This window comes from Melanostigma gelatinosum (assembly GCF_949748355.1).
Source record: "Melanostigma gelatinosum genome assembly, chromosome: 20".
In the NCBI taxonomy this organism is placed as follows: Eukaryota; Metazoa; Chordata; class Actinopteri; order Perciformes; family Zoarcidae; genus Melanostigma; species Melanostigma gelatinosum.
Genome location: NC_136653.1, coordinates 14631730 through 14751270, shown reverse-complemented (window position 1 = coordinate 14751270; position 119541 = coordinate 14631730). Strand labels below are relative to the sequence as shown.

Below are 119541 nucleotides of genomic sequence, written 5' to 3'. Positions count from 1 at the left end.
AAATCCACAAAAATCTTAATGATTGTTATTAATATATGTGTTTTAATATAGCTGTTTAAATCTATTTTTCAGAACACATTTACCGACAGCTGCTCTGAAGTCGTGGTTTTATTTTTACAGATCTTTTTATTCAAAGCATTAAAAGTATTATTTGAATCCAAAAGTGACATTTCTTCTGCAATTCAACCATTTTGGATCGTCTTCTTCTCCTACACACCCGCTTTTATTTCCAGAGAACTGTGCTTGATTGTATGATTTGGAAGCTGGTAATTTCTTCTGCTCCAAAGAGCATTTTTCAAAAGGCACAAATGACACAATAAGAAAGCCATCCATCACAAAGGAAAATGAGTGTAGAAATAAATGGCAGTCTTTGCCTCTCTCCTCCGTGAAGCTCAGATGAATATTGAGGCAGACAGCAGAGAACAGTCAACAATAACCTCAGTGACATCAAAGGCCCAGACAGTGGTACGGGGGAAGCCCACAGAGGGCCAAAGACAAAATAAACAGTGGCGATGTCAAAGCCCACATATCTCCACCCAACTCCCCCTTTTTACAGTTCTACGTCTTCACAGTGAATTCTGCGTCCATGCTGCTGTGTCTCTACTGACATCTGCAATAGATTGTAAAGCTTCATCTTTGCTGCAAACACCCCGTGGATAACACTGGCCTCTGTGATAACGCACCGTCTTATCCGTACACAGACAAAGACTTCATTTTCTTAATTGTGAAAAACCCCACTGTTCACTATGTGTGCCTTGCATGTGTTGCCGTTTCAAAGAACGTTTCAGGAAATGGAAACTGTAATCGCTCGCAAACCATTTAGGTCCTCCAGTTCAATTTATGTTGTACGGAGTCACAATGACATGTATGTGATATCGCTGCAGAAATCATGCATACGGTGCATGTAATCTCACGAGTTTACATGACATGCTTTCTACATTTCTATCCGTTTTGGTGTCGGTGGTCTTATCACAATACATGCTTCCATATTTAACGTACGGCTGCTTTGATCAAACATGCAGAATTCTATTAAAGGGCTTTGTGGTGATCAATGCTGTCGTTTGACATGACAGTGAAAGGAAGTCATCACTTCAATGAAAGAGAAAATGTATATTCCAACAAATGCATATCTATATGCCGCAGACATAAAGAGAAGTCTAATTTCAGCTCATTTACAATCATCAACATGCTGAAATAATCAAGAATTACACCACCAGCACAAATAGTGCTTGATGTGAAAAACATATCTGATGTCTCTCAGGTTCTGACACCGTCTGAAATGTCTCCCTGCATCCATAACAAATGGCTCTTAGCGCTCATGCCATCTGTCCTTAATGAGTCCATTTTCTCTCCAAGCCATTTCCATACTGTATTGTGCATTGCCTTACACGCATTTGCATAATTGTTCAAAGATTTTCGCCAAAATAGATATCCATGCTGGGAGTGAGTGTGAGAGGACGGGGCCGGAGAAGAAAAGAAAGGGAGCGAAAGAAGGCAAAGTGAAGATGTTTGTGAAATAATGTGCAGAGAAAATCCATTTTTGCCCCTCTGAGCCCCGCAGTAACCTAATCAGGAGTTGCTTTATCTGCTAATCCACATTTAAACTTTAACCTGTAGGGGGGCTCTTTGTGTTAGCTAATGTAAGCATAAAAGCAGAGGCCGGCCTGAATGACGAATCAGATCCATCATACATTGTAAAAACTAAATCGCTTTTCCGAAAAGGAAATCATAATTAGCGTGACTTCCATCTAAGGAGACGCAGGGTAAACTTTAAATGAAACAATGGGCATGTAACAAAATGGTGGAGTGGAATATATTAGTGTTCAAAAGGCAACTTCTTTAATCAGCTCAGCTGTCTGAGCCAGACACAAGCGGGGATGTTGGGTCATTTGGTAAATGAAGGCGTGGAAGGGCAAACCTCAAGATGCAGATATAGGCAGCTGCTGATGGAGCCAAGTTCAAAATGAAATGCAAGGACAGGCATATAAACAGGAACAAATGCCGGCAATTTAATAAAAAGTAATTTGAAGGAAATCTTTACAGGCCCACAGGACATGCTGCAGCTAAGATGATAAATGACGGCCATGACAGATGACATATTAGGCTTTTAATATTTCAGTATATAAATAGAATTAGAAGTTTGAGCCTAAAGCAGGACGTAAATGAGATCATCCAACAACAATGGTTATTCATTGCAGTGTTTTAAACGTATCAGCTGCTGATCGAATGGAAACGCCAGCTGAACAGAAAAAGGAAAGAAAACACATTTAAACCCCCTTTATTTCAAATCGGATTTATCTTCTAACCAGCAGAAAAAACAACTGAAACATATATAAAAGCATTTGTTTAATGTCTCTCAATCAACATAAACTATGAATATTCATTACGGCTCTGAAACAATGCATTATTTACCATGACACAACTCCTCATTGGATCCTGAAGCCAATTACCTGTCACAACTGCTACATGCTAAATGGTGCAATTCACATGAGAGATCAAGAGAAATGGGGATTTATTATTTATTTTTTTTCCTTTTTCACAGCATTAAACATCTGTTGACAGAGTTCACATTTACTCCTGTGGGACTCACACTTACATTTGTTTTCCTTCAATCCTACATTAGATTGTGTCACAGACACTGAGTCGGTGTCTGTTGCACAACAATGACATATGGAGCTCCAGACATAATGCACATAATATTCAAATAAATGTAGAGATGCTATGAGATGTTTTCTTTGTATCTTAACCAATACAACTTACGCTGTTTAAAAAAAAACATCATTGTATTCTTGTTTTGGAACAGACTGTACTGTACTCTATATCTGTGTGGAAATGCTCTCCAATTATAATATTTGTTCTGCTTTTATCCACTAAACACTACTCTGGGATTCAAAGCAGAGAGCATGACAAAAAAAGAGAATGGCATGTCACTTTACCCTTATCGATGTATCTCACTCTATAATTTTCTCTCCATTAGTGACTGGGACATGCTTCAGCATTATCATATCACACAGTAAGGCGTGCCGTCAGCCCATTTTATCATGCGTTTGATTTTTTTTTTCTTCTTCTCCTTTTTTTCTCTGTCCCTCCCAAAAACACACATGATAATGATGGACCATGAGACTCCTCTCACAGAAAACCCTGTAGAATTAGAAAAAAATATCACAAATTAAAAAGTAAATTTTACATATTTAGTTGAATTCACAAACTTGCGTTAAGATGAGTTAAGACGTTAGTGTGTTTTTGACACATAAAAAGGGACTATGGAGGTGTAAAAAACGCAGGTGGTCGCTGTTCATTTTCTAAAATTGCAGGAAGAAAACACAAGATGGTATTCTCGTCACACAGAGCCTACTTATCGCTGTATGGATAGTCCAAACACCAACATAGCTAATTAGCCCACTGTATGAGAGCGCTTGAAAGCTGGGGGATGCACTCGAGGTGATAATCATTTTCATTTTAATAAAAGGTAGCTGCTCCCATGGCATGTGTATATAGTCTATGTGTGAATCATGTGTGCTCCTAGGATACTAAATAAGACCAGGCCACTGGAAGATTGTGCTGTGGTCTCCGCGCAGGAAACTATGCATTCTCGCCTCCCAAGGTCTGAGCACATGAAGGGGCTACGTGTCCTCTTCTTCACTTCTGCTGTTATTGTCTTGCTTCTGCCAAGGTCCCCGAGCTCTTCTGTAGGATCTAACTCCATCTAGTGGCCCCGCAGGCTTCCTTCAGCAAAGCAGACTCGACCTATAGATGTGTACACACACTGCTTCACTTCTAAAGAATTTCAAAAATATATTCAACCTGACAGGATATTCCTATATGTGTACAATCAATTATTCTTTGTATCTGCACGTCATCTTCATAACATATTTAGTTTTTGTTCCTTCCTTTCAATAGCTGGGGCCACTGCGGTCATGCTTCGGTAGGGCCACTCTGCCAGAGGCTGGGGGTAATAAAACAATTTTTCGGAGCCAACACTCGGAGCCTAACAATGAAAGAAGCCATCTCAAGGGACATGTAATCTTTGCACATCCTCTAAAGCTCAATATTAACATAATACTACGATAAAGTTGTCTCTGTCATATTAATGTGACCCACTTTTTTTTTCTGGAATTCTAATGAAGTTGTCCAGTTCATTTTCATTTAACAGATTACGAAATATAAAGAAACAATAAGGGAGGCCAAGGCTTTGCGACTGTAATCACGCAATTTACCACCACTCTCAGTTCTTGTATGACAGGCCAATTTCCACACTTATTAAGCCTCTGACACACTTGAAATAATCGTATTAGCGCTTTTTTTTTGTGTGTGTGTGTGAAATTAGCCCAATTTCTGGGAGACATTCGTGGATCGACATCGTAGACTCTTATGCATAACTTGTGATGTCTCTATTGCCGATCAGCACCAGGCAGGGGGTGAAAAGACTGGTCCTTAGTCAGAGCTATCAGTCAAACCCTGATCTCTGCCTGGCCTGCGATTTACTGCACTTTAACTTCTTTTTTTTTCATTTCTAATCAAGGATGTGGCGCTAAATAATTTCATTTGCTCTGCCCTGAGCGATGTAGAATATTTTAACACTTCTAACGACTCCCTGTGGAGAAGGTCAGAGGCGAGTCCGAGACCTCTACTCCAGCGAAGACCGAAAACAACTTCCCCACTTGTTTTCCACCCGCTATGTTTAACATGGCTGACATTTTGCCTCGGTGCCATTGGTAAACATTGTCAAAGTAGCAAGAGGGGAAGTTGTGGTGTCATAATTCACCACCGCAAAACGAGGCCACTCGCTGGGAGCGGTGGAAAGGAGAAACACCAGGCGCTCTGCTCATCGCCCCCCTCCAGTGAGGAATGCACACACTGCAAACCGGTTTCTAGTTGGGGTACGCCACATCCTGGTACTTTTATCTTTAACCTCTGAGCCTCTGAGCACATCTGGAAACATAGTTGGACTCAATCACGAGGACGTTTTCTTTCTCTCTTCGCGCAAAGCGAAGAAAAGAGAAGCGTTTAGGTCAGGGGTCTCAAACTCATTTTCACTCCGGGCCACATCAGCATCATGGTCGCCCACAAAGGGCCGGTTGTAAATGTAACTACTCGTAACATATTGTTCAATAACTCTCTGCATTCACAGTTTAAAGTAGTCTTCAATGTACTCACAATACATTTCCATGTCAAATGTACAGTAACCAGCCAAAGAGCTGCTTCTAACTGTTTAAGTATCTCATCATTTTGACTTTCAATCTCATAACTTCGACTTTCTATCTCATAATTTCGACTATGGGGATATTTTTTATTATTATTCGTCTGACTTAAAAAAAAAAGAAAAAAAAATTAACTTTTTTTTTTTTTGCTGGCAGATTCGCGGGCCACATAAAATGACGTAGCGGGCCGGATTTGGCCCGCGGGCCGGGAGTTTGAGACCCCTGGTTTAGGTCTTTCCGCGACACAGTAAACACAACATTGTCAGAGCGGGTATGTTTATTTGCTGCACTGGCTATGAACTCTGGGATATTTACTAGGCTGTTTGAGCAGTACAGTGAGCGAGCATGGGACACTGAGATGGTGAGAAAACACGATTGTTCTTTTTGGCTGGATGGCTTCAAGACTTCCAGACGCAGATAACCGTCTCAGCTGGAGCGAGACGTCTTTGATGTTGGAGCATGATGATGTGGACACCGTGGCTGGAGCCACTGCAGACATACAAGATACAAGACACCTTTTTATCATCAACTGTTTCCAATCAGCTCTGTATTAGTTATTTCATTGCACAGCCTCAACACTGTTTTTGCTAAGTGGTATAAGGTGGAGCATTCTGATCTTTCTTGCTCAGGTTTCTTGGAGACAGACTTTTTTTTTGTTGCATCCTCTGAATTTATACATTACATATCGTCATTCTTGTGTCACATCAGCGCCCCGTGTTTGAACCAATTGAGACTCTTCATCAGCTTGAGTGTGTCTCAATATTAAATGCAGGTATTTATTAGTTGCTTTTTTTATCTGGACCAAAAGTTAGAAATCGCCACCTTTTTAAAGAGACAATGCAGGCTGAGTTAAAGAAATTATTTTTCCATGATTCTCTTTTTGCGACTTGTGTGTGAGGTTGGATCATTTCTGCAAAGATCGGTAACCTCTTCAGGTTTCAAGTTCGTTGTTTTCAAGCTATTCTCTCATATGAACTCTGGACGATGGGCCTCATACAGCAACATTGTCTAAAATTTATTTTCCCTTAATTTTCTGTTAAAAGAAAAAAAGAAGTCAACTCCAGATGCACCAAACATTCTTAACCATACAAACCTGTTCTTACCAGGTGTGCTGAATGATGAATCCCACTTGATGATAAATTGGAGGCGTGGAGCCAATTGTTTATTATTAGCACAGCCCAGTAAACACTTCATTAAGGCAGGTGTTGTGCTGTGTGCAAACAAGAATTGGAGAAATGCCACCAAAAAAAAGGCTGCAGCAGTAAAATTGAGGTCCTATGAACTTAAACAAAGTAAACATGAGATGCTCCAGAGTGTCAGTGCTGGCATTACAGGAAAGTCAAAGAGCTGAATGGCCAAAGTATGAAAGAGCAGTAATGTAAGCCAGGTTTTATTCTAGTCTTCATTTTTTTGCCCTCTAATTTAATAATCCTTTCATTATAATTACTCTAAAACATAATAATCTAAATATATTTCTTTGAAATTCAGTTTTTTGCCGTTGCCGACTTCGTGTAAATGACCTTTCTTCTTCACCTTTGGTTGTTTGTATCTTTCCTGTTTCGGCCGGAAACATTTCATACTGATCTTCTTTCTCAAGGGGATAAAGGTTTGAACACAAGAACACCATTCCTTGTAAGACAAATCAAAGTATTTAATGAGATATGAAATGCTTGTAAATGTCTTCTCACTCCACGGTTAATTGCAGCTTGTCACCCTAAAGCATTCTGTGATATATTGCACACACACAGCCAAGAGTTTTTGTTTTCAGTGTATGGCTGTTACACCACATATATGCTTTGCTCTGTCCTTTTCAAATGTATACACAGTGTCACTGTGGTCTATTTGTTCATTTAAATATGTATTAATCATTGGAACTTTTATAGGTAGGCGGCTTACATCATTTAGACACCAAATCCTTCACAGGGTTGTAGTTTTGCAGAAGATCAAAGCGACGGAATAAAAGCTTCTTTTTTTTTTCTTGAGAAAAGTGAGCAAGTTCCAAGTAAGGCAATCACCGCCGCCATTTACATCAAAAATTCACCAGTAAAGTCAGTGGGTTGTAAAAACAGGCCATATTTTTACATCTGCGGCCCTTGCTGAGCAGGGCTGCGCGGGGAAGACCATTTCACACATCTTACCACCCCGTGGTTTCCTGGCTTACAGTCTCCGAGTCCATGTTCTCCACATGTCTGTGTGCTCTGCCTCGTTAACTCTTACTCAGACCTGATAGTCTGAGAAGACGTTTTGCCGTGTTCTCTGTCCAACTTTGTTTCCCAATTGACTTTTTCTAGAAAGTTGCAGAACCAAAGTTGCCTTTACCAGCTGATATCTGAACTTACTGAACAAAAGATCGCACTGGCATCTGCAAGTTGATTTGGAAAGCAATTTTGAAGCATTTGATCTCTCATGCATGTGTTGGCTGTCAAGTATTTACTATAAAAGAACATGCCAAATGCCAAATTCTGGCCTCCATCTTTCTGCAGATAAGAGAGAGTCCAACAATGTGATGGAGAGAAAACTTGACAGAAGTTCTGACTTCACAACAACTCTTCCTTTCCCATTAGACTCGTGTGTTCTATCAGTGGGAGCACATCAGCAGTCATCAGAGGCGGGTTCGCCAGGCAAGACAAGGAATCCAGTAAAGAGTCTGGGAGGCAACAGATTAGAGGAGGTCACATCATGCTAATAGAGTCATTACTATCACATGATGGCCAAATAAACTAATTGCCAGCTTATTTACGAGACAGAGTGTCCTAAATCAAAAGGTTAATTACATCTGAGACAGAGTCTCTTCACTGGAGATTGACCTGAATATTTTCTGTTTTCTTTTCCCGCCCTCCTTACTCTTTTCTACATCAGATACAAAAACGGCCATATCCAGACGGAGTTGCCTGCTTGTTTCTTGATAAGCTTCAGGCGCAGACCCTTGCCTATTACTTTTTTTTTGTGTTTTCCCAGGAAGTGCCTGGCTGCATAATTAGCAAACATCATCAGACAAGACTTGGTGCCACCAAGGACTTTGTTTTTCCCGAAGTTTCTGCGCCCCGAAGCTTTCCCCCAGCCACCAAAGAATGTTTGTTCTTCTTGAAATTAGATGGGTTTAATTGCTGTGGAACAACAGCAAAACACCCACCCCCCTCCAACCACACGCACACACATACTGACTCGCATACATAAAGAGTCTAAGATCAGGCTGGCTAATTATGCTAATAGCCAATTGTTCAACCGTGGTGATATGTTTACTGAGGGAGTTGATGTGTTTCCTTTTGCTCCGTCATAAGCAGCCTGTCTACGGGTCCTCTGTGAGATCGCTGCACCTGAAGGCAAGAGGACTGTGCCCTCATCCATCCTGCCTAACCCATTACCCTTGGACAGGGAAGAAGATAAATATTGTTGCAGATGCCTAACTCTCTCCAAATGAGATTTTTCAAGCCAGATTTATCAAGCCATGGCGGGGTGTTTAAGGCTCCGAAACTTGGCCCTCGGCATGATAAAATGGCAGCACATGTTTCTGAATCACCCACCACAGTGTTGTTGCCAAAGGGTTATGATGATGTAGTCGACTACCTTTTTCCCGTTGTGCATCATAGCCTTTGAGATCCTCGTATTCTGTTCTCTCGAAATGCCTGAGAGCTCAAATATTTAGGATGGAGGAGAATGTCAATCTGTTTTTGCAAAAGTGTTGCTACTTTCATAACACATTTTTTCCTGTATATCGCATGCGCTGAGCAGCTTTGTACTCACCAGATATACATATCCATCTGCTGTCATATATATAAATGTCCTAGTCACAGGGTGATTTATCATCAAAACGCGCTCGCTTTTTATCTCTAATTCATGGCAAACCTACAGATCATGTGGTGTCTGCACAGGATATTGTGTAAAATTGAGTGGAAAAGTCAAGTTCAGGTTCTCCAGGTTAAACCAAGAAACGTCTCTCACTCGAGAGTGTTTACAGTGTATCGAGCACATCTGTTGTAATGGTGTGAATTACATTGTTAACATTTTTAATACGGAAATCAAGACACACAAGAAGAGTATCGCCCCGTGTCGAAGCCCTAAATCCTCTCACATCAGCCTTGGAAACACATATCTTTTTTTAAACGATGCACAGTATGCGGCCTCTGCTCACACCCAAACATGCCGCGAAGGCACTGACGGGAAAAATTCATAGGGCCCGCAGTAAAAGTTGTGTATCCGAACCTGTTGCTGCTGAGCCTATGGCCTTAACGACCCTCCGTGGAGCATCCCGCGGTGAAGCGCCATATTTATGTTGGCAATATATACGAAAGAATTGGGTTCATAAAACTCTACGGCCACACGAAAGCTTTTAAGGACCGCTGTTTTTGTGAGACCGGCTTTATTTATGCAACTGCAGGCTGAAGTCTAGTTGTCCGCTTTTTCTTACGTTCAAAACAATATTTCCTTTCTTCCCAACCGATGTAGCCGACCGTAATGACTAGATACGATTTACGACTTGAAAATATTTCTTCACTGTTGCGATCATCACTGAGCATTGCTTGTGTTTTGTTTTACCCATTTTTGCTATAGTGTACTGTTTATTTTCTGGACCACTGGTATAGGAATCCAGCCACACGACACAGCAAGCGGGTGCAACGTGGCGTGTCCTTTGCAGGCCATCGCGCCGAGTTTCTGCACTAGTACAACAGCAAATGAATCTTGTTCATTGTAGATGTGAAGGTCTAACTCCACTGCACTGAATAATGATCTCAACGCTCAGATTCCACCGGTTACACCTCAGCCTCTTGGGAGACTTTGTGGCACTTAGGTGTTGAAAATGACAAAGTTCACAACGAGCTAAACCATATGTCATATTCACTTTACGTAGCGAAAGAGGCGCTTGGAAATTCAAACAAGCTCCAGTATTACAGTATATTTCTATTTTTGTATGAACATGCATTCCTGCGTATAGTCACTCATTTGTAGAACTTAGAACTTCGAAAAAGCGAAGCACCTTGTATTCATTTTTAATTTTTTGGTTGTAATACGGATGTTGCTTCAAGATAACACAACAGTGCAGTAGGGAGCAATTACAGTGGAAAACTAAGAGTCCCACAATACTGTAACTTTAAACTGGAAAACACTCCCGGCCCACCCCTCCCCACCCATCCCATCATCTCCACATCCAGGGGTAGCGCCAACCAGCAGCAGCAGCAGCGGGGGTCGCTTGTAAAATAAACACAAAATTCAGGCTGAAGACTTTACCTGCCCTTTGAGCCGGGAGAGGAAATGCAGACAGGAAACCCTGCTTATTTTACCTCTTTTCTCCCATCTTCACCATGGGTACGGGTAACCAATAACATAAAAAGAATATTATAATGTCAAAACCTGAAATAAAATCACAAAATAAAACTTTTAAGGCACCGGAGGTACCGCGGGACGGCACCAAAGGATGGTGCTGTGTCTCCATAAAGGTGACCTTTGACACTGCATCTCCACTCCAAATCAACACTCTCCTCACACACTCCGCTTGAGCCAACAGGGAGTCTGGAGTTTCTGCAAATGAACGATCTGTCAGGAGGCTGTTTATATCCCCTCTCCCGCTCCTTTATTTAACACTCTCGCATTAAAAGGGAAGAGCTTTTTAATTAGCTACGGACTCTCCTATTTTAATCAACTCACAAGCGGAGTCCAGCTGTGACATCCTTGACAGGCGAAGACTGGTGACGTTCCGACGGCTGACCCTCCCCCCCCCCCCGCCCCAAAAGAAGAGAGAGAGGACCTCTGAATTTGCAATCTCGAACAGAAAACAGTTTAGCGAGATAGATGGGTTTCGAATTAAAGTGTAACAGCCTGTCTCTTTCCAGCTAGAAGACTGTTTGCAGTCATTTTTAATTGAGTTTTTTCTTGTTCTTAAATATACACAATTTGTCATGATGTGTTGGTCTTCTATTGTCTGTGCAGGCATGTAAAGGTTTGCCACTGAGTTGATCAGGTCAACGTGTTATCACTCCTAACTCGTCAAATGCGGCGGCTTGGTCAGTTGGTCAGGCAACGTTGAGCCTGTAATGTAACGTTACGTCACGTTACATAACCAAAGATAGTCTCCTGAGTGAAAGTCCAGTGTTTTTGGACCCAACCAAGCCATCCACCCGGACTTCCTCCTTTACTCCTGCCATAACCATGGCCATAGAGATTCAGAATTTGACACGAAAGACTACTAACCTACAGCTGCCGTATTAGAGTTGGGATTGAGAACGGGCTGATTATACTGTATGTGCAAGAAGACGAGTCCCATATAATATATCCCACACTTGCCTGCTCTCAGTCACTTCCCAAATCACTGCAGTAAAGCCTTTGGAAACCTTTGATTACACTGGACATTGTGCCACAATGTGCAGAATGTCGCACACTTAATCATCTTGTTTCATCAACACCATTTGGCTGATCTTCCTTCGCTTCGACCACTGAACTGTCTTTTATCCCCGGAGTGGCTTTAAGCTCTTAAGCGAAACAACAACAACAATGGACGTATTACGGAGATTCTTGTTCCAGTCATTTGATGTAGCTGCCAGGCAGCCAGTGGGATGCTTTGAATTGAATTCCCTTCTATTCAAGATGCAGCTCTTATTTACATGACAAGACTGAACAGATTGTGTCGGCCTTGGAAAAGATAAATGAAAGAAGACAAAAAAAACAACGAACTTGGACAAATTAAAGCAGATATTTGCCAAAACAATGTAACGCAATTAAAACGGAGAGAGCTGTCGAGTACGTAATGTGAGTCCACTAACTTCAACCGTCGGTGACTTTTTGATCTTTTATTACACATCTGAGAGTAGCCTACTGCTAGACTGTGATGTGCAATCTGCTCGCCTCTCATACTGTCATGCAAATACATGAGCTTAGGAGACGGGTCCCTCCGCAGTACTCTCAGCGGACAACACTCATTAAACTAATTACACATTGAACCTAAACTGAGTGGAGCGTAATGAGGTATGTGATATTCACAAGGAACTTGTGCCATTGGGAGCATGCCAATGGAAATTTGCGATGCCACCATTACACACCTGCCTGAAACCACACATACAGTTTACACACAATGTGCTTTTTCAGAACTATTTGAGTAATTGGTCATTTGGGCTGCGTAGACTGCTGGAGGAAGAGTGAGGCTGAATCTGAATGTATAGTTTAGGACTAATTCATAGGGATTAGAAATACTGGAACTCTTCCAAGAAATATTTTAGGTTCCTGAGAGTTCGCTGAGAAGATTGATACCACTCTCTGTTTGCAGGCTTCATGTGCAGCTACAACCACCAGCTGATTAGCGTAGCCTGGCTTGTGTTGTGTCTTGTGTGATATGTGTATAATGGAAATAATGCGACGAGCGAGTCTTGTTGATTCAAAACTGTCACTGTCTTCAGCACTTACATTTAACTTTGTTTCTGGTTTAAGTGTAATATTTGTGTATGAGCCTGCCCTTCATGTGCTCAAGAGAGCGGTCCAAGTAGACTATAGTTGAGCCAGAGGTCAGAGGTCAAAGGAAACACCAGCGAGCTGCAACTTGATAAATGTCTTCAACAGCTCTCCTATAACACAGATACACCAAATATAAAACATTTACACGCAATCAACCAGATATACATGTTGTTCTTATTCTCTCTAACTGAATTGAAAACACGGCCTGCAGACTAATTGCGTGTAAATTTGATAAGTGATATGAATATCCCTAAAACCACAACTACTGTTCCGTAATTCTTCAACATTGATGTTCCCATAGAAAAGACTGAGGCAATGAAAGACAGGAAAACTTTTCCAGAACAACTGAAGATCAATCTCATCCGCCATTCAGAGTTGAAATGCTGTGGGGAAAAGGACATGCAGGCAGAGACCAAAATCAAACAACACATCAAAGATGAACCATGGAAGAGCAGTTACTCAGAGAGTCGACGGTGCTAAACCTGTCACCTGGACAAAAAATAATAATAATTGCTGCATCTTCTTCAAAGACAGCAAATGGGGTGGCACATAAGCAATTCAGTGCTCAGTGGGCATAAATCTAGGAAGAAGCAAAAGTAGAAACCCTCGAAATAAACTCCACAGTAATGACAAAAGCTACTCTCCCGAGCAGACTTTCTCACATGACATATGGAGTGAGCCTCTTTACTCCAGCAAAGCTGGTATACAGTAACTGATTTCCAAGAGACAACACACACAGAGGGTCAGTCCGTCCCACCACCTCCACAGCAGGCTGGTTCTGGTCCAGTGCCGTATCAGGTAGTACAGGCAGAGTGAGGGTCCGGCACTCGTCATGCGGCTTCATCAAACCACAAAATCTTGCTCTTAGTATACAAGTTGAGCTGGTGCTGGTCAGAAAGATGTCTTCTATACCAGGGAGGGTGCTGTTCAAGAAAGGTTGGGATTCCTCAGGGGCCAAATCCTTGACCCTGACCTTTATAAATACGGCACGCTGCGAGGTGTAATTCACACAATGCATGTGTTGTAGTAAATGTACGTCACTGTATTCTTTCAGTATTAAGTTGAAAACCAGATAAAGAAAACTTATAATAAAACATTTCTTCATCTTTGTGACACCTCCACCATTTCTGTGTGTGTGTGTGTGTGTGTGTTTATATGAGCGTTGGGGTAGAAGTAGGAAAGCATTTAATTCGTTGTGCACTCCATGCAACCATCTGAGAAGCATGCAGAATTAATTCATTGCTACTTTTATACAGTGCTAATAAATTTGCACTGCCATGTTTATTACATCTCACACTGAGGAGAGGGTATCACATTTCATTTGCCAGGACTGTTTGTTGAAATGTTTTATTTCACTACAAACTCTGCAATTCTCTGTGCTTTCCAAGCCACCCTGCCTGCTTTCGTTCCTCTTTTATATTTTTTCTCTTCACTCCACTAAATGTATCCAGACTGGCTGTGATGGTGTGCGCTGGAAGTTTTCCATGCATCATAATTGTTTCGCTAATTTGCTATGCTAATTGAGCAATTAATTCGGGAACAGGAGATTAGAAGGGGGCAAAAATACAGAAATAAATAAACAAGTAAAGCGTTGAGTGTTACCGTTTTGTTCCGACATTAGGGATGCAAACTGACTCAAATACTCCAGCATGTTTACTTCCTTTGCCCAAGGCTAGCTAGCTGATGTGCTTGGTGTGCAGGCACAGAGTTAGCATCCCGAACTTCTCACCATGGGACTTGCACAACATTCTGCCGCTAACTGCATGCTGCGACACATCAATTGAACTCCAGTGGTGTGGTCAAACGTAATAGTTATCACTTTGTACACTTCCAGTGATTTAGCTGCTATTTTATTGCTGAGCACCTTAAACCGAACGCATAAAGGAGGAATGTCATTTCAACAATCCCAGTTGTGGAGAAATTCCAATGAAGCAGGAAAGTAGAAAGGAGTTTCAAGGTGTAAACTCAGCACAATGTGAAATAAATATCTTAGTCTGTGACAAAAAAAAGAAAGAAATGTGCAAGACTTTGGAAGCCTAAAACAGTATGATCGTTCCGAGTAATAGCAGCTGTAAGTCCTGAAATAATGATTCGAACAAAAGGTCAGGGAGAGACTGACCTACGAATGGCAATAACCTCAACATGACACAGCCTTCTGGAAAGCACGGGACCTTGCATGTCTCTCGTCTTTCCTGTTGTACAACTGCAAACCATCAAACAAAAGCATGTTTTAAGTAACATCGACACTAAGCACTGCCTTAAGGGCTTAGGACAAAACAATCTGACCACGCTGCAGCTGGAGCGACATAGATTCTGTTCCTTTGTGTCATTAAACGACCGTCCGCTGAACGTGACATTTCTGTGTAATTCATATTAGAAACCACAAGATGGCAGCCATCCGATTCACATTTTAAATTCAACACCTTTTCAGACTGACAGATCTCCACTCAGCCAAAAATGCTTCAGAGAGTTTACGTGCATCAAATGTTCATGGCTGCAATTAATGGTGCTCAACCCCTTATGATATTTAAGAAACCTAAAGTTATTATTGCACTCTATTCTATATTTTGAGGAAAAAATAATGCCTCAATTATTTCTTTAAATTTACATCTGTTTTCAACAACTGTTTTGAAACGTGCCAGAGACACATTTGTATTAATTTCCAAGAGAAATGAGAATGACAAAATACTATCAGAGACGGAGGATTTTAAAATTGTGTGACTGAAAGAATTCTGAAAATCAGACGCAGCAAAGAGAGGCTGTTTCTTCATGCGTCCACCATGAGGCAGAGTTGAGACATGGAAAAGACTTCGAGTGGAAAGGAGAACTGTTTCATTTTACATCCCTGTGTTGAACAATCAAAAAACGAATCACTCCACACACCAACATCACGTATATAAAATAAAAACACGTGTAAAACTGGACACGTTGTGCAGATTATGGCAGATTACAAATCTTATCAGTGGAATCAAGTACAACAGAGTACCAGCTGTGACTGGAAGTGATCTGGTGGCCTACTAACTATATCAAACAGTACAGCACCTCTCTAGGAACAATCTTCTTTGCATGGATGAGTCTACATCCTCTGCAGTGACATCAACGCGGCCTGGTTACACACAGTTAACAACCTGCCGGGTGACGTCTCTGTTTCTCTGTGTTTCAGTGGGCACCAGATGAGTGGCTTTAATGGATGTAAAGCTTGTGAAAAATACTCCAGTTCGGCCCTTTCATGTGCCTGACTTTGAAGGCCTTTTTTCATGACGTAAGCAGGGTCCTCTTTATTATTGTGTGCATGGTCTAAGCAGAAGGCCTTCCTGGTGCTATATAATGGTATCATGCATCATGGCTATGGCACGGTAGTGGTTGACAGTTTTTGAAATTGTCTTTTAAACATTTTGCCGAGTTTTAAAAACGTGACTCCAAAATAGCACAATAATGTATGTCTGTCAAGACCGATTCAGCGGACTGAACCCGCTCATTAATCAACCTTTTTTTGACAACTCAACATCAATGCAATGGCCTTGAACAACAAGGGAAGACTGGATTGCAAGCAATTCATTTCTTCCCTTCCTTCATATTCATATATTCATTCTTTAATTTCCTCTTAATTAATTTCCCCCTAATTCCTCTCTTCCTTGATTTCTTTCTTTCCTGATCCCTTAATTCCTCCCTTCCTTAATCCCATTATTCTTTCCTTCCTTCATTTTATTTTTCCAAATTTCCTCTTTCCTTGATTTCCTTCTCAATTCCTTCTTTATTAATACCTTCATTCCTCCCTTAACTCCTTCATTCCTCCATTCCTTGCTTTAATGAGCTGTAACATTCTGAACATAATGTTGCAGCAAACAACTGCTTCCTCTGTAAAGACATAGTGGAGTAATGACCCACCTGAACACAGACTGAAGTTGCTCTCCCTCTGCGTGTGTTGTTATCCAAGCTTTTCTTGCTTCGTCGACACACAGCCTGGTTGGCCGCACATACTTTGAGTGTGTGTTAGTCGATGTTAGTGCAGAGTTTCCCCCTCAGGTAAACACTGTTACCGCCGTTAGTTTGATCTCGGATCTTGCACCTTTTATTCATAAATGCATCCCTTCTTTCTTTTATTACTTGATCCGTACAGGACCTTCATTTCTTAATTTCTTCCTTCCTTCCTTGAATCCCTGCATTCCTTCCTCCCTTAAGGAGTTAATTCAAGCCTTGGACATATAACGGGGCTCAAACCTTGACCGTCTCAAAAGCCTCAGGATTGCATATATTTCCTTTCCTCATTTTTACAGACCAGTACAAACTGGCTACGGTCTTGTAACTGAGTCATCGTCATCACCATCTTGAATTTCTTCTTTTTTGCAATGTACAGTTTGTTTTGCAGCCTGTTGGAAGCATGAGAAGTACATCTCAAGACCCCCGCGTTTCCTTTGTTCAACTTGTTGTTGCACAATCTACATGAGAAACAGGCATGGGAAACTGGCTCGTATACGAACAGGCTGCGCCTTGCTAACCAGTGGCCAAGGAGCCCCCCATGGAGGGAAAGAGTTTCTCCTGAATATACATATGTGCTTGACGAAACACAGAGGCCATGATAACATAACCTAAATGTCAGTTGTGGAGAAGAGTATGGGAAGATGTCCCTCAAATGTCACTCGAACACAGTTATTTAGTACTTTTCCCAGGGGAGTCTTATGCTACACATGGTATGAAACAGTGAAGGAAACGACCCATGAGAGGAAGAATAACACAATTAGTTTGAATGTACAATCCATTGAGTTGTGCTGTTTGGAATGTGATGTTTGATAGGTTCATTTTAACTCGTACGACACATGTTTTATACATATTTATTGAACTGATGAACTCTTGTCTCAGCCCAACAGGTTGCCTCTTGACAAAGCAGGACATGAATCGGCACAATGAGTAGTCGTCCAACAAATGATTATATGATGGTGTAAAATGGCGGAATATATTTCCAGAAAACGTGACTGAAACTCCCTGGATGAAGATGTTATGAAACCAGCCCTTTGGGAAGTATTGAATTGTTAGTTGGAACTGTTAGAGAAACATGTGTGAATCCCTGCCACAGGAAAAAACATTGTTTCTCTGCCAGTGACTAGAGCTGGGACTACAGAAATGAATAACACATGCAAAACCATAATTCCTACCACAGTCATGTCCATGCTGTTGTGTTTCGTCAATGCTTAGTCAGCATGCTTTCTTTAAAACAAACCACAATACCAAACTCTCGACAAAAACAACGTTTTATATTGTTAATATACGCTGTTAAAAGTGGCCTTATGTTCCATTCTCTGCCCTCGTTAAAGCTTTTAATGGCTCTGATTGATTTCATGTGATCATTATTAGCGCCGTTGTCCTTTTGTTAATTTTATTAAGCAGACGGTTGAGACAAAAGGCTCATGAGCAGCGTCTGTTGGGAGGGAGGTCGGCGACACACTGAACCCTGATGTGAGTCAGAAAGCGCGCGCGAGGGAGAAAGGTGTGCGCGTGCGGCGATCTGAACAGTCGGGCAGATGCACTTGGGGATTGATTTACCACGGTGTCTCATGTCCGAATCTATATGGCCCTTTTAATCCAATGAAAAATGAGAAGTGTGCTCTAACTTTGTTAGAAGTGGGTAATGCAGCCAGGGGAAATGGAACAGGGGCCCGATTTGCAGGCCTCCTCCACATTCAGTGTAAGACCTAACCTGATTTTCACTGCGCTAGCTCTGAGACCAATATCTGCCTGCATCACCCAAAGCCCATCAGGAGTGATTAAATAAACATGACGGACAGTTTTCTGAGAACGTATTAACTGTGACGTCCATTTAGAACGTGCTTGTGTAAAGTGTGTCATATTAATATCAAAAGGTGTGACCTTTGCTCACACCTTCTCACGTGTTACTTAGTCTTAAGACAATGATACAGATTCTGTGCATGAGCTAAATCATTTCAGATAAACAGAACTACACATTTGATGTTGTATGGAGGCTGGAAACTATGAAAAGAAGATGAGAGGTTTCTTCCAGGTGTAATGAAGACCCACGTGGCACTCATTCTGCGGCTTGGCTTAACTGTCAAGAGGCTCATGTGGAAACTCAACTTAATCAATCAGTATTACTGCCGTCAGGTCGTCATGCTTTTCAAACAACCGGGATGACAGAAGGAGCTTAGACTCTGCAAAAGTTTGGAAGAAATCAACATGACTGGGGCATCTCACCTGTCAAAGGTGGATTACATGTGCTGGTGTGTGTATTTATACGCTGTGAGACGAGTATATGACCGTAACGAAGTCAGCGTATTATTTAAATTAGAAGTGCAACAATTAATCTTTTGCAATAAAATATACTGGATACACTGTCTTTCAGAGTGCAGTTTTGTAATATTTGTCTTAGCTCTGTCATATCCTCAACCGCAGATTCATCTCTATTAAAGAAAACAGCACCATCTCATTACGGAGAGGAGTATTTCCCTTACGCGTGGCTATCAGCAGAGTATTGCTGTGATAATTGCGGCTGTTGAGACAATTACAATATTCTAAATGCCAGTTTGGGAAAGAAACTAAAACAAGAATTTGAATCTCAAAGCAGCATGAACTTAATAAATAGTCACTGCAAGACATACAATTGTGTGATTAGGTGTGAAATAGACACTGAATGAGAGTTACGTGTTTATATACACCATCAAGGAGCAGGACCACTTTATGGATATACAGGAGTTACAGTCTGTTGTGTGAATATATTCGTTTGTTTTGACAGTTTCTCAATTGAATTTCCAGAAAATGCAAAGACAATTTACACCTAACCCTAAATCATGAAATACGTATATTGTGACAGAACATTTTCTGTACTTTGATATGAGATTTTAAATTTAAACATGTCAAGAGTACAACTTTAATCACATGTGATGCTTTTATAGTGCAAAAGTGTCGCGACGAAGGTTTCAGATTGAAACAATTACCGGCAAATTTAAATTCACGACAGGTATTAAGCCATGTTGATCCCAGGTGTTTTCAGTCAGGAAATCACTTAACTCAATGGAGATGTAATCCAATAAGATCGGATAAACACATTACTCCAGTCATCTGAGGCAACTGGTAGAGATTGCATGATTTTTCGGAAGTTGGAATTAAAGCTGCAGCTAACTTAATTTTCATTTGTCGATGAATCTATTGTTCATTTTCTTGATGAATCATTTGTCCTATGAATTGTCAGGAAAACACACAACATTCACATAACACAATTATATTTTAACCCCAAAATTATGATTGTCCAACCAACTGTCCGAAACCCAAATACATACAGTTTACTATCACATGAGAAAAGCAATTGGGAAGTTTGAACCAGGTCATGTCTGGTTTTTTAGCATAAAAAAAAGAGACTAATTTCACATTATCACAATCTTCACAAACAATTGCAAAAGCTATTTGTAGCAGTGCACGTGTGTGTACGAGGTTGCATGCATAGTATTGATGTGGGCTACAGCTTGACCAGTAATGCAGGTCCTCCCGTCTCAGCCTCTCTCCACTCCTCAGCGATTAATTAGGAGAGTGAGTGGACTTAGTCTATCAGCAGGCTGAGGGAGAGGATGAAAATATTTACAAAGCTCTCAGGCAGGGATTTCATTAGGAGTTGCTTTGTGGTGAGTCGCCTCCTTCCTCTCTCTTTGTGCCGACACGGAGTGGGAGGACACCCGAAACATGACCGTTAATTTGAAGTCGTGTGGCAACCGAGTTCAATGCCACAATGACGGCGACAATACAGACATCAGGCAGAAAATAAGATGCTCATTCCCTTATAGATTAATCCTGACAAAGAGGAGTCAAAGAAAGTACAGTAATGGGAATTGAACTGCCTCAGAACACGAGAGGCTAAACGTATGGCATGAAATATCCAAAGGAACCAAAGCATAACCCCACTGAGACGACATGATTCAAGCTGTAGTAGGCACATTAACCACTCTATCCTCTCAAGGGTAAAAACATCAACCCACACAGTCTTGGGAAATCAGAAAGCATCAGTCTTTTGGCTAATGTTTCTCACTTTGCTGTATGTTGATTGGCATGAGGTACCCCGCTGCTGTGTTATTTCCCCGAGCTTTACTCCTCCCATCCACTCCAGCTCTCCCAGTAGGGGTTAACTGACCTCAGAAACACACAGTACGAGCACCCATGGGGCAGCTGAATGCCTCTGTGATTATCTGGGGAAAATGAGAAAGTACATGCGTCTCATGACCAATTTAGGAGCCGTAGACTCCAATTCATAGTAATGGTATAACAATATGAAAGCTCATTTTCTTTGGGGGGGGGGGGGGGGTTGAACTGGCATACACGGATAATAGCAGATGCAAATGATTTACACAGACGACACAACAGCTTGATGAGATCATGATTACTAAAGCGAGCCAACAGACCAGTCAAGGTTAACGACAAATTGAAAGTGAAGCACTTAAGGAGATGCAAGGACTCTTTTGTTAAATTGTATTAAACAATAACAAATGTTACCCGTGCTTCCCTGCAATCAATATTCGTTGAAGTCTGTTGCCGTGATGTATTTGTCATTGAGGGACAATAAAGTGGTTGTTGCCAGGCAAAACATGCCAGGCCACTTTGGCTCCATTTGGGGAATTCCTTGGCTTAGCTTCCAAAACGTTGACCAGGTTGTGTATTGAAAGAAGGGGACAGAATCATTCATTCACGTCCCTATGTTAATGATTCTGCTTTATTTTGGTATGTAAACGGTTTCTTTGAGCATTCAATATCAAAATTGCTGTCTTTTCCTGTGAAAATATAAAGTAATATTTCAGGATTCCTCTTACATTCAGGGACTTATATCTAGATCGTAGCCAATAAAATGCAACACACTTGACTTGTGTCAGTCGTATTATCTGTTCAATAGCATGGATTGAAGGTGTGTGCATTTGAGAAACAAAGAAGCTTGTTTAAAGTGTTAAAGTGTATATCTAACCATGTCGTGGGGCAAAAGTGTTGATCGCTGCTATGAACTGTCACTCTATAGCAGGAGGGGTGAAAACATAGTTCATAGAACTAAATACAATAACAGCGCACATTTTCAGACTCTCCTTTGTGAGAGAGTTGTGGGCGGAGGCAGAGAGATGGTGAAGTATTCATCACTGTGGTTCTCCAGGGACTCATGTTCTCTGTGTCACACCAACATTCGAGCAACCTCATACATTCCTTCTGAAATCATCCCATGCCCACATATTCCACTTTACTTGGAAGTACGTCACATTACAGAAGCTGGAGACGGTCTAACTGTGTCTTCAAGTATCCAAATACAAACAGCAGAACAGAAAACAAAATTAGAAACCAGTACAAGCTCCTCCTTCCCAGGGATGCTGAGTACAAGACATTTGTGCAATCCACTAACTGGCACTCCTTTAAAAACAGGGCCAAGACAAACCACCTCAGCAAGGCCACCTCAGCAGAAAATACTGGGAATGGAAAGGTTTTACAAAATGTTCCAAACTTCTAGTCAGTCGAAAAAGTAGCCAGACAAAGCAGGGAATCCCACTGACGCGTCTCCATCTCAGGAATTAAAATGCAATGGATGACTAAACAGGACTGGAGTGATGGACAGAAGACGAGTCAAGTTGGCTGGAACAAAGTTCTTGACCTGTTGCTTGCTTTCGGTCAAGTGAACTCAGTATCCCAGAATATGCAGCAAACATGATGACGAAGAGGGAGACGACTGAAGTATGCAAGTAAAGGCCAGTTCGAGTCAGGTTTTAAGATTATAAATTGTTGTTTGCACTCAATGTCGGCAGTAGATCTCGGCTAAGAACTATGTTGCAGCAATAATATGTCTTTGTACGAAGAGCATTAAACGAAAGAGAAACAGTTGAGTCATAATCTTTATGTTTCCTTCTCAGGCAATAATCAAATGGAACACAAAGGCCATCACTGGATGGGGCGTCTTCTCTCTTTTTATGCTTCTGGGAAGCCGTAGCTGGAGGCATTATGTTTTCGGATTATCAATTCAATTCAATTTATTTTTGTATCGCCCAAAATCACAAATGACAAATTTGCCTCAGAGGGCTTTACAATCTGTACACATTTGACATCCTCTTGTCCCGGAACCGTCACATCGGAACAGGAAAAACTCCCCCAAATAACCCCTTTAACGGGGAGGAAAGAGGAAGAGACCTGTGGGAGAGCAGGATGGACAGAAGTGCAATCGATGTCACGTGTACCGAATGAACAGCATAACAGAGTTACAATACATTAAATAATGTTAATAACAAAAATGGTAGTATAGGTGTCAGCAGGGCCATGGCAGGAGGAAGGACCAGGGTCCAGATAAAACTACGATCCATGGAACCTGTGAGGAGAGAACGCACAAAGACTCTGGGGCAGAGCGAGCCCTAACTATAAGCACTATCAAAACGAAAAGGCTTAAGCCTACTCTTAAATGTGGCGAGTGTGTCTGTCGAATTAAAAAACTAGATTACAGTTCTTTAAACCAATAAAGTTTGTCACGCTTTGTTTTGAATGCTTTATAAACCCTCCAATTAAAAACCTTGCTATCACAAAAGAGAGTCTGTGTATTTGTGATGCGAGAGTGTCTTTACAGACTGAACCGTTTTCTCCCAACACATCTGTCAAAGACTAATCTGTTTGTTACAACAGAGTTGAGGACATGACAAAACATCGCCAGCATGGCGCGAGTCACCCTCCTCTTCCCGGAGGATGGGGGGGTGTTTATAAGGTCTAAAGGGCCCCAGGGTTATTGACTCAGCTGAGCCCAAACTCTGCAGCAACCCCAGATAGTAAGAACATGGCCGGAGGGAGTTTAAAAGGGAAGTGGGTACGAGCTGAGATACTGTACTGTTGGATAAATTCACACACAGATTCATCTTAGAAGGGCAATTTGGTGTCCAGATGTGATTTAATGGATGTTTATTTTTAATATCTATGTTTCTCTGCCTGGTTATGACTATTTTTCTTTTTAACGAGAGTCGTGGGTGTGAGAAAGAACACTTAATGTAGTTCACATGGTGTTTACGTAAGGAAAGCCTGGCTGTGGATAAGAACAGGTTCCAGACCCAGAGGTCCTTTCTGTCGAACACACATCGAAGACGCGCGTACGCACCAGCTGAGTTAATACAGTAAGAGCCAGAGAGCATACAGCCATACCCCCATGTGGACACGCACGCCTACTCACACACACACGCACAGAATCTATTCTTATTTTAAAGTGAAGTGACAATAACAGTGCAAGAGCAATGATATGCATTTGCGTTAACGGACCCACACTGACAGCCCACTGCCACCAAATAAGAAACTGTTGAAATGAAAGAACATAGAGACAAATGTATTTGTTTATGCTCTTGTAATCTGTGTCTGAAATGTCTGATTGTAATGACAAATCACTTTAATAAAAAGAACTGAACCTTCACAGCAACATTCTCACTTCCTTGCTTGACGGCAACATTACCTCATCCTCTGTTATCGTAGTCTATAAAGCTCCATTGGCTGAACGGATAGCACCGTGAAGAAGCAAAATACGTGCATATGACAGCTCACTGTCTCATTGAATTCAAACGTCACCCTACTGTTAAACCTGACAGGACTGGGAGGAAGTGCAAATCTCTGTTTTAAAATCCTCCATAGATCTAATAAAGCACTTGAGATATTCATGGGAGAGGTTAAGCAAAAGGAGAAGTAGCAAGCCTCCCTCAGCGTCCCCCCCCCCCAGTATTTTCCCATCCCTCCCTGTGTGTAGATGTAAAAAGGCAACCTTGGGGAGCCCAGACCTAAACAATGTGGCTCTTAGAGGCCCGTTACATGCCTTCCCACCACTTTCCTCCCCAATCTCTTGGGTGCTTCCTGTTTGTGCAAAAGATTTGTTGTCTTTGACATATCTGCTCTTTCAGCTCCGATCGAGAGGAGTGCGGTAGCTTCATCATTTTACATCTCCATGGCCAACCTCTGGGTCAGTGATTTCCGTGACGGTAAACAGGAATTGAAGCTCAGGGGCAAAGGTCAATCCAAAACCAGCTTTCAGGTTGTACTGCACGTATTCCTGACTCCTTACAGCTCCATCGAAAAAACAAAACAAAAAAACACAACACAGTTTATTGAACAAAACACACTCACTGTTCTGTTACACTTCGTCCACGTCATTCTCGTCCTCCCAAATCAGGCTCAAGCGGGCAACAACACCAATAAGCCTGGTCAATTCAGGGTAAGAGATGCAGTAAATATTTTCTGAGCCTTGACTGCACCAGAGGGATGTTGTGGAGCTGTCCTTGACACCTACGCAGCAGACTGAGTAAATAGAAAGCTTGTTTAAGTCACATTGGACGGGTCCCTTTTGGGCCATCCGAGGGTGATGTGTGTAGCGCGACATGTTTAGGACCGTCAGGAGCCCAGAAATGAGTTATGTACTGACGGATGCTTGTAATGTCGATATATAGAGTGAGAGTCCTTTAAACAAAACACAAAACGTCTTTCTAAGGCAACATGTTTTTTATCCTTTATCATAATTCAGTCAGTTATAGTATTTGTCGACGGAACCTCTCGGCTTCCCTTAATTAGCATCAGTCTTAAACGGTCTTGTGTTTTATTTATTGTAACACTATATTCACTGCAATATTGTAAACATAACTGTTTATGTTAATTCGGTGGCGAATTAAGTTGATAAATGTCTTAATTTACATATCTCTATGTCAGCATGTTAGCACATAACAAGGGTTTGTTGATATATACAGTATATTATGCTTAAGTACAGTATTAGTGTTTAACAATAGACCATTTTGTGACGTGATTACACCGGGCGTGATGCCAAATTGGGCCAATGGCGTAAATTTGGGGATGCAAATGGCCCCTTCCACACTTCATATCCCCCTGTACTTCCGCCGCCTTTGCTCCGACCGCACCCATCTTCAAACTCACATTTCATTTTAAACTGAACTACTTTCGTGACGCTAAACCAGGCCAGGGGCGTAAAGTATGAACAGTGGCACCTTCAGCCTCCTTGCTCAAACCCCACCCGTCTTTAAACTCGCCCATCATCTTGATCTCAACTATCTTGGTGACTAATTGTGTCCACAGACAGAAAAGTGGCAAAGTGCCCTGTGGTAGTTCCACACACAGACTCATGATGTGAAAACAATACCAGCATTGCTGTTGCAGCTGATAAAGAATATCTTTTCCTCAATAACATCATTTTCTTTGTGGTTTGCAAGAATCTGTCCACACATGACTGACATGTATGACAACATAATGTCCTGCATTCTTCACTGCATATATATCATGGTGTCAGGCCATTGCAATGGCAGATGAGGGTGGTTCAGTTCGCCAACTGACATGAGACTGATTTATCACCTGACATACACACAGAGTTCATATTAGGCATCTAGACTCTGACCTTATCACTCACGGCAAGCGCTCACCAAGTTCAGCAGCAGGAAGAGAGGCGAGCAAATGACAATAAACTTTCCTCCTCACGGGAGAACTGAGACCCAGTCAACATGTGGATGCTGTGCTGGAGATGGAGCGTGTGAACTGAAGGGCAGCATATATGTGAACAGCAATGGCAGCTACAGCAGGGACTTTCAAAACAGAGTGAGCAACAAATCAGCAGAGCAAACCAGTGGGAATAGAGATGGAGCACACAGGCTCTATTTATCTTATGACGGTCATGATATAAGGACATGGGTGTTGCTGAGTAGCAGATGTTTCAACCACACAACAGGACTTATCTAAGTAGTGGATGAATATGGCAACGGCAAACTCATAGACTGTATCAAATATGGAAATAGTCACTCATAGGTGACAAGAGCCGTTGTTAAGCTCAAAGTGGGTGGCCCCAACCGTGGGTTAGGGTTAGGGGTTAACCCTAACCCTATTTTCATTGAAGCCCAAGTGTTCTTGGCGCTTTTTGGGGGCAGAGTTGGCATCATTGTTTCACATTAGTGCCAATACAAGAACGGGGGGCGGAAAGTAATGTTGCAGCAAATTGTGTGTCATTTGTGACAGACGCAGTGATGCTAGTATTAAGCCTAACCTAGCTTCACTGCATTATTTTCCAACTTTTTTCGCAGTTTGGCATTATTGCTCACCTAGCCCCAGATTGTGCCTTTTGTACCACATTCATGTCAGAGTCAAAACCCCTCGCAATACCTTAAAAGGTAAAGTTGAACTGACCCTTTTCACAACAAACGTTCTGACCTGGCAAACACAGGCGTCTCTAATCACATTATTAATTGTTGCGTTGCATTGCAGTGATCGCTGGAACATACACATCCTTCATGTTATTGGTTCCACCTGTGCTTTTCCTGCAACGGCAAGTCCAAATGTCTGCCGTTGTGAAACCGGTTCATGAATACCAGTCATTTGGGACCGATGAGGCAACGGTTTTCATAGTGAGGCTTTACAAAAGGAAAGTTCAAGCTGAAACAGACTTTTGAAAAGAAAAATTATGATGCTCATTAAAACAACATGTCAGCCTGTCTTGCTCTAATAGTCATTGTTTTATACGTCTTGTGCAAGAAGTTTGGCAAAGTTTAACTTTTTTTTTTTATTTAAAGAAACTAATAATTAATGTTTGAGAAAAGAAACATGAAGTTCATGTTCTTGTTCATTTTATTTGCCCCTTGACACTATTTAAAATGCAATCAATTCACATGAGGGTTTTGATGGAAACCGCACAGCAACGTGTCGGATATATTTATACGGGTATGAGAGATGACTCAGCTTCTTGTCAATCCATTCAGGTCAGCAGTTTACGGTAAATCCTGAGGTCTCCAGATCTCACAGGTTATTGTATTTCTTCGGCAGGTGGCTGTGTGGTGGTTTGGCATTTTAGTGCCTGTGTTGCTCCGGTGTAAAAGGTCCGTCGTTACCCGCAGTGCTCTGTGCTACCAGTAATTACCTCAATCAATCTATTCTACAACAGCTTAAGTGCTAACACAGCTTATCCTGTTAGAATCATTTGATTAGCAAAAGCATCGCCCACTATCACACCTCCAGGGTATTGGAGCAGTTGAGATGAGGCCATGTCATTTTTGTTCTTACTCACAGAGAAGTGTGTATTACCCAATAGATGATAAATTACCATATTCCTCTGATTTTGGTTGCATCAGGTTCCTAAGTGTTGCAACGTGAACTTAGAGAGGCTCTTGAAATGATCAGGCATGTGTTTGTTTTGGAGTGAATCACGGCTTTTATGTCCAGAATAGGCAGTTTTACTTTTGCACCCTAACTGACCTGAAATAAACACCTCCCATCTATTCTAAAAAGGTAAAGTGCCATATCTCCTCCCCCCCCCCCCCAGATCTCCAACCATTTTTAAATCAACATCTGTTTTCTGCTTGTAAATCAACGTTATGGTGCGGGGTGTTGCAACAACATCCTGTCCCCTGCTAGAGAATTATTTGTTTTGTGGAAAATGCAGTGAAGATTCGGAGCTTGATGCATAACTCTCTCCTCACTTCCTGAGAGGTCTCGTGGGTCAGAGACAGATTGTTGATAATCCTTGTGACAGCGAGACCAAGACGGCGCAGGCGATACCGTACGGTTGCTCATTGCTGTGACAGGATACGCAATAAGATACCATTTGCCTAATGGATGATTCTTATCACCACAGTTATTGAAGACATAATGGAGCTTGATCATAATACCCCTGGAGGCGTAAATGTCTCTGTTGCCGTGTTTCAGACAGAAGTGAGAGATTGTCCTCGTCTCTGCAACGTGCCCTTCCTGAGAAATTACAGGTATAAAGACTGAAGAGTCCTCTGGTGCATGTCATGAATTTTCAAAAAGTTTTCCAGGTCTTTGTACATGTTGCCTTTTGACCCTGTGTGATGCTGTGTGCCATAGAAAGCTTTGTAAATGTGAATCCTTTTCAAATGACTACCGGTAGGTCACACCTGACTGAGCAAAAGCCACCAAACAGGACCTCCACTTAGCCCAAAGTGTTTGTTTTTCCTTTCTTTCCTTGTTTGTCTTTTACCCAGGTGACGGCTCTCTTCACCGTCAACACTGCAGACACTGAAACTGAGGGGATTTAGAGTCATCCATCACTATCCATCTCCATGACAGTTGCGATCGTGGCTTTGGACTGAAGCGGAGAGGTGAGGATGTGACTTCTCAACACCTGTCAAGACCTCGAGAAACAGAAGAATAGTGAGAGACCGATATCTTTAGAGCCAGGGAGTGTCTGATGGATGTCTGCAGTCAAAAATAGAAATTCTTTCTCATTACAGCTTGATTGCACAACCGTAAAGTGTGCAGGCTTAACATTCCTCCCTTTCGCATCGATCAAATTCTTTTATCCGGTGTGAAATTATTCTTTGTCGTACAGTTTCACCAGTCACATTCATTAGCAAATGCCTTTGTCACACTTAAATAGCCTCAGCAAAGCCAGCTAGATTATGGGGCGTTGTCAGCTCGGCCTCCCTGACATGCACATACGTTCACACACTCCATCAATGCATCCACCTCTCCATCAATGCATCCACCGCGCTGGAAAAAGAGAAATGTTTTTAGGACGGCCAGCAAGGACTGAAAGACAAGCGGTAACCCAACTCTCCAGCTCCTCCCCGCCTGTATCCCACCTCTCCTACAGCCCCTAATACACGCTGATCCAAGCCTGTGGCAGCTATTAATACAGTGTGCCGACAGGTCCAATCACAAGCAAAGCCTGACCGTTCCTTTCATGCTGTGAGAAGGACAATAGACAGGGGGCCGTCATGGGATGAAAGATGAGCACTAGTGGGAGAAGAAATTTGGTTGAGATATTAAAGTGAGATTAAACAAAGTGCTGTCTGTGCATCCGTGTGTCTGGTTAATTAAACCGTAACGCTGAATTGAACACCCTCGAAAGAGATGCAACAGGCCTAGATTTGACGCTTTAATCAGCTCTACCTGTCAGAGGCAGCAATAAATTTCATATGAAAGAGAAAGCGAGTGATTAAAAGCAGACATTAAGAGAGAGGAGAGGGAGATGGTGCTTGGGGAGTGCGGGGGAAAGAGGAGAGGAGGGGGAGGAGGAGAGGAGGCGGAGGAGAGGGTCTATTGTGTGTGTTTGTTTGTGTGCGCAGGCTGAGGGCTATAGAGAGAAATGGGGAAAAGGACAATACGTAGCTGACTGCATCATTGTGTGTGTGTGTGTGTGTGTGTGTGTGTGTGTGTGTGTGTGTGTGTGTGTGTGTGTGTGAGAGAGAGCGAGAGAGAGACTAGGGGGGAGTGTTTGTGTGTCAGATGGTATTCCTGCTCGTCTCGCTCCACCAGTTTAAGTTAAATCAGAGGCAGCCACTGGCACACTGAGGTGGTCTCTCTATCTCTCTGTCTGTCCTGCTCTGAAAGCATCAACAGCCTCCTGATTCAGCACCACAGGTAAGAGCTCGCATTACCTCACTTTCAACACGATGTTTCACCAACTTGTAAAAATCTATATTTGGCAGTCAAAGTCTACAAACTCTTTGAATGTAACTTCTGTAAAAGCCTCTCTCATTGGATGAGCATATTTTAAGTGCGACTGCTTTAAGGCGATTTTAATGTCCCAACACCAGCGCAAAAAGTTTTCGGAGTCTGTAAATATTTATCTCATAATCCCTTTGCTTAAAATCGCTGACATTACCTTGGGAACACGCACGTGTAGCGAATGCAAAGAACAAAAAGACCAATTCGATGTATTCACTGACTTTATCGTTGCCACCTGTTGTTGCTGTTTGTTCAAGTTGTTCATGTGAAAGTCCTGTGTGGGCAGAGCCTTTAAAACAAACCCACTGTAGCTGTGTGGTTGAGATGGGAAGAATCCAGAACTGCATTCTGCAAACGTTACGCAGAAAAGGATGGAGTCTATGGTAAAGTTTACATTGTCTCATTTCCCCATAGAGCTTTGGATCCACTTCCTGATAAACAGTAGCTCTGCGCTCCCTGAAAGTCCTAATTATATAAAGAATAAGGCAGGCAAGAGAGGAAATGGTGAGGAAATCAGGGTGGCTGTACGTGGAATGGTGGGGAGCGGTAACTGAGGGAAAGAAGAGAAGAACAGGTGACATTTAATTTTAGCCCTGTCAGTGAGAGAGACAGGTCTATGAAGGGATTGAATGAACATGAGGAAAAGAAGTTGTGGCTTCAGAGTGAAGGCTGCTCAACATCACGCTCTTTAACCAAGAGCTTTGTATGGGTTTCACTTTATAGGTGCTTAGTTTCCCGCCTGATGTTTCTATGCTGGAGACAAACTCCACTCTGGAGAGCCAGACACTGTTATTTGATATGATTTCAGGTTCTACAAACTATCTCAATGATTTAAAATAATTTGGAGGGAAAAGGATTCATAATGTGTGATGTTATTGTAATCAAAAGTGTCAGCAGCATATTTCATAAAGCACATACAGGAAATGAAGGGAAGCTTTGCAGGCTGAAGTCTGCGCTGTGTAATTGTGCAAGTCACATGAAAGTGCAGTTTTGTAAACAAAAAAATGCAGACATGGTCTCTGAAGCCAATATTTCCATTAGCCCGTCTCTGGCAAGCAGAAGCCCAGTCTTAATTTAGTTCATGGACACGATCACTCACACACACACACACACACACACACACACACACACACACACACACACACACACACACACACACACACACACACACGCTTTATCAAAATCTTCTGTTCTTTCTCTCTTTGAACACAGATATATAAGATGCAAACATTTGAAATGGAGAAGTGTGCTGGTTTGTAGCAGTTTATTTATGTTGACTGCAATCAACCAACAAACTTAACATTTAAGAGTTACTTTAGAAGTCAATGAGTTTGCTCTTTATCAAGTTTCCTCCTTCAAAACCTCTTCAGCTGAAGTGAGACCCCTGTAAGTTGAGCCGGAGGAGGAAATGAGTTGCAGGAGGCTATGTCCAGGTTTTAAACACCCGTATTATTACTCTACAAGGCCTGAAACGAGGCCTAATCGAGAGGATGATCACGAGGCGGGTGGCTGAGGTGGTGTGCTCCCAGTAAGACGAGCCCCACTTCATAATGGGCCGGTATAAATCATTAACTCCATCAACCGAACATTTTAGTGTGTCTCTCTATGGGCAGCCAGATGGTGGTGCTCATGTCAGAGCAGCCTCAGATCGCTCTGTTGATGGGAACCACGATTCTATCCGTATGCGGACTAACGCAACTGTGATTTTAATTTTCCTCGGTTTAGCTTTTTATGAAATTCCCATGATCCCAGTAAGGGGCCGCATTCACATATCCCAGAATAGGATTAGAAATGGAATGTTGTCACTACGGCGACATTCAGGAGTCGGCCATTACACTGGGGGGCAGAAATGTCCCCAAACTCCTATTCCTGATTTTAGCATTCATTGTAAGCAGCTGTGTGTTTGCAACCAGCGCCTCGCAGACCATTGTGTCGTCCGAGAGGATGCAGCTTGCTCGTGGACCTTGTGAAGTGGGTGTTTACCTTCCTGTCTGTGGTCACCCGGGGTTTATGGCTGTCATTCAGTAATGTGCCATCTAACTCCCGAGCTCACTCACTGGACACGGTCACACTAAATCACCTGCTTCCGAGTCACCTTCTGTCCGTGCCACCTCGCCTTTATTATATGGCTCACGTACATATATAGGCAGCAATAACTTTCAGCCTTGTTTATATTCACTCCCCACACGCGTCCCCTCGCCTTGAGCATCTACCTCATGGAAAAATACAGCCGGTTAAAATGCCAGCCAACAATGGTAAAAGGCATGTGGTGTCCATTTCCCCCCATATTTCCATTTGCGGTCATCAGAAATCATCTCGTAAGAAAATCTCTTTCAAATCCCTAAACTGTGAAACTGATATGTGTTTTGTCACTCACTTCAGTGTAGTTTAAATTGAAAGCCGCCCACTATATTAATCATAATAAGAAGACACATGCACTGTAAATCCAAGCAATGACATCTGTGTCGGGGCTTCACCCTACCAACGACTCCGCAGAGATATCTCATTATTCTGTGGCCCTTGGCACCCACACATCTTCCACAGTCAACAATCCCCACATCTGCAACTAATACAGTAGTTGCTTGAGTGCACACATGGGATTTCTTTCCAAAAATTCATCCCCTGAATCCCAGTGGAAAATGGAAAATGAGGAGATATTTGACTGGGAGATAAAATAGTTCTACTGTTCGGGCTAACAGCAAATGGCAGCAACTGGATTCATGCAAAAGGAAACTTTCAATTTTCTTCAGATGTACCATAAGACATGATATCACAGTACTGTGTCAGCTGTGAGGTGGGAAGAGTAAAATCTTGAGGCTAGAATGCCATCTTGTGGCAAAACGCCTGCTTAGTTTAGTGGACCTGGTAATCGAAGGATTTACATTTTTTTTATTGTGGCAGCACATTTCTTTTAATCTGTATTGTACAAAATAATCAACTTTATATTCTAAAAAACACAACATAGTGGTTTCATTATCGGTGTGCTATCTGCTCACTTTCTGAGCTCCGATATCAGAGCACGTTTCCCCCTGGCATCTGTGTGGTTTTAATGCAACCACAAACATGTTGTCATGTTCATGCAATTAGTAACAGAAACTATCTTTGCAGCTATAGTAATAGAATATATGAGGCTTATGCTAATATGATTACATTAGCCCCTCTAATGACACTCACGAAGCCATTCTATTAAACACAAAGACTCTCAACAAAGAGGAGAATTTGTTTTATATTCCCATTTCACATTCTGCTGCTACAAATGAAGCAATAACTAGCCCCGAGGCAAACTTTTCCGCTGCACGCAGGTTTGATTTTCTCACAGAGCAAAGTTTCCACGGAGCCGAATCCCCGCTGTCCTGTTTGTTTAGGTGTGTGCTGATTCGAAGTTCTCATGCTGGGTACAACGTATCTCAGCACACCAAGGGTTTGAAACGTGACATGTCTTTTACGGCGAATGGAGACTCAGCCCTCTCTTTCTCTCCCCTTTCTGTTCCCTGAGTACCTCAGTGTTTAATGGTGTTGTTATCCCAGCTCGCACTTTGCCATGCAGTCTTCATTAACAAAGGTCGTAACACAAGGCATAAATGTTCTCCTTCCGGGTGCTGACAGTCCACCCAGATGGACAGACCATTTGATAAACACTGCACTGTTTTACTGTTGCCGTTCATTAGCCGAGAGACGATTTAATTGAATGAGAAGGGGGAATGCAGACTGTTTGAATAATGATGTTTCAAAGGGCATTTTTGGAATATTGAGTAACATACAACATCTGTTTTTCATGGCTTCTTATTTTACAGAAATAACATAAAGTGTCAGGATGGCTTTAATGTGCAGGTCTTTAATGAGCTGGTGTAGGGTGAGCGCTTTCATTGGTGCTCGTGTGGATTTGCGTTTATGGGCCATGCCGGCGGTAATGATGGCTCTTCCCGTAGACTGCCTGTGACATTTGTGTTGTCTTTCTTTTATAGGACTCGCTGAGGCCCTCGCCCAAGGCCCGTATCAGTCACCACAGACGCACCCTGCTGACAGGGCCCCCAGTTTAAAAGTCCCAGAATCTGGCACTAAAAAAGGGAAAATGCAGAACGTAACGACAGGAGCGACCGACGGGATAGCTCTGACGTGTGGCATGTCTGGAAGCCATGAATTCATCTTCACCCTGGTACCCATCGTCTACGGCTGTATCTTTGTCATCGGCATTGTTGGAAACAGTATGGTAGTGGCTGTGATCTACTGCTACATGAAGCTCAAGACGGTGGCGCATATATTTGTGCTCAATCTTGCTGTTTCTGACCTCACCTTCCTCATCACTCTGCCCATGTGGGCCATCTTCACTGCCACAGGCTATCACTGGCCCTTTGGAGGATTCCTGTGCAAGGCCAGTGCATTGCTGGTGATTTTTAACCTCTACACCAGCATCTTCTTCCTCACAGCACTCAGCATTGACCGTTATCTTGCCATCGTCCACCCAATGCGAGCACGCAGGTTACGCACTGTGCTGTACGCACGTATCACCTGTGTGGTGATCTGGCTTTTTGCCTTTGTGCTTAGTGTGCCCTCAGCAATGAGCAGGGATGTCCACAACATCAAAAACTCCACTACAGTGTTGTGTGGCACTCTTCACCCGACCATTGAAAATCCCATTATTACGAAAGAGTTCCTGCTGGCCATCAGCCTGATGAAAAGCCTGCTCGGCTTCCTGGTGCCCTTTGTCATCATCATCACCTGTTACTGCCTCATTGGACGTGCACTGGTGGGGGCGAGGCACATCCAGAAAAGCTCCCGCTCACGGGATGACGAGGTGCTGCGCATGCTTGCAGCAGCTGTCCTGGCCTTCTTCCTGTGCTGGGTGCCCCATCAGGTGTTCCACTTGATGGATATGCTCACCCAGCCGTCGCTCGAAAAGCACTGTGCCATCAAAGAAATCATCGACACCGCCATGCCCTTCACTATCTGTATTGCCTACTTCAACAGCTGCGTCAACCCTCTCGTGTACGGCTTTGTCGGGAACAACTTTCGCAAAAACCTGCTGCGACTGTTGCGCTGCTCTCCAGATGGAGTTAGAGTGTCTCACCCGAGCATCAGCTCCAGGATGAGCGCCCTCTCTTTTCGTGCCTCTGAGGCACTGAGCCTCACAGCCAAAAGCAAGGCCTCTTCTGACGTTAAGTGACAAGGAAGAAAAAGAGTGCACGTTTACTCTCCCCGCTCTTTGGGCCTGTGGTTAAGGGGCTGGGGATGGAGACATTCCATGCTTTTAAAACCCCAACTGTATTGCAAAGCACTGAAACACGCAGAATGGTTGAAACGTATTCACGTCCTTCTGTAAGTAAGTCCAAAATAAATCCACCTTGTACAATGCTACTCAAAAACTATTACATGTCACACGATGCTCATACTTGTAACATGCATGCAGGCAAATGTTTCTTCTCTTTTAAATTAAAGTCAGTGTCACTGACATCTGTGTTTTTAAATAATCCAGGAATTTACTATGTCAAATTTACTATATATTACTATATACCTACAGATCACTTATCCCATTATTTACATGAGATATGCATATCCCGCAGGGTTTTGTCGCTTTGGTGCCTAAAGGACACAGTGCAGTAATATATTGTCCTGTGAGAAGCATTCTGTGTGCTCAGTAGGTCTTTCAGTTGGAACAGTGATCAAGTGCTCAGCAAAGATGCCAAAGCTAAAAACAAAAAAAAATAAAAATCATAATCGACACATGCCAGCAGCTGTACACATGGAACAATTGGTAAAGTGTAGCAAAAATGTGATGTATGTTTATATCAGTTGGTAACATATTTGACTGTGATAACTAGTGCCTGTATATGCTGTTTGTGGTTACGTGTTTGCATCATAACATTGAAATGATGAAATGTTACCGAGTCTGGGAGTAACATGCTGTATCAATAAGAGCACTACACCAACACTCCGGGGTGATCATTGTCAATATCTCTGGTTGTTTTCTTTGTGATATTTAAACATGTTGATAGATTTAGTTTTTTCCTATACTCTGTAAGTGTACAGGTTGTGAATATGTGAAAATATGAATAAAATGTAAAAATACACAGTACGAAGTCGATTTTTTTATCACCACATAATAGAGCTGTCACAATATCTGATTTTCACTCCATGATTATCACGACCAAAATAATTCACAATATTGATACTGTCACAATAGTTTTTTAAATTATTAATTAAAATATTTAAATTCATCTTTAACTGTTTAAGGTGCGTTTTGTCTCTTTTGGCAAATTATTATAATTAATTAAAAGTCTTTGACTGTAACTGTATATATTAAATTATTCAAGAGGAGCTGGATTATATACACTGTATCAGCATATGTGTATTATTAACATGATTTTATTTTTAAATATCAATGTAAATCAATTGATCTTGGCTCAAAACTTGCTGAAGCACCTCCATCATCTATGAATCATTGACCAGATCAGATCGGCCCCTGTTCCTCCACGTAGCACCCTAAAATAAATAGCTTTTTGGAAGGATGTGTGCCACAAACATGACAAAAAAGGCACACAGGGCCAGTGTTGTTCATGGGCTGAGGTGTTTCCACTCTGCCTGAAGACCCTCTGCCACACCCACCTCCACACCTGCAAGGCAAGCAGACAAACAACCAGGCAACAGGCAGACGGGGCAGAGAGGGTCGTCACATGTGTGACACGCTGCTCTATCACAGAAGGGGATTGGTGGACGGGCGGCAGGTCAAGGTTATAAATGCTGTCACGCGCTGTGTCCAGCCTCACTGACAGCATGAAGGTCCTCCTGCTTCTCGGATTGGTGGCTGTTGCCCTGGCTGACATCACTCGCTTCGAGGGGTAAATCTTTAGTCTCTGATGAAGAAAAAAATACATTATATTTTATGAGTTATGTGAGTTGCACTATTGCTATAAAAAAATGTATGAATTGCAGCGCTAATCATGACTTTTCATGAAGCGAGAATGATGACATACTGTGCAATGACTCTTGACCTGTCTGCATGTATTATAGGGTGATATTAGCGAATGTTAACTTGTGGACCAAGAGAGTACTGTAGGCTTTAGGTCACAATATGGTTCAATGTAATTATGCCATCAATATGTCAATTTTAATAAGTGTGGCAATTTGTTCGTGTTATTATTAGTGTTTCAAATGTATTAAACAGCAGCATTGTACAAACCAGTAACCCTTCAACTTCAACTACAGGCCCCCAAAACCATTGGACCACTTTAGCTTGATGCACATGCTATTAAATGTATGTTTAGTGCCATGATTTGACAAGTGGAATCGAACATGTATATAAGAAATAACAGCTATAAATTGAATAACACACTATTCAATCACTTACTTCATTACTTGTGAAAGGCCAGCAGCACACAAGCTAGAGTAGAGTAGAGCGAGAGTATTATTTGACTGTGGTCAAGAGACGGCCCATAGAATATATATATAATATATCATTTCAACCAGAGAACTGTGGCTATTGTACTGTATTTGTGAACAATCTTTTTTGTTTTTTTTCTAGAGAGAAAGTCTTCCGTCTGAAGCCTGTGCTTGATGAGCATGTGACTCTCATTAAGCAACTGGCTAAGAGCATCGAGGTAACTTTCTGCTTTTTCTTACTGACCTTATAATCCTATCTGTACTCACTACGGGGATTTCATTCGTTTGCTGATGGTGGAAGAGGTTGGACAGGACCTACTTCTTTAGTCAATTCACTGAATACCTGTTCAAATATGCAAATCATATCGAATTGCATATCGAATTTTTTAAATGCTTGTATCAAATTACTGTCTATGTTGCTGGATTTTTGGCGTGTCATATTCCCTTCACAATAAGAATGTCTTTCAGCTCGTCACAGTTTGTCAAAATGAGAGGCTTGAATTTGGATTTCACGTCTGAATATCTCTACATGCTCAAGTGTTTGACTTTGGCGCCATCTGCAGGTCGACTTCTGGAGGCCCGAGAGCGCTGAGCTGGTGACCATCGACATTGACGTGGACATCCGTGTGCCTGCCATGTACCTGGATATGGTGTACACCATCCTGCAGCAGAATGACATGGCGCATGAGTAGGTCACGAGACAAAGATGCAAAAATCTGATTTCCAATTTTTTTTTTTACATGTGATGTTTAAAGACTTTTTTATGAATTCCTCTTCAGGGTCCTGATTGAGGATATGCAGTCTGCTGTTGATGCCGAGGCTGACAACAAGCATTCTGCCAGAGCCCACAGCTACACCAAGTACAACAACTGGGACAATGTAAGAGGAAAAAAGATCATCAGTCACAACCTCTACCCTGACCCAACTGTTATTTCCTGTTCTTATTTTCCACTCCTTCAATTTCAGGTCCAGTCCTGGATTAACTCTGTTTCCTCCTCCAATTCTGATCTGATCAGCAAGCAGGTGATTGGAAACACCTATGAGGGACGCCCCATGACTGTCCTGAAGGTACAAGACTTATCTGCTGTATCAGTCCCTCGTGTTGAAAAGTTCCGGATGAATGTACACCACCGATTTACATCTAAATGTTTTATGATTACTTTGAACAACCACAGCTCGGTAAGAAGTCCAGCTCCACCAAACCCGCTATCTTCATGGATTGTGGTATCCACGCGAGGGAGTGGATCTCTCCTGCTTTCTGCCAGTGGTTTGTCAAAGAGGTATAAGACACCTGGATAGGCATGGCAAGCATTTATACAAAGACTTCCCCTGTTAACGGCACAGATTCATTTCCCAATCTTCCTCAGGCTCTGTCCACCTATGGCAGTGATTCTCAGATGACCAGCCTGCTCAACCAGATGGACGTCTTTGTTCTGCCCGTCTTTAACATCGATGGCTACGACTACACCCACAAGAGTGTACGTTCCATCTTCGAATCTGACGGAGGCCGTGCTGTCTTGTTTATCTTAAAGAGTTCGTTGATTTGTTAAATGCATGTCTCACGTGTTTATTTTGTCCACTGGGGGACTTTAGAGCAGGATGTGGAGGAAGACTCGCTCCAGGAATTCTGGATCCAACTGCATTGGTGCCGATCCCAACAGGAACTTCAACGCCGGCTGGTGCAGTAAGTGCAACACATATACATGTTTATATGTCTTAAAGGGGTACTCAAGCTATTTTATATTGCACTTCCGTAAAGAAGGGGTATAAATATGAAATTTGTTTTTTTTAATGACAAAAGTCTTTGCAGCAGAGGCCGAGATATTTTGACTTTTAGTTTTCATTTAAGACACACCCCAATAACCTTGAATGCAACATTTCCCATCATGCAAATTGGTACCATCATTTGTTGAAAATATCCACATCTTTCAAATCCAAATTGTGTAACGTAAGGCTACAAAGCAATTCAAAGATGTGTTGTAAATGTGTGGTCTCATCCTGAAAGAGGTGTCACCTTATGACATCACGATGACATCCTCAGGATCATTTTCCCAAACTCCCCCCTGAGCCGTATAAGACCTTCTACAATGGTTTTCACAGGCTGCATAGTACTCCTCAAGTGAACAGAATGACTTTAAGCCCGGTCACGATGCATTTGAAGAAGTAAAAAAGAAATCTGATTTTCTTTTCAGCCATTGGAGCCTCCAGCAACCCCTGCAGCGAAACCTTCTGCGGCTCCAAACCTGAGTCTGAGATCGAGGTCAAGAACGTTGCCGACTTCATCCGCAGGAACAAGTCCGTCCTCAAGGCCTACCTCACCATCCACTCCTACTCCCAGCTGCTGCTCTTCCCCTATTCCTACACCTTCCAGCTGGCTGCGGACCACAGTGAGCTGGTAAGTCATCACTATCTGCCATGAATAGCGTCATGGACATACCGCTGAATAAGCACAGAGATTTTATTGACTGACATGCTTCATAATGATTATCATACAAGTATCAAAGGTAAAAGAAGTGTCAGTCGATGGTTTATTGTATTGACAGCACATTTAGAAAAAAAGTTCAAGTAAGAATTCAGCAAAGTCTTATCTAAAGGCCACACTTGCCTGCTTGAAATCATCTACTCCCTCACTCTCATGGCTCTTTTCCCTCCCACCGGGGTGTACAGTTAACACTCACAGCCCTGCTCCAGCTCTCACACGAACTGAGGCTCGTAATTTAAGCTCTCTTCTGACACTTTCTAGAACGAAAGAACTCCGGGGATCTGTCATAACTCATCTGTTCTGTTCGAAATATAATTTCCTGCTTGTGCATTAGTCTGGGGATTTCATTTCCTGTTGGAACTCACTTAAGCTTTTTACTGTTTTCTGTAATATCAGCGAAAAAATGCTGCACGGAAAAAACAACATATATTTGCTTTTCTTACAACAAGCTGGATTTGTAAAGTTGGAGTATTGTTCCTTTATTAGACACTCTTTTCACTTTGAAACCAGACGATTTAACTTTCTAAAGAATTAGCGGCACAATTATCCCTTAATTCAGGAGTTAAAGAATACAAACAAAGTGTTGCCCATTTGTATTAAAGTCAGGTGTTTTGCTGATACAACCTTACTTGGTCTGGTGTGACCAGAAGCCTACGGTGGCTAATGTTAGCTAACTTTAGAGAGAGAGATTTTCTATGTCGTCCGATTGTCTATTGAATAAGCATGTGAATATATCTGTACTTTGTAAAAAAACATCTGATTGGTCCTTTTAACACTTCTGACCTTTGTTTCTTCTCGACATCGTACAGCTGAAGGTTGCTGAGGGAGCCTCTGCTGCTCTGCGTAGTCTGTACGGTACTCGCTACACCAGTGGACCTGGTGCTGCAACCATCTGTAAGTACAGCAAATACTGCAGCTGCATTGGTCTCCGTGGGGGAAATAGTGTATTAGAGGGACCTTGATATTCTATTTCACGCCTATAATGACATGCATTATGATGTGTTTGCGATGCACAAACCTCTTTTTGAAAGATATGGCCTCAGAGGCAACAAAAGCGTGTCGCCTATGATGAGACAAAGCTATTTCTAGCACACAGAGGATTCTTTGGGCCCCTGAAAGCAGTATTTGTATAAAAACACATCCAGGATGTTCCAGGTCATCAGCGTATCCCGCTCTGAATATCCCCCCCCCCCCCTCCTTATCTGCCTTCAGACCCCGCAGCTGGAGGCTCTGATGACTGGGCCTACGACCTGGGAGTGAAGTATTCCTACACCTTCGAGTTGCGCGACACTGGTCGTTATGGCTTCCTGCTGCCCGAGTCTCAGATCAGGCCCACATGCGAGGAGACCATGCTGGCCGTCAAGTACATCGCCGCCTACGTGCAGAAGAACCTCTATTAAAGAATGAGACTGCCAGGACCCCTGCCAACTCGGCTCCTCTGTACCAGCCCCCAGCCCCTCCAACCTCTCAGCCATCTCTAGCCTGTATCCATGGATACGGGCACCACCCGCCATGTTTCCTTGCTGTGCTTGACAGAATGTCAAGATGAGTGCAAACAATAAAATCAATGATCCATCCCCACATGCTGAATCATTTTTTTATGTGTATATGATGATAATAAAGCGTCTGATGGACTGAACCTTTGCCATTTGTATGAAAATATACAACAAACAGTGTGTGTATGGTGAATACAATGATGCTTACACTTCACAGCCCGTCGCTAATGGGTCAGGAAACTTGTGTGAACAGAAATTATGGAATAATATGCTTTAAAAAAAAGTCCTTCATGGCCCAAGAAAACATAGTGAGACATTTAACTTTAACAATAAAGAATCTACTGATGTACTGTATCAGACCCTTCTGGCGCTGTTCCAGTGGTGGAGGGTGGGAGGGTGGGAGGGTGGGGGTATCAGTCAAGGATTTTAGTCCAGCCGCACAGCGCGTGACACCCACAGAGTAACTCCTTGGCAGCGTCTCCACTGTGCCAAGCATTTGGAGAAAATAAAGGAGCCAACGACCAGCAGGGAGTTTAACTGCACTGGCACACATTTCTGGAGCAGAAGGTGAAAATTCAGCTGCTTTTGTGACATTACGACAAATGCAAATTTGTAAACTGAAGGTTTCAAATCCAATCGAATCAAGTTTTGAGACTATCTGGTCTGTGCGGGGACTTAAACCGGCGACCCTCCGGCTCCCAAGCTAAGTCCCTCCGTATCATATTACTGGTAGGGATTTATTTTTTCCTGGGCTAGCTGTGTTCATAATTCCACTCGTGCAGTTCAGGGAATATACCATGACATACATGCACTCACGAATATGTTTTATTTTCTTTAAACAAGAAAAAATAAAGTGTATTATCCCCCTACCCCTAGTATAAGAGCCACGCCCCAAAACACCTTTTAATCTGAGGATTACCTCAAGAAATTTACTGAGACAACTAAAAAGAATCCACTGTTGTGTAACACAGTGCAGGAGGCGCACAGACCTCCACAGCCGCTTCTGTTTGTCTTGTTTCTGTCATGATATATTGTCTTTATTCCACAAGAGGGCGACACAATCCAAACTGTCGCCTAAAATATGGAACATGTTGTTCATCTCGGCACCTCATTACAGCATCATCACCATCTCTACTTTATCATCAACAGCACAGATAACACCCGCCAAGGGAGCCACGTGAAAGGTCAAGGCTGCAGACGGATGTCTTGGGAATGTGAAATTATTTAAAGGTCAAGATTACTTGACTGGATCAGCTGTAAAGTTTTAACTGAATAAAAGTCTGTTCAAAATCACTAAATGATACATGTGTGTCCACATTCACGCGGAATAGTGTGTAAACACGTGAACAGTAGAACTCCTGAGTGCCGGAGGGGGTTGTGGAGGCTCGCGTGGGGAACAGGTGGGTGTGTGCCGGACCGTCACATGACGCTGTGATTGGCTGCTGTCATACTGGTATAAATCCACGTCTGTGGATCTGGTCAGTCCTTTTTCCTCCACGCTGAGCTGTCGCTTCTTCGGGTCCGGGCTTGAAAAAGTAGCTTCGACTTCTTCAGTTATGGCTGGTACGTAAACCTCGTAACATTTCAAAGAAACTGCGGTGTTGCGTGTTTTCGCTTCCAACGTGGGGGCCAGACCTTTAAACTAAAACGTGTTTCGTGTGAAGTTTAAAAGGCTCGCGAGCCGTTGGTTGCTGGCGTTCAACATCACTGTGTCGCTGTGGTGGCAATGGCAGCATGTCGTTAAAAGTTCCTTGCCTGTAGTTTGGTTTAAATGTTTGTAAATCCCCTCCGAAGTTAGCGGAGTTAAATCCTAATGCGTGAAAGTAGCGTTTGCGTAATCTGTGTCGCCACCTGTGTCTCGCTGTCCGAGCAGTTCGCGTGACGCTGTCGGCCATATCTGAAACATGTTGCCATATATGACATTTAAGCCACAGTGTCGCCAGTTAGGATGTACTGTGGGCTCCACGCCATTCGTCACGTTGAATATATTTACTTTATTACTAGACATCCTAATCAGGAGCCATTAACCGATAACTCAGATTAAAGCCTTCTTCTCTTCTGGGGAAAGCTTTTAATGAATGACATAATGGTCCTGCTGAGCTTTGTAAAGCCTGTGCTGCTGTATGTCACTATTCTCCATTACCCACCTCCCACTTGTGGTGTTCTCTTACTGGGGGAAGTGGATATGCAGCCTGTACTGTACATTCCCTCACCCTATAGGCTGTGGTTCAACTCCATGATGTGGTTCATGTTAGGCTTCATGCATAAACAATACAGAGCTTGTTGTGCCAGTTGAAAAAGGGGAGGGGGGGTGAGAGAAAAGAGGTGTGGTGCTGAGAGCAACTTTTCCTGGCAACTCTGATGGGGCAACACTTCACTCTTAACGGTTTTCTGCGTACTGTGTTGCTGTCTTTGACTGTTATTGGTTGGCGAGTACTGAAAGGTTGCTTATACAATCCACGTGGGCTCCGTGTTGGCGCACATGCTACAGTCACACAACCTTCCCAGCTGCCATGTGCATTTCATCACTGCAGTTTATGTCCTTTCACAGGCGGGTCATTGTTCTGAGGCTTGCCTTGGCAGCGAGGTGACAGATTTTCCTCCCTGCTGTCAGAGGTGGTGGCACAGAGTAGGCACTATTCTGCAAATAAAACTCCACTTCATGAGATTTAATCTGGTACTGGAGACTACTTTTCTCTTTTTTTTAAGGCAAGGCCATAGAGTTTGTGGAAACTCTGCTTGTTTGAGTATTTTAAATAACTTGCCGTTATGCTTTTTATTGTTTCTCAGGCTATCTTTTATGTTCCTGCTGGCCAAACATGTGATTTCATGTCAAGATATTTGCAGCGCAGTCGCAATGTAGTTAAGTCTCAAACACCTTCAACTATTTGATGCATCGATGGCAAATTGAATGCGTCAGTGTGAGTCAAATGATGAGGATACTTGTTGAACCCACCACCATCCCCATTGTGCTTTACCCCAACTGGAGATAGATTCTTTGGATTTGCATGTTGTACTTTGGCTCTGAAACCTGTTTGCTGGATTTTGTTGAAATATTTTCAGAAAAAGATGTACAAGTGTGTTGGATAAAGTTAAGATACTCTTTAACAGGAAACATTTTTTAAGTTGAGAGAAGTTTTAATTTTTTAACATCACAGATCATCTTTGCTGTTAAATGTTCTTTCTTCAACAGACCAGGCGTTTGTGACGTTGGCCACCAATGACAGCTATGGTCGGGGAGCCATGGTTTTGGGCAAGTCCCTCCGAAACCACAACACAACCAAGAAGCTGGTGGCTCTCATTGGTCCACGAATGTCAGAGCCTTGCCGGTAAGAAACCATACCTCCGACTGCTGGTCCAACATTTCTAAATCGCACCTGTCGGCGTTCTTGTCGAGGAATGTTCTCCACCTGGATCGTTGGCGACTCATTCTATAGTATTGTGAATCATTAGGTCCGTGCTGAAGGGGATCTTTGACGAGGTGAGGCTGGTGGATGTCTTGGACAGCGGCGACACGGCGCACCTGGCCATGATGAAGAGGCCAGACCTGGGCGTCACCTTCACCAAACTCCACTGCTGGACTCTGACGCATTACTCCAAATGTGTCTTCATGGACGCAGACACTCTTGTGAGACTAACTGAGCCTCTTTCTAAGGCAAGAACATTCCAAGATGTTTTACTGCAACTGTCTAATGTCTAGTGTTGTGTTTGTCTGCCTCCTAGGTGCTGTCAAACATAGATGACTTGTTTGACAGAGAAGAGTTGTCTGCTGCTCCCGACCCCGGCTGGCCTGACTGTTTCAACTCCGGCGTGTTTGTTTTTCGGCCATCTGAGGAGACTCACGGCAAACTGCTCCAGTATTGTACAGAACACGGCAGCTTTGATGGTAAGAGGAGAACGTCTTCTGATATTTTAGTTTTGTGCTGAAATGTTTTTTATTTTATGTTGATAGTTTTTAGCTGTTTGTTGGGCAAACCCAGTAGTTTGATGATGTCACCGTTGGCATGGTAGTAGTTTATTTGATAGTTGCATCCCTACTTTACTGAGGAATAGTTCCACATTCTTGGAAATACTTTTTCTCACTGACCTCCAATACTCTGGATGAGAAGATCAATGCTGGCACCACAATATAACTCCCAGTTACAACAACTTGTTTTTCCATGACAACTCGAGGACTCAATGCATTTCCCAAAACATTTTCAAACTATTCACGTCACATCGTAGATTATCTTCTGAACTAATTTCTGCATGTTGGTATTTGATAAAATGTATTTGTCATGTACAAGTTTCTCTCCAAATGACATGTCATTGCCAAATACATTACAAGAAGTGATTTAGTACATATGTAGATAATTGCAAGTATTTCTAGTTTTGAAGTCTGCAAACTTTTTTTTTTTTATTCAGTCAAACGCACACAAACATGAATGCTTTGCGGAACATTGAGTTCCTGGTAACATGTTGTTAAACTGACCTTGTTGATCTTTTGCTCTGAGTGAGGCCTTCATCGAGCCCGGTGCCCGGACACAAGGCCCTCCTGTCACAGGCTCTGCCGCTCTGCGGAGTTATTCTCAGGGCTTCACTGGGGAGGGGTTCAATTTGAGAGGTCGTGTTTTGCACAGAGCGCTGGTTGACATTCAGCAGCTCTTCTCAGTGAGGCCGACTGTAACTGAATTGTGGTCGTTGTTTTGGCTCCGTATCAGGTTTAAAATAACTTTAGTCAACGCTTGTAGGGCGCTGGGGTTCTCATATACTGCAGCTCTACCACCTTCGCTTTCCACAAAAGGTTACAGCACTTTTTGTACATTACATGAAACTATTAGAGTCCCTTTTTTCTTTTTTTTTTAAAGGTAACTGCAAACATTTTACCATGACGGAACATTCATTTTAAACTATATTGCCCTCTTTCTTAAACACTTTGATGTATACAATTAGTATTTAAAGTATACAAAAGTCTTGCAGGTATTAAGAGGTTCCTACTTTGCCTTATCTTTTACAGTGTCCTGCTTTAGTGAATGATTTTAACTGCAGAAAGATGCAAAATATTATGAAGATGGATCTCAATAAGCACATACTGTGAAGAAACTATTTGTAATGAAGAGCCTGGAATAGTTTGTCAGGATAGGTACTGAACAATGAACTTGTGCATGCTCTCTGCTGGATAAACTGTGTAATTGCAACACTTTTTTTCAGCATGAACTCAAATGCAGCTTTGGCTTTTGTCTACTGTCATTTCTTACTTCAACGCTGAAGGCAATACTGTAACTGGAAACGAATTTCCTCATCGTTTCCTCGGGCTGCTCAAAATGCCACTAAACAAAGGAACCAGTCGTGGAATAAACAGGCTGCAACGTACAGTAGGGCTGGGAGAGCCGGAGCGTGTCCTTGTTAGTAGCAGCGGACCTTTTTAACATGAAACGGTCAAGCTGTTCTCCTTTGTGATGCTGTGAAACGGATTCCATCTGTGAGAAAAGCAAACTACCGTAATTGGTGGCCGGTGCTTTCAAGTGCCGACTCATTCTGGCCGAGTTTGTTGAAAAGAATTTTTCCATGACGCGCACAGACGAGACATTGTTGCCTTCATTTTTCCAGGAAAGATGCCGCTGTCTATGAAAACTCGCCATTTTTCTATCTACTATTTCAATGGGATGTCAGTAAAGCCGTCGTATTGATAGCCATGGGTTGTCTTTTCATGGGCACTGGGGCATGAGTTGCCGTTGCCGTGACCTTTTCAGCTCCCTTCCACTATAAGGAGTACATGATGTACATGTGCAGCGCTGTCCCTCTGCAGTTCATGGATGATATTAAAACATTGCTGAGGTAAGGCAAAAAGGGAAATAATTTCAGCGGTTGGACCCTGAGGCTAGATCTCTGCATCTGTGGCTCCAATGAAGTCCGCTGCCAAAACAAACTGGCAGATATAAAAGCACATTCCTGCTGAGCTTTGCTCAGCCCCTCAAAATGAAGACACTCGGCCCCATGTGAAGTCTGAAATGCCCAGTAGAGGTTGTGTGTTCACACAAACTGCATCTGTTATTTTAAACTTCTGCGGTTTCAGACTGTACAGTCCTGTGCTACTGTGTAACTTCGATTACAGGCCAACGTCTCATAGTGTGCCAGGTTCAGTCCGATGACTTGCTGTATGGCGACGTGGTTCAGCATGAATAGTCAATGAGCGCGTCGTGTTTTAGCTTTGCTTTGAAATGCTGTGTTCTGGCTGGTGGTTTGTCACAATGTAACAGAGGAGATGTTCACTGAAAAGGCTTTTTCATTCGACTCTATTCAGATCTAGTTGTGTACTTTAAGTGTAACCTACTTAACGGCAGTTGTATCGCTGGACCCCAAACTGAGTTGGCTAAGCCACCGCCGAGACAAGAGCGTCCCAAGTCCTAAATTAGGCAAATTGAGCGAGGGCAAGTGGCTGTCCAGCCCTCCAGTTGGGCCCCGAGGACCTGAGGCAACTCTTGTGCAAACTTTTAATATGAGTGTTAAGTCAATGCTGATGTACATGAACAGCACAGAGGGGCAAAACCTTTTAATACTTGTGTCTAGTTCTATTATTTACATTAGAGCAGTCGTGAATAGGGCAGATAGGAAGTACAGATAAAACACCTTGGTTTCAATGGCGATACTTTTTTTTGAATCTCTTATTTAGGAATAAAAATGATCCGACTCAAGAGAACATTTTGTATCTTTCAGTTCATGTTTTTATTTTTTATGATTGGCAACTTTACAGTCGGAACCCAGCCTTGATGTATGTGTATATGTGTGGCTGGGTTCTTTGTATACTGTGTGTGTGTGTACCCTTACACAACACACTGATCTTTGATATTTTGCCTTCAGTGGAGAGTGCTGTCAACAGTGACGTGTTCTGTACATCGTGTCTCTTTAAGGCTCTGTACAGCATCTACAATATAAATCCACACCGTGCTCATGCATGGCTTCATATGATTTGATAAAACCCAGTGAGGTGAAACCTATTCAGATCTGCCAGTGCAGTTATGCAAGTCAGAGCATTATATTTCACATAAACAAGCCATGTGAAGGAAATCATCTGAATGTGTGGGAACATTTCTCTAACTGCTTGTCTGGGCTGGTGTCAGCAGGCTGCAGACTAAAGTTGACCAGCGTAAGTGGAAAGACTAATTATTGTGGCTGTCACAGGTGTGCAGATCATTTGACTGAACTCTGTCTGCTTGTCCTCTTTCAAAGAAGCTATCTAGTCGTGCGTTAAAAGCATTTTGTCAGCTGCTTTGCATGACAAAGTTGACTGTTCTGACTCATACCAGTTTCTCACAGACTGTTCACACAAATACAATATGCAGTCTCTCTTTTGACCTGAAGTTACCTGAAGTGTTCTCATCCCTGAGAACGCATTTATGAAAATGCCATTTAAAAGTAATTCAAAGCGTAGTACTGAGAACTTTCACTTTCTTCTCCCGAATAGCCGTGGAAATATCCCATTGCAGTTATCCACTCTAACTGCTTTCTCAGAGTTGAACCACATCTGAAACTCCAGATTATTCGTGATGAGTACATTGTGTTGATTTTTTTTTTTGCCCTCTGTTGCAGGAGGAGACCAAGGTGTTTTGAATGGCTTTTTCAGTGACTGGGCAACAGCTGATATATCAAAACACCTCCCGTTCATCTACAACCTCAGCAGCGTAGCCATCTACACTTACCTTCCAGCATTCAAGCAGTAAGTGTCGGAGTACTGAGGTCATGTTTCTAAAAACATTCACACAGTAGTTGCGGTTTCTGCCGTTTAAGCTCCTGCCGTGTATATACGGCCACAAAGTTTTTATTATACGATAGCAGAGAGACGGTTGGTGTGACTAAAGTCTTCCGTATCGGATGCGAAGCAGAAATGTTGGCAGACGCTCGCTCACATGAGCGCGTAGTCCCAACGTGACGACGTCGGGTTACGGGAGAGACGGAGCAGTTAATATTCCAGCAGGCCTCAGCGCTGGGTTGGATATCCCCCCTGAGCTCCCAACAGCTGAAACCCAAGCCTAAAATAGAGTGGTTTATTTAAAGACCTTTATGTTCGCCTCTAGGACTGGTCATTGTACGCTCCGGCTTAAGCTCCCAGCCTCGCTGCCCCTCTGCCTCACAACTTCTGTCCTCCATGGAAACAAACCTCATCAACAAGATCTTAGGTTTGGCATTTCCTGGCATCCAAATCAGGATGTCAAGGGTGATAAACAAGTCTGTACTTGTTAGTTGTAAGCAATACTATTGCTTAAGATGTCTGGCAAGCCCCCAGGGCCAGATTCAGGGTTATTTGTGTTTCATGTGCAGTTTGCAAACACTGAAAAGAAATCCATATCTGTCGGGTTGGTAAAGGAGATGCTATACATTATAATGTAGTCCAATATAAGCAGGTTAATGCCTGTGCAGTGCCATAATGTGCAATGTTTATCTTATTTTAAATTGATGGTATCTTGCAATATGACTGGGGACAGCAGACTTTTCTAAAACTCCATATAATTGTTTTCGTATAAATGCTGACAACATGTATGACACAAATGAAACTGTATTTTAGCTTAACAGTAGTTTACCATCAGCCACAGAGGACACTGTTCAGCAGAAGTTGCATAAGGATTCATTTTATGATCAGCAAAAATGACATCTACTCTTTTAGCTGTGACTGAGACACGTAATTCATAAAACACTTAATCTGCTAAGTCTAACTATACTAAAGCGTCCACTATATAAAATGTTCTAATTTACCATGCTACTCATTTCAGGTTTGGTGGCAATGCCAAGGTGGTCCATTTCCTCGGGAAGACCAAGCCATGGAGTTACAGCTATGACGCCAAATCCAAACGGATCACAGGAAATGTGCACGAGGCCGCCACGCACCCCACGTTCCTCCTGGACTGGTGGAGCCTTTACTCCAGCGCTGTGGTGCCCATGCTGCAGGGGCAGTACGGAGACGAGCCTTTCCACTCCGGATGTGTGGAGGTGAATGATCATACGTTTTATTCGACCTGCAGGCTTCCAGTTACACTACCAGTATAAGAGTCTATTTAACAAGCCAATGAAAACTCGGCCAAAGAAACGGCTTCCTTAGGATTTTTGATATGATCACCTTTTTACAGCTCACACTATTTTGGACCATCGACATGCAGGTTTCCAGATTGTCCAGCTCTATCAGAAATAATTGATTGTGGTGCTTTCATTGACAATGCAGGAAAGTACTGCATGTGTGGAAATAGATTGTCCCATATTTATGTAAGCACATGTATTCTCCTGTCGCATACTGTCTTTTTTTTCCCCACTTTTATTTTGCTCTGATTCTGGATGATATACTTCCTTTTCTGTCTTCCAATTCATCTCAAAAAGTTCCAGCACAGTGACATGGTCACTTTTGAGAGGGAAGAGATATGGGTATGTATTTTATAGCTAGCAGCAACTGTTTGTTGGCACCTGGTTTAATGCTATTACTGCTCTTACTCTGAGAGCTCTGCAGAGCTTCCGCGTGTGTTTGCCTGTCGCCATTAATTTGGAAAGGCTACGTATAAATAGTTCAGTGCTTCGAAAAAAGGCAATGCGTGCAAAAGGATGTGATCTGTCTGGGCTGTCTGTGTCTTCATTTTCAGTTTTCCTGCTCAGTTTCACTAATCTGTGTTTTATTTAAAAACATTTTTAAAGGATGAGAGCTGTACTTCACTCGAACAAGCCGAAGCCCAGTTGTCCTCAGAAGAACGGAAGAAGAACTGGGAGCAAGGCCAGGCAGACTACATGGGAATGGACTCATTTGACAATATCAAGAAAAAGCTTGATTCTTTTCTCAAATAAAGAGGCAATGAAGTGGGATATTGAAGTGGCACTTGTAGTTTTTCTCAATTAAAGAAGTAATGAAGCGGGATATCAAACCAGCGCTTGCAGTTTAACAAACTCACTACAGGTCTTTCAAGAAAATTCTGTAAAACATTTTTCAATCTTTGCTGTTACTGAACTAGAAACCAGCACTACCCCACTAAGTTATGTCTTCTGCAAGTCATAATTCAGTTTCACCCAGCCACAGGTATCTGTCCTGCAGCACTGTGAAGAAAATCAGGAAAGATTGATAACATAAATTCACTCTTTTCAAAGGTATTTGCAACATATAGATTTCGCATACAGTTTTCCATTTCTTCCATGCCCATGCTCGTTTTAATAAGTTGAGCTGGGTGTTTTGTATGAGTCGTGGCAAAGATTAGCAGTCACTAACGTGACGCAAATTTTTCTTCTTTAATGTCATTTTTTTACCATGCACTCGTCTGAGCAGTAACTATTGTTTTTCTCAGTTTATTGCTCATGCTTTTGAATTGGCGGGGGAAATGGCCTCAGTTTAACACCACTCAAAGCATGTTTACAGCACGTCTAAATGCCATAGGCTGGTTATCCTGCCATACTCCTTAGTGCCTTCTTGCTCTCTTTATCTATGGCCATCACCCTCTCTGTGGACTAGCAGCTAGCTACTTCTGTGCAGTCTGTGTAGGACATTAGTTTTGAACTCTTGTGTTGTACTTGACCAGAATGTTTTCTGTACTGTAAAGTCTTCCTTTTGGAACTATTAAAATATCATTCAACGTTTGGGATTTGCTACGGTGTTTATTTTCTTCAATTTAGGTCTTCGTTAAACTGAAACCAGTTGACTTTGTTTATTTGTGTAGATATAAAAAAAAAAAGGTAAAACATTGTTCAATACCCAAAGCCAAGAGGTTTCAATCGTGCGTACTTCCTGTTTCGCTTCACTCTCCGACAGCCAACCCCGATTCTGTTTTGTGTTAGACGCTTGTGGATGTAAGACATGGTGAAGACCATTAACGTCTGAAAGCGTCAATATATAACGTTAGTATTTTGTGCAAAGTTACGGATGCAGGTCACAAATACGGACTCAGCCCTTGTGATTTGTGATGTCATAACGTTCCAGGGGGCGTGCCGCAACCCACGCTACCTTGTGTAGACGTTGAGAGCTTCGACGGGAAACTCACCAGTCCGTCGACATGGATCCCCTCTCAGTGTTCCGAGTGGCACTTCTGGTGTCGTTTTCGGTGTTTCTGACCGTCGCGTTGGGTTTTGGATTTCCTTATCTGCTGAATGCGGCGATTAGGACGTTGGGCTTACCAGAGACTAGTGTAACGGAGTGCATAGTTGTGCTGTATTTCATTTTTGTGTTGTATGTGGCAACGCCTCGAATTCCTAGAGGATCGGTTGAGGTAAAGTAATCTCATGTACTGTAATCCCCAACACGGACATGACTTAATGCCAATGTCTTCTAGGTGGTAGTGTATTATCTTGGATGGATGACAACTTTAGGGCAGCAGTAGAGTAACGGTAATGTCAGTAACGTTATTTCCCACAGGTGAGAATTAATGACAGCCTCTTCACTGCAACACCTTCGCATGTCATCAAAAATGTGCCTTGTAAAATGTACGTATACTATAGTATGTGGCATAAATATGTCATGAAAAGTCATAGTACTGCATGCGATAAGTTAAATAACATTTAATAAATTGTGTCGTAAAAATGCCATAGTATGCCATACAAATCTAATAAAGATACGATTTTTGTTGGATAGATAAAAAAGTAATGGTATAGTGAATCGAAAGTCATAGTATGCTATTTCGAAAAAAAGTCATAGAAAAGTGTCAAGTATTAAAAAGTCGCAGTATAGTATGTTAAAATTATTAAAAAGTCAGAAGTGTCAAAGTCAGGATGTAATATGTTGAAAAAGTAAAAAAGTCATACTATAGCATGTCGAAAAAAGTCATAGCATAGCATCAGCTCATTTAAATCAAGATTGAAGACATTTCTGTTTGCTGCTGCCTTTAATAGAACCACGTTCAATGAATATATTAATCAATGTCCTGCATTTCTGCATTTTACAACTGCATTTATTTCTTACACTGTTTTTTAATTGTTTTTGAAATCCCCTTTTCTTTTGCCTTGTGTTTTGATGCTTTTAATGGTTTTATGTGAAGCACTTTGAATTACCTTGTTGAAATGTGCTATACAAATAAAGTTGCCTGGCCTTGCCTATGACTTTTTTCGACATGCTACACTATGACTTTTTTCGACATGCTACACTATGACTTTTTTCGACATGCTACACTATGACTTTTTTCGACATGCTATACTATGACTTTTTTCGACATGTTATACTATGACTTTTTTCGACATGTTATACTATGACTTTTTTCGACATGCTATACTATGACTTTTTCGACATGCTATACTGTGACTTTTTTCGACATGTTATACTATGACTTTTTTCGACATGCTATACTGTGACTTTTTCATGACTTTTTTCGACATGCTATACTATGACTTTTTTCGACATGCTATACTATGACTTTTTGCGACATGCTATGCTGTGACTTTTTTCGACATGTTATACTATGACTTTTTTCGACATGTTATACTATGACTATTCGACATGTTATATGACTTTTTTCGACATGCTATACTATGACTTTTTTCGACATGCTATACTGTGACTTTTTTCGACATGTTATACTATGACTTTTTTCGACATGCTATACTGTGACTTTTTCATGACTTTTTTCGACATGCTATACTATGACTTTTTTCGACATGCTATACTATGACTTTTTCATGACCTTTTTCGACATGCTATACTATGACTTTTTTCGACATGCTATACTATGACTTTTTTCGACATGCTCTACTGTGACTTTTTTCGACATGTTATACTATGACTTTTTTCGACATGTTATACTATGACTTTTTTCGACATACTATACTATGACTTTTTTCGACATGCTCTACTGTGACTTTTTTCGACATGTTATACTATGACTTTTTTTCGACATGTTATACTATGACTTTTTTCGACATGCTATACTATGACTTTTTTCGACATGCTCTACTGTGACTTTTTTCGACATGTTATACTATGACTTTTTTCGACATGTTATACTATGACTTTTTTCGACATGTTATACTATGACTTTTTTCGACATGCTATACTGTGACTTTTTTCGACATGTTATACTACGACTTTTTTTGACATGCTATACTATGACTTTTTTCGACATGCTATACTATGACTTTTTTCGACATGCTATACTATGACTTTTTTCGACATGCTATACTGTGACTTTTTTATGACTTTTTTCAACATGCTATACGTTGACTTTTTTTGACACGCTATACTATGATTTATTTATTACTTTTTTCGACATGCTATACTGTGACTTTTTCATGACTTTTTCGACATGCTATACTATGACTTTTTTCGACATGCTATACTATGACTTTTTTCGACATGTTATACTGTGACTTTTTTCGACATGCTATACTGTGACTTTTTTCAACATGTTATACTATGACTTTTTTCGACATGCTATACTATGACTTTTTTCGACATGCTATACTATGACTTTTTTCGACATGCTATTCTATGACTTTTTTCGACATGCTATACTATGACTTTTTCATGACTTTTTTCGACATGCTATACTGTGACTTTTTTATGACTTTTTTCAACATGCTATACGTTGACTTTTTTCGACATGCTATACTATGACTTTTTTCGACATGCTATACTGTGACTTTTTTCGACATGTTATACTATGACTTTTTTCGACATGCTATACTGTGACTTTTTTCGACATGTTATACTGTGACTTTTTTCGACATGCTATACTGTGACTTTTTTCGACATGCTATACTGTGACTTTTTTCGACATGCTATACTGTGACTTTTTTCGACATGCTATACTGTGACTTTTTTCGACATGCTATACTGTGACTTTTTTCGACATGTTATACTATGACTTTTTTCGACATGTTATACTGTGACTTTTTTCGACATACTATACTGTGACTTTTTTCGACATGTTATACTATGACTTTTTTCGACATGTTATACTGTGACTTTTTTCGACATGTTATGCTGTGACTTTTTTCGACATACTATACTGTGACTTTTTTCGACATGCTATACTGTGACTTTTTTCGACATGTTATACTATGACTTTTTTCGACATGTTATACTATGACTTTTTTCGACATGTTATACTATGACTTTTTTCGACATGCTATACTATGACTTTTTTCGACATGCTCTACTGTGACTTTTTTCGACATGTTATACTATGACTTTTTTCGACATGTTATACTATGACTTTTTTCGACATGTTATACTATGACTTTTTTCGACATACTATACTATGACTTTTTTCGACATGCTATACTGTGACTTTTTTCGACATGTTATACTACGACTTTTTTTGACATGCTATACTATGACTTTTTTCAACATGCTATACTATGACTTTTTCGACATGCTATACTATGACTTTTTCATGACTTTTTTCGACATGCTATACTGTGACTTTTTTATGACTTTTTTCAACATGCTATACGTTGACTTTTTTCGACATGCTATACTATGACTTTTTTCGACATGCTATACTGTGACTTTTTTCTACATGTTATACTATGACTTTTTTCGACATGCTATACTGTGACTTTTTTCGACATGTTATACTATGACTTTTTTCGACATGCTATACTGTGACTTTTTTCGACATGTTATACTATGACTTTTTTCGACATGCTATACTGTGACTTTTTCGACATGTTATACTATGACTTTTTTCGACATGCTATACTGTGACTTTTTTCGACATGCTATACTGTGACTTTTTTCGACATGTTATACTGTGACTTTTTTCGACATGCTATACTGTGACTTTTTTCGACATGTTATACTGTGACTTTTTTCGACATGCTATACTGTGACTTTTTTCGACATGTTATACTGTGACTTTTTTCGACATGCTATACTGTGACTTTTTTCGACATGTTATACTGTTTATTTTTTTCGACATGCTATACTGTGACTTTTTTCGACATGTTATACTGTGACTTTTTTCGACATGCTATACTGTGACTTTTTTCGACATGCTATACTGTGACTTTTTTCGACATGCTATACTGTGACTTTTTTTCGACATGCTATACTGTGACTTTTTTCGACATGTTATACTATGACTTTTTTCGACATGTTATACTATGACTTTTTCGACATGCTATACTGTGACTTTTTCATGACTTTTTTCGACATGCTATACTATGACTTTTTTCGACATGCTATACTGTGACTTTTTCATGACTTTTTTCGACATGCTATACTATGACTTTTTTCGACATGCTATACTATGACTTTTTTCGACATGCTATACTGTGACTTTTTCATGACTTTTTTCGACATGCTATACTATGACTTTTTTTGACATGCTATACTATGACTTTTTTCGACATGCTATACTATGACTTTTTTCGACATGCTATACTATGACTTTTTCATGATTTTTTTCGACATGCTATACTGTGACTTTTTTATGACTTTTTTCAACATGCTATACGTTGACTTTTTTCGACACGCTATACTGTGACTGTTTTCGACATGCTATACTGTGACTTTTTTCGACATGCTATACTGTGACTTTTTTCGACATGCTATACTGTGACTTTTTCATGACTTTTTTCGACATGCTATACTATGACTTTTTTCGACATGCTATACTATGACTTTTTTCGACATGTTATACTATGACTTTTTTCGACATGTTATACTATGACTTTTTTCGACATGTTATACTATGACTTTTTTCGACATGCTATGCTGTGACTTTTTTCGACATGTTATACTATGACTTTTTTCGACATGTTATACTATGACTTTTTTCGACATGCTATACTATGACTTTTTTCGACATACTATACTATGACTTTTTTCGACATGCTATACTGTGACTTTTTTCGACATGTTATACTACGACTTTTTTTGACATGCTATACTATGACTTTTTTCGACATGCTATACTATGACTTTTTTCGACATGCTATACTATGACTTTTTTCGACATGCTATACTGTGACTTTTTTATGACTTTTTTCAACATGCTATACGTTGACTTTTTTTGACACGCTATACTATGATTTATTTATTACTTTTTTCGACATGCTATACTGTGACTTTTTCATGACTTTTTCGACATGCTATACTATGACTTTTTTCGACATGCTATACTATGACTTTTTTCGACATGTTATACTGTGACTTTTTTCGACATGCTATACTGTGACTTTTTTCAACATGTTATACTATGACTTTTTTCGACATGCTATACTATGACTTTTTTCGACATGCTATACTATGACTTTTTTCGACATGCTATTCTATGACTTTTTTCGACATGCTATACTATGACTTTTTCATGACTTTTTTCGACATGCTATACTGTGACTTTTTTATGACTTTTTTCAACATGCTATACGTTGACTTTTTTCGACATGCTATACTATGACTTTTTTCGACATGCTATACTGTGACTTTTTTCGACATGTTATACTATGACTTTTTTCGACATGCTATACTGTGACTTTTTTCGACATGTTATACTGTGACTTTTTTCGACATGCTATACTGTGACTTTTTTCGACATGCTATACTGTGACTTTTTTCGACATGCTATACTGTGACTTTTTTCGACATGCTATACTGTGACTTTTTTCGACATGCTATACTGTGACTTTTTTCGACATGTTATACTATGACTTTTTTCGACATGTTATACTGTGACTTTTTTCGACATACTATACTGTGACTTTTTTCGACATGTTATACTATGACTTTTTTCGACATGTTATACTGTGACTTTTTTCGACATGTTATACTGTGACTTTTTTCGACATACTATACTGTGACTTTTTTCGACATGCTATACTGTGACTTTTTTCGACATGTTATACTATGACTTTTTTCGACATGTTATACTATGACTTTTTTCGACATGTTATACTATGACTTTTTTCGACATGCTATACTATGACTTTTTTCGACATGCTCTACTGTGACTTTTTTCGACATGTTATACTATGACTTTTTTCGACATGTTATACTATGACTTTTTTCGACATGTTATACTATGACTTTTTTCGACATACTATACTATGACTTTTTTCGACATGCTATACTGTGACTTTTTTCGACATGTTATACTACGACTTTTTTTGACATGCTATACTATGACTTTTTTCGACATGCTATACTATGACTTTTTCGACATGCTATACTATGACTTTTTCATGACTTTTTTCGACATGCTATACTGTGACTTTTTTATGACTTTTTTCAACATGCTATACGTTGACTTTTTTCGACATGCTATACTATGACTTTTTTCGACATGCTATACTGTGACTTTTTTCTACATGTTATACTATGACTTTTTTCGACATGCTATACTGTGACTTTTTTCGACATGTTATACTATGACTTTTTTCGACATGCTATACTGTGACTTTTTTCGACATGTTATACTATGACTTTTTTCGACATGCTATACTGTGACTTTTTCGACATGTTATACTATGACTTTTTTCGACATGCTATACTGTGACTTTTTTCGACATGCTATACTGTGACTTTTTTCGACATGTTATACTGTGACTTTTTTCGACATGCTATACTGTGACTTTTTTCGACATGTTATACTGTGACTTTTTTCGACATGCTATACTGTGACTTTTTTCGACATGTTATACTGTGACTTTTTTCGACATGCTATACTGTGACTTTTTTCGACATGTTATACTGTTTATTTTTTTCGACATGCTATACTGTGACTTTTTTCGACATGTTATACTGTGACTTTTTTCGACATGCTATACTGTGACTTTTTTCGACATGCTATACTGTGACTTTTTTCGACATGCTATACTGTGACTTTTTTCGACATGCTATACTGTGACTTTTTTCGACATGTTATACTATGACTTTTTTCGACATGTTATACTATGACTTTTTCGACATGCTATACTGTGACTTTTTCATGACTTTTTTCGACATGCTATACTATGACTTTTTTCGACATGCTATACTGTGACTTTTTCATGACTTTTTTCGACATGCTATACTATGACTTTTTTCGACATGCTATACTATGACTTTTTTCGACATGCTATACTGTGACTTTTTCATGACTTTTTTCGACATGCTATACTATGACTTTTTTTGACATGCTATACTATGACTTTTTTCGACATGCTATACTATGACTTTTTTCGACATGCTATACTATGACTTTTTCATGATTTTTTTCGACATGCTATACTGTGACTTTTTTATGACTTTTTTCAACATGCTATACGTTGACTTTTTTCGACACGCTATACTGTGACTGTTTTCGACATGCTATACTGTGACTTTTTTCGACATGCTATACTGTGACTTTTTTCGACATGCTATACTGTGACTTTTTCATGACTTTTTTCGACATGCTATACTGTGACTTTTTCATGACTTTTTTCGACATGCTATACTATGACTTTTTTCGACATGCTATACTATGACTTTTTTCGACATGTTATACTATGACTTTTTTCGACATGTTATACTATGACTTTTTTCGACATGCTATGCTGTGACTTTTTTCGACATGTTATACTATGACTTTTTTCGACATGTTATACTATGACTTTTTTCGACATGCTATACTATGACTTTTTCGACATGCTATACTGTGACTTTTTTCGACATGTTATACTATGACTTTTAAAATCGCATGTTAAAATATAGCATGTCGTAAAAAGTCATAGTATAGCATGTCGAAAAAAGTCATGAAAAAGTCACAGTATAGCATGTCGAAAAAAGTCATAGTATAGCATGTCGAAAAAAGTCACAGTATAGCATGTCGAAAAAAGTCATGAAAAAGTCACAGTATAGCATGTCGAAAAAAGTCACAGTATAGCATGTCGAAAAAAGTCACAGTATAGCATGTCGAAAAAAGTCACAGTATAGCATGTCGAAAAAAGTCATAGTATAACATGTCGAAAAAAGTCATAGTATAACATGTCGAAAAAAGTCATAGTATAGCATGTCGAAAAAAGTCATGAAAAAGTCACAGTATAGCATGTCGAAAAAAGTCATGAAAAAGTCACAGTATAGCATGTCGAAAAAAGTCACAGTATAACATGTCGAAAAAAGTCACAGTATAGCATGTCGAAAAAGTCACAGTATAGCATGTCGAAAAAAGTCACAGTATAGCATGTCGAAAAAAGTCACAGTATAACATGTCGAAAAAAGTCACAGTATAACATGTCGAAAAAAGTCACAGTATATCATGTAGAAAAAAGTCACAGTATAACATGTCGAAAAAAGTCATAGTATAACATGTCGAAAAAAGTCATAGTATAACATGTCGAAAAAAGTCACAGTATAGCATGTCGAAAAAAGTCACAGTATAGCATGTCGAAAAAAGTCATAGTATAACATGTCGAAAAAAGTCACAGTATAACATGTGGAAAAAAGTCATAGTATAACATGTCGAAAAAAGTCACAGTATAGCATGTCGAAAAAAGTCACAGTATAGCATGTCGAAAAAAGTCACAGTATAGCATGTCGAAAAAAGTCAGTATAGCATGTCGAAAAAAGTCATGAAAAAGTCACAGTATAGCATGTCGAAAAAAGTCATAGTATAGCATGTCGAAAAAAGTCATAGTATAACATGTCGAAAAAAGTCATAGTATAACATGTCTAAAAAAGTCACAGTAGAGCATGTCGAAAAAAGTCATAGTATAGCATGTCGAAAAAAGTCATGAAAAATTCACAGTATAGCATGTCGAAAAAAGTCATGAAAAAGTCACAGTATAGCATGTCGAAAAAAGTCACAGTATAACATGTCGAAAAAAGTCACAGTATAGCATGTCGAAAAAAGTCACAGTATAGCATGTCGAAAAAAGTCACAGTATAGCATGTCGAAAAAAGTCACAGTATAACATGTCGAAAAAAGTCACAGTATAACATGTCGAAAAAAGTCACAGTATATCATGTCGAAAAAAGTCACAGTATAACATGTCGAAAAAAAGTCACAGTATAACATGTCGAAAAAAGTCATAGTATAACATGTCGAAAAAAGTCATAGTATAACATGTCGAAAAAAGTCATAGTATAACATGTCGAAAAAAGTCACAGTATAGCATGTCGAAAAAAGTCATAGTATAACATGTCGAAAAAAGTCACAGTATAGCATGTCGAAAAAAGTCATAGTATAACATGTCGAAAAAGTCATAGTATAGCATGTCGAAAAAAGTCATAGTATAGCATGTCGAAAAAAGTCATAGTATAGCATGTCGAAAAAAGTCATGAAAAAGTCACAGTATAGCATGTCGAAAAAAGTAATAAATAAATCATAGTATAGCGTGTCAAAAAAAGTCATAAGAAAGTCACAGTATAGCATGTCGAAAAAAGTCATGAAAAAGTCATAGTATAGCATGTCGAAAAAAGTCATAGTATAGCATGTCGAAAAAGTCATAGTATAGCATGTCAAAAAAAGTCATAGTATAGCATGTCGAAAAAAGTCATAGTATAACATGTCGAAAAAAGTCACAGTATAGCATGTCGAAAAAAGTCATAGTATAACATGTCGAAAAAGTCATCGTATAGCATGTCGAAAAAAGTCATGAAAAAGTCACAGTATAGCATGTCGAAAAAAGTAATAAATAAATCATAGTATAGCGTGTCAAAAAAAGTCAACGTATAGCATGTTGAAAAAAGTCATAAGAAAGTCACAGTATAGCATGTCGAAAAAAAGTCATGAAAAAGTCATAGTATAGCATGTCGAAAAAAGTCATAGTATAGCATGTCGAAAAAAGTCATGACAAAGTCACAGTATAGCATGTCGAAAAAAAGTCATGAAAAAGTCATAGTATAGCATGTCGAAAAAAGTCATAGTATAGCATGTCGAAAAAAGTCATGAAAAAGTCACAGTATAGCATGTCGAAAAAAGTCATAGTATAGCATGTCGAAAAAAGTCATAGTATAGCATGTCGAAAAAAGTCATGAAAAAGTCACAGTATAGCATGTCGAAAAAAGTCATAGTATAGCATGTCGAAAAAGTCATGAAAAAGTCACAGTATAGCATGTCGAAAAAAGTCACAGTATAGCATGTCGAAAAAAGTCATAGTATAGCATGTCGAAAAAAGTCATAGTATAACATGTCGAAAAAAGTCACAGTAGAGCATGTCGAAAAAAGTCATCGTATAGCATGTCGAAAAAAGTGATTAAAAAGTCCTCGTATATTTTATCGAAAAAATCATGGTATAACATGTCGAAAAAAGTCGTCATATAGCACAGGGATTCCCAAAGTGTGGTGCGTGCACCCCTGGGGGTGCGCGAGCTGCCTCTAGGGGGTGCGCGAGAGGAAAAGTGTAATGGCGTCTGATGGTGTCATAATATTAAATATTTAAAAATATATATATTTTAATTTAAAAAGTGGGATTTGTTCACAAAATAAAAACATGAATTATGAAAATCCCCTTTGTAAGATTTAAAACGGGAGTCGAACGGGAGTCGAACGGGAACTCGGTCGGGATGTAGACACCGGGATGTAGTGCACGACCTAAAAAGTTTGGGAACCGCTGATATAGCATGTCGAAAAAAGTCATAGTATAGACGGAAAGGAATGAACAGTCGAGAGGTTTATTTTGAAGCCTGGGATCACTGGAGAGGGGCTGTGAATATTCACTCTGTAGATGTAATTCATCAAACATATCGAAAACAAACATGTCGAAAAAAGTCAGTGTAACATGTCAAACATACATAACAAAACTGACTCCGTTATTGTTCATGCGGGTTGTGCTGTAGACAATCTTGAATATTTTATTTTTATTATGTTATATGTTAATGTACATCAGCTTTTTACAGCTTATTCTCTTCGGGAACCTAGCAAAAACTACTATTTTCTGCCCCTTTGTGCAGGTGAAGGGAAAGGCTGTGTTGGTTACAGGTTGTGACAGTGGATTTGGTCATGCACTTGCCAAACAGTTACACAAGCTTGGCTTCACGGTCTTTGCTGGATGTCTTTTTAAGGTACAGATAAAACAAACGGTAACTACTCATCCATTACAACTGTCCTAAAGAGGTACTGATGCAACTCTACAAGAGTAAGCAGAACGATAATTCAAGGATGAAAAATGTATTAAGTGACTATCATTTGTTTACTTTCTTTTGAATCCATTGAATGCATTTTCCATTGCAACGGACTTCTATTGGTGCATTTCATCTTGATGTCATGACTGTGTGTAACTAAGAAGACGTGACATCCTTGCAGGATAAAGGTGGAGAGGGTGCAAAGGAACTGGAAGAATTTCATTCAGATCGCATGAAGGTCGTCCAGCTGGACGTCTGCAGTGACGAGCAGGTGGACCAGGCTGTGGAATATGTCAAGGAGAGCCTGGAGGACACAGAAACAGGTACTGTAAACAACTTGCATGTATTCACCAAACTTGATGTGTTCATTCACAGACGTTTTTTTTCTACTTTGACTATGTCACTGGTCATGATCCAGGTCTTTGGGCTGTGGTGAACAACGCTGGAGTGTCAACGTTTGGGGAAGTAGAGTTCACCCCCATGGACACCTACAAGCAGGTGTCGGAGGTCAACCTGTGGGGCACCATCAGGGTCACCAAAGCGGTTCTGCCATTAATCCGCAGGGCCAAAGGTCAGTGACTGGAAAACAAACAAACTGTATGTTAGACATTATCCCTTTGTGACACACATACAGGATGTTGAACAGTGGCCAAAATGGATTTCACTTCTTTCATTTTGTTACAAGACTTGTCTCCAAGTTTCTTTATGATTACCAGCATTCTTAGAATTCCTCTTTGAAAGAAAAGAGTGCAACCAACCAATAAGTTGTGTCCCCTGATTTCTGTGAGGAATGCCAATAATGCAAACTGTCCTGAAAAAAACCATTTAGTATTTTCTTTTAAAATACTAAAGTAGTGTTGTGTACTGTGAATGGTGCTTCTTTCCGCAGCTTAGGTGCAATAACAACTTGATAGATATTTTAAAGGAAATAGAAAACTTGGATTACTTGCTGCTCAGAATATGCAAAGTTGTTTGTGACAGTTTATCAGCAGCCAACATAGCCTCAGATAGTGTACCAAACCCGTAACCTCCATCTCTGCAGGACGTGTTGTGAACGTGTCCAGCATGATGGGGCGGATGGGAGGCAGCTTGCAGTCAGCTTACAGTGTAGCTAAATACGGCGTGGAAGCTTTTTCTGATTGCCTTCGCCATGAGATGAAGACCCGGGGAGTCAAAGTGTCCATAATTGAACCGGGCAACTTCAGAGCGGCCATCATGACCCGGGACGCCGTGGCCAGCACGGCCAATAAGCTGTGGAGCGAGGCTCCCTCGCAAGTCAAGGAGGATTATGGGAAAGCCCACTTTGAGCACATGATGGCTCTGATCCGCTCTTCCTCCAACAGCGGACAGAAGGATCCGGCTTCTGTTCTGGATGACATCACTGATGCCATCGTGTCCAAGCATCCTTACACACGGTACCACCCCATGGAGCCACACAGCTGGATCAGAGTGCAGCTGATGACCCACCTTCCTGGCGCCATATCTGACTTCCTCTACATCTAAAAAGAGGAGCTGTTCCCGTAAAGAGCTCGCTGTGTGTCACACAGCATCATATTACTCCACTATGTCGCTACAGACTCTCTCTGCTACGCGTGCCTCGGCACTTTAAATCGTTCACTGATCAAGCCTTAAAACAATGATTTTTATAAACTGCAAGTTAATTATTGCACTTTGCTTATTGTATGTCTTACAAGAATCATAACTTTCTCTACAGATACATTCCATGATAAGTAGCAACTACTTTGTGTTGAATATCAGCGAGGCTATGGCGTACTCGTAGCGATAAATACTGCATCGTTATTGCTTGCTGTGACATCTTGAATTAAAAAGATTGCGTTCCCCCCCCCCCCCATACTTGTGATGTTTTGCGTATGGGAATCTTCTGGGTTAGAATATGAATGAAAATAGATTTTTTTTTATGTTACAATCGCAGTATCGTTCTTGATTTGAATAAAGTGACCAAAATGTGGTGATGTTTGGTCGAAGGTCTCATTTGTTGGTGCCAGTAGTAATAACACAGGCGTCCACTAAGTGGCGCACATGCATCATACAAAACTACCACTGCTGTCCACGTGCATGAATCATCTGCCATCTTTCACATAATGTTAATATCCGAATTTAAACTGCATTATAATCACATTTTATAGCATAAAAGCTAAAGCACAAACAAATCGACCCAGTTTTCTTAAGAGTTAGGACTTCGGTGTTTTGTAATCCAGTAAAAACAAATTGCTTTAGACGAAACGTAAGTGGATAACTGAGTATTACAACATTGTGACAGTTTAAAACAAGACTTCTTTATCGCATCATTTTTATGCTGTTTATTACGTCTTTTGAACACTAATAAACTCTTCTAAATTATTACACCTGAAGACAATCTCCCCTCCATAAAAACAGTATTAAGAGCATGACATTAAATTTCACAGCACTGTCTTTATCATTCCACAGCATGGATCTGTTCTCTTCACTCTCTCATACAGGAAAAAGCTTTGTGCGACAAAACACCAAGAAGCAGCACAAAAGCACCAAAGTTGAACACTGGGTCATTTGCTCTGAATATCATCAAGAAATCAGGAGATTCGCGATCATCTCAGGCTTGTTTAGCAGTCGAGAAACACAGATGTCCGGCTGCACTGTAGTTCTTGATCACGAAAAAAATAGTTCGATCTCTCGATAATATCCGTCACAACTAGCGTCTGTCTTTTTTTTTTTTGAAGCAGATTTAAAACCATGTCTGTACAGCTACAAGGCTCTGCTCATGCAGCCTCCATTGGTGTAAAAAGATCCATTTATAACAATACCTATGCAGGGAGGAGATACTGTGGTTCTGTATTTGAATATCAAGTAAAACATTTAAGTATTGAGGATTTTCTTTTTTACATATTTAAGTAGCTAAACTGCAAAAGTGAATGTCTTATATGAAATACATACAGACATTAAAGAAAACAAACCTCGACAGTTTCTTCACAACGATGTGTGATGCCGTGACTCGGGGTGCTCATACATGAGATTCAGGTCATGATCACATCACACCTGGGGGGGGGGGGGGGGGGGGGGTTATAGTTCTGAATGAACATCAGCACATATGTTATCCTGTACATGTAGGCATTCACTGTTCACTTGAGAAGGTATACTTGAACTCGGCAAAGGTAAGGTCACTTGAAACCACACACAGTATCAGCTAATGGGCATTTTATGCGGGACAGCAAAAAAAAAGAAGAAACAAAACCGTTAAGACAATGACATTTGCAGCAGACAGCTAAACGAGGAAATACCCTTTCTCAACAAGGATGCCACCGCAACAAAACGCTCACTAATCAGACGCACATGCAAAGCTTCAACCAAATAGCACGCCGTGGTGACGAGAGGTGGGAAGAAGGAAAATAAGAAAGGGACTAAACCTTTGGTTGACAGAAAGCTGTGAAGGCACATTAACATCTCCTAAATCCTTCAAAGTGGAGCACATTGCGTTGGCGTTTGTCACTTTAATGCTGCGTAATATTACTGATGCTGTAGAACTGGAAGTCAGGGAGGAAAGTTCACAAAAGAGAAAACACAGGTGGTTGGTTATCGCTGTCTCACGTAAAGTGTCAGAATAAAAAGGTCACCGATGCAACAGCCGGGGATTTGGGTGTAATAAAGGACAGGATTCCTGGAACACGCGACAGGATTCCTGGAACACAAATACTTCTCTGGTGACACAGAAACCAAAAGGGGAGAACTGAAAATGAAGGGAATACAGGCACAAACGTCCGACATGTTTTTTTTTTTTTAGAGATTTAGGACCCAAAATGAACAAAAAACACTAGCCATACTGATATTGTGACTGATACATGTTTAGGTATTAGACGAGACCTTTTCGAGTCCCGACAGAAGCCGTTTAATCCTGGAATGTTGTTTTTGTACTATTTAATAAGATCTAATCTCATTTAAATTAATTGACTGCTAGTACTGTAGGCGCATAATTAGAACTTGCCATTTTTAACCAGTCATAAATCAAACTGAAAGGCAATTGTGCACCGTTTATAATTCATCTTTTTACAGCTTCAAAACAGAGAAACCCACAGCTCTGCTATGAATAGATGTGTCAATCATCTGGGGAATGGAGAGAGAAAAAAGGTTCACACCCATGTTCTGAGTTCCTTGTGGCATGACTGACTTTTTCATGCTTCGACTAATTAGACCTTGAAAACCCCTCCAATCCAAAATCCTCTTTTCTACTACGATACATCGGCGTTGGCCCTCGTTCATTTCCTTTACTGGGAGCGGTAATCCAGATACTCTCTTCAGTGGAACACATTCTCCAAGTCTCCTCCCTGGATCCTACTTCACTGCTTTTGTTTTTTAAGGTCCATTTTTCCACTACGAAATCCCCTCCCCCCCCCTCTCTCTGCACTAGGGTCAAACTGGCCCCGGCTGGAGAACTCATCTCCCCGAGCGGCTCAGGCCAGCGCTGCTGCAGCTCTGATTGCAGGCGCTGGTGCTAGCTGCCCACTTCAACATTCAAAACACTACTTGCCCACTTCAACATTCAAAACACTACTTGGTCCATTTTCACTCAACAGATACCCAGTCCCTGTAAATACAAACCATGTGTTCTGCTGACCACCTCTAGGTGCACATAATTCTAACTTGACACTGACCATGCGTTTGCAGGGGAAACAAAGCTGGATTCCCCCAAACTAGGAGACTTCTTAAGACATAGACCGTGGAAATAAACACCCAGATATCAAAGAAAATACCGAGCATTTCTTTTACCAGCCGAAAGGAATTATTTTCTGGAAAGAGGGCGTCTCCCAGCATGATGCATGTGCGCTGTAACCGCACAAACACAACCCCTGGGTGACCCCTTAACTCATCCACTCCCTCCAGTGATCACTAATTCAGGAGCAGTGACATCATCCTCTGGACTGCCTACACTGGTCCTCCATTTCCCCCTCCCGGCTCCACAGAACTGGTGTGTTTGGAAGCTGCACTACTGCTGCTGCCTCCTCCCAGAGAAACATCCCCTTTAGCATCGGCTGTGGGGGGGAGGTAGTCTCCAGACAATGAGGGGAAAGTACTTTCTGGCTCTTCACATGAACTCTGGACACATGGACAAACTCCCCCATCGCTCATGAAGACCGTCTCTTTTGGGAGATGAGCAGTGGAAGCGCGAGGACACTTTTCCGTCCGTCTGCATGCACGCATGCAAAGTCGCCCCCCCCCCCCGCTGTCTGCGATGCCTCGGCTTTTGTAACATTCACATGATATGGATACAGCAATATGTGAGACAAGCAGTTCTGTTGTACAAAAATAAAGTTGAACAACTAAGTTTGACTTTGCACAAGAGGAGGAATCCTCCAAACTGCAGACGCGAGTGTGATATTGCAATCTCTACCACTATGATCCTAACAGAATTGTATCAATAAATATATTTTGGTCACTTAGTTTTTATTCATGATTAGCAGGAGTTGTGGATTAGCGTGTCCACAATCATAAAAGAAAAAATGAAGACAGACAACGTAAGAATGAGTTGAAATGTCGACCTCTGTAGGCGAGTTTGCGAACATCTGAAGAATGCCACAGACGGGTGGTTGCTGTGAACTGGATACAGTTAAAAGTCATCACATTTTTTAAAAAGAAAATGTTAAAAAAAAGATTATATATTAACAAAAAAAAAAGAAAAAAAAAAGAGGAAACTAAAGGCAACTCTAATAGATATCAAGGTGGAAATAAATGGCATTGCCTATGACCTAACACATCTGGATAATTTAAAATAGGCGACCGAGAAGTCTGTAGTCAACTCTGAGGAGTCCATAGTCTTTTTGTCTCCCGTTCCGTTCCTCCGTGTGTCTCCCATACCTCCTCTTGGAATGCTCACAAATCGGGCATTTAAGTCCTGATGATGTGTTGAAGTCTTCAGGCTTGGAGTTTAAATGTTAGTGTGTGTGTGTGTGTTCTGGCGCAGGTATCTGTATGTATATATCGGGATGCAGTTGCTGTATAGGTGTGTGTGTGTGTGTGTGTGTGTGTGTGTGTGTGTAACAGAGAGGGATCAGGAGGCAGCCAGGGCCTTGATCAGGTACAGTTTGTCTCCCTGCTCACTGGTAAAGATGGGGGCCTTTTTGTAGTGTTCAACAAGCTCTTCCATAGAGTTGAACTTGCGCTGTCCAATGCAGTAAAGGCTTTCTTTCATCTGCACTTTGAAATGCTTGTTCTTACTCTGCGCCTTCAGGGAGATGGAGAAGTCGTTAGGCTGTGAAAAGAAAAGGAAATACAAGTTTATATGATCAGTGTTTCGACGGTGTTTTTAAAGACGTCTTTCTCCTGAGTCAAGGCGCCTTTAGACTGTCGTGTATGTTTATTGTAGCATTTATATCAGTAGTCACATTGTGAGAATGTGGTCCTGAATTTCAGATACTGTTGCATAAAGCTCCAAATAAAGCATCTAAGTCCACGGTTTTGGACCGACGACCACAGATTTTACCACTTTCATCTCAGACAGCCCAAACCACACAGTGTAAAGGTGCCTGTAAACCATGTACAATACATCGGTAACGGTGCGCAGGCTACTGACCGATGACTCGCTGTCCCGGATGAGAAAGTCCCCCTCTACCCCTCTCTGGTTGAGGGCCACCTCCGCCTGGTGGCGCGTCACCTTTCCGTAGTACCACTCTTTCCCCGCGAAGCGCCCGGTGCCTGAGGGCGAGATGTAGTCACAGTCGGGTGTGGGCGGCCCAGCGGGCCCTGCTGCGGATTTATGGGAGGCGGAGTCCAACACAGTGACGTAGTTTTTAGGCACCAAGCCCAGTTGTCCGTCGGCTTTGCGACACTTCCACCACTCCGGGTCGTTTTCTGGCTTCTCCACGACCTCCATCACCTCGCCTTTCTCAAAGTTAAGCTCCTCGTCGTTGCCCGAGCTGAAAGGGTAGAGCGCCTGAACCGTGTGCAGCACTCTGTTCCCGTTCGTGGTGCTGTTCACCACGGCCGCCAGCTTCTCCGTTAGCGATCCAGCCGGGTCCCCGAGCCCCCCCATGCCCCCTCCTCCCGCCGTCCCATCCATGTCTTCCGTCACATAGTTGGACGGAAACCAGCCAGACCGCCCGCTGTAGCTGCCGCGCCACCAGCCGTCGCTGCACTTCTCCATCACCACGACCCGTGTGCTTTTCACCAGGGACAGCTCGTCCTCGCGCTCTGCTGTGTAGCTGAACTTGACCAAGGCGGGCAGGTTGAGGTCGTACAGCCGCTCGCCGTTATCTTCGACCATTCCGGTGTCTGCGTTGGAGGCCGTGTCTCTCATCCCCCCCTTTCTGCTCTTCACCTTCCCAATTCCTAAAGGAAATAACCAAAGACAGGCACAAGAGTTAACAGAGAAAACAGCATAATCTACTTTAAAATTAAGTGAATCAGGTTAGGACGGTAATTAGAAGGCACACAGATCTTTAGGTTTTCTTGTGTAAATTAAAACTTAAGTCACAATTTTACTAAAACAAGTCCCGGGAATTCACATTTTCACACCCTTCCATTGATGTGGAACAAGTCTCAACAGAAAAACACACACACATCATTAAAAGACACCTCTGGACAGTTAAGGGAGGAGTAAAAAATCTGAGACAAACACCAGGCAGTGATAATAAGCATTAGGGCGGGTGGGTAAGTAGGGATAAAATCATTCCCTTCCCACATTTACAGTGGCCTAACCCCCCACACTCCAAATCCAGATACATTCTTGGGGATTAGGCCTATAGGTGCTGAGGAAACAAAAAAAGCAATGCTGCTGTGGTTGAGAAAAAGAAAATTGGAGTGGGTTGAAAACTTGTTTTGGCATGGGCCTATAAATCCTGTGGAAACTAAAAAAAAAATATGTACAAAGCATTGCTACATAACACTGGAATGAACAAAAAAACGACAGGACTCTGTGGGCAAAAAGGCTCAGTCCCATTTCATTGTTGCTAATCACCTTGGCTGCCCTGAGACCTGCGGCCTCGCTTGCACAGCAGCTGGATACCAAATTCTGTCCCACTTCTGCAACCGCTCCAGCATTTAGCTCCACTTCCTCCCCTCTGTCCAAATGTCTCCCCCCCCCGTTGTACAGTTGTACGAAACACATGTGTAGCTAGCAGTGGACACAGTGGCGAGATCACAACTTCTTCCAACTTTACCAGAAAGCAGCTCGATCTGTTCGTACAATCCTTGTAGAAAGAAAAGCAGAGCAGTCCACCATGTTGCTGGTTCTTGCAAAGCTAATACTACCGTACATTACTGGTAATTGTCACAGATCTACGGCCAGACTGCTGATGCAGGCAAACCAACGCTGAGACAGATCCCGGCACCAGACGCAGTGAGCAAACCAAAAGTAGTGACTATTTCTGATTATGTTTGCAAGGCTATGGCTTGCATAATCAAAAGCCAGCTGGGTGAAATGATATAGGACGGTAGGGTGTAGTCTGCAGGATAGTGCGCGTTTGTTTTCCGAGCGAGGACCGTGACTAATTTGTCACAACGCCACACTGAATCGGCTTCACCACAGATAAATTGGCACTGAAACGTGTCCGTGACTCAAGGAGTGCAGACAAATTTCATGGTTGTGCTGAGAGTCCAACATCAAATTGCTTCCAGGTAGAACCTGTTATTAGTCACACCACTGTAGATAACTACAGACTCCAGACAGGGTGCTGATGTCTGTACGTGGAGGTTAGGTCTACTTATGCCTCTGTGGAGTCTTAATAACTCAGAAGAACTTCAAGACAAAAACAAAACCCATGTACATATAATATAGATCATTTTCATATCGATGAAATGGCCAAATTAGTAAATTCCCCAAACTCTGGAGTATAAATGTACACAGACAACACAAACTGCTCACTCGTCTTCAATGTTTAAAATGTGTCACATGTTGAGGAAGAAGAACATGTTCCCGCAGGCGCAAGCCCCAGAATGTCTTCTGTGCACAGTTGGAAATGACCTAGTTAGCTCCAAGCAAAGGTTAGGGGGTCAACCCTGCATAAATAAATGAACTTTTATCTCCAGCTGAGAGCGGGGACAACCAAGAGCTTATATTTTATCTGTCTGGCCAGGTACAACAGCCCTTATCAGTGTCCCTGTCAGGGATTTTATTTGCCGCTTCCTGCTTCATACACACGAACACTTTGCATTAAAAAAAATGATCAGAGTCCAGGGCCACTGCGTTTGACTAGACGCTCAATCTAAGCGGAGGTATTAAAGGGAAGTTGGCATGTGCCTGTACGTCAGGCAGATGATACGGAGAGAAGATAAGAAGCGCCCATCCGTCCTGCTGCTGGAGGTCAATTGCTGAGAATTCTCTCAGGTGGCAGCGAACAAACAACCGAATTAATGCCTTCTTCTATAATTTAGCAGAGGCTCTTATCTTGCAGGGCTCAGCATGGTAATGCTTCAGAGAAAGGCCACTGTCTTCAATGGTGGACACAGCTGCATTTTGCTTCACTGGTGGCAACTGATTTTGGGGAGCATTTCCTGGATATTCTGCCAGGTTTGTAGGGCGGTTCAGTTGTGCTTTGGTTCAACCAAAATGTCATTGGTTGGACTGATTTGAATGGTTAAGCGCTTCTTAACCATTCAAATTATTTCTTATTATAAAAAATTACATCTTATTGTTCAAATTGTAACACTTCCAATCCCGAATATCAAATTATTTTCAGGGTTGGAGGATTGTTTATGTGCGAGTGTGAGAGCAGGAGGGAGAGTTCATGTCTTTAATGAAGGGTTACTTGTTTTGGAACAATACATCTGTTTATTTAGCCTAGATCTTCCTACTACTGGTGGTGGGGGAGAAAGAAAGCACTCTGGACATCTCCAGCTGTAGCTGCACCTAGTGGGAGGAGCTCCGAGGAGCGCCTCAGAGTGCCCCGTGGGGCCCGTGTCTCAGTCCTGACAAGTGTTCAACTATAATGCATAAAACAAGCCAGTTCTGGTGGTCGACTCCAGCCCTACAGGTTTAAATCATGTCCAGTGGGAGGCTTAGTGTTTGAGGGAAACACATTTGACTGCAAACAACAGAAGAGGAGTGATCTGGTGAATGGGGTGCCAAGTAATAAGCGTAAAATGCCAAACTACATCTAAACAAAAGTAGGGGGAAAAACAGTACGACTAAATCAGCACAACTTGACATTGTTCGAGGACTTTCACAGAAAATTTGAAATACTTTCTTACAAGTAGAGATGTCTGATCGTCTTCACATTTCAAGAAATAATTATCTGACAATAGCACAATATTTATAATGTAATATGCACATGTATTCATTGTGTATGAACTCCTTCCAGCACTGCATATGGTATGGAAGTTACAATGACAGGGCAGTCTTGAGGTCAAGCACTTCAGACAGACGCGACATCAGCTGTTGTGACGGACACATCACATCACAGGTCGTTATCAGGACTGAAGCAGTGAATCTTTAATCATGGGACCGTCCATCTTAACAGCAGACCAGCGTACTGTCCAGGTCTCCCAGCTTTACCATAACACAACCACTTGAGTAAATAGGCAGTCAATAACTAACAGAACGTGCCAAATCTGTGCCCAAATGCTGCATCATGTAATGGGTCCTGCACATAAAACACTAAGACAAACTAACAACCCCAACTCCTCCCTAGCGGAGGGAAGCACAGTCCTCACTTCAACTCCCCACCTGAAAGCAAAACTGAAAAATGCGTCGATGCAAATGTGGTAGCTGAGCGCTTCCCCTGAAACCCACACGCCATGCTGCTAATGTTACTTAAGAAAAGATCCCCAAGACAGAAGAGGAATTAATAAGTAAAATGCACTGGAAACTTTTCTGTTTTGACGTCAGATGCTTTTTCCTGTGCATTTCCCGAGAAAAGAAAGCAGAGGAAGGAAATCATGTCAGATAGCAGTAGCTCACTGCAAACAATGACAAAGACCTTAACGCGCATATATCAAACCCTCAAAACTTCACTTTTTGTTTACAGATGAGGCGCACCAGCAGGAGGAGAAGAAAGTGCTGGGGAGTGTGTTTGGCTACCAGTGACAGAGAGGAACTAGTTCTGTTTTTTAACTCTGGCCTCCCTACGCTGGCTGGCTGTCCATTGTCTGCCCGGGCCCTTTCGACCCCTCGGCTTCCCTCCATTCCAGGGCTCTTCCTCTGCGGACGACAACACCCCGCGTCAGGCTGTCTGACAGTGTCTGAACATCCCTGTACTTGAACAGAACATGACGACTGGGACAAGTTCAACAGCAGTGAAACGCTCTGTAGAGCCAAACACATTTTAGACCTTCTGGTGATCAGGTCAGTACGACACTGGCGAGTCCCTTCCACATCCTGAAGCCTGTCCTCTGTGTCAATTTAGACTCTTGACAACAATGTGTCACTCGCTTTCAACAGACATGTGACGCAACTCAGCGGCCCTCAGTCATATGGTTCAGTGTGGGACTTACACAATAAATGTAATGACACCGTGTGCAGACAGAACGAGTGATTCAAACTGACTAAAGGGAACGTACACGAGAGCGGGTTGGCGTGCTCTTCAATGGGATCGGCTTGGGATGCCTTTTAAGGACACGGCTTCAAATCAAGCTGCTAACATGGCTGACTGATAGCTGCACAGGAAACATCCAACGCTCTTTCAACTTCAGCCGTCTGAGACATCAAAAGCAGGCAGCCGTCAGTCGCTGAGATGGAGCAGAGGGAGGGATGGAGGCGCAGTGCAGCATTTGGTTTACAGCTCTGGGCAGTAGAGACTCTGCCAAGTAGAACCCTTCCTGCTAGTAAAACAAGGTGGTTGTATTTATTCCAGCAATTATTTACATTATTTCCTGAAATCATGCTGAACCTCTACTCTGGTGACCCAAATTGAAATAGCATAGCTTGGGTTCCCCCTCTCTCTCTCTCCCCACTGAAGCAACAGATGTCACGATAACTTTAGAAGAGCATTAGCTCTGGTGGCCCCTCTGGGATCAGTCTAATGACAGAGCAGAGTGTCGTTTACAATGTTTGATACATACGACACTTGACTTTAAGACATTAATGTTCTTCTACAAAACAATTTGTCTAAAAAAAACACACATTTTGTAAATATTGTCTAAAGACAGACCACAACTTTGAGTTAAAATCTGAAATTAACCGATCCAAAAAATAAGAAAACAAGACCACAAAACTGACCCACAATGCCAGCTTTCAGTCCCTGACATTTTAAAACTCGTCACATCTCTACTTTTCATTCATTAACAAAAATGTATTGATGTTCACTCGGCAGCTCAACTCAACAGTGACTCAGGATAGGTACTGCTAAACTCAAAACTAAACAATCCTCCTTTGCTGGCAAATTATCATTTATTTATTATTATTGATTAACTTTCTGTCGATCCACTAGTCTATGAAGCAACTATTAGGTTCGATGTACAAGGGGAGTTGCGCTGTAGCAGCTCCACTGTTTTCTGCCAACAGGTTTACAGTGCTTGCAAGTTTCAAACCACTGCTCACTTCCTGTTGGGCAGTTCTTAATGGCAGAAGACACAGGAAAACAAAAGATGAGTGGACAGCTTCACGGACCAAAATCATCTGAAGGTGACTTAAGTGACGTTGACAACTCTCCCACCAATCTTGTAATTATAATTATGTCTTTTGCTTTTTCTTGTCTGGGAACAGTGAACAGCGGTTTTGGAGAAAAGAAGCGGGAGTTGGAAAGCAGGAGCGAGCGACAAGAGACTGCCAGAAAGTCAAACAGACACACAATGATTCAACTTCCTTCTGACTCCTCACTTCCTCTCTGGCCTGCACTTCTCCAACACTCAGGGAGAAATGTGGCTCAAATTAGAGTTTCCGCTCGCTGGGGAGGCTGAGAAACAGGAAAACAGAGGGAGGCGAGAGAGAGAGCGAGAGAGAGAGGAGACTAACAGCTCTCAGTTTACACAAGCAAAAAGGTTTGTTAGCTCATCTCTAGGTTCTTCTCAGCACTTTGCACTCTCTGGATTCTTTACAAGCAGACACACAAGTAGGGAGATAGACAGAGACAGGAGATACCACTCAACAGTTACAAGGTGAGATTACAGCATGGGTGTGCGCCAGGGCCTTTTGAAAAAGTGTGTCAGCATGGCTGTAAAGTATCCGCGGCCCACGGAGCTGCCGGCGTAATGACATTCCTCTGATAAGCGAGCGAGGTGCGGGAGATGGGAGCCCGGGTCCCATCAATCAGCAGAGACCTCTTGCTCCTCTCAGTACAATGACGACAGTGTTCTACACGAGCACCCCGCGTCCCTTCAACTGTAGCTCATGACTGGCGGTGGGGTGGAGGAGGGAGACCCTCCCAGAATGAGCAAGCTCGCCCTGAGGGTAGTATAAAACAAAACAGACTTCGGCTATGTCTTGAGATATTCCCAAACAGGGTGGAGAGGGGGGGGGGGTCTTCAAGCATGATAATGTAATCCACCAGGTTGCAGCCCACTCACTAGGACAAATGCTAGAAAAAAAAATGGGAGTAGGATTACTGTGTGTGTGTGTGTGTGTGTGTGTGTGTGTGTGTGTGTGTGTGTGTGTGTGTGTGTGTTGAAAAGAAAGACAGAATGATTGCTGAGGCAATTACAGGCTTCGGCTCAGCAGAAGGCTTCTCAAGAGCATATCCACCCAGTCTCTGCAGCCGGAAAAGGCTGTTAAGACATTCTCTCTCTTTCTCTCTACCGACATGTTAGCACAGAAATCTCTGTCCGCTCGCTCTAAATATAACATTCATTTGGCTGACCTGAAGCTGAAACAGACCTACAACCCAAAATGATAAAAACAGAAAGAGTATGATGAAAGAAAACCCGGACAACCGCTCCTGCAGTCACGAGAAAAAAGAAACCGCTCAAACTTCAGACAAAAGCTCTCAACAACGCTTGGAAAACAGCAAAACAAGGAGCTACAGAAGACGAAGAAAGTGAAAAACTCACGAAAGAAATGTTTGAATAGGTTAGCCATGTCCATTTTGGGCTCGCTGTCTCTCCCGGCCCCTGCTCCCTTCCCACTGCAGCTGTAGAGTTATTGCATGTGAACACCCAGAGAGCTGGGCGGATAGCGGCGCAAGGGCGGCCCACTCCGTGACCATGTGGTCGGTCTTAGCCAATGAGAGGGCGGGATAGAGAGGCCTCCGGTGTAGCTCTGGAAGGCAGAGTGCAGAGGCCTCATGGAAAAGGGTAAGAAGTAGGGAGGGAGGGAGGGAGGGGGCTGAAGCTCGGACTCGGAGAAAGAAAAAAAGATAAAAGAAGAGGTATAGGGAAAGCAAAGGATCCATTCCATCGACATCAAGCAGCAGATTGGTGTTTCTAGGAGGGTAGTGATCGGAAAAATACACTCCGTGAGGATCTGAGGGGACGCTGCACAACGGCTGAGTGAGTCAGTGAGTGCTCTGTGTCACATGACTGCAGTTGTTTGTAGAGACACTCATAACTTTACAACAAACCCAGGAAACATGAGTCCTCAAACACAAACACACACACACCAGAAACAGCCGTCTGCAGACAGATCAGACCCTCACACATTCTTTCAAACGATGACACCACTCCACACCCAGCAACAGGCTTGTTTAAAAAAAAAAAAAAAAAAAAAAAAAAAAAGATACTTTTGTTTTCCCCCCACATAACATATGCAAGTGTAGTCATCGGGCTGTTTCTCTTATTGTTCTCCCACACATGAAGAAAAACAAACCACGCACAACAATCCTCTAGTTAAAACGTCTTCAATCTACTTTCAGCTCATTAATAAAGGGACAAATGAAGGTGACGTCTTTACAAGCTTTCTCTGATTGTATTTGTGTTTAACAAGACTCACATTTGCCTCAAGTCCTGTTTTACATCAGTCCTTGTTTCATTGTGTTTATGTGCGAGTGAGACCTGAGCCGTGCAGCTGTTCACCTGACGTTGTTTGATCAATGGATGTAGTGACAGGTGGGAAGTTGTTAGGAAGCCCAACAAGGAGGCACGTGCACAGACTAAATGTGCAGCAGTTAAACAATTTACAGGATGAGTTAAGAAATCACTCAAAGGAAACATCTTGTAAATTAAAGTCAGTGTTGTCAGGACTTAAAGTACAAAAAAAGAGCCATATTTGCGCTATTTATTTAAAAGAAACTGTTCTTATATCATATTTCCTCTGAGTATTTCAGTACTCGCTGCTGCCCGAACGCTACCAGTCTCCTCTCACCACAAACACACACACTGTGCAGCCAACAGGAAGACGCAGCTCACATGTCCAACAGATAAGTGTTTAGCAAACACTGCAGCGTGTGATAGTTACAAACTGATGACACACTTCTGATTAGAAGTACCCAGACCACACACATTCTGTCAATCCCTCTGTGCAAGTAAGTCACTTTGGCTTCCTCGCAGCGGGTCACCCCACGCAGGAAGAAGTCATAATCACCACATCAATGAGCAGAAGAGATGAGGCTACCTCTTTGTCGGTTTTACAAGTGTGGTTTGATGTTATGCGTTTGTTAAATGGGCCGTAACAACAGGTCCCACAATTAGAATAAACGACAATACACGGAGTAAAAAGAGCTGCATTATGTCACACAACACATGGCATTTTTCTAAATACTCAATTTAATGTCAATATCACGCAGGCCTATTGAGGTGTGCCTTTAACTTCCTGTAGCAAAAGCTGTTGTACAACCTTAAATCGAATGGCCTAACTACACCAACACACACGGTGATCCCATCATGCTAACTTAGACAACGATGCCTTACAGAGTAGAACCAGTGGAGATTAGAGTGTGAGAAGCATCAGAAACTGAAGATAAGACCGTCACATTTTAGAAAACGAGCGAAATCGTAGGCAAACAGAATACCAGGCGATCTGGATGCCAGTGGTCAGTGTGTGTGTGCATCCCAAATTGTCGTGAATGCCTGTCATCAAGAAGAATTAAGCTAAGACAAATGGCAACCTTGGCTTACATACAGTCACATGTGGCAGTACAAGGCCCTCGGCAAATAGCAGTGCCCAGAAATATTACTGCTGTGTTGACAGAGCAGACATCACCTGTGTCGTATCAATTCTGGTAAAAAGGGCAAGAGATATTTTGAAAAAGTCATCGTCAACCTCCAAAAAAAACATATGAAATCAAAGTAATGTAAAGCAACCTTACCTGCGCAAACGTCTCCAAGATCAATGAGTAAAAACGTCACATTACATTTGACACTACACTCTATACACACCCCAATCAGATACTAAAGCTCGAGTATCAGTGTGCTGAGAGAGGAAAGTAGCTCTCAGCATTTCAACCAATCACACATCAACCTACGACCCTCTTCCTGTGGAGGCTGTTACTGTAGACAGTACATTAGATGCCACAACAATGTGGTCACAAACAAACGGAGGTAGTGATGGCCTAGATAAACGACGCTCTCTGATGCTACTCCATTTACAATACCCAATTGTGTATGAAACACAAAGCAAGTCAGTCTCTATCGAAAAGATCTTATGAGTGGGTGAAGATTTATAAATGTTTAGGGTGCAAATACATGTTAACTGGAATTGTGTGAGCTCCTAAAATACAAATAAACAGACTTGAGAGCTTATCAAACCATCGCAAGTTGAAATTAAAAGTGCAAAGTGAATAAAGCAGAAGTGTTTTGTTTTACCAAGCGTGTCTTTGAGATTCTTGACAATAGAAGCTTTCCTGGCACTGTTTTTCCTCTCCACATAGTTGGACGGCACAAAGCCTGTTTTGTTGGTGGCATTTCGAACCCTCCACCAGGATTTGGAGTCGTCGAGGAGCCAGAGGCGCTCGTTTTTCTTTATGTCCAGCTCCTGGTCCTGCTGGGCCATGTAGTCGAACTTGGCGATGACAATCACCTCGTCCGTCATCTTGCACTCGGTACACTGGCGCGGAGAGAGGAGAAGAAAAGGAACGGATGTCAGCATGGCTAGAAAAAAATATATATATACCGGTATATACACACACACAACTACAAAATAAATATGTATATCTTCACAAATCCTGACATATCGATATTGATCTATGTGGCGTTTGCTCCAGACACAATGATTAGGTCAGAGACACGCCAAAGGCAAATTTAGAAACAGTGTTTGAATATAGGTAGCGGTACCTGTACTGCATCAAAGCTGACAACTTCAAGGGCTCCGATACTTCTCTGTAGACCTAGGAACAGAACAGAGACAATGCAGGATAATTACAAACAGACTCTTCTCAAAGGTGTCTTACTAATATCTGTATTTATGTTTAAGAGACTTAAAAGGTCACTCTATGTGGTACTGTACTAACGATATTAGCATGTCAAGCTGTGGACAGTGTTGTGCAAATACACTCCAGCTAGCCTTGAAGAAATGCCAGCTACCATTTCCAGAGTTTAGTCTCTTCAGACATAATTTCCCCCGACCAATTGTACTCTTGAAATAACGGATGTAAATGACCATTCTTTTCAGTCTTCAACACTGACAGCTGCCAGAGAGGACAGAGCACAATCCCTCAGTATCCACATTCTTCATACATTTACAGAGGGGACGATTATTTCCTCCCAGAAGAAGTCCAACGATTGTCCACTGTGTGAGGAATCAAGCACGAATCTGTTGAGCCAGAAGGACGGCAAAGATTACTGTAATAGGGAAGTAAAGAAGAGGAGGCACTGTGCGTCAGCAGTGAGGCGACGTCAGGGAGTGAAGCTCTCACTGAGCACTAATGATGTAGGATAAGGCCAATAAATATTCCCGTGTGTGCAGCCTATGCAAATGCTGCGATTATGTGAACCGCATTACAAGTGTGGCGTCGTTGTTTGCAATGTTAGCTTATCACAAGAGCTTTCAAGCTCCTCTGGCATTTTTAAAATTATGATTTGAGAGTACGGACGCACAATCAAAACTTGTCTTGTGTTCAACAATAACCGCATTCACAACAACTGGTCCTATGACCCGTGTAGCCACCGGCGCATCCACGCTTAGGTTAATACTGCAGCACTTGAGGAGTGGGGCACTTCTGAAGCTGCCCTGATGTCATGAGAGTGGAAGGAGTTTCACCCCCGACTGACTGACTTCAGGGACCAGACACTGACCTCATTGATTGAGAGCTCTTGGTTTGGATTTGAAGCAGCAGTGTATAGGTTTCAGCTCCAGCTGGCCTTGAGATGGGCCCAGAACCTGATCTTAGGCAAACATAAGGAGCCAAGCTAAACTTTCAGCATGATTAGCCAAGGGGAGTAAAATAAACAGTAAATAAGTATAGGCTTTAATGTTACTTGTGCTTTTCTGGAGAAAAAGTCACAATGTTGGGATGGTTCATGAAAAGGTGGATAAGACCATGACAAGAGCCAAAAGCTAAAATGCAATACAAAGACCACAAACTGTCTCTGCATTTCATACAAGTTGTAAGGGGGACACCTGTGGTCCGGGCTATTTTTCCCCCATGTTGGGTGTTTTAGACTTCATTCGCAAAGGCATTCGGGTGTATAGTGTGGTTTATCTCAAGGCATGTTATTGCTTGCTCCTTTTCCATGTCTAATGAAATTAATGAACACTGGGAACACGTTAGGGAGCGGCACACAAAAACAAAGAGCGGATTTACTTTCCTCGAGTGCTGCCTCTTTCACCAAGACAAAAGGCAACAATCCCTCCGCTCCCTGGGCTGGGCTGGATACACGTCTGCCAAAGAGGCTAACAAGTGTGTATATGTGCTCCTTCTCCATTTACAACATCCCTCCCTTAGTATCTTTCATTTTCAACTCTCCCTGCCAGTGCATGAAGGAATCATCACTGTAGGAATAACCCTTTGCCCACCTATCTCCCATTTTCACTTAGTACACTGCATCCCAGACTTTTTTTTTTTTTTTTTAAACTACCATCACCCCTCACATCTAGGGTGGCTGCTGCTCACTAAGAGCACATCGACACCGCAGTGACTTACGATACTGCAGATGTGAGGGAGGATCAAAACGTTGGGCGACAGATGCTCTGAGCTAAACGCGCAGCTGCAGACTGAGCCGAGGCCGCTCGCTACTCCAGAGCACTAAACACAAGGTCAGATAGGTCAAACTTCTCAAATGGTGTCATATACACAGTGGAGCTCCGTTTACCCTGCTGCCTGGCAGAATTAAACAGGTACCCCCATCCATCACCAACCCCACAGAGCACATTAAATACCAGAGCAAAGTTCAGCTAGTCTGACCAAAATCTGATAATTTTTGTGCTTCCATTCATTTTTAGCTCCTTCAAACATAATCAACGCTTCTCTTAAAACAAACAATTTCATGTGTTTACCGTTTAAGCAAACGCATAATTAGATTTATAGCAGCATTTCGTGACCCTGAAAACAGACCACGGTGGGACCCAGAAGGCAACAAGTACGGGGTCATCTTCCTGTAATAAGTCAGTTTGATGATTTAGGATTCAGGAATGGTACAATACAAAAACTCAATACAGTATGTAATGAGTAACCGTGTAGATGCAAGCATCCAGTCCAACTCTGAAAACAACTTGGGTACCAGACATAAAGCAAAAACAGGATCTGTATGCACGAGCCGTGTGGTCGTCAACAAGGCCGACTAGACCACATGGAACGGTGGACAAGGTGGTCAAATCTGGTGGTCAGTGGTAGCTTCAGGGTTTTCCCAGCTAACTGTGGCTGCAACTTCTACTCTGCCTATTGCTATGGTAGGAGAACACCAAATGTGTTAACTTAACAGCTGTATATTTGATTAAATCTGCAAGTCGGCTACTTAGCATTTTCATTATCAATTAAACTGTGGATTATACTTTTGACAAATCAATCAATACTGCAGAAATACTGGGTTTACACCAAATGAAAAGATTTCAAATGTTGATTTAGAATTTGAATGTAAACATTTAGAATTTGGAATATGCTTAAAACTATTTGCCCTAATAGTCAACTGTTAAATACTGAATACAAAGCTGATAGAGTGGGCCTTATCTACCGCAACAGCAGCAGTTGTGAGCCAGTGACAGCACCACCAGTGTTACTATCAGTCGTCCACTCATGTTCTCAAGAGTGCCAACACTGGTCACAACTGTTTCCCATCAGCACAAGATCCCTTACCCAAATCTGGCTCCGTTATCTTTATCAGCTAAAAATAAATTAGGGTAGAAATAAAATGGAAGGAGGCTTAAGGAACACTGCAAGCCAACTGCACATCGGTGGTGTAATCGAGATGCAGTTTGCAACTTTGCGAAGTTACTATGAAACAACACTGACATGAGTTGACCACATCCTGCAGTCTACAGCTGCTGCCACAACCCCATGACACACAAGTGGAGATCTAGTGAAAGAGCACCTCCAGTGGCCTGTGTGGTAATACATGACATGGGGATACAACACTAGAGGTATGCATTAGAAAGCAAAGAACAGGAATAGGAATGATAGTTCAGTGAATGGTTGTGACTTAAACCAGACTGACAGGTTCTATATAAAAAATGAAGTCACAACAACTGGATACCAGATAATCTAAACAAACCTGAAAGAATAATTATGGATCCGTGTCCCTCTTCGCTGTGGGACCAAATAGAGCCACTAATCGACAGGATTGCTGAGGCACTGAGACAGCAACAGCATGAGCTCACAGAGGCAGACAGAGTAACCTAATCCCTGTGACAGCCTGCTAAAATCACAGCCTCTGCTGCCTTCTGGAATGTGCTCTGTATGCTCACCGCTCACTCAGCCCCTCTGGCACTGCTGCACTTCCGCCAAAACTCACAATTTTGCCCACACGGTAGGTTTCACGATCGGACCGTGCAGGACGGCGACGGACTGACGAATATGCGGCGTGTACTTTTTTTCCACAGCAACTAAAAACCCATGAGACTGCGACTCATCCCAGCTGTCCTAGATTCTCTCAAAACAAAACAGAAGCACAGCAGCAAAGGGTCATGGGAGACTTGGCAGGCCAGCTGTGGGACAGGAAGTGTGGACACAAGGGTGACCGGATGATGGGAAAGTGATGCAATCTGACAGAGTGCATGCTTGACCTCTGAGTTCAGATAACTTATCTTTGCCTTGCATTGATGCATGTAATGCACCTCAATTAGGAGAATTAAGAATCAATTTAAACTAGTTAACGAGTTGCTGGAAGGAAATATGATGTTCCCCAATAAAGAATTGTATTATTCCAGTATCATATTAAAACCGAATTAAGGACAGCCGGGCCTCTAGTTTTTTTGGCTAAGCCTATAGGCTCAAGACTGTGTGAAAGCATTTGGTTATCCACCCCTCAGGATCACCCTCAGCAGTTGGGAACGGCCTAAAATAGACCGTTCATGTCCGTTGAGAATCGCCAGAGATTTGCTCTCATAGCAACAACCAACACCAAAAGTTTCAAGCTTTCTTTGTGGCCAACATCACATCAGAAGGCTGTGAGAAGCGTACACGGATGCCATCATTTGAAATATGTTGGATAGCAATTCAGCCGCGAAATCTCATCCAAACGATAAACCACATGTATTGCTCTAGAGCTGCAAGTAGTGAACTTTAAACTATTCAAATCTACGGTATCAATCTTTTATCACATACCCATATTCTGATAGACTGGGCCCCAAATCATAACCGTTATTCGCTGGTAAATTTGACAATCATAATAGATAAGGCAAAATACAGAAACATAGCTGAAAAGTGTTTTCTTTTCACTTCCCCATTTTCACTTCCCAGTTTGCTACGACTGCATATTGCTCTCTAGCCCACAGAGACATGGCATTGGTGAACTGACTTGCCATTTTTGTGGCTGGAAAAGGATGAGCTGACCTTTTTTTGTGAAATTTTGGAATGGTGAGAGCGACACAACATTGAAAAGGGATGACACAAGCATGAGACAAAAGCGGTGGCTTCACAGAGTCTTAGAGAATGCTTGCTGGAAAAAGAAAAGACAGAGCTTCACCAGTAAGGAAATCATTGATCTGCATCGGCCCTTGAAAGCCTGATCAAAGCACCCCGATCATACACTACAACAAATGACAAAACCAAAGTGCTACAACAGGCTAAGTTTAGAAATAAGGCCACTGCATTAGTATTTGCTAAATAAGTCGAATTGAAGCAGGCTCACACTATCTAATTCTTACCTTCCAGCATTTACACTAAATTAGTTTAATGTCATCTACAACTGGCATTAGCAGCAGCCTACCAACGTGAAAACACTAACATCCTCTCTGTTAGTAAATGCACACCAGAACACCTCCATGTAAGAAAGGATCTACTTCCTCAGACCCCACCTACAGCAGCAAAGCCTACACATCCATGCCCTGCTAGTTGCTGGAGTTGCCAGTTGTTGTTCTGGGTGGCCTGTTTGCTTATAGCTACCAGGTCCACTGATGGCCACATCCAAGCAATCTGGGATCAAGGCAACAGCAAAATAAACCTCCAGGTTACCTCACCAACTCTGAGAGCTCCAGGGGATTCCCCCGATGACTAATCCCAGTTTACAAAGCAGGAGGATTCCTAGCATCAAGTACTCCTGTACAGTAAATATGTTGCGGTTTGGTTTTGTGCTGCGTCAGGCAACTTTAAACTACTGTAGCATTAAGGAGTCAGTAAAAGAGACAATCTGGCGATGCATTGTAGCCGTACACCTGCTGCAAGTGCAGCATTCTGGAAAAAAGGTATTGTTGCAGTCAAAAAAGATAATTTGTAAACCACAAGATAATAATACCCGGCAGCCTGTGTCAGAGAGATGAAATGGATACACTGGCTTCCTCTTAGTCTTCCTACATCCTGGCAAATATGAGCCTCAGGGTGCTGTCACAATAGGACTAAACAAGCCACTTGGGACAGAAGTCTGGGAGGGCCACGTGTCGGGACTTGTGAGAGCATCTTGAGAGCGGGAGGCATTCCAGATTGCAAGGCGATGCCACAAAAAAGAAATCTGGGGTCTGCAAAAACCAACAAGGTGTTTGATAGGAGAGACGAGACAAACATCCTCACCTCTGTGCTGCCTGACTGAGAGACAGCAAACATAGAGCAATACGACCAAAATGGTCTTTCATGGTACACAATATTATATCACGGTATTTAAGCTAATTAAGAAATGGATTTCAATAACTATACCGTACTTTAATCACATTATTTTATTTTCCTATTTAAATCTTCCACAGGAACAAAACAACCGTATCACATGTGACAAAACTGAAAAACAAAAGACTCAAAACTGTTGGTTCTGAAGGTTTTGAAAATAAAAAAAGGCTATAACTTTTAGAGATCCTTTATCCCATTTTTTGCTGCCGATACTAATTGCCGATCATTAATGATCCATATTTAGCAGATACAGATCCCTTTGTTGTTTGATAGCCGGTCTACAAGACTCCAAGGCTTCTTTGCCAGCTTCCCAAAAATCATTTCAACCACTCTGTAGTCACTGTAAACCATCACAAATTATAAATGTTATTCTTTTACTTTGTTATAGTAACTTATAGTTCAAAATTCAAATAAGAACATGGTAGGACACTGGTAGAGTGAAGTATACCAGTAGGCACACCTGTTGTTGGTTCAACAAATTCACAATTGTATTTTTAGGCATGGATTCACAACCAATTCTGTCATAACGATGAGAGCTGCATGTTGCAAGTACACACACTCTTTTTCACACTGCCAAAACCACAGAAAGAAAAACACCGAACCATAATGAACTAATGGAGAAAAAACACCACTGAAACTGCACGCTTCTTTCCTCCAAACGAGGAAGTCATATCATTTACTCCAAATGAGAAATGATAGATATTTTAACCGCACATCGCCTACAACCGTGAAGTTTTGCAGAAGTGAAGAGAAATGTCACACTTGCTTTAGTGTGCTTTAACTGCTGAGCAGAGATTCCTTTTATGTTCTACTTTCTTCACCTTCTTGCACCTGACAAAAGGCAAAGTTATTTTTTCAGCATGTGACCTTGGTTAACACATAGAAAGTACCTTACCTGTTGGCTGTTCAAACATACCTACATGCATGAGCAGTCATGAAAATGAGGAAATGGAAGAGCATATGCAATAACCGAGATTACAACACAATTACGAAAAAAAATCCCCATTGTTTCTCAACTTCAATAGAAACCGAAAGGCACTTAATACATTAGAGTCCTTGGCTTGTCATCTGACATGGGAAATTTTAAGCCACATTAGATTTGTTGGCTATCCCAAAAATGCACAGTTGGTATTTTCCCCTATAGGCTGTGAGGACACAGATTTGGCTGCTTGAGGCCACTGGTAGCACATAGCAGGCACTGAGAAAGAGGCACGGGCAGGAAAAGGGACCTCATCACTGCATATCCATACGATTATACTGCCATAACATGAAGAACGGGCATTGTTAGAGGGTCACAGGAGCTATAAATAAGACAGATTAAGAAAAGAGGGCCACATCACTGTAGTATCAACATGCGTAGCTGAATACTGAAAGCTTTACTTCAGGGGGAGTCCTGGATCCTGGTGTGCATGACCTGGCATTGGATGGACGCAAATGTTCTCTATGAGTCTCCGAATAGCCATTTTCACATGTTTTACAAATTGGCCTCAATGCTCAAGAGAATATATCAGCCTTCAAGCAAATTGGACCCATTGACTCCCACTGACAACAGAGCAACAGCAGACCAAATGTCTCCCCCCCCCCCCCCCCCATCTCACCTCCATGCAACCTTAATGAGAGACTGTGAAGAGGTCTGTCAGTGTGACAATAATTACAGAAACTAGACTATTCAGCAGCTGCAAAGAAGCCCTTTGGCATTTGGTGAAGACACATGCTACCCCCCTTAAATCATTCACATCTAACTAACCACACAGCTCCAAATTAATATCTGGTGTCCAAGTATTATAACAGGGCACACAACCATCAGAGCTTGCCAACAATTATACAGCGTTATAGCCCATTGTGCAGCTGAAGCATGACGTTCAGTCTGGCTTTGGTTGTGTAAGGTAGAAGCAATGTTAGGAGATATGCAAAGGGAGCAATTATCTAACATTTTGCCTCAAAACAGAAATGGTTTCACATGCACAGTACATTTGGTTACCTATTAATGGTAGATGAAACTTAGACATTTTCCTTCTAGTATGCAGCCTCTGTCTTTGAATTGGGCGCTGAATTTATAAGTCCTTTGACAGATTACTTACAATTTTTTTTATTAAAACTGAGATGGACATCTTTCATCTCATAAGATACAATTAACTGTTAAAATAAAAACATAGATAAACGAATAATGAAAACGATTCCTAATTCCAATGCATCACCCAAAGGCCATATTAGTAGGCAAGGAAGAGGCTGGCTACAGTAACAATTTGTGTGTGTGTAACAAGAGTAACGTTACAGGGAATCATAAGTTAATTATAGGGAATGTCTCCATCGTGACAATGACCAAGCTGGGTTAAATCACTGCACAACAACTGAAACTTGATTACTTAACGTTAAATCAAAAATACAAACAATGGGACTCAGTGACTGCAGTCAATTAGAAGAGACTGTGGCTACCGTTGAGGCGTCCTCTCCATTTACAATCTCAGAAATAAAAAAAGCGTTAACGTGGTGCCAAGTGTAAGCTACATTCAGAGGTTGTGCCGCAGTTTTATCTGTGCGTTCATCTTGTAACTTAAGCTTGAAAGTGTATCACGCTATCTTAACTTGGCTAACGTTATCCTGGCAAAGAAATTTCCCCCAAAAAATGCTTTATAATGGTTACAAATAACTCGGTTACAGACAAACTAACCGCTAGCCAGCTTGGGTAACCGTATGTTGGCCATGTTGGCAAGGCGACAGACGGGTTTTGTCTGAGTTAACGGTTAGCCGTTAGCCGGCGTGACTTGTATCGTTACTCGGTGAATTCAAGGATAGCGCGAGCTAGCCTGTAACCGTTAGCGCTCGTGAGAAACGTTAGTGTGGTAGCCTGGATCAGATAGCTTTCCCGTCAGTGGCAAGCCAGAATCATACCACGTCTTACCTGATTGCTGATGACCACCTCTTCTTGTGTCCTTTAATAAATATTCAATGTCTACAAGCGTCACGCAAATGGTAACGAGAAGCCTTGCTAGCGGCCGGTTATTTTTTTCCACTCCGACATGCTAGCCTAGCTGATGAGACGATGTGCCCCGTTGGAATAGCATTTCTATATCAAAGCATGTCATTGCTGGGTAGCAAGGCTAGGCTAACTAGCAGCAGCCTCACAAGCTGTTCGGATTTCAGGTTCCGCCCACTTGCATCCAATTGGCTGCGGAGAAATCGGCTCTGCAATGATTGGACCACAGCGCAGTCAGTCTATAACACTGCAGCTGCTGATGTTTTACATGACCATTAGCATCCATCAAGATTTTCGTCTTGAGAGGCTAAAAAGTCCACCTAATCACTGCTATACAAGAAACGTGTGTGAAAAGAGAGATATACAGATGTATGTTTTTATTTTATACTCAAAGTGGCAATCCTTAAGATTTCTTTCCTGGTTGATTTAGAATTTATATTTGAGTGACAACTTTGAAAACTGTGCTCAGAGATTAGCAGTCTGGAGTTGTGTTGATACAGGAGCTTTTGTTTTTCAGAAATGTGTATAAGTCCCATTTTTGTATGTATTCAAATAAGACAAGACTATAATGCAGCATTTTTCCCCGTTATGTTGCCACAGACACCCAGTTTGTAATACTGTAAATATATAAATATTGCAATAATTCCATCAGTGGGCCATGAGCTCCATCATCATCATTAATGTCTGACTTAACAGACATTAATTGAAATAAAAAATCTTCTAGATTGCCACTTTAATATAACTTGTACTTATTAATGAATTTAGCCCAGAATCAGATGCCAGAAATAAAAGATAGGCCTTTAAAAAACTGATTGGAGCTGAGTGTCATCCTGTATAATTTAGTGAAAGTGATAATTTGCAATTTTTGCAAATCTATTTTTAACTGACAATTAGATAAAGAAAAATGTGTAGACAATCAGCTTACCGTACATAAAATTAAAAAGTGATCGCACCTTTTCCTAATTTATAATTGTTTCCTAAATGTTGGCTGCAGCGGGTAATATGTTGTACCTGAAGAAGCCTTATATGATGGATGGATATATATACAGTATATATACATATAATAATAATTGGAAAGCCCTGTTAGTCTAGTGTTTTTGAGCCTTTCAAATGATTAGTCATCTACTGTGCAGCATAAATAAAGGCACTCACACACATATGTACAATAACTCATCATAAAATTACATTTAGGCCTCTCCTGGGAAATGAAACTTCTAATAAACATGTCTGTGGTGAAGCGGGTTGCAGAGTAATTTGGAAGGTTGTGCAGCTCGCTGCAGGATGCAATCTGTTTCCTGCTCAAACAGATGGGCCTCCTCTACATGTCTTCTGCTTTCTGCACCCAATCCCATCCCATCTCAAAACAAGACGATGATACAACACACATAATGGAGCCCAAACCCACTTCATCTCAGTTTATTCACGTGTTTTTAGTTTGAAAAATAAACTTTAGCTCTTGACCATAGTGTTTTTAAAAGAACCTGTGACATGACAGGCAAAGTGTGTCTTCAAAGTAAAAGACAATTTCACATTGATACGTGTTCATGATTGTTGTGCAACTTTTGGTTGTAAATTAATTCAGCTTGTGGGTTACTTATCATTTTAGTGGGAGTAGATTATCATCACAATGAATGATTTGATTTGAGCAACACTTCCGCTTTGCGTGTGGTTATAACCACAATGCTAATTATTTCTGGTTTCAATAGAAATATGTTAAACATTCAACAGTGTCATACATTTATAACCCTTTATCAGGTCATTACCTTGTCCAATAATTCTACTTCTGCTCACTAAATAAACAGGGTTTGGATGAAGTGTGTCTTGCCAAGTGTTTGAGTTGTTTTGATGCAATTACTGTCCTCAGCCTACTATCACCTGAAGAATATATCAAGGATTAGAGGACTTATGTCTCAACAGGATTTGGAAAAACTTGTCCACGCATTTATCTTCAGCAGACTGGACTACTGTAACGGTGTGTTTACAGGTCTCTGTAAAAAGTCCGTCAGAAAGCTGCAGCTGATTCAGAACGCTGCAGCTCGAGTCCTCACTAAGACCAGGAGGGTGGATCACATCACTCCAGTTCTGAGGTCTTTGCACTGGCTTCCTGTCCAACAAAGAATTGACTTTAAAATCCTGCTGTTGGTTTACAAAGCACTGAATGGTTTAGGGCCAAAATACATCTCTGATCTGCTGCTACCTTATGAACCATCCCGACCCCTCAGGTCGTCTGGGACCTGTCTACTTTCTGTTCCCAGAGTCAGAACTAAACATGGAGAAGCAGCGTTCAGTTTTTCTGCTCCACATAACTGGAACAAAGTCCCAGAAAGCTGCAGGTCTGCTGAGACCCTCAGCTCATTTAAATCAAGATTGAAGACCTTTCTGTTTGCTGCTGCCTTTAATTGAACCACATTCAATTAATATATTAATCAATTTCCGGCATTTCTGCATTTTACTACTGTATTTTATTTCTTGCACTGTTTAAAAAAAAAATGTTTTAATGCAATGAATGTTCTTAATTGTTTTTAAATCTCCTTTTCTTTTGCCTTATGTTTTGATGCTTTTCATGGTTTTATGTGAAGCACTTTGAATTACCTTGTTGTTGAAATGTGCGATACAAATAAACTTGCCTTGCCTTGCCTTGCCTCAGCTAATCATTATTAACCACTGGATATGAAACTACCACCATCATGATTGACTGTAATAAGGTTTCACTACAGCTAACTCTGACTAAGTGATGTAGTGGATTGTGAATGCCACCTGCCGGGCTCTTTGTGAAACATCCATGTCGTGTCAGTTTTGAAAACGCAACATGTCCTCTTTCATCTGCTCTGAGTCATCATTATGTCTTTATCTCGTTCCATCACTGTTGCTTTGCCGTGGGGAAATCACAGAGACTGACTGCCTGGGCTTGGTTCTCTATACAGAGAAAGGAAACAGCACTGGTGAACTACTGAATTGTCCACTAGTAAAAGAAACATCGGATGGTTTCATGTTGTTAAAGGGCACTAATTCAATACAGCGCACCTGCCTCTGGGCATTAGTTTAATATGCGTCTGAAAGTGAACAGAAGCAGCCCCCAGGGATGTAACCACTAGTGTTAAATATCAAGCGGCTGCTGGTGCAAGAACTTACGTGAGAGGCAGAGAGAAAGCACTGAAAGGGAAAGCTTGTGCATACAATAAGGATTGCTCTTCCACAAACCATGTAACCACCCCTGTTCCTATGCTGTTTCCTCTATTATAGCATTTTGTTTGAGGAAATTACACATCTTGGCAAGCAACAGATTAAGGCTAAGAAAAGCAATACCAGTTATTTTGTGAAACATGGATGGTATTTATTTTTATTCTTTCATTCCTTGTATGTAGCATGAATGATTTCTGGGCTGACATTTACACAGTGAGACAAGTGTGGCAGTGTGACAGTAGAGGGATGCACCACACCTTATTACTATAAAAGGTGTGTATCATTAAAATGGTTATCTTACACCGCCACTCACAAGACCAGATTCAATATGGTTCAAAATGTTAGAGCTAAATAAATCACATGAATTAAACTGACTCGTTTTCTTTCTTCTTTTTTGGTCTTCGACACAATTTGACATTAAAGCAGTACTGTCAGGGGGACATATGTCACCATGTTACATTTGTCTTTTATTTCACACACAAATATTAAGACATTAGTTACATAACTGGCATCCTTCCAACAACACAGCAATACAAAATCATCAGATGAAGATCCAGACATTCTTTAACTTGCACAACCAAGCAACATTGTAAACAAATAGACTGACATATCAAAACTCATTTGATGGGTGAGTCTAGGATCTCTTGATAATCCTGCCGAATGGCCCTGCTCACCCGGTACAGCTTGACCCCCGTCAGGGTGAACACACTGATCATGATGACCAGGCCTCCGATGACGTCGTAGACAGACGGGATCATCCTCAGAACAATGAGCTGGAGGAACATGGCCACCACAAACTCTAGGTGCTGCACTGTACTAACTAAGGCTGGATGAAACTTGTTTAGAGCATAGTAGACTCCGAGGAACGCCACAGTGGAGCAGATGCAGATCCCGATTAAATAGCCCCAGGTCTCCCCATCCAGAGGAATGATGGGCTCCTGCATGATAAACATGGTGGAGGCACCCCACACCGTGCCCGTCCAGCCGAAGGTAAAGAGTGCCGTCCACATGCTGACCCGCTCCTTAATGGCTCTATAGACGATCATGGAGAGGGCAGCGGTCAAGCCAGCCATCACTGTCATCGTGTAGCCAAAGGCCTCCTTCCAAAACCCCAGCCTGGACTTCTCCTCGTCTGCCACATTCGGCACCATGACCAGGCACAGACCGAACACGCTTCCCACCACCGTGACCACATCTGTGTAGCCCAGCCTCTCATCCAGCAACAGGAAGGCAAGTACCGCACTGAAGACCGTGGTAGAGGCACGCCACATGATGGTGCCGTTACTGGGTGGTACTATCGCGAAAGAGGTGTAGGCGCAGGTGATAGAGATCACATTGCACACACCGTAGAAGAAGAGACGCAGGCGGTAGCCCTTAGGGCCAAACGGGGCCTCGTGGTAGTAGAAGATCACCAGGATGGACAGCACCTGGATCACGGAGCGGATGAAGAGAATCTCGAGGGAGGGCACTTTAGAGCGGTCAGCTGCTAAACGGGTAATGAGTGCCACGCAACCATGAGCCACTGCTGCCCCAAACAAGGCCATCCAGGTCACCCTGGAGGCCAACACATTCGCCTCTCCGAAGCTGGCCAGCTGGCCCCCTACCCCCTTGTCTTTTTGCACACTTGGCTGCTTAGGCTGGGTCTCCATGGTTCCAAACAAAGTCCTGCTACCTTTGGTGTCCGACACCAGTCTCTTTCCCACATTAGCCTCCGCGAAGGCGCCAAACTCCTCAAAAGAGGGTGCATCATCGTACCCTTCATCGCCAGGCTGGGGGAAGTGAGTGGCATACTTCACTGTCACTGTGTTTGGGTGAATCTTTACCCGCTTTTTTGGTCCATACTGCAGCGAGGATGAAGATACATCCATGTTTCCTTATGCTTTCAGATGGGGGTAGTCTGAAAAATAACACACAAATCATTGCAAGGTTAGCATGGGGCTCGTTGGGATGAGAGTGTGTTGGAACTAATAATCAAATACATGTTGCCCTGTGGTCTGATTTAATTTCCCTAATCAGTCAAAACAGAGCTTTTTTAGAAACAGAGAGAAATGTAATTCTCAAATAGTTTTCTTAGTATCCACCCCTCACACACACACACTCAAACGCATGCATAAAGCACACACTCTATCACCACTATCTCACTTGCGTTGTGTTACGTCTATAAATACCCCATGTGAGCTCAAATAAGCCAAGCAGCAAACACTCTGAGGCTGATGCAGTCTGATGGGGATGGAATTACCTAACAGGAATCCACAGAGGGGACGATACATGAATGTGGGCCACTTATGAGATGAATGGAGTTGCACACCATAAATGATCAAACCCTGGAACAAGGACTGTGTGAAAGGGTTAAATCGTGCTGTGTAGTTTGGATGGTCCCATCAGTCATGAGAGATTTTGGATGTTTCCTTAAAACAGCAACGGGATTTTGTTTCAGGGTGAGATTACCAAACTGTAATAAAATCAACAGATAATATATGTATGTATATATTTAAGCAAATCCTGTAGATATCAGCAACAAATACATTTTAAAAACATTTTCCAGATTATTATTGTACTGCATTCATGTTGTCAATCACCGAAGACACCGCATGAATAAAACCACAAGGGGGCAGATAGATACTCTTATTTGCCTTCTCTCCACTTAAATACAATTGCTCCTCCTTTTGGGAACCTACAACTTGATCGAATAATAAACGATTGTAGTATGACGTCAGATCGAGGGATAATGATAAAAAATATATAAAAACATTTCATCTTTGCGAGTCTGAAAAGAAACCTAAAGTGCTGTGAGCACTTCTACCCAATTTAACGATGGATTGATCAAATATTAATTCCAGAAATCCGAGATAAATATATGTTAAATTAAAATGTAGTTTAATTTAGGTTAAAACTGGCAAAGAGCGTCCAACCCAGATTCCGAAAAATCGCTGCCAATGGACATTTTTAAGAACGGTCATATGAAGCGTTTGCATAGTAGGAAATCTGTGTGCAGAAAGAAAAACACAATATCGTCTTACCTCTTGTTGTTTGATGATTTCCTATTGATGCATAAACTCGGGTTTGTATCATAAATCAAGACCTCGTTTCATCTCTTGATCCTTACATTTGGCCAACTGCCATTTCCCCATCTTCCCCGTCGAGTCGAGCGCCTCTTGAAGATGCGTGCGGTTTATTTGTGCGCCCCGCTGTCGATGGACGCTGCCCCCACTGCTGCTGCTTGAAGCGGCTGTTGCTGAGGGCGATGATGATGATGATGATGATGATGATGATGATGCTGGTGATGATGAAGAAGCAGGGTTGGAAAGCCGCGGAGAGAAGCAATTGCCACTGTCACAGACTGTGGGTTCTCCTCCTCCTCATCCTCCTCCCCAAGACTGCTTCACCTAGACCCGCTCATTCGTCATCTCTCAGGAGGGAAAAGGGATGTGCGTCGGCCAGTCATCATCATCATCATTATGGTCACAAGATTAAATCCTCCCCACTTTAGGAGGAATATTTGATTTATCAATTTGAAGTAATTATACTGTGGTGAAGGAAATAAAAGCATGTGCCTCCCATCTTCCACCTGCATCCGCTTAATTGCATTTTATATGACATATGTCATTTTCATGGTTATAGGGGTTGGGTTGGGTTTGTCCCCTGCTAGATTGCTGATCTAGTCTTATTTGCAAAATGTTTGTTTGCCCCAAGAACAGTGTCTGTCTTAAGGACGATCGCTTTTAACCGTCACTCTCTAAATTCACTGATCCATTTAGTGGCTGTAAAACAACCTCAAAGTAAAGGGGAGGTTGCATATGAGGACTGGGGCTTGATGAAAGGCAGGCCAACATATATAGTCACTTCAAGATGGGGGAAGTTGAAAGCACTACAATTAGATTGCTGAGTTTACCCCCAGGCAATGCAACAGGAACCTCGGCTGGTAGTTCAGATCATGCTGCCACTATAGCTGATTTGCTGTGCCTTTAATTGGCACAGTTCACTGAGGAAGGTGATTTGTGATGTGGCAATTAACTCTGTGTCAACATTTACACTAAGCTATTTACAACAAATCAATCAGATGGCAGGGGATATGAACTTAAAGCCACATCATTTACCTACTCTGGGTGCAATACTTGTTACGACTGTTTCATTATCCTTTGAACAAATGCATCGTCAACGCTGCAGAAGATAGAAAGATAATGGCGCTTTAGCGTCAGCAAAAATAATGCATTTACTTTCAAGTTAAAGTGAAGGTTTAAGTAGATCTACATTTGGCTTAGATGGAGGATGGATATTTTAGAATTATTGGCATATAACTATGTGGGCTTGTCATATTTATGTGTTAGTCAGAATAATTAAAACATCAATGAATAATTAAACGCAATACCTATTTCCATGTTCACCACCCTCACAAAATGTGTTGCTGCGATTGCTGTGATGTTGTTGATTGAGTCCAAATCTGTTACATTTAAGGAAGATAAGACATGCTTATCCTTTATACTTATAAGAAGCCCTGGGAAACAGTTTTGGGTTTCAAAAAAATCTGCCTATACCAATACCTCAAAAGCTCACCAATTAACACGTCATATCTCATTCGGTAATCTTCCAGTCTTTATGCTGAGAGCGGTATTCTTTTCACATTTAACCTTTCATTTTACCATCCACTGTGCATAATCACAACATAATAATTTGTGGATGGTTCTTACAATTAACTTGAAGAGAAATGCATACTGCTGAAGAGTTCAATGAAGTGAAAAGCTGGAGAGTTTTTTGTTATCTGACTTAACGGAGGGAATTAATCGGCTCTGTTAAATATCTCTAAAGAGATAGTAACACCTTAAGCTTCTTTAATCCTGACCATTCATTTTACATCAGGCAGCTTTAGCAAATTTCAAAGCAAATGTCAATACTGTAAAAAGCCAGCATACATAACTGATAATGATGTACTCTGCACAGGAACAACAGTCCTTTTGTACTACATGTGGTTAATGAGTGGAAAAGTCTCAAGTCATGTACAAAATATTTTTCATCTGCTCCAAGGAGGTTATGCACAGATGAATAAAAAGCGAGACTAAGATATTTTAAAATTGGAATTCTATCACCCCCTTTGGCTTTTTGGTGAGCATATTGTGAAATAAATATAAGAGCCATGGTGTGTTTTCTATTGATCGCCTGTATTTTGCTTTCCCAGTCCTCTAACGACGAACGTGTGGCTCATTTATCTTCCATCCGGGGCTTTGCCATCTGACACTGATGAAGCAGTTATACCTCAGTTTTATTCGCCGGAAAGCAGAAAACGACAAACCACCATCCCTTCTATTGGTACACTGACTGACAGGCTTATACAGCAATTTAAGGATTTGGAGAGTGGGGAAGGTGAGAGCAGGGCTGTCACATGGAGGAAACGAAGTAGGATAAATGGAAAATGATGGCTTAAATAGGCAATTTGTGTGTGGGTGGTGGGAGAATAGACGTGTGTACCATAGTCAATGAGATAAAACATGTCTGACAATTTCCTTATTAACAAACAGGACCAGCGCTTAATATCTACAAACATACGTTGCAATTAAATGTAAATCCTATGGATTCTGCAGACCAGCTGGGTGTTAGACTCCCACTTTGTCTGCAGGAACACACTGTTAATGCTTGCCCTGCTGTCAAGGACCAAGCCAAACTTTTTCCAACACGATGCTACCTGCAGAAATTGCTCTGAGAATAGCTCATCCCCGTTGGCAAGCTATACCTGCACTTTTGTTTATATATGCAGAGCCCAAAACCAAATAGTGCCTCATTCCTCTATGAAACATCAATGGGCCAACTCTGCAGTTTGTTCTAAATCGAGCCTTTTTAAATATGTATGAGATGAGGAGGACTCCTACTTTAGTAAAGAGGATCTTCTTCTCCGGTTTTATATCTTCTCTTCCACCCTGACCAAATACCAATTGTTTCCCTGCCAATGTTCACAAGATCATGAACATGTACTACATAAAGATGCGATGCATATTATAATTATTATAAATATATATTTTTGTTGTAATATAGACACAGATTTCACCACAGTGTGACGCTTTGAGCTCAGCATATTAAAGTAAACACAAAGATCGGGTTTGTTTAGTCACAAGACGTCATGTGTTCAGTCATAAACCATCCAACTCTAAAAGTAACCATGCCCACACCACTATGCACTCAGCCAACCACAAGCCAGAAGCTGCAGAATTAGAGACAGGTAATTAAAGGATTTAACTGAATCTTAATAAGTAGAAAACTATGAGCAATATTGCTGTAAATGTACTGTCATCAGTCATTACAATAGTTACTGTCACAACTTATGAGCCTTTTTGTAATCAAAGCACACTTAGCCGACATACTAATTGAAAGATTAAAAAGACACACTTCAAAATAAAATGAAATCCTCATACTCCAAAAAATCAGAGCAATTATTTATCACTGCTCCAACAATATCATTTGAAATGGACTGTGGGAAGCTTATTATTAAAGAGAAAGCCGTTTTCTTGACTTTTTAAAGAACCACTCCACACCCCTGATCAAACTTGTTCCCATTATAGCAGATGATGAGTTTTAACACATTATTCATGCATTGTGATATTATCAGCTCCTCAGAGCAGCCGATGTGAAGCATAATTGGATCCTGAAGCTCCGGCAGCTGTTAATCTTCATTCTCCTTATTTTTTGCTGTGCCTGTGAGAGCTCCTCATAACTCAGTCAGTAAAGCTTATCATTTCTCTCTGAGGCAATTTCCAATCAGAACACCATTTGGGAGAATTGCAGATTGGTCTGCCATTACTTTCACTTGTCTCCCAGCGAGCTCGTACCTTGACACTTTGACGAGCATGATTGAGTGTGAGCAGCAGATGGGTCAGTTTAAAATGTGTCTCATTTGTTTGCATTGTGTGTTTGACTGCATAAACACAAAGACAACTGATGTGCATGTTGGGTGCGTGCATGCATTCTTGCGGCTAACATTGTTGGTGAAACGTTTCATGATGGCATGAAGGATCAACCTCTGCAGACAGAGGTGATTTAATATCAGTCCAACTGTTAAAGAACCACTGATTGTTATAAGGCTGTTACATGTGGGCAAATATTACATGATGACACTTTTCGTATAGATCTGAGTCAACTGTACATTAAAGGAATAGGAACACTTTGGAAAATACACTTATTTGCTCTCCTGCCAAGATTCAGATTACAATCACCTAACAATTGGGGCACCGTTTGAAATGTCTCGGACTCAGTGACATTATGAGGGTGAGCAAGGGAAATCTGGAATTACAGCGAGCTGTGTTGTTTGCTTAACTCTGCAGCTTCATATGAGAGGATACAGGTGGAGAAGACGTCTTCAGTTTTCACCATGGATAGACATCGTTAAGTCAAGTCAAGCATATGTGTGAGTAAACGTGTGTGCTGAACCTCTGTAGCTGTTCAATGGAGTGAATATGTCTGCTTTGTTATACTTTGTTATACTTATTTAGGCTGTACAAAGTACCAAGTCTATACAGAAAGGCTGCCACATTTAAAGAAAAAAACCAACTTCTTCTTCTCTATCTTAGAAGAACATCGCAAAGACCATCTGGAACACACACATCCAGTTTCGCCCCGGGTCCTTTAACCTCACATCAGAGTTAGACATGGCCATTTCTGGTTTTGATTAGCCTGTGACTCATCCCCTTTAGACTTCTGCCACAGACCAGCCTGCGAGGCCTGATGACGGCAGCCTTTGTGTGTGCAAGTGTGTGTGTACGTGCTGTTCTATAATACATGCCACGCTTCTGACTAGACGCCTCCTCTCATGAGAATGACCTTTTCTGTCAGCCCATTACAGCGTTACATCTCCTCTGTTCTGATTCACAAATAAGTGTTCTGCACAATTTATTGATTTACAATTATGTAAATGTGAAATGAATCATCATGCTGCCACGGATGCTGTATTGTTGAAAGTCCTGTCTGTTCTCTGGGATAGTTTAAAGCTGGATAGAGATAGATAGAGAGAGAGAGAGAGAGAGAGAGAGAGAGAGAGAGAGAGAGAGAGAGAGAGAGAGAGAGAAAGAGATTTTTGATTTTTTTTAAAACCTTTATTTTACGTTTTTTTTTTTTTTTGGTCTTTCCTCAAGTAATATGAACAAACAAAAACATCGTTGCCGTGGCAACGGATTAGAAGCAACTCTTCACAACAAAACAAAAACAAAAACCAATCAAAAATAGTGTCTTTTCACAATATGTACACGAATCGTTGAGTTCATTCAGCCCTGCACTTAATCCGAGATCTGAAACTGATCTGTAGAGTCAGGAGTTCAGGATGCTCCTGCTCCGCCGGTTGAGTCCTCAGAGGGTCCAGCATGCTGCTGAGACCTGGGTCGTGCCGTCCTGGATGCCCGTCCTGGCTCCGTCCCCCAGCGGTCCGTAAAACAGCCGGTGTGGGGACGTGGGCCCCGGTCCCTTTACTTAACTCCATCTTTGTTCATCCCTTTCCTTAATGTCTGAACGATCTTCTTTAGTCTGAAGCCCTCCTGCTTCGTGAGGCCTCCTCTGTCCTTGCACCTCATGTGCGATCTGGCCGAGCTGGAGAGCTTCTCCGTGTCAGAGAGGTAGTCCTCCACTCTGGCTCCTTTCACGTTCTTGCTCTTCTTCAGATACTCCTGTATCTCCTCCACACTGTATCCTTCAGAGTCTTTCCGGCTGCCAGCCTCGTGTTTAGAGGGCTCACTTTCAGCAGCAGCGTCTTTCTCCAGACTGGATTCAGAGTCCGTCTCCAGACTGGGCTCACTCTCAGCAGCACCTACACTTGCTGTCATCGCCACTTTTTTGGCCTGTGAATTTCCACGATTTTCCCCCTTCTTTCTCTTCATCCGAGGACCCTTGAGCTGCTCCTCGTCTTCCTCCATATCTACCTCACTACCTTCCTCCACCTGTCCTCCAGTACTCTTCCTCACTCCCTGCAGCCCACTTGTCTCCTCCCCCCTCACCTCTTGGGCCACCCCCGTCTCCGCCACCCTCACCTCCTGGGCCACACCCGTCCCCTCCACCCTCACCTCTTGGGCCACACTTATCGCCTCCCCCCTCACCTCCTGGGCCGCACTTGTCTCCTCCCCCCTCACCTCCTGGGCCACACTTGTCTCCTCCCCTCTCACCTCCTGGGCCGCACTTGTCTCCTCCACCCTCACCCCCTGGGCCGCACTTGTCCCCTCCCCCCTCACCTCCTGGGCCGCACTTGCCTCCTCCCCCCTCACCTCCTGGGCCACACTTGTCTCCTCCCCCCTCACCTCCTGGGCCGCACTTGTCTCCTCCCCCCCCGCCTCCTGGGCCACACTTGTCTCCTCCACCCTCGCCTCCTGAGCTCCACTTGTCCCCTCATGTCCGTCCTGCTTGTCCCCTCTGCCCTCCTCCTCAGTGCCTTTCTGGTTCTGGTCCTCATGAGACCCATTTTCCCCACGACACTCTCTGCTCATATGTCCTTCTTTCCCACAGCTGTAACATTTAAACCCCTCAGTCTTCGCAAAAATGACATAGTCAAAGTCCTCGACAGTGACTTTGAACACGAGGTTCACCTCCCTGCTCCTGTTGCTGGGGATCATGCGGACCTGTCTCCTGTGAGACACTACGTGTTGTAACAGCGGGGACTTGAACCCCGAGGACATTCTCCTAACCGGAGACACCACCTTCCCGTGTTTGGCCAGCTCTCTGATGATGTCCTCGTTCCTAATGAACGGAGGAACGTTTGATACGGTGACTGTTACCGCCGGTGAGCTGAGAGCGTAAGCGGGTAGGAAAAGCTCGCCCACCTCCACCCCGGTCTCCGCCACCACTTCCGCAGCTTCTACGCAATCCAAAAATACGACCACATTGCTGTTCATCCGTGCTGCGGACTTCACGCTGCTGTGGCCGATAAGATCACCTACTGCCAGACTGATTTGCTCCACCGAACACCCGAACAGCGGCGGGATCCGCACCCCGTGCTTCCTGGTCAAATCAATGAGGCTCATGGCGGCGCCTAGCCACCGACAGCTCGCGCTGATCGGCTACAAACACCCCCAACCAAAGTCCCTAAACGTGCACACACACCCCGTGAACCCTCCACACTACACTACACTACCATCCCCAACATTACCCAACGAAGAAAAATGCCGAAAAAACCGTAAATTCTCGCTCTCAAAAACTCCGCTCCTGCGGCTCCGCACACCTCCGTCCACTCAGAGAGACAGAGAGAGAGACAGAGAGAAAGAGAGAGAGAGAGAGCAATAGAGAGAGAGAGAGAGAAAGAGAGAGAGAGAGAGAGAGAGAGAGAGAGAGAGAGAGAGAGAGAGAGAGAGAGAGAGAGAGAGAGAGAGAGAGAGAGAGAGAGAGAGAGAGAAAGAAAGAAAGAAAGAAAGAAAGAAAGAAAGAGAGAGAGAGAGAAAGAGAGAGAGAGAGAGAAAGAAAGAAAGAAAGAAAGAGAGAGAGAGAGAGAGAAAGAGAGAGAGAGAGAGAGAGAGAAAGAAAGAAAGAAAGAAAGAGAGAGAGAGAGAGAGAGAGAAGGAGAAAGAGAGAGAGAGAGAGAGAGAAAGAAAGAAAGAGAAAGAGAGAGAGAGAGAGAGAGAAAGAAAGAAAGAAAGAAAGAGAGAGAGAGAGAAAGAGAGAGAGAGAGAGAGAGAGAGAGAGAGAGAGAGAGAGAGCGAGATAAAGACTGAAAGCCCAAGAGGAACCTGTGTTGTGTTTATTGCCACCGCGGATGCATCCATCACGCTTATGGGGAGCACGGAGGATGTCACTCATATTATGAGGTGCAAAATGAACCAAGCGGTGGCTGCATAAATCACACTCTCACAGTGTGAGAGAGCACTGCATGCTTTAGCTGCTGTAGAGACAGAACAATAACAACACTGATCAAAGTGTTTTATGTGCTGAAAAGGCTGTCGTGTGATGGTGTGGAGTCGATGAATCTTCATCAAAAGTCATTTTGATTCTGAGGCCTGGCTCAAGAAGGGATTTCTGTGTTAAATTTCACACTAAAATCTAAAATCATTTTGAGATCTAATCCCGATAAACAATTAATTCCCCTCATTGGTGAATTTCCGTCTCGCATCTTTTGCTCGCTCTCTGCGTGCAAATGATGCCAAACATTACCTGCAAAGACCACCGTTCATTTTTGATGTTGAAGTGACAGCATTGACACTCAGTGACGCTCTCATTTTCATGTATTTAGAAATTTAAGAAAAGATAAGATGAGCCTTCATTGACTCCCACAGGGGAAACTGAGGTGCTTCATTGCCCTTTAACAATATATCTTTTCAATTTCTGGATCATGTTGAATCATTTCCGACCCAGGCCTGACATTCAGCACATCACTGGAAGATCCTATCGTAAACTTTTTGTTCAGCTTTCATAAGTCAGCTACAAAGGTTGCTGACACCTGAGGAATATTATTCCAGCTGTAGCGAGGAGACAAATGCAGGAACATGATACAGTTTCTACTGGAAGCTTATTATGTTTCAATTTTCTGGGTGAATAGGTGAATTATTCATTGCAAAAATGACTCAATTTGTGCTTTCACCGATAAAATCTGCCGCGTACCACTGACTTTGAATGAATTCACGCTGCCTTTTTGTCTTGTGTTCTGCCTTCAGTTCAGGGTAAATTTAGATCAACACAGATAATTCTTAGCTGTATTCAGTATCAGAAGTAAACAGTAGTATCACTCTAATGTACAAAGCCATGAAAAAGGAAAATGGATCAATATGATATTCTGTTTTACACCTCAGTTGTCTCACGGGAAGGCTGCTGAGGCATACACCACCACCACCGAGGGGCCTGAATGAAATCAATCTCAAAACAACGGGAATCAAATTGAGCGAGAATAAACGTGTCCTTCGACCGCTTTTGTGGAGTCACTAGTCAGCTACAAGACAAGCTGTCCAGTATCATGCATTTATCATATTCAATCCCCGATTTCTAATTTAATCAGAGAGAAAAGGGTAAAAGATGCAGGATGTTATGACATGTGATGACTCCTCTCCCACACGGGGCCATCACTGTGATACACACCAGCAATTGCCGCTAGATCTGGGGACAGATCATCAAAGGAGCGCGAGGCATTATTTGACAGAGAATGAATCATCAGCTGCATCACAACAGTGCTGTTTTAAGATAGAGTTTACTGGGAATGAGAAAGGTCAGAGAGCGAGGCGATTTATTCGGGGTATTATGGATTCACTGGAGCCCTCTGTGTGAAACAGAGACTTAAATCAAAACCATCCTCTTCAACATTGGGTGTTCTGTCGCTGATATTGACAATCCATAAAATGAGAATACGAAAAAGACAAGCTGTTTCACGGCATTGCCAATGAAGCTGGTTTTTAGTGGGTCTTGATTTATTGCAACTGCTTGATGTTGCTACAGAATAGGTCTTGTGCTATTCTACATTTTTTCACATTGTCAACATTCCCATCAAAAAGACCAAAACCAACAATGGATTGAACATATTAATAAGCTCTGCCTGTGTAGCCAAAGCCTGACGCAGCTCATTACTCTCCGTGAAATAGTATTTTAAGTTTATGTTTATTTGCACAATTTAATTAGAAATACACAAACATAAAAGAGATAAGAAATAATAAGCAGTGCAGGAAGAAGGATGAAAGCCCACTGGGCTCATACGGTCCCATTGCTGTTTATAAGCTATTAACGAGACTAAAAATCTGCAACGATGTCATCAGCTCTCTGAGACTGACAGTACAGCTTTGAGGTAAATGCTACCATGAGCATGCTCACAATAACAATGTTAACATGCTGTTCGCCATCTTAGTTTAGCATGTTAGCATGCTGACATTTGACAATTAGCACGAATCACGAAGCTCACACCGGCATTGCTCTCAGTGTATTAGACCATGAGCTGGGGCACTTTGTTTTGATCGTAGTGAAGGGAACATTTTCCGCAAACATTCCTTGTCGCCAGATACCACGGACTATTGATTCGAGCAGTCAGGTCAACCCATTGCATTTATCTCTGCCAACACAGTTGCCATGACATAAAACCTGTCGCTAAGCTAATTTTGCATTTGTGCTGGAAAAAGGTTGACACGAATTAGATAATGAGAGTGAGAAGAAAAGGACGTGAGATAACAGAGCCGGTGTGTAAATAGCAATGTTTCAATCAGGCATGGCAAGAACGTGTAACATCTTTGTCAGGGAGGCTGATATATGTTAATAAAATACAGCCAGAAATGTCATCACTATTCCAAGCCGAAAGAGATCATGTAGCCCTCTGCTCTGGTGCATTTCAATTTAGCAAATGTCATGAGAAGAAGGACATGACTCATACTGAGTAAAGAACTCGGTAATGGCAGGATTGTCATGCACACGGTGCAAGTCATTTGGTCCAGAACGCTTCAGCATATAAAGTGTGACGTTTGAAATAAAGGTGCCACAGGAAAGATGGTGTTAAGAGTCTGAATAAATTAACTTTGGAGCCCTCCAGTATGCATTCTCCCCCTTCAAGCTGACTACAAGTCACTGAAGGGCCACCACAGCACACTGTACTTGTTATTGTTCCCACGACTCTGCCTCAGAGCTAGCAGAAGACCTCAACGATCAGCAGTGCAAGCCTTAGCCCTTATTGAAGGCCTACCTCTCCCGGTGGCCATTATCTTTACCGCCTTGTTACCAGATGGGGCCGGTCAGCTCTGGCACACAAAGCAACCTCGTACACCGCCTTTGTGAGCACAGATGGGCCTTGAGGAGATGGTTGATATCACACGGAGGGAGGCTGCTCTCATTACAGAGGGAGGCTTGCTGACCGTGTGCAATAGGCACAATGACAAAATGCTCCTGTTGACCCACATACCTTTAATATTAAAGTTTCTTCATACCGCAATAGCCAAAGGCTTTAATGGTGATCACAAAAATAATTGGGGAAAGTTGGCACCCCTGTTTTGTGCTGTACATTGTAGGTATAGAAGCCCCTCATCTGCTGATGATTGGCTGTTGACAAAGCCTATATTTCTAGGTGTATTATTGTGGGGAGTATGCTGTCCAGCCTCCCGTAGCCATTTGTTAGATGCGTCTCAATCAGGTTTTTTACGGCACTTTGGGCATGCATCTCAACTGTAGTAGAGATGCATGCCCAAAAGAAAAACACAACATTTTTTATATTTTGACATGATAAACGACATGTTAGGGCATCAACCGCGCCAACGGTTCAGTGGAACGGCGCCAACATGGAGTTCAGTGGCCCCGGTGATGAGGATGCAGCGTGGGGTTGTTTTGCGTTAATTGTAATATGCACGGCTGCATGTAAAAGGGAATATAAGTGGAATGTTAATTTTCATTCACCATATAAACAGCTTATTGTGAATATAGTTGCTTTTTTGAAATAATAACAACTTGACTATTTGGTGCATGTAAATAGTCACTGGCAGTAGTTTGAGTAGTTTGAGCCAGCTAGTGTCTGCTATTCGGGAGAGGATTTGTAGATTCATCCCCCACTTCATCCCAAAATGGCCTCATTAGAGAGGATTCTTCCCTGGCAGAGACATTCCTTCTCATACCAACAAACAACACAAAGAAGCGTGATTAAAGAGGTATTTGAAGTACTGTCTGCCCTCATTTCTGGCACTCCTCCTCTTGGTATCATGAATCGACCTGCGCACATGATAAATCGAGACAGATCTACGCCCTACCAACTGTTATCATCCTGTTTCTCTGTCTTTTATTGTGGGTCTGGCCTGGGGGATCCTATTTGAGCGACCAGGCAGCTGTCAACAGTGCAGCCTGGCAGACTGCAGAGGAGACTGAAAATGTGATGTGCTATTTCTGGGACTCCATAGAATACAAAAATGAAGCTCAGCAGAGGATAAGTGATGCCAGATACTGAACAGGGTAGACACACAGTGGATGTGTAATCAGGTCATGCTGCCTTAACAACAAGCCACCTTATATCTCTATGAAAATTATCGCATTGTCATCTCTGTTCATCTTTTTTTCTATAATTTAGTGTTTTGCCATTGCTTTCTGTTTGGCTTACATACAAAATATGTCATAAAATAAAGAAAAGGGTGGGGGAGAGAGAGTGTGTGTATGTGTGTGTGTGTTCCTCTGCAGAACATATTGTGTTTAAATTCTCAGCAGGATCTTCTCCTGAAGATCAAACAGTGATGGCTCAGAATCTTTAGATCAATATATACGTACATCAACACATGTTTGGATGTGACCCAGGTATGGATATCTAAATGTAAAAAGATAAAACATGACCAAAGTAGTAGTTGGTCATTTTACTTAACCAGCTACAATATCCACATAGTCAAAAAAAAAGTGATTTAAAATGTCAAGGTCTGCGGAGAAAGCATGACCTTTCACAGCATTTCTACAACAAGCGTGTTCATAACATTTATCTTTGAATGCATCACATAGAAAAAGATGGTCCTATCCAAGAAGATGACGGCTGGGGACAGAACCTCATGAGATAAAATGTAATTAACTTCGAATAAATAATAAAAAATGACAATAAAATATCCAAATTATATCTCTTTGATTTGGTTTAGCCGTTTCGTATACATATCGTCATTGTTTGGGCCATAGATATGGATTATCTGCCCACGTCTGTGTTTGCACGTGTGTGGTTGCGAGCGGACATTGCAGTCATTTTATTATTAAATCAACAGGCAAGATAAAAGGCTCCTTTACCCACACTGAATAGCAGGAGGCGATAAAAGCCCCTGACGGCAGTCTGAGAGCAACATTATCTGAGAGGACAAATCCAATCACAGGGCCAATTAACATGAGGTCCCTGTTTTATAGCTCATAACTTCTAGACATTAGAATGTAATATCTCTATTTGGTTGCTGGGTGTAAAGATGAAATATCAAAAACAGACAAAATAGTTCAGCTGTATTATAAATGTCTTTAATATTTTCTGTAATCCAGTTTTATATCAAATCACTCATAAACATGCACAATATTATATTTGTATCATCAGGCGAATGAAAGGTAATGTTTTGAAGTCTTTTTGTATCTTATAAAGCAAAGTGATAACGTGTCCCTTTGTGTGTGTGTCATTTAAATAACTGCTCTTTTTAGTGGAATGCTAGTTTGAAAGTATCTAATTTAAGTTAACATAAAGACAAACAGTGAAAATGACAGTTATAGATATAGATATGGGCCTAAACTGTTTGTTTAATCCATAAAAAACTCATTTTGAAATGTACAAATTGTGGTTTTACAGATTTAACAGACAATATGTCATTAAATGAGCTTCAGAGGTGCTGGTAGGCAGATTGTGTTACTTTCAGACAGAGCCAGGCTACTGTAGCTGTGTCCCCCCCCCCTGTTTCCAGCCATTATGCTAAGCTAAGCTAACGGGCTGCTGGCCACAGATGAGACTTATGTTGATCTTCTCGTCAAACTCTTGGCAACAAAAAACATTGAACAATTTCTTTTGAGACATATGTCAAAAAGACACTTGGACAAATGCTCGTTCACTATGTCACATGTTACAGCTACTGTAGCTGTTTCCACACCTTTTTGGAAGCTTTCGAAATGCATTTCCCCCCCCCCCCCACTCAAATATTATTACCCACTCAATTTTTGATCAATTGAGTGCTTGCAGTTCTTAGAGGTTATCAAGGGATCAGCAGAGAGGGGAAGGAGAGGTCACCACAATAGCAAATGTGGTCAAGAACGGGATTAGTAATGTAACACAATGCATTTTTAATAAAGCAGCACATAAAGTTGGATGGTTATGCACTACGGTGTATCCATTATTCATGTTTTTGTGGGGTCAAGCTTGAAAGCTGCATTTTGACGATATGTTGCTTTAACTGTGATCTCTGAATTTACATATCGAGATAATTTAACAGATTTGTTATTTTTGAAGGAAGAAGAAAATGATCTTCTGAAGCTCCAAGACAGAGGAACGCTGATTTTTCTTAATTCACTCCTTATTTTTTTAAATGTAAATTAGTTGTGTACCACACTGTCTCAACCTATTCTCAAATCAAACAGATGGTGTCTGACAGAGGTATGACCGTATCACGTGTAGCTGTGACTGCAGCAGAAGATTATACATTGAAAGCTGAACACGAGTGGAGATTTTCTCCCCACATCTCTTACTGCAGTTGCATGCTGCCTGAAATGTCATGATGGGAATCTAGGGGCTGGAACAAATGGCAATGGAAAGGACGAGAAGAATCAGCAGCTGCCAGCTGGTTAACTTCAGGCCACATTGGTGGAGTCACGCCTACATGATGAGTACATTATGCTAGAAACCCTTTAATCGTAGCTCCCTGCACAGCAGAACACGTTTAAGTTCAACCATGCCTTTTCCCCCAGTGACATTTAAGAACACTGAGCACTTAGCAGCTAAATCTTAGTATTGCTGGTCCCTCAAAAATCAATTGCAAAATCAATACGAGGTAAGAAAGAGACAATCTCATGAATGTTCAGACATTTTGCAGCACCCGGTAATTATCTCCTTCATGTGATTTCCAGTTGCCATAGGGACAGAGACAATGCAATCAATTAAACCACACATGTTGGGTCTGTTGGAGATATAAAAAACACATTGTTTCCACGACAAAAATAGTATTATTATCGTGTTCTTGCACTGGAAAGCTGCACTTAATGGAAACTACTTGAATCAAACACACATCATTCTTTTTTAGTTTTACATCATCAAGATGTGCTTATGCAACTTCCCTAATAAGTACGACAGACAAAGACGAATTAATATGACAGAGAGCGATTTAATGCAAAGACATTAATTAACCTCTTTGCCGTTATTACAACTATATCATATGTGATAACGACGCCTTGTCCACAGAGCTGAAGAGCAGGCAGGGAACACAATGTACTGAGCAGTGAGGCACTCCTTCTCCTGCCTTGTGTCTTCATCTACATGTTTGTGTGACACGTGTCTCTGCCGGCAGAGCTGGAAGACTGAAGAGACCCAGTCACATTGTCAGAGGACACTAGATGACCACAGTGGAAAGTTGCCATCGGTGCTTTAAAAGCCCAACACACACACACACACACACACACACAAAAACACATCCAGATGCACGCACACACTCGATGCAACTCTTGCGTGTGATGGGCTGGTGTTGACAGTAGGAGCCGCTGATGACTCACCACCAGATGAGTGATCAGCCGGCTCAGCCTGAGTCACCTGAGTGTTCTGATCTTCATTTATCACAGTAAGTGCAGCCACAGGTGGAGGCGGCGGCCTGGACCCACCTGCCATTCTCTGTTTGCCTCTCACTATGTAAATAAAGTCTTCATTTCATGTGTTGGCTTTGTACAAAGACAGACATCACCTCCTCTTGTCCCTATGGACACACAAAGCTGAATCACACCAATCTGCCAATGCGACGCCTGCCCGTTCATACAATTACTATAATTATGACACATTGCTGACGTCATCAACTGACAGCTCTAATACTCGAATCGTAATTGAATGGGTTGTGTAACAAATGGCCCCTGATTTCATGGAGCTTTTAAGGCTGCATTAGTAATGTGGATGAAGGCAGAATTGGAGAGCTCTTCACCATTTAAAAGCAGGAGGAAGAGGAGCTTAAGGCTTTCACACAGCAGGAGAAAAGCACAGTGGCCATCTTCTTCCAACTCTGCCTGATTGTTAAGACTCTCCATGTCTGAGGGCTCAGGTTTTGTCATAATAATGTGTGCACAGAGCCGCAGCAAGAGCTGCCTCTATCAACCTTTGTTGATAGAGGCAGCCGATGTTTGCATAAGCACCACTAGATATTCACATTACTTATTTATCACTCTCAAATGGTTTTTTGTTGATATATTCTGCTTTTTGATCCTGTGTAGCTGATTGAACAGAGCAGAAAATCCACACTCTTGTCAGAGTATCCATCAAAATCACATATTTTCAGTTATGGTGCTCAACCGAATTAACAGTATTGACATACTTGCACATGTCCAACAGCTCGACTAAATAATTTATCCCCGTCTCCCTCTCTTCCCTCGAGAAGGTGCCTCCATTTTGCTCTGAAAAGCAGACGCAGTTCATTCCCCTCCACCACACGGACAGCACCACCCTGCAGAAACACTCCTCTTCAGATATCAGGTAGATCAGTGTCTTTTTCTGGCCCGACAGTGACGCAAGCTGCACACATTGCGCTGTCAAATTCAGACATCATCATCTATTTATGGACACATGCGCATGCAGAGCAGAGCCGAGGATGATTGAAGGAGCCACAATTGGAAATAAGTGCCCTGGGTGCTGTTTGTGTCAGTGGATGATAAATCATGTGACTGAGGCTTTTATTACAAAGGAAAATTAGTACAATCGGGCTCAGAATGCATTGTGAACATGATATTGCCATAATGAAGAATTGATTTGGTTGGATGTGCTGTGGAACGCTGACATCACAACTAGGATTTTTGGAAATAAGAGAGCATAATAATATGTCTGCAGTGCAGCTGCGTTGTTTGTAAACTGCAAACCACCTCCACTGTGTCGTGCTACAGTTTCAAAGCCTCTCCTAACAATGACACTAATCGTTTCCAGATGACAACAACATTACCCCAGTGTTTCTGACAGTCGGGCTAATCCCAAACAACATTTTTTCCTTCAGCAAATTGCATGCAATATTGAGTGCATGTTCCTGTATGATGACGGAGGAGGGCCAAAGCCAAGCATGCATTTCCCCGTGGGTTGATGGTTAACACCAAGAGACAGCTCCCTATCGGGTCAAAGCCAAGCCTGGGTAGTGGTGGCGATGTCACAGACACAGGAGAACAGAAGGGAACGTACCGAGTTGTGTTTCCCCATCCACGCATATCCACTGTGAGAGGCTGAGCCAAACCGTTCTTTACCCCGCTGTCTCATCTGCTGCCTCTCAACAGAACGAAAGGGGTTTCCTGATCAGGGAGAGGAAAAAGTGAGAAAATTGGGAGTAAAAAAACGCTGCCAGCTCGATGAAACTGCAGCTGCTTTATACTTTTTGAGCACTTGGTAGGAAAAGTTGTCAAAACAAAACGGTTTATTTGTAGTTGTTGCTCTGCCAGGATGAAAGTAGCAGTCCGGCAATGGTAATAAAGGAGCAATATTTCTCATTTTCTTAAAAGGTCCACGGGTGCGGCTAGCTTACGGCAGCTAACGGCTACGGTTTAGCAGAAGGGTAAACTATTAGCAACATTTTCTCTCCAAACCTCAAACAGTTTAACCTTCAGCTAACTGAAATCAGAAAAAAACATAATAGGCCAGTTGTTCAAATGCTTTAAAATGTATTTTTAATCGCCCTGATGGTGTCCTACCATAAAACCCACAACAGTCAAGAGTAGCTACTTTTTACCACAACCTTAACCAAGACGTTTTGGTTGCCTGAACTTAACCAAACCATAAATATAGAAATGGCAGATCAGAACATGCTCTGATAGAGACAAGGTTGCATATATGATCCAGGAACCTTTGTTGCATATCACTCCTTTTTTCCTACATATTTTCTGTCATCTCTCTACTGACAGCTTTCTAGTACTAAAGGCATAACTTGCCTGCCGAAAATAGAAATGCATTTCTTTCAAATGGTCAAATAGGGTTGATTTTGAAGACAGTGACCAACATCGGGGGTCATTTTTCACTCCAGTACTCCCCCTGAAGCTACACCACGTGTTAAACAATAATTTAAGAGTAAACCCATGGGGGAAAAAAGCAATATTTACTGGGAGGAAATGACTGCTTCCTGCACAAATAGCAGCCAACATATAGCCAGCTGATAATGAGTGCAGGAGATGAAAACAACCTCCACAGAATTATAGTCCTCCATGCATAAATTAATATAATAACGACCTGCACATTGGTGGTGCAATGCAGATGGCACTCAGATGATTCCCAGGCTCTGCTGTGCACACTGAGGAACACTGCATGGCATTATATTAAAATACAGCTCTTCCAAATATAGGCTACATTGCATGAAAATACAAGTGTGGTGGGGCTTTACGCCCATATATGAACCAACAAACTGCTGTTTACAGGGTCTGTGAATTGCCATGCTGAATACAATTTCACTTGAGTATGCCAATTTAACTGTTTCAAGTGTCAACGCTGCATATTCACATCAGTCAGAGGATAAAAAGGCAAGATGTCCTTTTAAGTGGTGACGCGTGTCCACTGTGGTTGAAACAATTACGCGCTCATTTTTCTCTCTATACCTCGTCATTTCCCCCCTCCCCACTTTCTCCGAGTTATTTCTTTTCACAATGTCTCATGCTGCAACGCCGGGCTGAGGCATCGGGCACTATGCCGGTGCCTGTGAGCCGAGCCTCTCGGGGGTTGAGATAAAGCTGAGCTGACAAGTGGCTTCATCTGCGTCAGTGTCCTTTGAAACAGTCGCAGAAAAGGGAGAAAATGAAGGCGAAGCATGTTCCTCCAGAGGTGGGCCCCCTTTATACTTCACCTCTCGGCTTCCCCCGGCACGCAGCTGGCTTTTGCCTCAGGCCGCTTCCTCAAATAAAGCTGTCTTCACGTTGCAAATATAACATGGAGGCAATGCAATGAAACAGCGTAAAAAAAAGAAGAACAAGCTGTGTACTGTTGATTTGAGAAGCTTGAGGCATTTATTTTTCATTGCTACTATTACATTCAGTGTGTAGGCAGTTAAAGCTACTGAGCTGCTCACATATTCATCTCAGAAATATAATCCTGCGTTTGACACACACGCAGGTGTTTCAGAGGAAGGCTTCATAAGAACACCACTCGCTCTACTGGATGAAGACAAATGCATCTCCCTCTCGCCTCTCTTCCCCCAGTCTTCTCTCCTTTAATGCCCATCCCCCCCCCCCTCCTGAGGAGGGGCACGTTAAATAATTGAGGGGTAATCCCCCTCTATTACTGTAGCTTTCCTGCATCTCACTAATATTTGGTTGTTCTGATATAGAATTACAAAGGATACAAATAGAGAATGAGTTGTAATGTGTGTGTATAATTAATGGCTGGTGCTACATGTGTGTAAGAACACAGGGATCCTCAGGGGGTGAGATAAAAAACAAAACAAAGAGAACCATCATTACCAATTCAGAATTATTTTTGCTTCCCATTACATTTTGAAGAGGGCTTTTCCAGCAGGTAACATACGTATTACCAAAGCTGAATCTATGCTGCATTGGAAGATATGAATGGTACAAATGATGCATCGTGTCACCGGGTCTGTGAGGCATCAGTGCTGTCAAGTTCCCCTCACTAATGCAAGCGGCTTCCGTTCTGCTGTAGATCGGACGAACAGATCCCTGAAGAGTTCGCAGAGGAGGTGAGATTTTTTCAGAAACATAGTACAGCTTCATGTCGCCATTCATTGTTGCTTATACGATACAGACCACCGAGAATTTGACAGCAATTTTGAAGCTGCAATGGCAGAAAATTGAAGCTTTCCTGGTCGGGATCTATAATGAGGTGTTTGCTGACACCTGCTGTCTCAAAGCAGGAAGGAACGTCAACTTTTATTTGTATTTTTATAGAGAGTGAATATACGTATATATCCTACTATGTATGAGCTGTTGCTTTATCTTCTCTTCAGTGGTTGAACTACACTAAAAGCTGAGACTTAATCATTCTAATTATGCAAACATCTAGCAGAGTAAAAAAAAAAAATCAGACTACCGCAGGTTAATCTTGAGCATATTCTTTTTTATAAATAATTGAATAGTTCTGTCCATCCATACAAATCAGAAACATAATTTAATTAAAATCCGTATAAAGAGAAGAAACAGAAAACAATGAGCGCTGCATCAAACACAGCTCACTCATTTACACCAGTCAACAGTCAAACCGACACATAAGAAAGGCAGATTCTTTAAAATGAGACGCAAGGCAAAGTGGCTTAAATGTTAAACGCCTGAGATTTTTAAAAATCTGTTCACGCGTCCTCATCTCAAAAATTTAAAAAACCTCCACCCCCAAATAAAACCACATGATGAATCTGTGTGAACTCCAGCTCAAACTCTCTTTTTCTAACAGCGTTTCAAACTATTTCAGCAGGTGAGAGCAACCAGACAGAAATTACTTTATAATTCTATGTTATTCACCTTTCTTTTTATAGTGCAAACTAGAATGACTTTAAACAGCAACTAAGGCTCAACGAATGCTTCATCCTGCTTGATGTTGCGACAGTTTGCCTAAATTAAAGAGGACATTCATCTTGTATTAACCTTCTTTCCTGTCAACATAGCATCTCTCTAAAATGTGCAATTCAGCATGCAGCAATGCTACCTGGATATAAATAAACTCTTGGAAATGAAAAGATCGTTCCATTGATGCAACTTACAATCATAAAGGAAGCATTCTGTATCCTAATGTGCTCTAAATCCCCTCTCATGCACCGAGCATCAGCTCTGAGTTGAACAGGTTTCTTATACTCTGGTCCTCCTAACTGTCTGACACAGTAGCAGGCTCAGCCGTGTCTTCCTCCATCATATTCACTGAGCCTGAGGGCTCAGAACTACTGTTTTGCACCTCTGGGATACTCGCGTCACTCTGGTTCTCTGTGGTGATTTCAAGGCCTGCGAGGTCATCCGCAGTCTCTCTGCTCGGGGAAGTGTCAGTGATCCGGTCAATTACATCCTCCTGCTCAGTCTCCTGGATGTCTGATTCCTCTTCCCTCTCTGGGGATGAAGGTCTTTGGTCAACAGATGAGGTATCTGTAAAAAAAAAAATACATACATAGACAAGCAGTTAGAGGAAAGCTGCACCTCAGGATACCGTGACAGCGTTTTAGAAATACGCTGCTTTTGCTTTTTCTAGTTGTGTTTCACACACACATTCATAAATCTGTCATTTGGGAGGATTATTATGATGTGATAAAAGTAGAAAATAGTTCACCAACTGAGTCATTAAATGAACCCAGACATGCAAACAATAGCTGGTTTTAAACTGGGTTTTTTTTTCAAGCTGGGTGGCATTGACAACATGTGATTGTTTCATTCAGCTGCACAATTCAATCAGTTGTAGAGGCACTTACCCAAGCTACACTGATCCCCAGAGTCGTCTCCATAATTAGCAAACATGGAGCTCTGGCCCATGTCACTGGTGTCTGAAAAGTCTGGAGTCATTGCTTTGGGTATGTTGGAAATATCTGCAATTCAAACATTTTATTCTGTGTGAAAACAGGTCAACTAAATCAGAACAATGAAAACAAATGAATGCTTCTTAAAATAGTATTACCCAAGTCCACCGCTGGCTGAGTAGACGAGGGTACACGCATGTCCTGCACAGCTCCTTCGATTTGACTGAAATCTATTTCACTGACGTGGCTACATGCATCCACAGAAGGCACCTGGGAAGAGAAACCTGTGAGTGGAAGGAAAGGGACAAAACTATCCAACTACCAAGGGACGTTTAAGATAATAAAGATGCGATAACATGTACCTCAGTGTGGTCGCTTGCAACCAGCGCTTCACTGTTGTCGATCACAGTGGATTGAGGCTGAGCAGCACGAGTTGGGATTCTGTGCAAGTAGCCATAGCCAATGCCACAGCCTAAGCTACAACCCAAGACAAACAAAACGTGGGTTATTATCATACATGTTTAATGTGACTGTATATATACACACTGTACATGATGCCTACCTGCCCTCTCCTCCCCATGCTCCATTCGGAGCCACCACTACCTCTCTGCATTGGTCGGTCTGTGTGTTGTACACCAGCAGCTTCAGAGGTTTCCCCTCACTGGCTTCAATCAAAGAAAAGAAATCCTCCGACTGCAACACAACAAAGACAGGAATTGAAGATGTTGCACTGCATTTGTTCATGAACGCTAGTATCCTAATATATCCATTTATATGACCAAAAAAAAAACAACAACTTACATCTTGCAACACCTGGTCAGCTCCTACAATGAAGTCATCGTGAGCAATAAGGCCGGCCAATGCTGCAGGAGAATTGGTTTCCACATCCTGAACGGGGGATGATTATGAAGGAGTTTATATTTCGAAATCACTATTTGTGAATGTATGTGGGACAATTACAATTTTTCCATTTGGTGGTACCCTATTGGGAGGTAACAATCCTACAAGTACATCACTGTATTAATGGTTAGGATCCCCTGGCACATTGTCTTTCCTCCTAACTTAAATGAATTACACTGAAAGCTGGCTCGAACAATAAACTGTTTTTATATCAGGGCAGCAAGAGTTAAACAGAGAAAGTTAAAGAACAGCTCGTATTAGGGCTAGACTTGATTTACCAGGACGTGCCAAACGTTCTCATTGGCTCCCTCGAAGCTGCAGAAGCGGACGCTGGCACCCAGTAGACCCTGACCACCCCACATGTTACTGGGTATCACCTCCAGTTCCTTCACCCGCTGTGTTTTAGAGCTGTACACTTCAAGTTTCACTGCTTTCTCCACGTTGGCTTTTAGAAGATCTTTCAGCAAGTCACTGTCTTTATTCTGGAGAAACAAGAGAAATGTCGACTATTCCAGCTGAGTCAGCGCAATGAGAACATGAAATGAGATTAAAGCAGACTGTATGGCCCAGGTTATAATTCAGGCTTGATGTTTGAATGTTATTGTTGGGAACCAAAAAAAAATAAATGGATGTCAAGCTTGCACAGAAGCACACATCAATGTACATTTAAACAGTCCAAAATGAGTTAAAAGGACCAGACCAAAACAAAGAAGGTCATCTTTGGTGTCCTGTAAAAGAGTATATACAACTGCAGCTTCACATGAGATTTAAGACAGTTGACAAACATCTATCGTCCTCATCGTGTAAATGGTTAACAACATTTCTTACATCAACATCCACTGGTTGCAGGGGAGAAAGGGTCCCGTAGGGAGCTACTCCAAATACAACAGCCTAAGTAACGCATTGACTGTAAAACCCAACACGTCTAACGGTGTCTGTGCTTCATAACTGGTACTAGTGAGCACTAGGGCCCGTCATAGCGTGCACAGGGGCCCGTCATAGCGTGCACAGGGGCCCATTGGTGGAACGTGGACACGCCAAACATGCGATATACTGAAGCCTCACAGGAGTCTACTCACAAGTCGTGTATTCCCGATGGAGAGAATGAAGTCAAAGAAGGGCTCCAGACCAGCCCTCAGAGCTGGCGAGTCATCTTGAACCTGAAATATGATACAAACACATACGAGACTTGGCCATGGACGTATAGTTGATTTGACATAAAGGCTACAGTGTTACAGTCGCCCCCATGTGTCAACTAAAGATATTGCAACGGCCAGAATTTGGGGAGCTTTCTTGCGAGATATCGCACCGTCGGTGTGTTCCTCACATGGTCGATAGGTTGACATGCAACTGTATAATTTATGCTTCGGCTCCTAGTATCAGGTTCAGCTTCTGAACAATCACAGTGTCTAGTAAAAGCTAGATAACAGTCTGGGTGGGTGCCAAGTGCCACCTCATCATGGGCGGGGACACCATTAAAGGTGTCACGAGTTACAACACGAACAGATTAACCGGACAATTAAAAACGAGTGTTTCATCGTAGGTAAATGCAGCAACATTTGTCCACGACTGACATAGACTAGTGCGCAAGTAAGTGACTAAAGATGGGTAAAAGAACGAGCTGTAACGTTCGGGGCAAACCTAGTGCTAACCTTGCACTGTACGTACCCCGTGGACATGATATCCAGTGTGGGTTCCCCCGTCCGACAAAAACGAGCTCTGCGGCAACCCCATTGCCCTCGACAGTGTGTTTAACTAAGCAACGCAGACACTGACTTTAATGTCACTGAGGCAGAGCAATGTTAGAAGTCATTGCTAAAGGCTACCGCCGAGGCACGTTGTGACAGCGGCGCCGCTTCCGAGATAAAGGCACAGCTAATAAATAAAGATGTCCGAATCATCGCCATGAGGATATCGAGCAATCGGCGGTTGATTAGCCGTCCTTGCATGAGTTTTTGAGGTTTTATATTCAGGAGAAAATGTCATTGTCCGCAAAACATTTGGATATTTAATACAACTCACAAATGTGTTTGGTAGTTACATATAACATGCTTGGAAATCAGGCATACAAACTCAGACACTGTATCTGATTTGAAGAGTTTCACATGGGCTCATATTTTGGTTACAT

General features: G+C 42.0%; 7 protein-coding genes across 9 annotated transcripts; 4 read left to right on the top strand and 3 right to left on the bottom strand.

Moving 5' to 3' along the window:
• The first annotated feature begins 29890 nt into the window (after positions 1-29890).
• On the top strand, positions 29891-36128 carry agtr1b (angiotensin II receptor, type 1b). The gene is made up of 2 exons (XM_079292598.1): positions 29891-29990; positions 34043-36128. Exon 2 carries the CDS (start codon positions 34150-34152, stop codon positions 35239-35241), a length of 1092 nt encoding a protein of 363 aa, XP_079148724.1. The 5' UTR covers positions 29891-29990; positions 34043-34149; the 3' UTR covers positions 35242-36128.
• A 720-nt stretch (positions 36129-36848) lies between these two features.
• cpb1 (carboxypeptidase B1 (tissue)) lies at positions 36849-41336 on the top strand (the record flags this gene model as incomplete). The annotated part of the gene is made up of 11 exons (XM_079291795.1): positions 36849-36913; positions 37597-37672; positions 38018-38142; positions 38234-38333; positions 38421-38522; positions 38630-38734; positions 38822-38932; positions 39048-39138; positions 39647-39849; positions 40746-40830; positions 41149-41336. The coding sequence occupies 11 exons, from the start codon at positions 36849-36851 to the stop codon at positions 41334-41336; spliced, it is 1251 nt and encodes a 416-aa protein (XP_079147921.1).
• A 1561-nt stretch (positions 41337-42897) lies between these two features.
• On the top strand, positions 42898-52013 carry LOC306794260 (glycogenin-1-like). Of its 2 annotated transcripts, XM_079292295.1 has the most exons (8): positions 42898-42995; positions 44626-44761; positions 44886-45060; positions 45156-45318; positions 49002-49128; positions 50180-50396; positions 50778-50822; positions 51087-52013. In XM_079292295.1, exons 1-8 carry the CDS (start codon positions 42989-42991, stop codon positions 51231-51233), a joined length of 1017 nt encoding a protein of 338 aa, XP_079148421.1. In that variant the 5' UTR covers positions 42898-42988; the 3' UTR covers positions 51234-52013. The 2 variants fall into 2 exon arrangements, with proteins under 2 accessions (XP_079148421.1, XP_079148422.1); XM_079292296.1 differs by lacking the exon at positions 50778-50822.
• Positions 52014-52426: 413 nt separating this feature from the next.
• Positions 52427-65357, top strand: bdh1 (3-hydroxybutyrate dehydrogenase, type 1; the record flags this gene model as incomplete). Its single annotated transcript, XM_079292565.1, has 5 exons — positions 52427-52639; positions 63217-63327; positions 63569-63710; positions 63806-63958; positions 64430-65357. The coding sequence occupies 5 exons, from the start codon at positions 52427-52429 to the stop codon at positions 64888-64890; spliced, it is 1080 nt and encodes a 359-aa protein (XP_079148691.1). The 3' UTR covers positions 64891-65357.
• Positions 65358-65723: 366 nt separating this feature from the next.
• Positions 65724-89405, bottom strand: nck1b (NCK adaptor protein 1b). Of its 2 annotated transcripts, XM_079292563.1 has the most exons (5): positions 89266-89405; positions 80449-80501; positions 79981-80221; positions 69947-70701; positions 65724-69625 (listed from the first exon to the last, which is right to left on the bottom strand). In XM_079292563.1, exons 3-5 carry the CDS (start codon positions 80204-80206, stop codon positions 69425-69427), a joined length of 1182 nt encoding a protein of 393 aa, XP_079148689.1. In that variant the 5' UTR covers positions 80207-80221; positions 80449-80501; positions 89266-89405; the 3' UTR covers positions 65724-69424. The 2 variants fall into 2 exon arrangements, with proteins under 2 accessions (XP_079148689.1, XP_079148690.1); XM_079292564.1 differs by lacking the exons at positions 79981-80221; positions 80449-80501; positions 89266-89405 and adding an exon at positions 77293-77379.
• Positions 89406-93140: 3735 nt separating this feature from the next.
• On the bottom strand, positions 93141-95661 carry slc35g2b (solute carrier family 35 member G2b; the record flags this gene model as incomplete). Its single annotated transcript, XM_079291613.1, has 2 exons — positions 95544-95661; positions 93141-94420 (listed from the first exon to the last, which is right to left on the bottom strand). The coding sequence occupies exon 2, from the start codon at positions 94389-94391 to the stop codon at positions 93141-93143; it is 1251 nt and encodes a 416-aa protein (XP_079147739.1). The 5' UTR covers positions 94392-94420; positions 95544-95661.
• An 18428-nt stretch (positions 95662-114089) lies between these two features.
• LOC306794203 (Golgi reassembly-stacking protein 1-like) lies at positions 114090-119244 on the bottom strand. The gene is made up of 9 exons (XM_079292176.1): positions 119082-119244; positions 118493-118573; positions 117692-117895; positions 117315-117401; positions 117076-117206; positions 116876-116990; positions 116672-116783; positions 116469-116582; positions 114090-116148 (listed from the first exon to the last, which is right to left on the bottom strand). Exons 1-9 carry the CDS (start codon positions 119145-119147, stop codon positions 115877-115879), a joined length of 1182 nt encoding a protein of 393 aa, XP_079148302.1. The 5' UTR covers positions 119148-119244; the 3' UTR covers positions 114090-115876.
• Between the last annotated feature and the right edge of the window lie 297 nt (positions 119245-119541).

Coding starts and splice junctions, on each gene's coding strand:
- nck1b (XM_079292563.1), bottom strand. CDS start 80,206: ATGACGGACGAGGTGATTGTCATCGCCAAGTTCGACTACATGGCCCAG. Junction 70,702..79,980: donor GAATCTCAAAGACACGCTTG/GTAAAACAAAAC, acceptor TATTTCCTTTAG/GAATTGGGAAGGTGAAGAGC. Junction 69,626..69,946: donor TCCGGGACAGCGAGTCATCG/GTCAGTAGCCTG, acceptor TTCTTTTCACAG/CCTAACGACTTCTCCATCTC.
- agtr1b (XM_079292598.1), top strand. CDS start 34,150: ATGCAGAACGTAACGACAGGAGCGACCGACGGGATAGCTCTGACGTGT.
- LOC306794260 (XM_079292295.1), top strand. Junction 45,061..45,155: donor TCATGGACGCAGACACTCTT/GTGAGACTAACT, acceptor TCTGCCTCCTAG/GTGCTGTCAAACATAGATGA. Junction 50,397..50,777: donor TCCACTCCGGATGTGTGGAG/GTGAATGATCAT, acceptor CATCTCAAAAAG/TTCCAGCACAGTGACATGGT.
- LOC306794203 (XM_079292176.1), bottom strand. CDS start 119,147: ATGGGGTTGCCGCAGAGCTCGTTTTTGTCGGACGGGGGAACCCACACT. Junction 118,574..119,081: donor CTGGATATCATGTCCACGGG/GTACGTACAGTG, acceptor ATCATATTTCAG/GTTCAAGATGACTCGCCAGC. Junction 117,896..118,492: donor CCATCGGGAATACACGACTT/GTGAGTAGACTC, acceptor TTGTTTCTCCAG/AATAAAGACAGTGACTTGCT.